Genomic DNA, 144,179 nt, shown 5'->3' with positions numbered 1-144,179 from the left:
TGGTATATAGTCTTAGAGAATACTTGCTACGTTTTACCATTAGCAGCATGGGATCTTTTATATATACACTTTCCGACAGACAGGACAACACATACCACGCTACACCATTAGTGGGGCATTGGTTGGGACGGGGAAAATACAATCTGAAAATGTGTCCACTGAGGAGATTCGATCCTACGAACGCTCTACCGACGGAGCTAGATCCTAAATATGTTATTCTGAATGACTGCTGCCGTCGCTGATGGTATAGTGGTTAACGTATTAGTTTCGAGTGCAGTACGAGCTATAACAGCTCAATGGCAAGGTGTAAGGCCACTACACCGACTTTTTTCTTTTCTATTTTTATCCCATTGCCCCCCCCCCCCCCCCCCCCCACACACACACTTCCCTTTCACTCCTTTGAATTCCGTCTGATTTCTCCCCGATCTGGCAGCTCCTCCTATCTTTTAATTTCTTTCACTATCCACAAACACATGCTAGTCCTCGTCTCTCCAACCGCGACAGGTGCTTGTCTCTTGTCGCTGTCCGTGACACACATCTGTCATTCCCAAGCAGCCTTTATTAATTTCAGGCTTAGTCTGACCACTTCGGAGTGTTCAGTAGTTACTTCTGGCATAGTTAAGAGGCACTCGTAACCACCTACTATGCTCTCCTACTACCGGTGTTCATTAGTTAGTGTCGTGGGTCGGACCAGCTTTATTAGCAGCAGAGGACGAGGATTCCAGGTGGGTGCAGGGAAATACACAGAGACTACATCCGTGGAGGAAGTTGAGACATGTAGCCGATGGTGTGGACAGCTGAGAAGACCGAGTTGGAGAAAACTGACAGAAAGGGTCGAAACAGATTGAACTCGTGGGTGAAATTGGAAAGTTTTTTATACGCCCATCTATGGGTCGTATTATGGTATGGCGTTGTCCGTCCGTCCGTACCTCCGCCTGTTAACTCTTTCTTGTCCGGACCATTTCATGGTCTACTGCACATAACAGGAAATCCTTGTCCGGACCATATCTTGCATACAGATGCATACGGGACCATCAAACCTCACATGTAGGAACAACTTGGGATGGCGGTGTCCAATCTAATTAAAATTAGCTCCACAATTACATGTGGATCTAACACCAGCCAGTTGGAGCTCATGTCCACCAATCAAAACCTTACTTGCAGAATCCTGCCAGTGATTTAAAAATAATTTGAAAACATTCCGAATTATCCTGAGGGTATACGACATGTTTCGTGTGAATTACGAATGCCTTAAAACATGTTTTATTTCATAAAATAAATAATTTGTAATGTAAAACTGAAGACTGAGTTAGTTGGGGGGTTTTATAAATAAATAAATAATTTTTAATGTAAAATTGAAGACTGATAACCCACCCCGTACGTATTGGTATGGTTCGCTGTACTGCGGCCACTAAAATAGACTTGCCCGATATTTTTAGAATTTGTATGCTCCCAAATAACGTTATAAAAGGCGAAGTGTGATTGGTCAATATTTAAATTATTATTTACAGACGAAATGTTACCTGGACATTGGGGACTACGCAGTGTTGTTAGTTTTAAATCACTGGCAGGATTCTGCAAGTAAGGTTTTGATTGGTGGACATGAGCTTCAACTGGCTGGTGTTAGATCCACATGTAATTGTGGAGCTAATTTTAATTAGATTGGGCGGTGTCTCGCGTTCTATTACTAGGTCACTGTGGACTACTGTTCACGGTCTACTGCACATAACTGGAAATCCTTGTCTGGACCATATCTTGCATACAGATGCATACAGGACCATCAAACTTCACATGTAGGAACAACTTGGGATGGTGGTTGGTCCAAAAGAAACTGTTCATCCACCCCACTGCAAAAATGTCACATAATTAGAATTGAATCATACCCGTAATATATTCATTAATATAGATATGGTTTTCCATCAAACTCCTGATTGGCGTATCATGTACCTCACCGGCACTCTTGTTTTATATTAAGATAATGGGAATTGCAGGCAGAGGGTGATAGATGAGAAGGATGACAGAAAGTCTGAGCCAGCTTTAATGGAATTTGAACCACCGTCGTCAGCTTGATTGTCCCGCAGCTTATCCATTAGACCACTGAGCTCACAACTAACAAGTACTATTAACCCATTACCCTGAACAAGCAATCCAGATATGTCTAGAACATCATACTTGAATATTGAGGACGAAAATCCAGTTGAAATCAAACAAAACAAAACAAAATGACAGCAACGAAAGGTCATCAGAATACAAACTGACATCTGTCACCATCAACAGAGACCTCCAGTGTGGAGTGGACATATACATAAAATGTGTTCGTGTTTCAAGCTATATTAAATAGAGAATACTACATGAGCGGCCGTTAGATACCGTTGATCTTACGACTTGTTTAAAAACGTATCTAATTAGCGAAAGCGAGTTGGATACGTTTTTAAACGAGTTGTAAGATAGATGGTAACTAACGGACACGAATGTAGTATTCTATTTCTTATATATCTTCAGAAAACAGTTTTAAATTTTTTCCCCCCCCCCCCCCCCCCCCCCCCCTTTTCCAACTAAAACTTAAATACCGCCCTAGCTTAAAGGTAACTTGTGCGTCACAGATATGTCAATTTCTGGTTAACTTGTACGTCACATCTAGTGATAGATTTCTATCGTGCTTTTCCACCCAGAGCGAGTTTTAACTACACCCTTTTCTCTCTCACTGACAGACAGCCCAGATAGCTGAGGTGTGTGTGCCCAGGACAGCGTGCTTGAACCTTAATTGGATATAAGCACAAAAAATAAGTTGAAATGAAATGAAATGTAGGTGAAGATGGGGAAAAGCAATGACCTGGCCCAGCTACAGCGTGGCACAAATCATCTTTAAAAACCCTCTTAACACATCCCACCCTTCCCAAACAAAAATCATTCAAGAAAGAGTTTGCCCGTTTCGTCATAGAAGACGTCCACAGATGAGCCAAACCTTGGAAGAAACCACTGTATGGGAATAGAGATGAGAAATGAGAACAATCTGCAGCTAATTAAAAAAACCGAATCTTCTCCAGTGGAGCTGACATCCGCACTGTTTTCCATGTAAACTAGAAATGGGGCGGGAGGTAGCTCAGTTGTAAAGCGCTCGTCTGATGCACGGTCGGGTCTAGTCTATGATCGATCCTCATCGGTGGTCCCATTGGGCTTTTTCTCGTTCCAGCCTGTGCACCACGACTGGTATATCAAAGGACATGGTATGTGCTATTCTGTCTATGGGATGGTGCATATAAAAGATCCCTTGCTACTATTGGGAAAACTGTGGCGTTTTTCCTCTATGACTATATGTCACAATTAACAAATATTTGACATCCCATAGTTGATTATTAATAAATCACTGTTCTCTAGTTAAACAAACAAACGTTTTGTACTAGAAATATTCCGGTATCGGCCACCGATACGAATGTCTTCATTTTCATTACTCGTCTTGGGTTTTCTGGAAGGAATCAGTATCTTGAAGCTAGCTAAATCTAGACACTACCTGCCATTAGTGTTGATAAACAACCTGAAATCACCAATAGTATCTCATACCCTAACAGGCTGCCAGTGACCTTACATCAGACTTCTTTAGAAAGGTGAAGAGATTTGTACAGATCATGTATATATTAGTATGTGATGACACCGACGTCTCCCAATACAAACGAAGTAATCATTTAAGCTCTTGCCTCCTTTGTTTGCTCGCTGTACCGGTTCCAAACTTATGCCATAAATGAGGCTTAATCAGGAGTGGAGATAATGAGGTGGTGCCTTTAACAGAAATATGAAACAAAAGTTCCTGCCTCAATGGTTATAAACTGGCCTAGGTGGAGTAGTGGTTAGGCCATCGGTCTACAGGCTGGTAGGTACTGGGTTCGGATCCCAGTCAACGCATGGGATTTTTAATCCAGATACTGCCTCCAAACCCTGAGTGAGTGCTCCGCAAGGCTCTGTGGGTAGGTGTAAACCACTTGCACCGACCAGTGATCCATAACTGGTTCAACAAAGGCTTGTGCTATCCTGTCTGTGGGAAGCGCAAATAAAAGATCCCTTGCTGCTAATCGGAAAGAGTAGCCCATGTAGTGGTGACAGCGGGTTTCCTCTCTCAATATCTGTGTGGCCCTTAACCATATGTCTGATGCCATATAACCGTAAATAAAATGTGTTGAATGCGTCGTTAAATAAAACATTTCTTTCTTTCTTTCCTTTGTTTGCTCGCTGTACCGGTTCCAAACGTATGCCATAAATGAGGCTTAATCAGGAGTGGAGATAATGAGGTGGTGCCTTTAACAGAAATATGAAAGAAAAGCTCCTGTCTCAATGGTTATAACTGGCCTAGGTGGTGTCGTGGTTAAGCCATCGGACATAAGGCTGGTATGCTCTCTCGCTCTCTCGCTCTCGCTCTCTCTCTCTCTCTCTCTCTCTCTCTCTCTCTCGCTCTCTCGCTCTCGCTCTCTCTCTCTCTCTCTCTCTCTCTCTCTCTCTCTCTCTCTCTCTCTCTAACAAATAACCCTCCTGTCCTACACGGACAGCCCAGATAGCGCATGTGTGTGCCCAGGACAGTATGCTTGATCCTTAATTGGATATAAGCACGAAAATAAGTTGAAATGAATCAATGAAATAAAAACTAAGGACTCGATGCTTTTCTGAAGTCGCCCATATGACCTACTCTGGAGACATCACGACCGCAACTTCCCATTGTAACCACTACCAACAACTCTCACAGCTAAAATATGTGTACACAAAAGGATGTCTTACGTTGTAAAATAATGTATTTATTAAACATTCAACACAAGAAAACAAAATCGAATTTGAAATACACTGTATATGTATTAAAAACTACGATGTCCTATGCTTCCTTCACACACAAAAAATACATGAAGTAAGTTTCATATATTATTATGCATAAATGTTTTAAGTCAGCCTTATGAGAAAAAAAAATTAAAACTCAAATCTAATCTATTGGGTTTCTATTGCCATACATTAGCTGAAACTGGTATCACTGGCATGATGAACGAATTTGGTATCACAGTTATATCTACAAATGTACTTTCAAAGCTAAATGAAAAAACATATATCTAATATGCAGCAATCACTTGGTCCCATTGTTAAGTAAACTATTTGGTTAATTTCTATAGAACATGGTTTTTTTTTTAATGTAATGAAATCCCACTTATCATATGAGACTATCCCCATTGCAGAGCATACACATTTATCTGAGATTATATGTACATACACTTACTGTAAATACTTCAATTAAGTCCTTCCATGTTCGACTAGAAACAAAAAAAAACATTTATAGTCTTGTTAAGCATTTACAGCATGTACAAGTATGTCACATTATTATTACAGTTAATATTAATAACAATAAAGAATGACTTAAAGTATTTTTTAAAGTATCAAATGCACAGTAAATGTAAACGTTCAATACACCTACAACACAGCAATAAAAAAAGAATTGTGGCTTTCTGATTCATCAATACAGATCTATTATCCAATTTAAGTATTTGCATTCAAAATAATTCACCGGCTTCCGATTTTAAATAATAATATACATCTATTAACAAAAATGCAATGATATGGTCAATATTCTACACACTTATTGCAAAAACATATAATTATAAAGCTAGTGGGGTAGGCACATATACCTTTTGTGTATGTATGTGTGTATATATATATATATATATATATATATATATATATATATATATATATGTATGTGTATATATATATGTATATGTATATATATATATGTATGTATGTGTATATATATATGTGTATATATATATATATATATATATATAGTATATACATGTACAAGTATATATATATATATATATATATATATATATATATATGATCAATCTTGACACAATAATGCCTGTACATGGGATAATAATGTAACTACAACATTATTTAAATTTAAATTTCTATAGTTCAATTTTGGCATCCTGATGTAGTTTAAAATGGTTTAGTACATCATATGTGATGCATTTCTTTAAAATTTATGGTTACACAGACACTACTATAGATCACAAATTATCCAACATATATGTTTCACCAGTCTGTAATCTTTCACATTCAAATCAATGCTCTACAACTGGTATAGTAAATGGCATGGTACGTTTAGTCCTCTTTTTTTTTTAAACTGTATATAAAAGACCCTTGTTACTAACTATAAAGTGAAGCATATTCAATTAAAGAAAATTTCCTCTCACACTAAACCATTAATACTAATAATACAGACAGGGGCCTAATTCACTAAACTCTTGCAACTTTGCGATCTCGCAGTACAATATAAAAATACTTACAAAGAGGATGCAGTGTTGCTTAAGAAAGTCTAAGAGAGCTCTCTGAATTAGGCCACAGTTTTTTTTTACAAGTCTACATTTCAGTAAAGATATGTGACAATTACATTCATACCCACTGGCGGAATTCTTACAATACCACAAAGGCAGGCTAGATACAGATGCTAATTGCGTATGGTGATTTGTTCACATATTGAATAAACTCTGTTAGAACTGTTCAAATGGATCAGATCATTTATGCAGAGTCTAGATCACAATTATATCTACCATCACTAACTGAACTGGGGGAACATAACGACTGTATAAAGTGGAGTCATATCCCATCAATGAGAGGTAGAACACAGCCAGTCACATGACATAACCCTGCTTCAATTCACATACTGTGGACTAGTTTTTAATTACGTTTTAATAACATACTTTCAATTTGTTACTTGCAAAAGGTACATAAATTCATGACTCATACTAATCATCACACAATTTCCATATTTTTAAACATATTTAAAGCTGCAACCTTGTCCATCTATCTCATAACACCATTTTTCTAATGTAAAACACAAAAACAACCACACTTTTAACAAGCATTCTGAGTGTCCTGCTATAGCAATACATGTCCCCTACAGGGCCGTATACATTTTTATATCTCCTGAGTTTAAAGGCGTAGACCTTAGTGTTACCCCATAAAAAAGGACACTAAGTTTAGTTAATATACAAACCTGTAGCTCATTTGGACAAAGTTACAAAAGCGTGAAAGAAGAGTCTGTGATGTTGAAACTGGGAAATATCCTTAAAAATAGACTAGAACTCAAATCAATAACTGCTACTTCTCAGACGCACGTGCATTTTTAACAATATGAAAAATGCCTAATTTGGTATTAGAAACACCAGGATGATCAGAAACACTTTGGTTCTACGGAAATGGATTATCTAAAGAATAAAATATAAGTAATGTTTTATTTTAGTGATCATAAACAGCTCTAATAGTGAAAAATATGTTGTAGTGTTTAAAAACTAGGGTCTGTCTCTTTAAGGGCCATAAATTTGTCAGTCAAAAATGGGTAAATCACATTGAAAGTCAAAGCTGATCTGTTACTCTACGTGATTATAAAGGTATATAAAACATTTCAGCTGAATATCTTGAGGCATTATGGGGGGAAAGTTTGAAAAACTATGTCGGACAGATGGACGGATGGCTGTACAGACACAGACAGACAGATAGACATAGACAAAACCTATAGTGCCCTCCACTTGGACCAGTAGGGAACTAATAAACTTGTATTTTCACAATGAACGAAAATCGTCTACCACCTTGATACAATATAAAATCTTGCCATCATTGTTTGGTACATAGCATAACAGTTTCAAAGAATCCCATGCTCAGTGCTTTGTAATGTATTTTTCTCACCTAGACTGTAGCTAACAGCTGACATAAATCAAACAACAGTGTATCAATGGAAGAAACTTAAACTGGATAATATTCTCACGATAAAATTCATTTTTCTTTTTATACCTTTGTTTTTGGTTTTACAAAGCAATACAAGTTGGCATCACTGGTCAAAATTTACTCAAATTTATTCTGATCAAAACTTGCTAACATAACCCAAGTAAAACTAACCAAAAATCATACTGGGCCTTTTCTTTGGTATACAGCAGGTGTGGATTTTCAACAACAAGAACGGCTTTTGAGTACCCTTCTATTAAAAAATTCTGGATCCGAACCTGTACAGTGAAACCTATTTAAACCAAACACTCACAGGTCTCAAGTATAAAAACGGTTAAAAGGGTTATTTGGTTTTAAAACGTTATGTTCTATACTGATGTATAAAAAAAGAGGCCTTGAAAAAAAAAAAACCCCGCTTTTGAGGGAATTCTGGTTTACAACGAGTCCAGTTTTAAGGGGTTTCACTGTATATTCTAAAAAAAAAGAATTCATTTTAAAAATATATTTGAGACTGCAGCGTTAAACTTATTCTGGATCACTGAAATACAAGTGATTAGCTAAATAGATTGCTAATTTGTTTGCCAAAGTCAGTGATCAGATCTTATACATCAGGCCTGGCACTCATAAAACCTTAGAAGCCAGGGCTTCTGCCAGAAAGACTTTTTGAGTATGGCATTATGCAACTTGCCAACCCAAAAATACAACCCATTTAGTTTAACATGTCCACTGAACCGATAATAAAAAAATCTATGTTTTAATGAACATATTTGAATATAAATATAATATATACATATACTGGTACTCATACTAGTAATATTTACATTTAAATGGGAATTTTTGAAAGACCATTATCGGTGAAAATAACTGATATGGTCAACATTGAACAAATATTGCTTAATATGAAATACAAAATATAGTATCCTCCTAAGCATTTAGGACCACAAATATGGTTAATTTATGCAGTGATTCAGAACCCTTCAATAATGATGTAGAATAAAAGATGGGTAAAACTGTATATGAATACACAGTGTAAAAATTGTGTATTCCTTCGTTACATGTAGACATCCACAGGACAATAATTGAAGTACTACATTATGTATTTGTCATAATTTGCATGTAAGAATCTGATAATAATAGTAAGATTTATAACAAACAGATCTGTTCACATTTGTCATTACTAGTTAATTAAAAAAAGTTATATGTTAACCTGGGTTTTTTTTATTCTGGTAGAAAAGAAATAAAGCCATCACAACTGTCTGGTATGTACTGCACTATGCAACAATACATTATTATACACACACACACACACACACACACACACACACACACACACGCACACACATACGCATGTGCACACATACACACACACACAGTTCATTAGTTTTTCTAAAAAAAAACATTAAAGTACAAGCCATTATGGCTAATGAATATCAACTTATAAACAGTGTGTGGTTTACATAACTATGTTATAAAAATCGACTAATAACTGAAGAAAAAAAAATTCATGGACCCATATCAATAAGATCTATTCTTCCATAATCACAAATATAAAAATTATTATATACACGTAGGTAGAAATACAAAAAGACAATCTGCCAGTTCAAACAGCAATGCTAGTGTTATTGTTAAAGAACAGATTTACGTCAAGCACGTGTGCAGATCTATGTAAAAAACAATTTATATCATATGAAAATCTACTTGAAAAAGAGAATACAAACAATTATACATGATTACTGGTTACCTTTGATCATTATCTCGTAATATAAATAAACGTTGTTATGAACATTCACAAACTGGTGCCCAGGAGGTAGGAAAAATTACAATTTTATATAGACCTATTGGACAGTAAATGGACATTTAATGTTGCTTAAAAAAATAATAATAATGCAAGGAATAATGTACAGGAAATGAAGAGGAGACAAGTCATTTAACCTTTTTTGGCAATTGATTTAACTCTTGTTGGCAATTTGAAGACTACTATTTTTGATCATTCATTACTTTTCTTTGATATTCCAATATAAATGCTTTGCTATGTAGTGGTATGGTTTTGTGACTGAATATGATGACAATGGTCCCATTTCAGTATCCAAATTGTACTTCTGACCGCCATTTTAGGGAAGACAATTTCCTCCAAAATTAAGGTAATTTGTATCTTGTGGTACAAAAAAAAAGTCATGCATTAATTTATGAATACCTCAGATAGAAATTAAAGCATTATAATCAAATTTTGTTTGCGTCTATACACTTTACGGCAATCTGATTGGTCCAGAAGTGCTTACCTCCGCCCCCCCCCCCAGACCTGCACTACTTTTGTGCAACAAGCCGGATTATTCAGGCAACCATAGTTAGATATTTTGAAGAAAACAAAAAGATGCAAAAGCAATTTTAAAAATGTATACAATAAATTAATGGGAAATGCTATAGCCGAGTAGACATGTATGTACGCATCGATTAAAAAACACACAAAAAACCTCTTCGCTAATCATGAAATGAGACTCGGTCGGTGGCAAAAGAAATGTAGGAAACTTCACACCTGTAATTTACTTGTAAGCGTTGTTCTACAGCTGTTGGCGAAATTTAAACGGTTCCCCCAACAGCATAAATGTTAGACACGTTCCCTTCATTCATAAAAAAAAAATAGAAACTAAGCACAAATCGAACAATTCGATCCAATATAACTAAATGATCCATAAAAATGCACAAAGCAGCAGCTAAAGGAAATGGCGAAATTACATCATTTAAAAGATGACATCATTTAAAAATAACCTGATTCAAATAATAGTGAATGAATGTTTGCATTCTTAAGCGACACAAGTATCAATGAAGTTTACGCACACAATACTATAGGCGTATTTAAAGCTAAACAAAATAAATTCAGTTATGTATTATTAAAGTATGCATATAAATTTAATTATAAGATTTGACTGCAATTATTTTTTGGTTCATGCAAGTATGAACTGAAAAAACAATGTGCACACTTTTTTATTTTTATATCAACCTCTACGCAGAGTCATACAGTGTGCGTATAATTTTTTCGGTTCATACTTGCATGAACAAAAAACTAATTGTGGTCAATTATTAAATAAATAATAAATCACACTATTAAGACAATGTTTGATCAATACATCTTTGGTGTTATTTATGTATGACTAGGTCACCTACAACATTTTAGTCTTACAATCATCAGCATATTAATTATAATATGCAGGTTGAACAGTCTGCATTGTAAATCTAACAGTAACAATAAACAAAACTACAATGGACTCTGTGCCAATACATGTACATTGTATATCGAGATTTCCCGGATTAGACCGTTTTTACACAAACTGCTGGACACCACTGAACTGTGGTAAAATTGGCAAAGAAATAAATGAGTATCCTTTCCTTTAAAGGAACATTCCTGAGTTTGCTGCAATTTTTAAGATATTATCGACTAACAGAGACTTTTTGACAACTGTAATTACAATTACATATGAAATATATTTTTTCTGCATAAAATATTAGTGGCTGTATATTAAACGTGTTTCTGATCGTTTTAATATTGGTACTAGGTTAAATTTCATTTTATTTCCTAAAAACTAATTTTTCGTACGTACGAAATTATTTGAAGACAAAATCCAGTTTGGGCTTCATACAAATGTTAAGATGACCAGTAACACATTGTTTACACAAGACACTGATATTCTAAGCAAAAAAATATATTTAATATATAAGTTTAATCGTAGAAATATTTTATTAGTCGGAAACATCTTACAATACAGCAAACTCGGGAATGTCCCTTTAAGGTCCAAAGTGTAATATATTTTCTGACTGTATTATGCTCTGTTATGTTGAATTGGCTTTCAGAGTTCTTAACAAACCGAATCCAATTTAATTATCAATTAAATATTGTGAAAAGTTAAAAAAACAATATTCACTTGTTGGCGATAACAATTTAGACTTTAGACTCTGTTTTTTTTAGGGTGGGATGTAGCCCAGTGGCAAAGCACATGCTAGATGCACAGACGGTTTGGGATCGATCCCCGTTGGTGGCACCATTGGGCTGTTTCTAGTTCAAGCCAGTGCACCACGACTCGTATATTAAAGGTCGTGGTATGTGCTATCCCATTTGTAGGATGGTGCATATAAAAGATCCCTTGCTACTAATGGAAAAATGTAGCCGGTTTCCCCTCTAAGACATATATATGTCAAAATTACCAACTGTTTGACATCCCATAGCTGATGATTAATATACTCAACGAAAGTTTAGCAAATATTCATTATGACGTCTAAATTTGCCATTTTTGAATAAACTTAAAAGAAAAGCAGGTCCTCCTGTTGTGTTAAGGCAAAGGTTGTTGAGTTTATGTTGTTTGTAAATGGTAAACATTTCAGATCTGAATACTAATTAATAAAAATTGGTTAATTTATAAATGTTATGCCATTTCTTTTAACATTAGCTAAACTTTTGTTGTTGAGTATACATGTGATTTTCTTTGAAATCATTATGGTAAGTTTTTCTAGGGATGGTCGCTTAAACTATTATTTTGTTTGGCCGTACACAGATGCCGGTCTGAACAGAGTCCACTGTATACTATATTTTGCAATCAGATTAACTCATAAAAATCATCCCAACCCATTTATTTTTTTAAATCATAATTTCCTTTACAGCTCTTTCTGTCCTTTTACACAATAAACAGTGAAACCCCTCTAAACCGGATACCCACAGGAACAAGTAAAAAGTCTGGTTTAAGGAGTGTCCAGTTTAGTGAGGTTCTGTTCTGTACCGATATTTAAAAAGGGACAGTGAAAAAAGTCCGGTTTTGAGAAAATTCTTGTTTACAAAGGGTCAAGTTTTGAGGGATATCTGTATTTTTATACTGACACAAATAAAATACCAAGCACTCCATTACAAACATGTTGGGCTGGGTTAACTACAGTAAACTGATTTTTTGAAGGATGGTCTGATGAAAATGGTTGTAAATTTAGTGGTCAACATTGTTGTGTGTAGAATGTTCTTCACTCTCATCATGGTTAACACTCGATGACTGCAACAGCTTTCTCTTCCAGAAACGTATCTCCAGAGATAATTTCTCTTTTTCCAAAGATAACATTTGCTTTTCAGTTTCATGCTGTTCCTTGTTTAAACGAGTCCTTTCTTTCTCTTGCTCTTTGAAAAAGAAAAACTTTTCCTTTTCCATTATTAGCTGTTGTCTGTCTCTTTCTTTTTCAGCTGCAAATCGTTCCCTTTCAAAACGCAGTTTATCGTGTTCCAATTCCATTTCCATAGCAAACTTTTCCTTTTCCATGTTAAGCTTTTGTCTTTCAATTGAAAGATGCTCTTTAGCCATTTCAAGTTTTTCGGTGTCAAATCTTAATTTTTCTTTGTCAAGTAGAACTGTATCAGCATCAGCACCGAAAACATCGCTCTCTAGGTCACGGTTTCCCGAAAAGAAGTCAAAACACCGCCTCTTGGCAGACGGCCCACCAGAGACATCAAAACTTTGTGATGAGAGGGAGGCATCACGATAAGCCGGGTGTAGGTATTTTGACCTTACAGGAGCAGACGTCACGGACAGTGCATCAGGCAGTAAGGACGATGCCTCATTAAAGCTGCCCTGATGCTGTGACTTCTGTCCCGAAGGTCCTAAATCTGTGCCTCTTTGTGGAAAAGCTGGCTGGATCATGGTCTCAGAAGTATTCACTGGCACAAAGGAATCTCTCTTGTCAGCAGAATTACGTCTCAAGACACAAGCAGCAGTGGAACTGTTCATCCCAAATGAAGTGTTCTGTTCATCGTGGTGGGAGTGAGGGCTGTCGGAAATCATGGTGCTCGTGTTATCGTCCTCATTATCGCCAACGTCAAACTCAAGCTTGCAGCCGGAAGCATTACTGCCTGCCTGGCCATCCATCGAATCGGGCCATTCTTCGATTAGAGTCAAGATGCCCATGCTCACCTCCGACACACGGGGAGATTCGCCAGGGTAAAAACCCTTCAGCTTCTGTGAATCTTTGGTGGCTTGATAGACCAGGTTTTGCCAGCGTTTCTTCACCTCGTCACAAGAGCGATGAACGTTAGGGTTGATGCTGTTTAGTTCATCGGCGATGTTCTGCCAGGCTTCCCTCCTTTGTTCGACAGTCACAAATCCTTTGTTTTTGTCGATCAACACAGATTTGTATTTTGCCATGAGCTCCAGTAAGAATTTTGATTCTTCCTTAGTAAAACTTGGTCTTAGCTTACGGAAGCTTCTTTCTCCGGACAAGTTCTGTAAACAGATAAGACAAAAAAATTTATTAGTGACAGGGCTATCTCTGGGTGAGCAAAAAAAAATTCCACCAAATTTTCTATTAAACTTAATAACTTGTAGAAATCAAGTTATTTTCCAAAAAAATGTCAATTATTACATGAACTTATTTCTCCAAATTAAAATCAAATTCGCCAACTGCTTTCAAAATTGACAATTGGTGAATTTGGAGTGTCAACGCTAGCTCTGAGTGAATTATCTCTTTAATTTGTATTCCGAAAATAAATACAAGCAAAGTTCCCAACTACAGTGTGCTTCATGTAACAGGCACAGTACTGAGAAGAAAATATTATTTTGTAGAAAATATACATGCCATGAAAAAATGGTGATAATTCTTAAATGAATCCACATGCAAGCATAAGCGAACAAGATAGTGGGGTGGGGGGGGGGGGGAGCAAATATCCCTCAAGGCTGGAGCAAATGCTCAAATTCGGGCGAAAATTATAGAGATATTTGGGCAAAATGTGCTAACCTGTGACATATTTACCATGTATTTTCATCCTAAGTGCCATAAATAGAGAATAATTGATTACTGTCTTAAGATATATCAGCTTTATTCTGCAAAGGTCAGAATGACAAATGCTACATGGCTCAGTTATTTTATTTATTCTGCTATCCACATAAAATGAAAAGTTAATGAAATTACAGTGCCGTAGCTAGGATTTTGTTGTTTCTTTTTTAGAGGGGTGGCAGATGAATTCCTGGAGCAAACCAGCATGGAAGACACAGGACACTAGGAGGTCTGAGGGTATGCTCCATGGGAAATTTGTAAATCTAGAGGCTCTGAATTACCATTTTGCAGCCATTTCAGGGATGTGACATACTTAAAATATGAGTATCAATAACCAGTAAATTTCTATTAATTTTACCAGACCTTTTTTTGGGGGGGTGGGGGTGGGGTGGGGGGGAGCTACTGCCCCCAGCTAAGGCCCCGGATGAAATGTTTCAATTCACAACTTTACCATTTTCCAGAGTAGTACATGTATGTCCACATACATATATGTTGAATGCCTTGTTACTTACAATATATATATACACCACAACAAAATAGTTCTTAAATAACAACAATTTTTTTCTTATTTTTTAAATAAAGGGCTGGACGTAGCCCAGGGGTAAACCTATCGCCTGATGTGCGGTCGGTCTAGGATCGATCCGCATCAGTGGGCTATTTCTCATTCCAGTGCACCACAACTGGTATATCAAAGGCCGTGGTATGTGCTATTCTGTCTGTGTGGTTTTGCATATAAAAGATCCCTTGCTACTAATGAAAAAATGTAGCAGTTATCTTCTCTATGACTGTCAAAATTACCATATGTTTGATATCCAATAGCCGATGATTAATAAATCAATGTGCTCTAGTGGTGTCGTTAAACAAAACAAACTAACTTTTTATTATTTTTTAGAAGAACTAAATAAAAATTGTCTTCAAATTTTTTTTTAAATAAAAATAATCAACTGGAAAGTAAAACAATAATTAACAATACAACATTCCTTTGCTGCTCATAACAAGTGTAAAAGCTATATCTGTGGTCAGTGACCGAAAATATAGAAATTTATCTAGTCATCATATCTTGATAATACATTGTGCATACATGTACATATAATGACTGCAGGATAAATAATCCTTTGCTGCTATTCGGTGTCGATATCAGTATTTTGGGGGTTTACCTCTGTATTGGTATGGTATTTGGTATTCACACAATACCAATACCGATACCGATACCGATATCAAGCAGTATTTTTGGTATATATCATATATCACATATTGTTTATATAAATAATGAAATATAAAACCTTTACCGTACCGTTATACAGGTACACATAATCATGTTATAATTTTATTATTGTTGTATATTGTAAGGCACCCCAACATTGACATTGCCAGTGATCTAGGGGTAATAAAGGTTTAGAAAAAAAGAAAAAAAAAGTATTTTTAGTATACACGGCTTTAAATGCATGCCTGAATTAAGGCTCACCCACTAATTTCATCTAAATAAAATTAAATTCCATACACAAGGCTCTCATTTGATTTATACTCAATGCATATTGCGTTCATTAGATATATTGTTAGTGCTTTATTAAATGGAGGGAAATATTTTTCAATACCGAAATTTCAGTATTTTTAAATTTGCTCAGTACGGTAAATTGGTATGGACATGATACCAATACCGATCGGTTTATATACCACCCAGCTGTAATTGCAGTAGGCAGTATTGCATTTCTGTTGTTTTGGTAGGCCTGCTTGCATTTCTGTTGTTCATGATGTATAGGCATTTAACATCCAACATAGGATTATTGTTGTATTATAGTGGGAATCTTTGCCTATTCAGTGGATGGCAGAATTCCGCTTTTTTATTATGGAGTTGTCTGTGACTAGTTAGCTTTCCAGACGGTTCGTCCACTGGACAATTCGTCTGCAGACGGTTCGTCCACTCACCTCGGATAATTCGTCCACTCGATGACTGCATTTTTTAAAAAACATATTAACAGTTATTTCTTTCACATTGTAATCGTTGCTTAACATTATTTTGTGGTATACTATAACCAAAAAAGTAAAATAGAGTTAGAATGTCTGCAGAGCACTGTAACTGTTACAACAACATCTACCAAGCGTAATCTAATGCAATATAATTTATTTTCACCTTTGTAAATTTATGACACAGCAAAAAAAATATGGGGTGAAATATATATAATAATTTATTTAGCCCCCACGTACATGTAGTACACATTATTTAGTCCGTGGATGAAATGTACTGGGGAACTAAAAACCCAGTGGACGAATCGTCTGGAACTGATTTTTTGTAGTGGACGAATCGTTTCGAGTTCGTCAGTGGACGAATTTTCAGTGGACGAATCGTCCGTGGACTGCATCCCACTAGTTACAGCATTATATAACTGTTAACTTGTCGGGCTACGTACCAAGATTGTCATTACAAAATTAATATTCCATTCCTCTCTGACAGATTCTAAATTTATTTTTTGGCAGATCATTTAAATATTTCATTTAAAACTCTAGTCACTGGACTAGTCAGTCTAGTGGTTTTAATAATCATGACATAATCAGAGGCGGATCTAGGGAGGGGCCCCAGGCCCCCCCCCCCCTAAATTTTTTAATAATTATAATTTTATTATATATTAATTTTCATTGGCATTCCACCTCATGTCACTGCCCTCCCCCCCCTCCACCTCCAAAATGGATTTTCTGGATCCGCCACTGATAATGTAAAGCAAATGAAAAATGAAGTGGGTTTCCTATCTAAGGCTATATCTCAAAATTACCAATATCAAAGTGCTCTAGAGTTGTCGTTAAACAAAAAAATATATGTTTAACAATGTAATTAAACGCTATGTGGCTGTGCATTGTGACTGTCACCGATTATAATATTATATTAAACTCAAGAATTGATATTAATGCATCAGTATTCAACACATCTGCAAACTTCAAAAAAAATTCTTAACCCAGATATTTTCTTTGTTTGTATAATAAGCTGCTTACGCTATGTCCTTGGTGTTGTAGATCTAATGTATAAAATAATTCGTCTTTGGTGGCATCTATCACAATATTGCTCGACATTGTTTTTGTCTCGCTTATGTGGATGATTGTAAATTAAGGAATGGAAAAGGAAATGAATTGAGATTTTAGACGAAATCCAATTTGTAAATTGTAGGTTGTTGATACATGTACCCAAACCAAAACGTACCCAATCAAAATATACCCATTTTGGGTCACAACGAACCCAATTTGTTTTGTCAAACTGTACCCATCCCAAACGTACGCACTAATACATACCAACCAAAATGTACCTTTACTTTGGTTTATAAATGTTTTTTTAGACATTGCCTGTAACTTATTTAAGAATTGACCGCAATTATTTAATTTTTTGATTCATGAAAGTATGAACCAAAAAACGATGTGACTCCGCGTAGTTGGTTATATAAAAGTGTGCGCATCGTTTTTTCGGTTCATACTTGCATGAACCAAAACTTAATTGTCGTAAAATCTTATAATTACATTTATATGCATAATTTAACAGTAAATGTCTCAATTTGTTTTGTTAACTTTAAATGCGCGTGTAGTATTGTTTGTGTAAACTTCATTGATACTTATGTCACGTACAAGAATGCAAACGTTCATTCACTATTATTTTAATCAGTTGATTGCCAAATGACGTTATGAATGACGTCATATGGTAAAATCATAATGACATAATTTTGATACAGCAACGCCATTTCCGCTAGTTTTAGCTGTATACACTTTCGCGGCTTGTTTAGTTATGTTGGAAGGATTTGTCCGATTTGTGCTTAGTTTATATGCCTATTTTATGAATGTGATTGAAGAGAACGTGTCAAACATTTACACTGTCGAGGGAACCGTTTAATTTTCTTCAACAGTTGTAGAACAACGCTTACAAGCAAGTTTCAGGCGTGAACTTTACATTTCTCTGGCCAACGACCAAGTCTCATTACATTAGCGATTACTTTTTTCATCAATGCGTATGTCTACTCTGTTATAGCATTATCGTTTTGTTTGTTTTTGTAAAGTGCATTACGTGGCATCTGTGTAACAATTTTATTGCTTTTCATATCCTTCACGTGTGTTTTCATCAACATATATAAATATGGCTGCCTGAATAATCCGGCTAGTTACAGAAAAGTAGTTCGAGTGGGGTGGGGGGTGGGGGAGGGGTGCGGCGGTAGGCGTGGCTTAATTTTGTTTTGGTTCATAGAGAATGAACGCAAAAAGTAAACACGTCTCGACCAATCAGATTGTCGTAAAGTGTGCACATACACACACACACACACACGCATAGAGAGAGACACGCAAAGCAAATTTAATTATTGCATATTATATTATACAGGTTGTCATATCACATTAGTATTATTAGTATTATGTTATTGTCATCATATTCATCATAATAATAATAAATAAATAAATTTAATCACGTCCGAATGTACCGAATATTTTGATCATGGTTTCGTTTAATTTTATATTATGTTTATAAACAATTCGTACATTTTTCGTAACAACCAGAGTTACATGCCCTTATGTTTAGAAGACATTGCATCCGGAAAAAAGGGGGGTTGTAGTACTTGTACTTAGTAGTATTTTTGATTGGTTTAAAAATACATATTTTAGGTACTTTAACATTTGTTGCAGTTACATTTTGGGCACCAGATACAGGTTAGTATTTTATGAAATAAAGGTGTGAACTATTAATAGAAACAAAAAACCAGGAATTGATCATGAAATAGGTTGACACAATTTATGAATTATTATTATAGTCCCATCATTCTATAAAAATGTTGGGTTTTTTGTAAATAACTAGTTTGTTTTGAGTGAGAAGAAAAGTAAAAGTGTTTTGAAAATAACAAAAAAATCCATAGTATGAAAAAAGGTGTTCCTTGTTGGACAGACTATAAATGTAACAGCATGCTAATCAGTCTAATGCCAGTAAGTAAAACAGAAATACAACACATTGAATAGGAATAAGTTGGAGCCAAAAACCGCGGAACCGGAAGAGGCCTATTTATTAGTACGATCGTACTAATAGCACGATCACAACCTGACAACTCGAATAGCGTTCAAAGAACCAATGTTGGCGTGACAACTTTTTTCTTTGTCTCTCCTGCCACTCCTGTTTTGAAAATCAAAATATTGTTCTTGCATATGTATTATGGAACCGGACTGTCTGGTCTGGAGTAACAACAAAATATTAAAGGAATTTAAACATTAACTGTAAACGAAGGAAATGTTATGTACTTTTATGTTGTACTTATTCAATGTTATTTATATCAAAAATCGGTTACATAGTCATCAAGGTGTCCAGGCTTGACCTGATGACATTTGGACTGTCGAATCGGGCAAACGTTATTTGGGGTGCTCTCTATAGACGTTTCGCACGCATCATCTGGAACAGTAGGATCTGTCTCTAATAACACACCATTATCATAGGATTGATCAACATCAGACAACAGCTCAGGAACAGGTGGTGGATTGGGTGGGTTATGAAAGGTTTGGACTTCATCATCAGGCAAATCCTGAATGGTATGAAGTGGTTTGCTAACACTGATGACGGAACTTGGAACTTTGAAACACTCGTCACGTACTCTATAAGAGGTACTCCCAGATGATTGCCTGTAAATTTGGCTATGTTTAACCATGTGCCATCCTTGTGAACAACCAAGTACTGTGGTCGACCACAAGTCTTTTGATGATCATTTAACAAGTATACCATGTCACCTATCGAAACACTAGGAACCTGGGGTTGGAGGCTAGATGGTGTCTTCGACTTTTCACTGAACTCATGGTTGGCTGTGCGAATCATATTTTGATCACTGATCAACTTGTGATCATCAACAGGTATTTGGTTGTTTGTGAACTGGTCTCTGTGAGTCCACATTTCTCTTGAAGACAGACCCCGGGAGTGAATTTGTGAATTAAGTCTGGCTGTAACAATAGCTAGAGTGAGAGAAGAAATGCTTCCACCATGAGGATCATGTCGAACAAGTAGTTCTTCTATCTCTTGAACAGCTTTTTCCGCCACTGGATTTTGGTTTGAATTTTAATCCTTCCTAATTCTAAAGAAATTCTTTCCTTTTCCAGTAGCTTATCCTTTATTAAAGCCTGGAATCCAGGAGCAGGATCAATACGAACAACTGCAAGGGAATCAAAGCGTCACATAATGATTCAGCACGTTCATTTTCAATCAACATAGTTGTAGTGAATGAGGTGACTGTTTCTCGAAGGACGAAGATCAGTTGTCGGTTACGTTTGATAACGTCGGCTGCAAATGTGGATCCAGTGACTTCAGGAGGTAGACATGAAGTTTGTTGGATGACAGTCTGAGAAACTTTGGTTAAGGATGCACAATGATGACAACTAGTGGAAGTGAGGGTAATGGCATTATTACAATCCATTGCATAGAAATAGCGCTGGAAAACCAGTTTCATTTGATAACAGGTTGGATGACCCAATTGAATGTGTAGTGCAGCAAGGAGATCATCAAGAAATTGTTGTGGTACAATTATACTGTCTTGTGTGGGATGTAGAGGTTCATGCCATCGAACAACCAACAAGCCATCATTGGATATAGAGGCAACTCTTAAGTAACGCTTGACATCCGTAACATTCGTAACCTTCTTGGACGGACGTGTACCTTGGCGTAGATAAGCGTGAGTACGCCTCGGTACAGAACATGCAGTTCGGCTGGTGAATGGTAATCGTGCTGCTCCCTTTAGAATATCTTGGATGTCAACTTTGCGAACAGTAGCATTCTCGAACTGTCTGACGAAACTACACATTTGGCATTCAGTTTCGCTGCAAGCAGGAGCATTGCGGCTTGTGAAGTCGGACGGAACATTAGCTGCACCTGCCAAGTGCCTTATGGCAGCTTGATATCGGCTTGCTATAGAGAGGAATGTTAACACACGTGGGCTCGTGGAGAATTCACTCCTGGCTAGTTTTTCGTAAGCCTGGATGCTGGGCTTACTATCTGTGAGGATGACTGTTGGCTTTGGACTGTATAATATATGGACTAAAGTGTTTAGTGGCAGATGCAATAGCTAGCGCCTCAATTTCACAAGGTATCCATGTATACTGACAAGCTCTCAGTTTCACACTGAAAAAGCCTGCAAGTCGAAGCTTGCCATTGTATGTACATTGTAGCACCAATTCCATGATTTTTTGTTGAGCCATCGGTGACAATCCATAGCTGATCATCTGGCCTAGGAATCCCTATGGATTTATGGTGGGCCAGCTCTTTCTGAGCACTATAAAATGCTATCAATCTGTCTTCTGACCATTCAATCTTGTCCTTGGACTCTTTGCCTGCAGTGATGTCATTTAGTGGAGAAAGAATTGATGCACATCCAGATAGAACACAGGCGAGTACCTTGTAAGCACCAATGAATGATCGAAGACCCTTGATTGTAGGTGGTACATAGCAGTTGACAAGCGTAGCAATCCTGTGAGAGTTTGCCGAAAGTGAACCTGAATTCTAAGTCCATCCTAAGATGGTTGTGGACTTCGGACATATGACCGTCTTGCGAGGAGAGAGATGGAGGTTGGCCTTTAGTAGACAAGCAAGAATGCTCCTCCAGTTATTTAACACCTCGTCGATTGCATTGCCACCACAGAAATGATCATCTGCAATTTTTACAACAATACCTTCTTTCAGTAATGAACCGAGAACGCGACACAGAAGTTCCTCTAAGACGGTTTCCGATCCTGGCATGCCCATAGCAGATCTGGCATAGACTGACACCTCTAAACGGCGTTACCACACCACAGAACTTCATGGAGTCTTTGGACAACGGTATCTGGTAAAAAGCACTGCTAAAATCGGTGGTAATAATATGTCTCCACTGCACAATTTTCCTCGAAGTAGAATCAATGTCTGGTAAGAGTGAAGGTTGGGGTTTACTATAACGGCCAGCATCAACGAATGCAGTTACAAGGCGTGTTCCTCCATTAGGCTTGTTCACTAGGATCAGCATCAGGGAGAAATGGACATGCACTGAGAAAATGACTTACATCTTGCTTGTTTGTTTGTTTGTTTACAAATTTGGCAGGTCTTTTTAGGCAGTTGGCGCTTTGATACATAATTTGGCTTTCTATGGGAGGGTTGATGAGTAGTAAAGTGGTTGTTCGTTGAGGAAGCTCTTAGGATCTTAACCTCCTCACCTGCGTGAACTTCATCTAAAAGAGATGTAAGAGCCTGGGAGATCTTTGGTCGAATAGAGGCTAATGTCCGTGAACGGAGCTCAGTGCCATATCGTTGTTTGATAAGCTTTGGTAAAGCAGGATGAAGTAATCGTAACCAAGTCAATACTGCGAAGTTTTCGAGGGAGGGTGTAACCTCTTCATCTGCGACATGATCACCGTGATGGGTAATACTGGACTCGTTTGTGAGTAAGTTATCTTCGATAAAAGCAATTATCCGTTGGTACAGATCTTCCGGTCGTTCATCTGGAAGTAACAAAATGTCGTTAAAATCCAAGAAATGGGCACCAGTAGTTTGAAATCCGAAATGGAGACAGATAGCTTGCCAAATATTATCCAAAGAGGTGGAGTTGCAAACAGTTGTGTTTCTTGAAAGTATAGGACAGTAATTTGCGATTTGACCAAGCATGAGTTCTAGCATGTTAACCTTTTGTTGCGCAGTATACCATCTGTCAATAGGAATGCGGTCAACATCATTCCTGAAACCACGAAGTGGATTGTCTTTAGTACGTTTCTCCCAGTAAAAACCAGGTACGAGAAATGTTGAGAAATGTGTGTCGAGCGATAACATGTATTGTAAGTTCTGTCGCCAGCTTTCGAACGAACTTATTGTTTCATGTTTTGTTAGACACCATTGCTTCGGTGCGCGATGGCTGTGGGCCATTGTGGATGATCTGTTTGAAATAATTTATTATATTATTAAACAGGTATGTTATGACTAGTAAACACATTATCATGTTTTACAGGGGTGTTGTTTTTGTGTCGAACACTCTCGCGTGTTCTGTTGGGCCTGGTTTTTGACACCTACAACCGTAATACTTCCTTCAGTGAGTCGCCTGTGATTATCTTACAGATACTCTGTTTCAAGACGTTGGTTCAGATCCCAACGATGCCACCACGCCAGTAAGTAAAACAGAAATACAACACATTGAATAGGAATAAGTTGGAGCCAAAAACCGGTGAACCGAAAGAGGCCTATTTATTAGTACGATCGTACTAATAGCACGATCACAACCTGACAACTCAAATAGCATTCAAAGAACCAATGTTGGCGTAATGCAGTGTAAACTGAATGTTATACACTGTTAAAACTGCACTTTCGCAGTTAAAAGTTAGTTTTGTTTATCGACACCTCTATAACACATATATTTATTTGTTAATCATCGGCTATTGGATGTCAGACATTTGGTAATTCTGACACAGTCTTCAGAGGAAACCCACTACGTTTTTCCATTAGCAGCAAAGAATCTTTTATTAATTATATTAGCATCCACCACGACCACCAACTGCTGAAGTCACCTCCAGCCCTCCCCTTATTGATATTGATATGTAGCGGAAGTCTAGAGGAAACTCTATGTAATGCTTTGGCAATCGTCAACCACCAAATGGTCGCAAGCTTCTGTGTATAAAATACCTTTTTTTCCTAAATCTGGTGCCACAGAGCTTTAGTTTGATTATTCTCCAGTCCAGTCATGACATTAAACTTACATGTTGTTAATCAGGACTAATGCTACGAAGAAACCCAACACCCCTATACGTCACCACAAAAAAGTACAGCGCATGTTCATTTTGCATAGGGGCGTTAGGTTTCTTTGTGTCAATAAACAAACTAACTTTACTCTTAGAATGCTGGTTATATTATAAAGTATTTTTTCCAAAATATAGCATTTGGTTTAAAATAGTATTATGTACATTTATTAAAATTCTGTATCCTGCCATTTCCCTTTTCTTTTTCTTTTTTTAGGCATGTTAAATCTTATGTTTATACTGCAGCCAAGTTATTTTGTATAGCTTTCACCATGTTATTGTACATTGTAAACACAGTAGATTACAGAAATTTGTTTCAGAATAATAAGAATTTATCTCTCTTTTTTGGTGTGTGTATTTTCAGGGATTCACTAAGGATTTAATCAATTCAGCGTACAAATAACAGATATGGACCAAGATGGATCCAACTTAAAAGCAAGATGAGTCGCAAGTAGTTTATAGTTTCTCACTTTGTAAGACAGGAATAGCCAGTGCATGATGGATGTCATTATTAAGCAAGAACCTTGTTCATTGGAGGAGGACGACACTCAAAATTATGCCTGGACTGCCGGACAAGTGTCCACCCTGTCTAAACAGGTAAAACAAGAAAGTGAAAGTACACTTGTCACAGCAGAGCCAAGTCATGCTGATACACTTACAGCATTTTCATACAAGGCTCAGCACAAGAAGTCGGTGAATGCATTGAATAGAAGCCAGCCCAATATTTTATGCAGGAAAAAACCAATCGTAGGCAAGTTGCCCATTCCCCGCCTTAACATTCAGTACACAGTCATCTCAAAACGCAAACGGAAACGTGGTAAATATAAAATCAAGAGTAGACCTCTAATAGTACCATCAATTGAAAGTGACCCGTTGCATGGAAATTTCAACTTATTGCCCAAGACAAAAATTGCCTTATCTGCCTTATGCCAGAAGATGGGTAGTAAAGACAAACCAATCGCTTCTGCAACAATATTTTCAAACAACCAACAGCAAAACACTGCTCATACTAATCTTATTCCACAAATACCTGTTGGCACGGCAACAATATTCTGTGCAAATCAGCAGCAGAATTTGCTTCAGCAGAATACTCTGCTGAACAACACAGTTCAGGACAACACGAATCGGCAGCAACATATAGGCTCACCGATAATTGTGCCAACAAATCAGCTGCAGAATTTAACTCAGCAGAATTCTGCACTGATGAGGAATGTCAATGAAGAAAACACGAATCGGCAACACCAGAGGGGAACACCAGTAATAGTATCATCAGATCAACAGCAGCATTTATCTCAGCAGAAAAACATTATATTCCAGAATGCAAGCCAGCAAATCCAGACATCGCCATTTCTGTCTTCCAACAACATTTTTACAGCAGGAACAGGATTAGCATTGCAGCCGATGGTCTTGCCTACAGTCATTCAGCAGCCAATTTCTAATATTTCTGGTTTCATTATTCCTACAGGTACAACATACTTGCCCACGTCCACTCTGTTAACCGCTTCATCAAACTCACAGGTGGTTCAATCCCTTAACTTGATGCCTTCAATGCCTGTAGTCAATGGTCTACCATTGTTTCAAAATATACCAACAGGAGTGCAGAACACTCGGAATGCAGTTCTTGTTGGCAACCAAACCAAAGGTACTGATCTTTCATCTTCACAACAGCTTACATTTGGTATTCCCATCATTTCTGGTAATTCTGTAGGCAGGGTGTCTGCTGGTTTGGAATCCAGTCTGAATAAAACTGGTGCATCTGTCTCTGGTCGATCTGAAAATACTGATGGGAATCAGGCTGGTAATGAAGCTGTGGACCAGCTTACGAGTAGTCGGGCCACAGATGCTAATAAAGCCAATGCCTCGAATGTCCAGAGAGTGGTGTATCTGCGAAAAGCTGAGGAATCTTGTGCAGATACCTCGACAAACATTGACTCTAATGTGCCATACATAGAAACATTACCATCAGGTCAACAGATCATCAGGAATCTGAACCCTATAGATATGAAATGCATCTCGGGTTTGTCATTTCCGCTTCTTCCACCGGACATAAAAAGTACAACTGCCACCAGTTCTGTTGAATCGCATGTCACTAAAACACAGACAGCAACGACTGACGGTCGTACTATGAGACCAGGAATTACGTCTGAACATATGCTCCCACCCCGATTGAATGGAGTCACTAGGAAGTATTCTTTGCTTTATAATACCCAGAAGGAAGCACTTCAGAGTATTTGCAGCAACTCTGATACAAAAAAAGTACTGAATCCAAATTATTGTTTTGGCAAAACATCTAATAGTCAAGTGTTTGCATCTTCATTCTTCATGAGCAGCAATAATGGAAATGTCCTGATGCCATTAACATCCATAGCACCAGAATATAATCCCACAAAGCCCAGCACTGAAGTCAATAAAGACACTAATGTTGAATTAAATACCAGTCATTTACAATCGATAAAATGCAAGGTGACATCTCTGGATGTTACCGGAACAAATTCACAAGAAAGATCTTGTCCTGATATTATGATAAAACAAGAAAAGATAGATGATACATCAGGATCTGTTGCAAATATGCTAGGAGTAGGAGTAAGGCAGGCAAAAAGTAATGCAGATACTAAACAAAAGAAATATGACCAGGCACATGGAACACAGCAGATGCCATCACAGCAGCCAGCAGACCAAGAACAAATAGAAGATTCGTAAAGCCCGTGCCACCTCTTACTGCATGGTATCAAGTGTCTCAGTGCCACGATGGTCAACAAGACACACAGATTCAGCCATTCCATGTTCCTGTTCAGAAGGATCAAACACAGAAAGAAACTTTTGCTGTGAAGAAAAGAATAAAGCAAGCAAATCGTTTCATTAATAAAATCAAAATGGTTAAAAGAAACCATAGTTTATATCAAGTAGGTAACTTGTTTTTTTGTAGAAGTGTGGATGGTTCAAGAACAAAACAATCAACAATAGTAAATACCCAGAAGAAAGCCGCCTCTAGTGATGGCAGTAGTAAACCCATGGATTGGAAGGTGAAACATAGCATCTTGGATTTAGAATCTTCTACAGCAGAAAATGAATATATCCATCATGATTATGATCCTGGTGACAATAAAACAAATGTTCAATGTTCAATACTTAAATATGCTCTGGAACAAAATGCTGATTCTGCTGTATTTCAAGAGGAGATGAATGCATGCGATGATTCTATCGAAATAAAGATTGATACTGTGTTTTCCTTGAATGAGGAGTCCGGTGCCTGCTTCCTGGCATCCAAGTCACCCTATCATTATCCAGACTCCAGTTTTTCACACGACCAAAAACTTGATGCCTGCTTTGTTGTTCTGGAAAAAGAATCACATTCAAGATTCCTTGCACTACAGATGAAGGTGTCGCGACTGCGACCAAAGAGAGCTTGTTCTAACCGGTGTAGAGCTCATGCCCTTCACATGATGTGTCGGAGGTGTTCTTTTTTACCAGTCTTCGTGCAGAGGTTATCACATCATTCTCATCATAGATCAGGGATCAGGGATTCTTCTGATGTGTCCCTGACCACTCATTCAGAAATTAATGGATTCCCACCTTAGGTGCAAGCTCAATCACCTCCAGTGTCATTTCTTCATTGTAGTACAGGGCCCAGTTCCACGAAGCGATCTTAGCACTAAGATCATCTTAGTGCATAAGGTAGCTGTGCACTTAAGGTTATCTTAGGGCTAAGATCACTTTGTGGAACGGGCCCAGAACTCCACAACACTGATACAGCTCAGTACTATTTAACTCTGTCATTATTGCAGTATTTTGTCACATACCAGTCATTAGATTTTGCTTTGTCAATGTCGGTTTTAAACAGAGTTTTGTTTGTTTTTTGTTACTGGGAAGTTTCTTGCAAATAGAAATGACATTTGTTATATTCAATTCACTACCGAGGTATGAAGAGCTGTATACTAAATTATTCAGCAATTTTAAGAATAATCATGTAAATGGGTTTGGGATAGTGTATACAAAAGCATATATGCCTTGGCATAGTTACCTGCATAAACATATCCAGACTACTAGCGCATTCTGGAGGAAATAAATTTGAAACAATGATTATGTCCCTTACCTCATATCATCATTGACCAATCACATTATGTTTAACATTGGACAAGAAAGAAATATGGCTTCCCCCATCTACATTGATATAATTGTAGAGTATAAAATGTTACCCAATACCTAGGATAACTATAAAAATATGGGGAATGTCAAGATAAACATCAATGTCCATTGTATTTTGGTCAAAATATTGTGGCATACACTGCTCGTTTCCACAGAAACAGCCATATTTGTTTATAGTAGCAAAGAAATATGTAACAAGCTTCACAATTGGCCCTTAATTTCCCACGGAACCAATAAAATGAAGACAATAACTATGTCAAGTTACGAACTGCAGAATAAAATACAGAATGGTAGCTTGATTTGCGAAGATGTTAGTTTGTAGGATATTGAGAGATATTTTTTTTTTTTTAGGGGGTGTAGGTTATACATGTATGTATGTAGTAATATTTTATAATATAAACAAAATTATGGCTGAAAGCAAAATGAGTGATATATTTTTATGAAATGATCAAGTTAGTGCATTCTAATCATACGTCCTTGATGGATTAAAGTATTAACTATGTTGGGGTTTGTTGGAGATGCTGTTTAGTTCTTTTTTTTTTCATAAAAAGTATATTAGTGAAGCAATGAAGAAAATATGGTTATCAGTATCATTTTGTCACATATGTCTGAAAATGTGTCACTAAACTTATTTAACCATAACCAAAAAAAATAATGCATCCAATCAAGTACTCATTTACAAGTTCTTGTATTGGTTTATGGGCAATTACGTTTGAACTCATTTCAGTTTGGGTGTTGTTGTTTTTTTGCTCTCTTAATTTTTGTTGTTGTTGAACAACAGTTTGCACCTTGTAGCTTTTCCTTCATGCTTATTACATATGGGAGATTTTGAATGAAAAAATTAAGAACTGTGCAAGAATATACACTATAATTGTGGCATTTTCTTTGGCTTTTGGGTTTTTTTAAAACTTGATTTACTGATCACTGATCATTAAAAAAAACCTAAAAGCTAAATAAACATAGCATTTAGCTTTTTGAGAGTTCTCTCCATGCTCTTCTCTCTGCATTGCCTAATTTAACAAAAATATTTGAAGGCCAATATATTGTTTAAAAAGTAATAAAACACTGACCATACTGATGTAAAATTTGATTTGTAAATCTTTAATAATCTTAAAATGGACTGTTGCCATTGTTAAAATTTTGCTAGCTAACAAAGATGTTTTAATGACTACAATTGAATCATACATAATTTCTTCTGCATAAAATATTAGTGGCTGTATATTAAATGTGTTTCTGATCGTCCCAGTGTTTGCACTAGTTCAAACTGCAATTTATTTCCTAATATATATATATATTTTAATACATGCCAAATTATTAAGACCAAATCCAGTTTGGACTACTTAAAAATATTAAGCCTACAAAAAACACACTGAATACATACAGACACTGATATTCTAAACAAGAAATTAAATGATATAATTTTAGTGTTTTATTAGTCGGAAACATCTTACAATGGCAGAGAACTCAGAATGGACTCTTTAATCAAAGTGCATGTAAATAAATCTGCTTTATAAATCATGATTTACAATCTGAATCTGCTCAGTTGTATATTTTATATATATAAAGTGACATTTTATACTAAATTATATATTTAAAACTTGTGTTTTTATGTAAGACGAGTTGTAAACTATGAAATTTTGGAATGTTGAAAATGTTTTGTATTCATTGTGTCTGTGGGCAAATTCGAGTGATTTATTTGCTATGGCACATGTGGTGGTATTAGTAATCTATGTGTCTATACCCTTTTTGAAGAAAGAACATGATGATTTGGCAAATAATTAGTGATTTTTGTTTCCTGTCAGATATTTATTACATCACTGTACAAGTTAACTCAGGAGCAGGTGGGGGAGGTGGATGGAGTGCACAGGCTGGACAAATTGAACCATCTAATATTTGTTATAGTTGTACGGGGTACTACTATTTGAATATTTATGTATCATTTTACATCTTTGATTCACTTACTAGTATTTTGTTATTATGTTATATATGTATTTAAATTAAGATACTTTTAATAAAAATACAAATAACACCCTTCTCTGTTTATTCAAGTCACTGACAATAGTTCCGGGGATACTTGGCTTTTTCCATTCTGCATAAAATGCTTTATGAGTTTCTGCAAACACTGAAACAACCATGCAGAAATACTGGATTTGCCCACATTTATAATTTAATTAAAACGTACTAGTAATTAACCTAATAGTCAAAGATATTTCACTACTGACTAGAGCCTTTTATATCTACACAGAGTGCACAAATAAAATTAATTTCAATCTTCATCAGCAAAGAGAAAAGATACCAAACAGTAGTGGTTATTGTTGATCAAAGTAAACAAATTAAAGTGTGCCTTTTATGTTACAAAATTGTAAATTGCCTTTTATAGTACTGTAGGCTACAAGCCTTTTGATCTGCGATTCTTAACTATTATTCCTTACAAATAAGATTGTTTCCTTCTCTCTCTTTTTTCTTTATTCGGCAGTTAATTATTGAAACCTTTTTCTTTCTTTTTTTCTTTTTTCGTAAACTTTTGTTCAGAGTTTATTTTGGGCTAATAGACAAAATATTTACAACAGAAAAGAAAATGGAGTTTTGAAAAATATATATTATTTGGTTCATAGGACTTAGGTGGGTGTATTGGATGGATAAAATGTCTTCTAAAACTAAGTCAAGTAATTTTATTCCCGTTTCCAAAATATCAGTATTCTTGGTTAGCAGTGTGGGTACACAGTATGAATTGATGTGTATACTATTTATTAGGGTGTTATATATTTTGTGTCATGTTGTCATAATACATACACATATTAGTATTCAATTAAAGATTTTTTAAATATGCATATATGTAATCTTTGTTTTTGTTTCTTTCTTTCTTAATTATAACAAGGAATGATTCGGATATTAAAGGACATGGTATATGGTGTCTACTCCGGAGTAGAATACATGTATATGGAACAAATATCTACATAATTAAATTAGACATCAAATAGCTGTAACTTATAAGGTGTGTTGAGGTGTAAGCATATTTTCCTTTAATATTCCTTTAAATAGGAGCTATTTTAAAATCTGTGGGAGCCGACACTAATTCATTGGGCTATTTCTCATTCCAGCAAATACACTATGACTGGTATATCAAAGGCTGTGGTATGTGCTATTCTGTCTTGTGGGATGATACATATAAAAGATCCCTTGCTACCAATGTAAAAATGTAGCATCAATGTCAAAATTACTGAATGTTTGACATCCAATAGCCGATCATTAATAAAACAATGTGCTTTAGTGGTGTCGTTGAACAAACAAACTTTTAACTAATCATTGGCATACTATGATTAAAATTTCAGTTTGAAACCAAAGGTACCAATCTCACCCTGTATCAAAAACTCTAGAATGACTGAGTCTTTATCGATTGTTGACTAGTAGATCTACTTGTTATGATGGTTTTCTCAAATTTTTAAAATTGACAATTTCATATTTACAGTACTTCAGTCAAATTATTTATTATAATTATAGTGATGAAGTGTAATCGGCATGTACACGGAAGTTTTTAGATTTTGTGAGTAAATTGTCTATTTGATGCCCACAAATGTTGGTTTTGACTGAAGGCAGAGCTAAAAAATGAAACTTTGTATCACTTTTTATATGACATAATTTTCTAATGATGCCCTTAGCTTATGGGTGCTACAGTATAATTGACCAATCACATTGCAGAGCATACTCCAAGGATATGAGAGGGGCTGGAACAAAAAAGCTTACTACGGTCGGTGTCCAGGGGCCGCTCAAGGGTCCCTGAAGACAAATTGTTGTTTGCAACCTCTGGAACTGCCAAAAATTGCATTCAGTGCCAACAAATCTAAACTGGTTATAACTTATAATATACGGCAAATATCATAAACTTGAAACTGAAAACATGCAAATGAACCTTGTGTGGTCAACAGTATTGAACATTATGTGTTTGGGTTTTTTAGACGAAATGGTAAAGCATGTTTCCGTGTAGCTCTCGCATCCCTGATACTCTCCATCAGTTTAGAAGTAGGTGTAAAGTGAAATAAATATTATTATTTATATCACTTGGTAGTGGTATACGGTAAAAATTGTCAGATGAACATTCTAATGATTTATATATATCGTAACCATGCCAACAGTGTTTCTTTTCAAAATGTTAACATCACAATCCTATTATGTAATCAAGAATTAAAAGTTAAAGTTGTGTTTACTAATCATTGGCTATTGGATGTCAAACATTTGGTAATTAAGACAGGAAAGCACATACCACAGTCTTTGACCAGTTACGGTGCACTGGTTGGAACCAGAGAAAAACGCAGTCAGTTGAATTGATCCTGTGATGCAAGCATCTAAAGTGAACACTCAACTGACTGAGCCAACTCCCGCCCCATAACCATAAATATGAAGGAAAAAAGGCTTGGCCAATAATATGGGAAATTTGCAAAACAGTATGGTTAACCCTCTTCTAATTTCAGTTGTTAAGCACAGATCCAAGGGAGGGATGCACACACAGAAACTTGAAGCATCTTGAAAAGTCCTGTGTTTAGCAAATGAACAATATATTTATTTTTTTGGAGGGGGATGCAGAACATAGCCCAGAGGTAAAGTGCTCGCTTGATACGTGATCAGTTTGGGATCAATTCCCATCGGTGGGCCCATTGGGCTATTTCTCATTCTAGCCAGTGCACTAAGACTGGTATAACAAAGGCCATGATGTGTGCTGTCCTGTCTGTGGGACGTTGCATATAACAGATCCCTTGCTATTAATGGAAAAATGTAGTGGGTTTCCTCTCTAAGACTGTCAAAATTACCAAATGTTTGATATCCAATAGCCGATGACTAATATAATCAATGTTCTCTAGCGTTGTTAATCAAAACAAACTAATTTTTTATTGTTTATAGAAGGGAACTAATACCTTTATCATTTTATTTCTGAGGAAGATTACCGTATACGTAGATAAATCATTTTGGTGTACTTTTGAATACCGTAGATGTCCTTTATAAATGATGAATCTCCTCCCTAAATACTGGAGGGGTGGGATGTAGCTCTGGTACAGCGCTCGCCTGATGCGCGATCGATCTAGGATCGATTCCCATCGGTGGGCCCATTGGGTTATTTCTCATTCCAGCCAGTGCTCCACAACTGGTGTAACAAAGGCTGTGGTATGTACTATCCTGTCTGTGGGATGGTACATATAAAAGATCTCTTGCTGCTAATCAAAAAGAGTAGTCCATGAAGTGGCAACAGCGGCTTTCCTCTCTCAATATATATGTTGTCCTTAAACCATATGTCCGACGCCATATAACCGTAAATACAATGTGTTGAGTGTGTCATTAAATAAAACATTTCCTTCCCTGAATACTGGAGGTGCCCTTTTTAACAGAAACCCTAGAAAACTCCTACATTCACCTCTTGAGAAAACCATTATAAAGGTCACCAGTTGCTTAATGACATCATTAGGTAACGCAGTAACAGAAGCTGGGTGGTTGAACCATTAGTGGTTTAACAGACTTACGAGATGCTTAGTCGGCTAACATGAATAAATAAAAAATAAATAATGTGTTCATTTCTCATTTAAAAATCATTTAATATTTATCAAATTCTGCATGTAATGTCAAACTGTTATCAGGCCATTATAAAAATTCCTGTTCTGTGCTTAAATTATGATGTAATTAGACTTCCAAAAATCTGAGGCCAGTAAAATGCAGATTTTATTACCTCAGATTTTAGTATGCATCCAATTTTTCTTACAAATGTTCTAAACTGGAATACTGTCTAAAGCCAGACCATTAACACAAAACTAAAACAGAATATAAAATAACAATTTTATTAACACAATAAGTAGGACACCGTATTACGGTAAGTCTAGTACAATAAAAAGTGTATCACACTTTTACTTGGTTCATTTACTGGATTATATTTACATGTATAACTTGAACAGTGTTGTTATAATTAAATATATTTTGGATATGTTTACCAAATGAAAACAGCTATTTAAAAACTATGACTTAATATAAATGTTTGTGCAAATCTTTTGTGAAGACTAACAATTCTCTAACAATTTCCATATTTATCATGGCATAAAACCAGAAATTAAGATACAAGAATAGGACTCCAATATTAGACTAAATATCCATTATATGACTATATTCAAGATGCATATTTCACATGTATTTACATGCCATAAGGGAAATCATACACTACTTACACTAAGTATTTTACCACATGAATGTCCTTTTTTTGCTGTCTCTACCAAGTACCGTATATATAAAAATGTCATCTCCAAAGACCATATTGGTGATTAAAAGAACCCACCCACCACTTTTCTTGATTCAGTAGCAGCAGCAATGGTGTGTGTATATATATATATATATATATATATACACACACACACACACACGTATGTATGTATGCGCGCGCACACACACACACCCTTCGGTACATTCCTAAGCTACAGCTAAGTAAAGTGACAATTTTGTGTATGATCAAGATGGTTTTGACTCCAGGGACTTTCTCAATGTAATCATTTCATTAAAGTTGCATTGTCACCTCGATAAATTCTAACATCATTTACTAATGCAAAATTTAAACATGTCTACAGTTTTAAAATAACCGTGTACGTTTTTAATATCAACGGTTATTTTAGATGCCATACTAAAGGCTAGTTTTGGGTGAGTATAGAAATTCACCAAATTATCTATTAAACTCCAAACATGACAGAAACCCACTTACATGGAATTATTTTGCCAATTTAAAATAAAATTTGCCTATTGTTTTTAAAATTTGCAAACTGTGAATTTGGTGAGTTCCAGAGCTAGCCCTGAATACTCCAATAAATACGTCCACCACCAAAAGAGTGGAATGGTACAAGTGAGTGATAAAACGAAGAATAGTACATTTTATTATTCACATAGTTCAAGATAATTAGGGAAATATAACCAGTATGACACATGTGTATCATAATGATTTCACGTGTACAATGAATGACGTCATTTTGTGAAGCGACGTCGTAACTTAATGAGGCTTCCCCAGTGTGGATAATAAAGAAATTATTACACTCGCGTGTGAACATACTGATTTTACGAAACAAATGTCAGGATTCATGTATTACCCGCACTCTCGCTCGGGTAATACAATAATCCTGAAACTAGTTTCGTAAAATCAGTACGACACACAAGCTCGAATAATAATCTCTATTTTTGTGACCTGGAATAATGAGTATATCCAAAGGATTTCAAAGAATGGTAAGAGAATTTAATGCTGATGGTTTATTCTAAATGGATCTAACAAAAAACTTTTGTTTTAAAACATTTTTCTGGATTTGATTACTAATCTTCATCATCTTTTCACAAACAGAAAAACATACACACTTATTTAAAGCCTTAATAGTGTGTGTTATGATAATATGGAACTCTTCATCTTTAAAAAAAATTAGAGAAGGAAATTAGTTTATCAAAATGCAAGACCTAATCTGTTAATTGTTGATACGATAGATATAAATAAAACAAATCATATACGATATAAACTATAGTACAATGTGCATGTAATACTGATATTGAAATACACGTATAACATGATTACCGGTCGTAAAAGAAACTCCCTAGAAAACATCACCCGCTAAACAATTTCTATTGCTGCTTTTGCCTGGTTCAACAGGCAGGTTTGAGCTTTTCACAACAAGTAACATCCAAATCACTAACCTATTTATCACAACTGGTCCTCTAATTCTAGTTTATAATTTAAAATCCAATACCAAGTGTGGCAATTCAAACAAAGGAGTATCTAGATTATTAATAACATTCTGTAGTAAAAAGTGATTGTCTTTAGTTTGAAGCAATTGTTAATGTTTCTAACAACCATTTTAACAACTATAAATTACATATTGTACACATTTTCTTGTTTAAAATATCAATGTCTGTATATTTTAATCTGTTTCGGCTACCTTGTACTTCTGATGTTTGTGGCAATCCAAAGTGGATTTTACTTCCCAGTAATTTTTTAAATACAAAAAAAAAAAATATTAGGAAATAAAAATACATTTGAGCAGAGCTTCTAGATTATGGTAGCCCCACTCCCATGGCTAGTGATATTCAATGTTGGGCTAGTAAATAACTACTACTACCATGCCCGACGGCTTGTGAAAAAACAAAATGTTGCAGTTACTGCCAAGTCTTATTTGGTAAATACGAATATCCTGCCCCACCCCCCACCCTACCCCCCCCCCCACAATGTTAATGTTTTTAAGCCCTTATCTCCCTTTTTAGGTGACATCTGATTAATTACTATTATTTAGTAAAATTGTATTAACTAAAGGTGAAGTAGGGCTAGTTAATTTTTAATCGTGGCTAGTAACTTTTTAAAATCACTGATCCCATTGCTAGTGGATTTTTGTAAAAATTCTAGAAGCCCTCGTTTGAGCAACAACATATTAGGACCATTGGAAATATGGTGAATATACAGACACTGATATTCTAAACAAGAAAAGGTATTTAACATGTAATTTTTAAATAATTGTTTTTAAAAGACTGTTAGAAACATGTTAACAATGGCAGCAAAGTGAGGACAGTCTCTTTAATTCAACTCTTTTTTTATTTTTTTATGAGGCTTTTGCAGGTGTTTCAGGAGATGGCAAGGCTTTTTGCTTTTCTTTCAGACTCCTGCGATATCTGTAACAGAAAAATACATGGTGATTAACATTTAACTTCAGTTGACATACATTAATATAAAACAGCCTGAACAGACTGCGGAGGGAAATCTAGTACTGCATACTAAACAATAATCAAACTGAATCGTTATTATGAAATTCAGGGCTAGCTCTGGCACTCGCCAAATTCGCCAATTGCGAATTCTGAAAGCAGTTGGCGAATTTTATTTTAGTTAGGCGAAATAATTACATGTAATAATAGAATTTGTTTAGAAAATAACTGACAATTTCTGCAATTTTTGAAGTTTAATAAACAATTTGGCGAATTGTTGTGCTCACCCAAAGCTAGCCCTGAAATTACGTATTAATAATCATTTGAATAACGTTTATGAAATTATTTGCCTGTTACCACATAAGACGTCAACAGGAGTTCGTCTAATCTTAGCTTTAGACTGCTTTTTAGGTGAGAAGATATTTACAATTGCTTTAATAGTGTGTTAACAGTCTAACAAATGCAATTGTAAGATTGATCAGAATATCCAAATAATAACTATATAACCCAAATATATACATATAGTGCAAAATGAAACAGTTACTGGATATAGTTTTATTAATATAATGTTTTTAATACCATTCAACACACACAAAAATAAGTGTTTTCTTTCATTAACACAATGAACAAGTAATAAGCAAGCACCAGATTTTGTGTATCAAAAACCTGATTAATTCCAAGTGACTCTTACACAAAGTGGCGGGACGTAGCCTAGTGGTAAAGCATTCGCTTGATGTGTGGTCAATCTAGGATCGATCCCCATCGGTGGACCCGTTGGGCTATTTCTCGTTCCAGCCAGTGTTCAACGACTGGTGTAACAAAGGCTGTGGTATGTACTATCCTGTCTGTGGGATGGTGCATAAAAAAGATCCCTTGCTGCTAATCGAAAAGAGTAGCCCATGAAGTGGCGACAGCGGGTTTCCTCTCTTAATATCTGTGTGGTCCTTAACCATATGTCTGACACTATATAACCGTAAATAAAATGTGTTGAGTGCATCGTTAAATAAAACATATCCTTCCTTACGCAATGATTCTTGAGAGCTGCAAAAACCCTGTGGAGCCTACAAACACATTAACAAAGAACAAGCTGTAGTTTTTCGGAATAATCACCAAGGAATACCGAGCCCATATTGTTCCTGAAAAAAAAATAAACGGACATTAGACGATCCTGAAAAAAACAACCTTTTTATAACTATACATTATAATAATCATACTGGAACATATCTAACTGGCCTGGTGGAACAGTTCTCATCTCCAACAATGTCTAGTTCCCTAAGGCATGGGTTAGTTTCCACCCATAAATATGGGAATAGATTGTTTGTTTAGTTTAACAACATTACAAGAGCACAATGATTAATGAATCAGAGGAAACCGGCTACAAAATTCAATTATTATGAGTTGGTCATATTACAGCACAACAGAATTTTCAATAACTATAAACTTGTATTTTACAATTTAATATTATAGAGTGCAAATCCCATAGTCAACATTAGTAACATACATATATGACTACCCTAGTTCAGCTAGGACACACACACACACACACACACGTTTTCAAGCACAATGGTAGTTGGTACTTTAACACTAGTTCAAATTAAATTTTAGGAATTTACTGGCTAGATGAAACAACAATGGCGTAGGAAGGTGCTAAAAAGTGGGTGGGGGCACACTTATATTTACACACTTTTACACTATTATAAAACAAATATAAAGCAAAATATTTGAAAAGTGGGGGGCTCAATGCCTCCTTGCCCCCCCCCTCCCACTTCCTACGCCAGTGAACAACATTTTATCACAACAAACACTCCCATTTATCACCAATAGCAGGACTTGTGGTATTAACTGCTCTATCAAAAGTTAGGTGAACCTCAAACTTCGATCCAGCCAGATGTTATTTGGTTTAGTACTACCTATAAAGTGTAGCACATTACACAACTGCATACATACATACATACAAATGCACACATACACACACACACAAATGCACACAGACACAGCATATAAAAATGCAAACACACATTCATTACACACACAGATACATACATGTTAACACATAATACGCACCTGTAGCTGCCAAAGCTGTAGACTGGTACATACTGAGATTCTCTGCAGGTCTGGCAATATCGCCCATTCCAGCAATAACAAGCACCTGAAAACACAGGTAAATTCAGGTACATGTACAGACTGGATTGTCAGGAAGCTGCGATCTTCAATATACTTTTATTATTTAAAACATGTATTGGGCCAACTTTACGAAGCATGTTTTTTCGTAATCACAGGTGTTAAAGCATTGTCAGTGTTCGAGATTAACAGTATCCCGATATCCCGGGGATACCAGAATTTAAATATGGATACCAGACTTCAAGAACCCAGTATCTCACCGGGATACCATATAATACTACATTTTCAGGTGGGATACCAGATTTTGAAATGTTAGTATCCAACTGGGATACTGGCCAAAAAATTTAATCTCGAACACTGATTGTATATGCATGTACTTACACGCATGTAAGTCCAAAACAGGCTTTGTAAATTTGTCCCATAGTATAAACTGTCCACATTTATTTTCTTCCTGTCACTAGCCATTCTATGGTACATCCTTCAGATGCAATTGCTAATCTTGGTCCAATACAAATGTTATACTTGTGAACCATTTCAGTACTCAAAATGTGAAACACTGTTAGGCAGTACTGTATAATTTTTGTTTAAATATGTTATAACAAGTTACTGTATCAAACAAGATAACTAATGTATTGTAAAAAAAACAATGGTGATAGACTTGAATGCTGTATTACCAGTTTTCATTAATTATTGCTATGTATCATAGCATCTGAAGTGGTGGGGGGTGTCAGGGGAACTGCCCCCAACTGAATATTAGACACATGAAGTGGCAACAGCGGGTTTCCTCCAATATATGTGGTCCGACACCATATGTCCGACACCACATATACAATGTGTTGAATGCGTCGTTAATAAACCATTTCGTTTGTTTCATTCATTCCCTACCCCACCCCCCGCTTGCATATAAAAGATGCTTTGCTGCTAATAGGAAGAAGGGAGTGAACATCTTTTGAAAACTATGTCCGACACCCAACAATGACAGATTCATTAATCAATGTGTTCTAGTGGTATCAGGGTACAATATTTGACGTGAACCGCCATTCTGTTCGCGTGTCAGTTACGCAAAATTAAATTTACGCGAACCACAAACTGGTTACGTCATGACCTATAAACGTTCAGAAATTAAAACATGCAAACTTCACAATGTGTGTAATGCAAAAACATAATCTGGGAATAGGTCGAGGCTGTATGTAATTGTTCTATAAAATATCCTCTTAAAATTGACTCAAAAAAAGATAGGAAAAAAAGGCCTCCGAAAAGGTTCAGAATGCATCTACAGTTGTTCTAAGTTTCAAAATTTTCACAAGGGGGGGGGGGGGGGGGGGGCCTCCCGAATCCCCCGGCTCAGGCACAGCTTAGGCGTGCGTAATGCTAAAAAAAAATCTGGTTATGCCCCTGTATTTTGTTTGAGTATTGGGGCTGATATTCAGTTCTTTTATAATATTGTTAACTTTAGCAAGCATTAAAGACATATTTTTTTGGTAAAATGTGTTCTTTTGTATTTGTTTTAACTTTATGTTTGAGCTAAAAACTATGTATTTAAAATATAATTTCAATGTAATTTTGAGGTAACCAATCAGGTAACTCACGGGTTATGCAAATATAATTCACGTAACCAAACAATTGGTTATCTAGGTAAAAACCACATGAACCGACTTCCAGTTACCTCAGATTTCGAAATATTGTCCCCTGTGGTATTATTAAACAAATCTTTAATATTGACCATGGAGTGTATCCATTACTTACCCATTTGATCAGTGGGGCCCAAAAATGCACAGTCTTTGGTCCTAAAACAAATTTAATAAGAATTCACACATGTATGTACATGTATATAAATGCATTCATAAATTTACATAAAATGCCACATAAAGATTGTTATTTTAAAATCAGAAAGAGTTTGCTGCAAGTCACATAACATAAAAATTATCCTGATTCCATGGATTGTTTACAAAGCACATGCCATGTGATTGGTTGCTATATTTACAGCAAATGCCAATTATATATATCTTTAGAGAAACAAGTAGTTGAAGAAATAAGTAAATGAACAATATTGTTCATTGGCTATTGTAATTATGTAAATGTACATATCCTGTGTTAATCTGTCATGGGTTAAAGGCACAGATCCTAGGTTCATACCGTATAAATGAACACTAAGTTTAGTTAATCTACAAACCTACAAGTACAACACACATTTGGATATGGTTAAAACAGAGAGATCGCATTGCCATTCGAATCTAAAGTCTGTGATGTTTAAACAAGAGAAATGCCGTCTACAAATACCTAGAGCTTATCTCGATAACCATCACTTCTCAGACGAACGTGCATTTTTAGAATTATAAGACATTTTGAGGTACTGCAAAAACCTGGATGACCAGAACCACTTAAGGTGTACAAAAATTAATATTCTAAATAATAAAATGATCAAAAACGGCTTTAATAGTGAAAAATATGTCTTAGTTTTTAAAAACTCTAGGGTCTGTCACTAAGAATGCTTGTTTCCTGTGTAATCACCAGATTAGGCTTTATTAACACTCTTTGATTTTGCAGGAATTTTTTTTATATATTTCTTTGTGGGCCTTTCTGAGATGAATGGTAAAGAAATTAATTCTGCAGCAATTTGTGATTGATTATTTCATACAGTAAACTGACTGGATTAATCTATTTATTCTGATGAATGCTGTTCAAAGGCAATGGAAAACCAGCAAAAATATTACACATAATTATTTTTTAAATAGTGTTACAGCACATATTGGCGGTCGTGTTTATATTTGTATAAAAATATATATTATGTCGAACTTGTCGTTTTGTTAATTAAAAAAAAAAAAAAAAATCCGGTTTCAGATTTTAAGCATGTGTAGATTTCTTTTATAAAAAAAAAAAAAGTCATCTACAAATATACCGATTTATGCAAAAATGCTAAATTGAACTTTTTTTGGTTTGAACATTAGTACTAAGTACTAGCTTAATGCACATTACTGGGTTTTTAAAAGAAAATCTTGCAATTCACAAAATTATATTATTGACAAAATATGGATTTCAAGCTAAATTACGGTAATTACATTTATTGTGTACGGAGCCAAAACAAGGGTGTGAAAAGTGATCGCCATCGACCTTAGAACTCTGTTCAAGGCTGTTGACAGTTGAATGTTGTAGGCGATGTAGACCATGTAGTTAAGTGTAACTGTTTAAGACCACTTTGTCAACCATAGATACATTTAAGGATCAATTAATGCTTGCTTGATTTACCTGCTGGATGGTTCCACAATGGCACAAACTTAGGAGGTACGTGGCGATCACCAAAAGTAATTAGAGCCCGATATAGTGCTGCAGACATATTTTGTTATTTACTCGTCAAATCAATTCAGGGGAAATAACTCTTCTCATAATAAATATATATTTCGTTTAGTGACTTAAACGAAAAGGGATTTTCATTTATTGTAAAAAATATATTTTCCAGTTTTGTTTACAATAAATAAACTAGTGTGTTCAAAACATATTGACAATGTTTATACTGTTTGTGGTGAAGGAAGATGGTTGCGTTTGTTTGGTTGGTTTTTTTTACTTGGGGTGGAGGGTGGGCTTTTTCTTTCATAAATTGTTATGTTGTATTTCCCGCCTATTGTAGATTAGTTGTGCATAAATGTACGGCTGTTTTAGGTTTGTCACTTTTGTTTAAAAAATATTAATAATAATGTTTGCTCAACGACACTTCGTTACATTTTAAATTATTATAATAATATAATCAACGAAAGCAAATGTTACATAGAAATACATTTTCAATATAAAATGCATGTTATTCTATAATTCTATTCAGCTTTTACATGCATAAATATACAGATCCCCCCCCCCCCCAACCCACATAAATAAATATTGTATCATACGTACCACATATAATTTATACTACATTATATAACTTTTTGTTGTGAACATATCAATGATCATTGTTACACAACACATACATACGAACACCCATCCAGGTCCATAAATACCACAACCTATTCCCCGCCCGCGGCCGTATTTATCAGAAGCATTGATGATGAGTATTTTTGGCGTGCACATCACGCTAAAGTGACATCAAACTTTTGTTATAACTATTGAATATTTTAAGGGGTACACAACATGCTTCTTTACTTATTCATACTGGACATGTTTTGGGATAGGCCTACGCATCTCCCACTGATTGCCGATATTGAATGTTTTGGGTGTGCACCATCCGTTGAGTTTTTACGTTGAATTATTTATAGGTCTGATGAGACGCCCACCATTCTTTGACTATCGACATTGAATATTTTTGGTCGCGCACCATCTTTTGATTATTGATTTTGAATATTTTGAAGCAATCACGACCTAAATATTGATTGTTTATATGTTGAATGTTTCGGGCATGCGCCATCCTTTGATTATTGATGTTGAATGTTTTGGGCGCTCATCATCCTTTGGTTATTAAAACTGATTAGTTTTGGGGTGCACACCATCCTTTACGTATTCATTTAAGAAATATTTTGGTACATGCGATGCATCTATTGATGAATGATTTTGAATATGTTGGTGTGCATAACATCCTTTGATTATTGATATTGAATATTTTTCGTGTAAACCATCCATAAACTACCACGTTTTATTTTAAAGCGACGACCAGGTATGCACATGTATCGACACAGCAGCAGTACGTTGGACGAATATTGATTTTGGTCAGAAACTGTTAGTCGGAATTCACTGTCGAACCAACTTTGATTAATGAGCCAACACCAGTGTGCCAATGTATATAGGCTGTCCGGCTAAAATTAAAATGACGGTCGGTGAGTTACGAAGCCACTTATGGTTCAACAGTTGTTCACCAGCAATTTATTTTATAGTAGCGTATGCATATGGTGGGGTGAGGGGGCAGTTTCGTGGGTCGAACACCCTCGCCCCGTCTCCCAGTTCAAGCAAATGTTCTTTTTCTTTTCATATTTTCTAGAGTAGCATAACTCTACCCCTATCGCCAGAGTTTAGATACCAAACCACCGATACAATTCCTGTACAGGCGCGTCTGTTAGCATTCATTCATTCATTTATACTTATTTTCTTGCTGATATCCAATTAGGTTCAAGCACGCTTTCTTTGGCACACACCTCAGCTATCTGGGTTGTCTGGGTTGTCCAGGACAGTGGGTTAGTGGTTAGTGAGAGAGAAGTGGTCTTGTATCTTCCCATTTGGTTGTCGAAAATCCGGAAATTTGTCCGCGCGAGTTGTCTGCTGTTTGACTGTGATTATTTCATGGCAGACAGCTATGAAGTGGCAACTATTTGACTGAAGTGACAGGGGAGAGCATGTAGTTTGTAAACATGTGTAACTTGTTGACATTGAAGACTTGTTTGTGGTAATTCCGGTCCATGCAAAAGTAGTGTTTTTTGTGTAAAATGGGTGTACTCGGGCCAGGTTTAGAGGGGTGTTTGTTTAAATCAATATGCTGGGAGAAAGAGCTGGACAACAGGGGTTGTCCTTTTCAGTGTATGTGTCCCCCATGCAGGCAAAGTTACATACAAAAATCTACGGGCCTGCTGATATTAATTAAATGTTATAGCCACTAAGGCTATATAGAAATATATAGCGAAATTAATTGTGGTCTGTGGCCATGGTTTAACCAAAGTAATTTTTGTTTTATTTAACGACGCCACTAGAGCACATTGATTTTTTATCTTATCATCGGCTATTGGACGTCAAACATATGGTCATTCTGACACTGTTTTTTAGAGGCAACCCGCTGTCGCCACATAGGCTACTCTTTTTACGACAGGCAGCAAGGGATCTTTTATTTGCGCTTCCCACAGGCAAGATATCACAAACCATGGTCTTTGTTGAACCAGTTGTGGATCACTGGCCGGTGCAAGCGGTTTACAGCTACCCGCGGAGCACTCACTCAGGGTTTGGAGTCGGTATCTGGATTAAAAATCCCATGCCTCGACTGGGATCCGAACCCAGTACCTACCAGCCTGTAGACCGATGGCCTAACCACAACGCCACCGAGGCCGGTTGTTTTAGCCTGATTTCCTTGCTTATATTCAATTAAGGTCAGAGCCGGTTTATATTAGTAGCACATGTAGTACGTGCTACGGGCCTAGCGGTGATGTGTACATTTATTTTCCCCAGGTCATTTTTCTTCTCTCCCCGAGGGGGTTGCAAAATATATATCCTTGGACTGAGCCCGCGGAACTTTAAACCGGCTCTGATTAAGGTGCAAGCATGCCGTTCTGGACACACACACAAAAACACATACATACACACACACACACACACACACACACACACACATAAAACACACACACACACATACACACGCGCGCGCGCGCACGCCTTAGATGTCTGGGCTGGCTGCCATTTGAGTTTATGCAGTTTTCGGTGCATCTGACCGGCCTCGGTGGCGTCGTGGCAGGCCATCGGTCTACAGGCTGGTAGGTACTGGGTTCGGATCCCAGTCGAGGCATGGGATTTTTAATCCAGATACTGACTCCAAACCCTGAGTGAGTGCTCCGCAAGGCTCAATGGGTAGGTGTAAACCACTTGCACCGACCAGTGATCCATAACTGGTTCAACAAAGGCCATGGTTTGTGCTATCCTGCCTGTGGGAAGCGCAAATAAAAGATCCCTTGCTGCCTGTCGTAAAGAAGAGTAGCCTATGTGGCGACAGCGGGTTTCCTCTAAAAACAGTGTCAGAATGACCATATGTTTGACGTCCAATAGCCGATGATAAGATTAAAAATCAATGTGCTCTAGTGGCGTCGTTAAATAAAACAAACTTTACTTTTTTTACTTTTTCGGTGCATCTAGTGTTATAGAAAGTCTGGTAGAAAATGTAATTACCGATTTGTTCAAAATCCTCCCTGATGATCACAGCAAAAGCGTTTGGTGGAAGTGTGATTTGATTAGAGATTTCAGTCTGCTGACAGGACCTGGGTGTGAACAAGTGGACTAATTAACATCGTCCAAGCAAACGCCATCTTATGTAACACTGCAGTCAGAACACTCATACATTTTTAATATCCTCTGGGGTCAAATTCATAAAAGGCATCTAACTTAGTTGGTTGCTAGATGTTAGCAAGCTTCTAAATGCCTAGTTCATTGCTACAGAGCTGGTAGCTAAAACGTAATTCATAAAAGCATGTTAAACATGCTGCTCCATAGTTGCCTGATAAGCATATTGGCACATGTCCAATCCTTGACAACACTATGTCAATTTCTTTACAAACATGTCCATTTCAAATGTAATGTTGGTAATTTTGTGATAGGATAATAATTACATTTTTATTGAACATTCGATATGAGTTGTGAGTTAAATGTAGCAACAAAAAAAGCATCTACACATCTGATAACACGAGGGAACTGTCCTATTTGGAAAAGCTCGTTCTTAATTCCTTGAGTCTCGGCGTTATTTGGAAATTTAACAAAGTCATCTATCTTCTGTGCTAGGGAAGTGGATACACGGTGGATCGATCTGCAAGCTGTAGATTGTGATATATGTAGAAGATCGCTAACAATGATATGAAATGTCCCAGACGCATAGTATTGCAAAGCTCTTAGGACTTGCTGATAGGACAGAAGGGCGCAGTTTTGTCTTGTTTCGTGTTCAGTATCCACGGCAACTATATCCGTAATACTCATTAAAATCTATAGCGTTTTTTAAGTTCAGAGTCGGAAAACACATCCAACGGGTTCTTACGATCCATCAAAATACATTCCCGTCCCATTGCTCGTCGTAACCTCGCCAACTGCAACATTGTACGTGCCATCTTGACTGCACGACGTAACACAAACAAGTGACTTAGCAGCTTGCTAATGAGTTAGAGGTACTCCCGATCGACTCTACACTTAGCAAGCAACCTAGAAGCTTGCTACCATTAGAAGGGTTAGAAGCCAGTTTAGCAAGTAACTAGGCTTAGCAAGCAGTAAAAACGGTTATGGTCAGACCATGGAAGCAGTGTATGGGTTTGGGGTAAACAAAACCAAATACAGAAACGAAAAAGAAACGAAAACCAATATTGCACCAAACTAGCCTATATCAATACAATCTATCGCAGACCATTTTAAAACTACAGACATATATGTGTCACTTGAAAACATAATCAAAGATGCTTATGGAATTAATGTGTTTAATTTGTAATTCATATGTACATGCATTGAACTACTTGTTTAGTTTTAACAGTCTAAACAATGTTGGAATTATTTTTAAAGAAATAAACATTGTATATTATAGTTAAATAAATGTCACATTTTAGTCTTTTAGATCACATTTAGTATATTTTGTGAGAGAAAAAAAATATATTATGCCAAAAAAGCTGAAATCATATATCTGAATTATATTGTAAAGAGCGCTTGAGGTTCTTGGGGTTGTATGACCGAACCACCTCAATGGACCCATTCTGTGATTGGGGTTTTCTCGTCCCAACCAGTATTCAACGACTGGTATATCAAAGGCCATGGTATATATGTCTGTGGTAAAATGCATTATTAAAGATTTCTTGCTGCTGATTAAAACAAAACCCATGTAGTGGGTTTCCCTAAGACTACATGTACATGTCAAAAATTACCAAATGTCTGCCATCCAGTAGCCGATGGTTAATTACCCAATGTGCTTTGGTGGTGTCGTTAAACAAAACAAACTATGTTAGAGAATTCACTTCCCGTCGCTGCTTTGTTGTAGGGATCCCAAGCTTCTCACCTGTTCAGGTGCGTGTGTAGGGACAGGGATTGGGGATCGATCCTCCCCCTGCTCCAAGCGATTTTTAAAAATGTATTTTGATGGGAAGCACGACCCGAAACCCCCTAAAAACTTCGCTCAGCACAATATAGATTTCCCCATGCACAATTATTCCCTTCGTCGCTGCTTTGTCGTAGGAATCCCAAGTTTTTCACCTGTTCAGGTGCGTGTGCAGGGACAGGGATTGGGGATCGAACTTCCCCCTGCTCAAAGCGATTTTTAAAAATGTATTTTGGTGGCAAGCACGACCCGAAACCCACTTCGCTCACCACAATATAGATTTCCCCATGCACAATTTCCTGCACACGCGTCTGCTGTTTCAGTTTTGAGAGTGATGTATTTCGCAATCACTTGGAACCATCGAGTCTATCGATCTGTGTTAATCATACTGTCACTGTGGCATGACTAATCCCACTTGATCTGTTATCTTAGCTGAACTTTAAGCCATAGAATCTTCTAGTACTTAGCAGTTTAGCTGCAGTGACATTTGATGATCACTTATTAAAGCCGCACACCCTAGTTCCATCCAGCGAAAATAAATTATAATTCAGGGCCGTACCCTCCGGGGGGGCAGGGGGGGCAGCTGCCCCCCCCCCCCCTGAGAATCTTGTCCTTTTTTTTTTTTTTATATATATATCTCCAGTAATAGCAAAGAAATGTTTAATCTTTATAGTATGTTAAAAATTATTTATAAAATTTAGTGCCCCCCCCTGGATTTTGGTCATGGTACGGCCCTGTAATTTGGTTATCTACAAACCTGTAACACACTTAGATCACGTTTTTATCAAATGGAGTGAAAAAGCAGGTTTTATATCGATAAATACCATGGGAATCCCCATGTCCCAATTGCTTGAAATAATTTTGAAAGTTAGTATTCTGATGTCACCGGTAGATGTCGCTCGAAGCACAACAATGCCTACGTCACGACAAATTTCACAGACTTGGGGTGCGTTCGTTTCACCTCTCCTGGACCTGTTCCAACTGTTCTGTCCTGGTTGTATCCCCTCTCCAGATATCGTAAGACTTAGCAAAATTATTGGTTTTAAGGGTTTGTAACGTTTTGTATTGAGACACTTACTTGTCTGAACTTTATTGTTACTGAAAATGTTCACGAACTGTGAAGAAAAATCTCACAAATGAACAACAACAAATCGGATGTTGATTGCGCGGTTCGTGCACGAGAAAACAAACCGAACCAAAATGATAACGGTCACGTGATATACCAACGTCTGTGACATTGAAATGGAAATATCCCCTCTAAAAATAGATTGGACCTCGCTTGCTAAACGGTTTTTTCTCGACAACACGTTTGTGAAAAAATGAAAAAAATGCATTTCGTGGTTTTACAAACATCAGGATTACCAAAAAGCACTTCAGGTGATGGAAATGTGTATTCTAAATAATAAAATGTAAGTAAAGTGCAATTTTATTTGTGAAAAATGGGGTTTAATAGCGAAAAACAACGCCGTAATGGTTAACAAATAAACGTAACTAGGGTGTGTCCCTTTAAGAATTGAGGAGTGGAGAGGCGAGTCTCTCACTCGAAGACCATAATTGTTTTGGTCCCACACTATCACAACAATATTGTTTCTTCAATGTGATGCAATTTTCAAGTATTACCTGGGATAATATCTCGCAGTTCTATATCACAACCCTCTTCTTTCTTCAGAATCAGTGAGGTGCTATTTCCAGTTGCAAGTATGCGTTCATGCTAATGGTGATCACGCCAAATACTGATTTTGTGAATTGGCTGTATGTACATGGTAAATACATGTGTTTACATCGTCATTTCTGCGACGAAGCTTATTTTACTTAAACACATTCCAAATGTATGTAATTACACGTGTGTAAGACAAAGACAGGTTTTGTAAATTCAGCCTTAAATGAATACTCAAGGTGATGTAATTATATATAGTGTAGTCAACGGCCGTGGTATGTGCTTTCCTGTCTGCGAGAAAGTGCATATTAATAGAAAATATCCCTTGCTGCTTTAGAAAAAATGTAGCGATTTTACCTAATGTTTGACATCCAGTAGCCAATGCTTAATTACAGTAATCAATGTGCTTTAATGGTATCGTTAAACAAAAAACAAACTGTAAGCTTGATATATAGTGCACAGTTATTTTATTTTTTACTTTTTATTTAGCATACATTTTTCTTTTAAATAAATCAAACTTAAATACAGTAGTGTGAATTTTGACTACGTGTAGATGATACCTTGGATGATTCGAGATTAAGATTCAACACTATTCTTTATATATCATTTATTAAAGGGACTGTTCTGAGTTTCTCGCTATTGTCAATATGTTGTTGACTAAGACAGATGTATTAATGACTAAAATTGCATATTAAATACATCTAGCTGCAGTATTTTGTATAAAATGTCAATGTCTACATATGTTTGTGATGGTCCAAGTATTTGTATTTGGTAAAACTTCATTTTATTTCATAGTATGTGTTTTTCGTTTGTACGAAATTATTGGGAGACCAAATCCAGTTTGGCTAGTTACAAACACCAGGACGACCAGAAACGAAAAACTATATTTAGTATGTAATTGTTTTCGTTAAATATTTTATTAGTCTGAAACATCTTACAATGGCGCCAAGTCAAAACAGGCTCTTTAATTTGTATTGATTTAATATTGGGTTTCCAAAACTTTCATTTAATCACTGGTTAAGCCAACTAGACGATCAAAAATGGATGTGACACACATATTTATGTTTCTTGTATGCGGAAAGGTTTAGTGTTTTTAAAATGACAAAAGAAATACCTACCTAATCTTAGAATAGATGACTCTTGCCTTTGATAACAAACAACGTAATAAAATAATAATACTTTATTAGGTCTACCCATATGGTTAAAAATATTTCTATTTGCATCACAGTATACTTTTCACCAGGAAGTCATAATAATAATAATAATTCCATTATTTTGAACATATATCTTGTCCATTCCGTGTTATGATTTCATTGGGCCACGTTTAAACCACGATTATTGGATTTTAAAAACGGTAGTATATTAAATCATCTTAAACTGAATACGAAATGCAAGATCGATGAACATCCTAAATAATTATCACATAATAGCACAAACAACAGACGATGCGAAAGCATTGTTCTGCATAGGTTTTTGATTGATAGCTTCGATGTTTTTGTCTAAAATGTATAAGACATGTTTATGTCCGTATTTTATAACGGCGTCTTTTAATCCAAGAGGAACATACGGAGCACAATAGTTCTCTTGGTTCGTCCAGTCCTGAGTTTGCAGATCCACCGAGCCGTAATGCAATAAAAGTTTCATACGATCCTCATCGCCCGCGATTGTCGCGTGAGCGAACTCGATAGAGGCCTCGTGTTTCATCAGAAGATCGACAATTCCATCGTCTGCTCCAATTTGCTTTGCATATTCTATCAAGCTCAGCCCGTTGCGGCTGACGTTAATTCTGCACCAGGATTTGACTAGAATATTCACCCGAAAACGCTTGTTGTCCGCCACTGCATTCCAGTAGCCCGGGTGGAACTTTCTGAACCGTCCCAGAAACTCGTCCTGAAAGTAAGACGCGTGTCGTTTGATTAAATCCTCGTCCGTCGGATCTGGGGTGGCGCCGCATTTTAGAAGGGCTTCCATCAGTCCGAGAAGATGCATTTTGATTGACAGCTGCAGCGGCGTATCGCCGTTGTTGTCGCGCACGTCGAGACTGACGTTGGCGTTGGAGAAGAGGTACACGATGGGCACAAAGGGAGATTCTTTCACTGGCGTTGCACTGGTCATCACCAGGTGTAGGTAGGTTATCCCGGTGTCTTCGCATTGTAAGTCCAGTCGATATCCTTGTCTTATGCATTCCCGAACAATCTCACTGTCCCCCTTGATGACACCGTAATGCAGAGTGGAACTCTTGAAGTCGGGTGCGTAACCATGTTCCGTGACTGGGGTCTGGCTCATAACGTCTGACCTAAGCCCGTTCTCATGATCCTTGCCTCTCCTTCAGAAAACCACATTCCACAGGGAACTGTGGTTGCTGGTGGTATTCACAAACACTAAATTCCTTTCTGCATTACTTTTAGACTCCTAGAGAGTGTTTTGGGGTTATTGCAAATATTTGCAAACTATGACTCACAAGATGTATGTCTTTCACAAATCATGTTTCACTGAACAAAATGTATAATTCAAGATGTATTTCTTTCACAAATCATTTTCACTGAACAAAATGTATAAAATTCAAGATGCATTTCTTTCACAAATCATTTCACTGAACAAAAAGTATGGTTCAAAGTGTATGTATTTCACAAATCTTCACTGTACAATTTATCGTCTCCGCTAAACAAATACACTGTGTCTGCTCCCGAATTCCTTATAGGACACTGGTAAACGATAGTTTCTCAAATCCACGTCAGTTAACTTCTCGCCAGGTCTTTCAGAAAACTAACTCCAATATTACTACTCCACCACTTCGCTTAAGGTAATGAAATATTAAACTGTTTCATTTGCTGAAAAATATATATACACACACACTGAGAGAGACCACAAGATAGTTTGTCACAGCATGCTAAGGTAATTTCTTTCTCGTATCGATTCGTCTACTAGACACACAGCCGTGGCACGAACTTAAGACTGCATGTCAAATTTGGCGAAGCTTATTCATTAATAAATACCCTTGCTGTCCCGCGTATAGAACTGTTCATTGTGTAGGTAAACCGCATTCTTGCGGTAATGAGCTTATCACAAAGCATGGAGCGTAAATATCACGTTTCTTTCGGTTTATCTAACTCATACACGAACACCTATGTCATGTGAACCTGTATTTTTCTTTCATTAGAAATACCTATGCTTGTTCTTCTAGTCTGTATATTACTTGTGGCATACCGAGCGAAGGTGACCCGGGTTTTTTTCCTTGCTCAAGTTCGTAAATAAATTATCAGTAGTTCGTGCGATTGTAGTAGGCACTAGGTAGAAATACGTATGTGCGTATATTTATTTATACATACATATATACACTGTAAGGCTTCTTTTACAAAACACACTTGGCTTACAACGGGCCTGTCGCCAAGTTATGGCGAGTGCCTCAAACGAACCTATGGACGCGTTCATGCATGCGTTTCCATAATGCGTGCTTGGCGTTCGGTGTGACTAACAATAGTTATTACGTTCACTTGACTCCGTTATATCACATTATTATCAAATATTAATGCATGATCTTCAATCCCGTTTATTGCGAATATTCATTACGTTATAACTGTTTGACATTTGTGCCGTGTCAAAAAAAAAAATGCACACTGTGCGTCTTGAAATTTAAAATAAATGTTAACCAACTGATCAGTATATGGTATTATTCTTGACAACGCTGTATCTGTGTGTCATAGATATTGCAAAGTAAGCAAAGCCGGTAAATCCGGTCAGTTCAATACGTGGGTGGTTTCAATTACATTTTGAAGGGAAAAGAAAGGCATGCTTGATAAATGACGCCCTGGTACATTTGTAACCTTGGCTTTTGGGGTGTCTAACATAATTATATATGGTTATGCAACCATTTGGTCTAAAAAGAGGAAACCCATTGCCGTTACATGGGCTATTTCAAAGTTTATTTTATATGCATTATTTCAATAGACAGAACAGTGCATACCACATCAATTGGCACATTAGTGGATATTGGATACCTGATGGTATATAATGTGTGTGCACTAGTCTTTGATAAGAAGAATTAATTTCCTATTAATTTATATTTTAAATGTGTTTTTATATAGACAGCAGCAATGGGGTTATTTACTGCTTTTCAAGGGACGCCCTCTCTCTCTCTCTCTCTCTCTCTCTCTCTCTCTCTCTCTCTCTCTCTCTCTCTCTCTCTCTCTCTCTCTCTCTCTCTCTCTCTCTCTCTCCACTAACAAATAACAGCCCAGATAGCGGATGTGTGTGCCCAGGACAGTATGCTTGAACCTTAATTGGATATAAGTCATGAGATTGACACTTTGAGTTGTTAAATACTTAATGACTCCCTAGGAAGTCAAAGAATACATGTGGCAGATCGCTTATATAGAACGTGGTCAGTAACTGCTTACATCAATTTACTCCTAATAAAAAAAGAAAGAAGTGTTTTTATTTAACGACGCACTCAACACATTTTATTTACGGTTATATGGCGTCAGACATATGGTTCAGGACCACACATATTTTGAGAGGAAACCCGCTGTCGCCACTACATGGGCTACTCTTCCGATAGGCAGCAAGGGATCTTTTATTTGCGCTTCCCACAGGCAGGATAGCACAAACCATGGCCTTTGTTGAACCAGTTATGGATCACTGGTCGGTGCAAGTGGTTTACACCTACCCACTGAGCCTTGCGGAGCACTCACTCAGGGTTTGGAGTCGGTATCTGGATTAAAAATCCCATGCCTCGACTGGGATCCGAACCCAGTACCTACCAGCCTGTAGACCGATGGCCTGCCACGACGCCACCGAAGCCGGTTTACTCCTAATATGTCTTTTAAACATCCCCTCTACCACAACTCACGTTGCATGATAGCTCTATTAGACGCCTTTTAACTAGTTAATAGATATTTCTCTATATCAATGTGTCCTTCAAGGACGATGAATCCCATACCAGGTGGGCACATCCCGCTTTTTTGGTAAATACTTAAGGACTCCATAGGAAGTCATTTAATACATATGACAGATCGTTTAGATCGTGGTCAATAAATGCTTGCACCATTTTTCTCCTAATATGTCTTACTCAAGTGGCATGATAACTCTATTAGACGACTTTTTAATAGTTAATAGATATTTCTCCATATCAATGTGTCCTTCAAGGACGATGAATTTCATACCAGGTGGGCATATCTCGCTTTTTTTGTACAAAAAAAATCACATTTTATAATTAGTGATTTTCAAGCAAATCACAACTGGAGTACGTTACTGCGCTTTAACCAGGTGTTCAGTAATATACTAAAACGCAAAAGAAACGCAGGTCCTGAAAATGCGAAAGAATTGCACTTTGTAAAGCAGTATCTTTGGTGGAATTGAACCTCAACTGTGTTAAAGGACATGGCACACACCCACACCGCAGTCCCACCTGCGTGTCAATTTCATTACCTGTGTGACGTCACGAATTCTCAAAACACGTTGTTTGCACGTGCTGGATCATCCGTATCATGAATCCAGTGCAAACACACTCATTGAAATGCTTATAAAGCCTACACACCTGGATTTAATCGCATAAATTCAATTTGAGTAGTGACAGACAACAGAATCACATTTTAAAAATGCCGCGACTGACACAACTCCAGCGAGGGATGGCCATCGGGATGTTGCAAGCCGGACAGACCCGTACTGCTGTAGCCAGACAATTGGGATGTCATGTTTCGACAATCGCACGCCTTTCTCAACGTCACCAAATCACTGGATCTGTGAACGATCGACCACGCACCGGCCGCCCGAGGGTGACAACCGCAGCCCTAGACCGGTACATCCGGGTGACCCACCTTAGGAATCGGATGCTGCCAGCAGCTAACACCGCTCACCAGGTGCGTGGTCCACGTGGTCCAGTGTCCGCCGATACAGTCCGACGCCGTCTGAGGGCAGCAGGACTCCGTAACCGCCGTCCTTATGTGGGACCAATATTGACCCCTCGGCACCGCCAACAACGTCAACAGTGGGCGCAACAACATCAAAGATGGCGACGTGGCCAGTGGCAACAAGTTCTGTTTACTGATGAGAGCCGTTACAATCTTTCCAACGCTGATGGCCGAATCCGAGTATGGCGACGTCGACATGAACGTTACTCCGACTGCTGCGTTCTGCAGGCCGACCGATGGGGCGGGGGTAGTGTGATGGTGTGGGGTGGGTTCTCATTCAACCACAGAACACAACTTCATGTGTTCAGACAACGCGTTAATGCCGCCGTGTACCAAAATGACGTCATCAACAATCACGTCGTTCCCTTCTTTGCCGCTCACCCACGTGTGCGCTTGCTGCAGCAAGACAATGCCAGGCCGCACACTGCCAGGGCAACACAGGCGTTGCTGGCTCAGCACAACATCCCAACGTTGCCGTGGCCAGCCTTATCTCGGACATGGCGCCTATCGAACACGTCTGGGATGAAATCGGACGTCGCCTTCAGGCTCGCGGACAACCTCAGAATATGCAGGCGCTGGAGGCAGCATTGGTCCATGAATGGAACTCACTCCCTCAGGCATTCTTTCAACGGCTTGTCAACTCAATGAGGAGACGTTGCACTGCCTGTTTGAATGCCCAGGGTGGTCACACGCGATACTGACTGACAATGCTACAGGTCGTCTCTTTCACATTTTTAACATGGACCCCCACCCTACTTTATGACATGAAACAATAGCCAAAAAGGAATTCAATCAAAAATTTCCAACACCAATGTGTGCCGAATTGGTGTAGCTCCAAAATAAATGTTGAAATCTTCATTTCGTTTTGTTTTTTTAATATTTTATATCCAATTTAATGAGAACCTGCGTTTCTTTTGCGTTTTAGTATATGTAATTACGTGTACGTCTATAACATACTAGTCTCTCCACGCTCTGTTGAATATATTATTGGATTTATTTTGTAATTACATTTTCCTTTCAAAACAAATTACTCCGCATTGTTCTCAAATCGTATTAACTAAATACACAGTTTTTAATCAAAGTGCATTTAGCCTACTTCTATCAAATCTTCCCAGTCTAAAGTCTTCCTGGTAATTAAAAAATCTAACACAAACATAACAACTACCAACAAGGGGTGGGGTGGGTGAGCGCAAGAGAAAGGTCATCAGGCCTCGGTGAAGTAATAGGGTCACAACATTGGTTTAAAGTCAGTTTGTTGCTGGGTACGCATTTTAGTACTGGCTTTAGCCTAACGTATAAGATTAGTAAGTACATAGCTTTGATTGGACATAAGCGTACGGGCTACCAATTTTGTAGGAGGGCAGTTTGGTTTTTGCCCGAATCTAACGAAAATGCCTGAATCATATTGACAACATTTGTTCATATTAATTAGCATTAGTATAATTTGTAATAAAAGAAATTATTTGAATGTAATTTTTTCTTGGTATGTAATTCAAACTATAATCTTTGCATTTCACAAGATAACCGAATAAATATTTTTGGTCATCATTCAACTTTGAGATTGCCCGTTTAATTAATTACTAGTAACTACAATAAAAAAAATTAATTAACCCAAAAAAGAGGAAAAAATATGAAAAGGACTGGAAAATTAGTCATAAAATAAATAAATAAATAAAATAAATGAATAAAAAATAAACAAGACTGCTACGGGATCAGTTAAAAACATAAGTCTGTCCTCATTTATATTTGTTTGTATTTTTAAAAACAACAACAATAAATTAAAACTTTAAAACACCAATTCTGGGTGCCTCCCACGGGATTACCGCTCTGAGTATTATTGATTCATTTATCTATAAATCAATTCGACGACACACGATAAAAACAATACTTGCGTTGGGGGAAAACCAGCCCTATGCATTATTGAGTTATGATTGTAATTGCAGTATATTATAGTTCATTTGCTTTAAGCCTTGCGATTCATGTGAATACAATTTAGTGAAAAAAATATCTATTATGAATGCGGACAATAAAATATATAACTATATTAAGAATATACATAAATAATATATGATTTAGATATTTACCAATGTTACATACTTTGTTTGTGTTTTTTTGTGTTTTTTTGTGGTTGTTTTTTTGTGTGGTTTTGTTTTGTTTGTTTGGGTTTTTTGTGGGGGGTTTGGGGTTGTGTGGGTTTTTTTTTGTATAAGCACTAAGCAGACAATTGAAACGTGTTGAATACAAGACTACTCTAAAATGTCTACATTTTCAGTTCATTTTCAGTTTAATCATATTATTATTGTAAATACTTTTCTTTCTGCATGAAAGTAAATTAAATGTATTTAATTTATATATAAATTTTTATTGTACTATTATAGCATTATGTTAGTGACCCAATTATGGTGTAATGGCTCTGCCAGCGATGGTAGGTACTAGTGCACGGGGAACATTAAGGCAATACATTTGTAGTAAAAAACATTTTTACTACGTCCCTCCGGACTAGGTAGGTATTAGTATCATGTTCGAGGCGGGATCTAACTCACTCGGTAGAGCGCTCGCATCAGGTGCTTGCGTTGTACGTTCGAACCACCTCGGTCGGTCCATTCTGCAACCCAGGGGGTGGGCGGGGGGTGGGCGGGGGGTGGGGTTCGTGACAACCAGTGCACCACGACTGGTATATCAAAGACCTTGGTATGTGCAACCTGCCGGTGGGAAAGTGCATATAAAAAGACTTAAGACAGTTGAGCCGTGTGTGCCCAGGTCATTAACTGATGAGTAGGCTTTTTATAGGGCAATAGCTAACATTTTGTTTGGGAAGAAGGTGGTCGAGGAGATAGTAAGGCATTAGCATATCTAGTAGCAGACTAGTGACACTTATAAGGAAAGACATTTTTATGAACCGGTGAGAAGAATCCACCAGTCATTTCGGTCATTGAAGGTGACACACCATCATTGTTACCCCGTGCAATTCATGGCATGGCAGTATATAATCTGTGGACAAAATATAACAGCAAGAGGGCTACTTGAATGCTAGTTTTAGGGGGTACTCTCCCTCCAGAACTACCATACAAAAAATGTACATAGGTTGAACATCAGTAATTTCAGTTAGCCACCCTCGTCACAGAGCACCTTCTCAATTTGTTACATGGAAGTATATAACTTGCCCAGTTATCAGTTAGTTCTAAAAATAACAAGTAACTTCAAACCAACATATTATTTAAATACTAGAGATCAGCCTCCTTGTAATTATTAAAGAAAGAATTCAAAAAGCCTTTCACAATGATGGGATTTAAAAAAAAAAATTATGAGGAAGTATTTCCTAGATTATATTAATCTGCTATAAGTAATGTCACGGCAAATAGTCCTGTGGTGCCTAAACATTGCTTTATTTTCCTTTCTGTAAAACATCATCCACTCTATGTAAATACTAGAAATAAGTCACAATAATTACAGTACATTTTTAAATGAAAAGTTTACGGAAAACCATTACATTCTGATTCACCACTAAACAGGTTTTTTCTCTCATCTGTTACCATTAAACCTGTGCATGGTTCTTAAAAAAACGTGTATGCTCCAATCCCCACTGATCTGATTTCTCACCCAATGTAACAGCCCCTTCCCTAATGTTTTGTATATTAACCATTCATGTCCACACTACCCCAAAAACCCTCTGGTGTCCACTATCTTAGGTGTCCCTACTCCTGCCTCTCTTTTAAGAACCACTGCTTTAAATAGAATTGTCTTAAATAGAAGAAGGAGGAAATGTTTTATTTAACGACGCACTCAACACATTTTATTTACGGTTATATGGCATCAGACATATGGTTAAGGACCACACAGATATTGAGAGATAACCCACTGTTGCCACTTCATGGGCTATTCTTTTTGATTAGCAGCAAGGGATCTTTTATATGCACCATCCCACAGACAGGGTAGTACATACCACAGCCTTTGATATACCAGTCGTAGTGCACTGGACATGCAACAATTTCCCACATACCAACAAGTAATTAAAAACGTTCTAACTGAATAGGTCACAAATGATTTTGTCTTTTTAGTTGACCTTTAAATGTCAAAATTCAAGTCCAAATTAAATTTTAAAATCTATATTTGAAAAAAAAAAAATTGGTAAAATGTTTTTGGTAACATAAAAATAAGACAACTTCACAAATGACCAATAAAAGGTCTTTACATTAGTGCAAGCTATAATTTTACCCACATTATCAAAAGAACACAGAAGTATTTAAGTTCATCACAAGTATTTATTTTATTTTAGTCTTGTACAAAGATTTTCATAAATTAAACTGTTAACTAAGATACAGTTCCAATATATTATTTAATAAAAAAATTAATTCTGAACTGACCTAGGATAAATATAATTTTAAAAAAGCTAGGTGAAATATTTGCACACCTATGATTATGAAAACATATGCATGTACAGTCCAAAATAATTAGTTGTAATTAAGTAAAAATATCACAGACAACTAATAAGAATCTATCACAGTACAAGTGGTAACTATTGTACAAAACAGACTAGAAATATAAACAGTAACAAAGAGGACAATTCAAGTGATTATTAACAATACAATTTAAAATAGACAAATATTAAATACTAAATAAATATAATAAACATACTGTAAATCTTGTATTCAAAGTTTTAAGGAAACTGTGATAATAACTACCGGTTTTCATGATCATATAATCGGGGGGGGGGGGGGGGGGAGAGAGAGAGAGAGAGACAACTTATGGCCCAAAACATTTACTTTTGGTTTTTTGTTCTACCATATATAATTATAATCCCCCCAAATATGCTGTTCCTATTCACACACCCAACATGGGCATGTGCACCCCCAATATGGGAATGTGCACCCCCCACTTAACACACCATTTCTACAGTTCTTGTTTCACTACACTTTCATGGACGGCAGGCCCCTCCCCCTAAAAAAAAACCCAAAGAAAACCAAACAAACTACCGCATATAACATCCCTCATAGATTGTTTAACATGAAACTGTTATATGTTCAACATATATTATGGTTATATTTATGAATAATATTTTTTTGTTAATACAAATGAATGTTTATTTTTAAATAACAGAGCAATTACACCTCGTATTAATTATCAGTTTAAACATAATACTACTAGCATACTATGGTATATTTTTGCTAACAATCAAAAGGCACAAGCTGGTAAAATACTAAAATTATTTTTAACATAACAAAACATAATTTTAAAAAGTCATTCATAGCAAAAGCAGTTTACCTGACCATAGCAACTAGGATCTATCACGTATAATGATTATAATTCAATGTGGTGATGAAATGGGTCTGGAGAAGGTGGGGATGAGGAAGATGCCTCTGATACTACAAACAAGGGACATCTAGGATCAGTTATAAAAAAATATTACATTTCATAATATATTATAGAAATTACTACTTTCTAAAGTAAATCTCAAACTTAACTGCCGCACTGATTGCAACTGCCATACCTCCAATACGAATTTCCACAGGACATGCATTTACCGATGGCAGTTTTTTGCCAGTGAATAAACATAACTGCCATCAGTAGAAGTTTTGTTTTTCAATTTTGTGTTTATTTGTTGCAAAAGTTACTGGATTAAAATTATTGTAGGAAGGAATCAATATTGTCACAAGTGAGCATTTTGCCGTCGGCAAAAACCTTTCAAAATTGCTGTAGGTAACAAATTCCTCTGTTTGAGTCATGGACTGTCCTGCTTGCTACCTTTTAATAGTATTATTTACAACTTTGAAACTTCACTCCACCCTTCTCTGCCAAGATTGAAATAAAAAGGAAAACTGCTTATAAAATGATTACAGATTACAGTTACTAATATCCTTAATGGCAGTTTTTCTCATTTGTTTAGGACATGATACATATAAATTTAATCTAATAAGGCTCAGATAGATATATTTTGTAGCAGAAAAAAAAGGAAACAGTAAGATTCCTTTCAATGATTGGAATGTCTGACTGATGTTATACCTGCCTGTATTGTCAGGGTTTCTGCCAGAGGGTAAAATGGGTATGGCGCCATACCCAAATTGTTTTCCAGATTTTAGTTTTCAAGTTAACCTTTTGACAAAATTAATTACTCTTATCATTACTGTGTGATTTTCTTAACCCTAACCCTAAACTTAACCCATTTTCTTTCTAAGGGAGGTCCCCAAAACCTCCTGTTGACTGTGTTTGCATTCAATTCCATAGTGCTATACCCAAAAATTTCTTTCTGGCAGAAACACTGATTGTATAAATATTATTTAACTTCTGCAGCTAATAGCTGCTGAAAATTAAACATTTCATACAGTAGAAATCAATCAGTTAAATTCAAATTTATACTAAAATGATATAATTAATCAAATTATTTAACACGAATATGATTCTAAAATCAAATACATGATCACATTTTGCAGCAAATATGTCAACATGTCAACAGCAGCTCCACGTATCAAATAGTAAATATACGATCAAACTGAATGTAAAATGTCAGTCACATCCATATAGAAGACTATTAATTAAAAGTAATAGAAAAATCAAAAGAAAAAAAAAAGTCCATTTTAAAATCTATAAATCATTCAAATTTTTACAAATGGTAAAACAGATTTTTCAAAAATGTATAAGTAATATAAAACACCAGTAATAAATTGATGTAAAACCTTGGTCACAAATAAATATAAAGCATGTAACCATAGTGAATGTACAAGTATTGGTGACAAATGAATCTATATGAAATGCCGGTCACACTGACATATGATGATGATGATGATGCTCACACACATATTATGTCAGAGATGTAAGTGGGTTATGAAAACAAAATGCAGAGATTTTAATACTGGTGGTCAGGTACTGAGATTGGCCCTAGGGTTAGGGCTGCACGATGGTCTAAAGTGGTGGCCTACCCATGCAGAATGTATGCAAAGTATTGGCCGAAATCGTACAATGTAAGTTTTGGACGGAAAATATGGACAATGTCGGACAAACAGTAGCAAAACCTGAAACAATGTACAGACATTTAAAAATCTAGAATTCCAGATAAACCCAGAACACTTTCATTTCTGGTAAGTGTATTTTTAAAACTTAGTGTGAAAATCAAGTAAAATACTGTTTCACAGTGACACTTGAAACATTTCTGCAAGAATCTAATAATCCAGTCGTAATTATTCTAAGCTCTATTCTGACTAATGCAAAAATTGTCACAACCTCTGTTTAGTGAAACTGAATTTTTAAAAACTAGACACAGTAATTACAACCTTTAATCTGACCTTAATTATGTAACACAAACACAAACACATCCAGACAGATTAACTACCTAAGTACATGCTTTAAATGATGTAAAGTCAATACAACCACTGCAGCTTGTAACACCGGTCTAATGAATTAAAGAAGCATTTACTCTACCCAGCTATGAAGAGAATTTTTTAACCTAACCTTAATCAGGCTATGAACAGGTGCACACACATCCAATCAAACAGCTGATGACTACAGACATTGATCCTTCATAACCAACTCAATATACGAGTTGGCGAGGTGCAAGACTCTCTTGCAAGATATTTTTTAATACATGCAGCAATCATCTTAGTTCTTAGGTTTTCGAAATTGTGCACCCTCTTTGAAAATAAAAATCCTGTATCTGCCTTTAACTGAATTTATTATTCTATACTCTTTAAAAAAAGTAGGGGAACCTGAAATATTAATGTTAATATCAACTATTAGACCGAACATACGTTTTGACCACAGACATCCTAGTAAAGAACGTTCAGGTCTGTTTATCAATACACCAAAACACATTCCATAGTTTGTACATGCATCACGCAGTTGCCCCGTACACGTACATGGTGTGTCATTCTCGATTTTGACAATTTCCTGGAAAGGTCAATTAATTACTGTGGAACATTATTTCTGTCAATCTTTTTCATTCTGTTGATCATACAGTTGTTATTGTTTTGTTTTTCGTCATTTTTATTGTTTGAATTTGCGATTTACTGATAAAAAAACCCGTCAACTTTCAAATTTCACTTCTGACCCCAATTGTCCTTCAAGATCTTTGGTGGTCATAAAACCTACTGTAATACTGAACTACCGGTTGTAATGTTTGCCCAATTAATTCACTATTATCATATAATCATTCCCCACAGCTAATATACCTTACAATTTTGGCAATTGTAAATTCTTATTAGAGTTCCCCTACTTTTTTTGAAGAGTATATTTAAAACGTCTTGTTTTTTTCTTGCACCAGTCGTCAATCAAAGTCCCCACGCCATCACCACTTTGTTGAAGGCTACAAATACGCCTTTGTTTGGTTTGCTGAAAAATACCAACATGAAAATACTATCACCTACAGGCTAACTATATTTGATGTTTGCTTTTTCGTGTTGCACAAAATTAATGACGCATTTTAAAAAACCAAAATTCATTCAATTCTGTACTGGTTGGTGGACATAGTAACCAAATCTTATTAAATCTAGCACAGTTTAATACAGGCTTAAATATGGAATATAAGTATGGATATGGTAAGCAACAATTTTCTGTGATTATTGAAATGTATGTCACAATTTTATATTACAATACAGACAAATTTAATTTCACTAGTTTAATTTAAGCTTAAAAGTAAGTTATTTCTAGGTAAATGTCACAATCAAGATCAAAGATCTTTTTGTAAACAAATTTGTTTTACATTTTAATACTAGATTCTTATTTGTAATAGTTTATAATTTCTTGATCAAAGCTCAAAAAGAAATTATTGAAGAGAAATATCCCTGAAAAACACAAAAAAATGCACAATAAGGAGAAATATATTTTACCATTTAAAGTAACGAATCCCGTCAAACATTCCATCATGCTTGCCTTCTGAAAAAGAAAAAAAAATGGGTTAGCTTTGATATTCAAACAAATCAAGATAACGAGAAAAGACAGTTCCTAAAATATACATCAATTGTAACATGTTATTACATATACTCAACAACGTAAGTTTAGCTAATGTTAAAAAAATGGCATAACATTTATAAATTAACCTATTTTTATTAATTAGTATTCACATCTGAAATGTTTACCATTTACAAACAACATAAACTCATCAACCTTTGCCATAACACAACAGGAGGACCTGGTTTTGTTTTAAGTTTATTCAACCATGGCAAATTTAGACGTCATAAAAGATAGTTGCTAAACTTTTGTTGTTGAGTATATATTAAAAACAAAGACATGTTTATACATTGTATACAACCAAAAAAAAACCAGAAGTAAATTTGTTTAAACAAAACTTCAATATGCTTATGTTATTAAAGCCTTTATTATAATCAAAGTCTTTCATATCAGCTTAGGATTTGGAAACTTTATTTATTATTTATTTCAACTTATTTTTGTGCTTATATCCAATTACGGTTCAAGCACGCCGTCCTGGGAACACACCCAGCTATCTAGTCTGTCTGTCAGGCCAGTGGGTTAGTTAATTGTTAGCTGTTAGTGGTTACCGAGAGAGAAGAGTGTGTACTGGTCTTACACCTACCCATTGAGTCGTTAAAACTCGCTCTGGGTGGGAGCCGGTACCGTGCTGCGAATCCTGTACCTACCAGCCTTATGTCCGATGGCTTAACCACAACACCACCGAGGTTGGTCGAAACTTTATTAATGTGCCTATATCCAAAAAAAGTTCAGGCACTATCAGTTTATATCAGTACTGTACATAAATTACAAGTCAAAAATTTAAAACATTTAAATGGCGTTTCTAAAAACTTTTTTTGTCTTTCTTACCTTCTTTGTGGAGCTCCACCCCGAGGTAAGCATCACTTCTCCCTGGCAGATGACCGACATATTTCACTGTTCCCTGACTCAGCTTGCCTCCCTGTCTAGAAAACTTGACCACATCACCAGTCTTTATGTCAGCAGGTGTGCGTGGAGCAAACGGCTTCAATCCGAAAGTCAGTGAACTGTAGAATTTAAAGTAATAAGTAGATTACTAAATTTAACACACATTCGATGAAATGAACTGTCTGTATTGACATGTATAAACTGGCATCTGTGCATTTTTTAATGAACGTCCAGTATCAGATGGATAAAATAATTTTCTGAATAGTAATGCTATAATTGCTGTGGGTTAATCAGAGTGTTTATTGTATTAAATATCTGCCTACACCAAGTTACCTATTGTGTTGGGTTACTGCAGGTGTGCTCTTGGGAGCATTTATTGTACTAAATATTTGCATTACTCTTTACTGTGCGAATTGCAGATGATTTTTTAAAATACATACCCCGATAAACGTAAAAGAATTAACAGACAATCCTTATAATTACATTTGAAACATACTAATAATAACACTAAAAGTTCATATTTTATTTTGAATAATATTTGGTCCTTAAACAATAAGGCTTAATAACAATAAGACAAAGTACCAAAATGAATATAAAGTGACATCATCAGATATGACGTTCCAGGACAATGTTAATGTTATTTTTATGTTCATCAAGAAATGAACAAACTGCCACTGGACCAATGGGATTACAAAGTTGTAATGATAGTAATGGAAATTTAATTATTACCTGTTGAGAGATGTGTTACTCGGGGAACATTTATTGTACTTAATATCTGCCAACACACAATTACCTGTTGAGAGATGTGTTACTGAGGAAGTGTTTATTGTACTTAATGTAACCAGGTGTTATTTATATGCTAACTTATCATTAATTAATTCTTTTTCATTATATTTTATATAAAGATACAATTAACTAATTCACTCTCCAACTGAATTTTATAGTGTGGGTTGAACTGGAAAGTACTGACTACCGTGACATGACATGACCTGACTTGACAGTGACACCTGAATAACCAGGGTCATGCATCCTTTTCTTACTTTTTTATCACTTACTAAATCCTCCTTGGTCACTCGTATCTGGAATCTGAAAAGGGTCAGACATTTTCTTATTGAGTGCTATGTGATGTTGCTGGTGAGTTTATTATATATTTGTACTCACATATGTTTTAGAATATGTTAATGATTTTTATGTATATATATATATATATATATATATATATATATATATATATATATATATATAATATATATCAAGCCTATAACGTTACACTGAAACCCATACTTATAAATGTTATGTATTTTATTTTAGGTTTGATATGATGGTTACGAATAAAACTGAATATAAGTCGACCCACTGAGTTTGGTCATTCTGTAAACCACCCCAGAGGTTACATTTGGAGCCCAACGTGATATCTACATCTATCAAACCAGCACATCATCAGGGATGACGCCGAGAGCGACGCAACGCGACCTGCTTCGTGGGTGTTATCCACCGCCCCCAGATGTTTCTTGATAAGACCAGCAGCAGAATGTCCCGGGTGTGAAGATCCGTGTTTCTTGTGTGTTCTCAACAGTGCGTTGAAGATGTGTGTTTAATTGTTTTCTCAATCGTGCGTTGCGAATAGCGCCAAGTTGAGAATTAAAAAAAAAAATTATTTGTTTTGTGTGTGTAGGCCTAAAAAAACAAAAACAAAAAAAACAACTATACCGGTACATATCTTATTACAGTACAGTGATTGTGTTGTGGTCACTGGTTCGCGAGTTCCAAACAAGCCACTTATTTCGCGATACGCGTGAGTGTTTGACATTAGTCGGATTAGACACGTGCAGAACTTTGACACTTGACAGTTTTCCACGAGTTGCAGTGAATTTTCCATGTGTTGCAAGACTTTCCAAATAGTGTAAATGTGTATGTATGTAATTAGATTAATTTGTTGTATTTTGTGTACGTTCATATTGCTATTCAGTGTGTCATAATTAGTCAGTGTTTTAAAAAGTAATATTTGCATTGTATTTATAATTAAATTACTTTCAATCGAGAAAGGTCGGAAGTAGTCGGAAAGTTCTTAAAGATCGGAAGTCATCGGAATTTCCGGAAATAGTCAAAAGTTGTAATTGTTAAAGGTGAAGGTCATCTGATCGATTACTTCCTGTTTCGGTGTTGATATATATGGGTTTTTTCTCATTTGTTGGTAACTTGTTTCTGTTCTCGCTGACAGTTATTTAGTGACGATATATGGTTTGGCCTATAGACAGTGTTAATTTTGTAATTCGTATTTTTATCTGAAAGTGATATCAAATTTTCTACCTTAATTTCAAATTTGTGTTTGCTATGAAATAGAATTATTGTATAGTATTTGATTCAGATTGTTAAATAACAAATCGTAACTATTTAAGCAATAGACTGGTCGTTGACTGGTAATTGTTAAATAGTTCATTTTTTGTTGGGTTTTTTTTTTTTTTTTTTTAAATAATAATAGTGCATAATTTGAAAATAAAATTGTTAGTTTTTTTTAATTAATTTTTTTTTCTTGGAAATTTTAAATATATTTTTTTTCTTCTTTCTTTCTTCCTTAAACATCTATTCCTACTCTATAATTAACAAGGACACCTAGTGCACTATACTATATAGACAGATACTCATTGGACAGATTAAAATGACAGTTTGTTTTCAGTTGATGAGTTACAGATCAGCTGATATTGAATTTCATTAGTGGTTTGGATACAAATACATTAAATAGAGTGTTGTGATTATGTTATATTTTTTTTCTGAAATGTAAGCCTAAGGTATTTAATGTTTTGTTCTTCAGATATAGCCCTACTTATTGAGATGAAGAATTTACTTCGATATTGAATGATATTTACATAATTTATTTTTATTGCAGTCAAGATTGAAATCTAATTAATTTCTGTTCTTACTGTTCATAGCCTATACTTGTGACTAATTAACTTTGATTTCAGCTTGTGTATGAGATTCAACATAACATCTGAAGATTGATATTAATTAACCAACAGACATGTGTGTAGTATATACTGTGTACAATTAGGTTGTTGGAGACCGACAGGTTTTCTTTTCTTCCAAAACTTAAAACTATTATTTTAGTTGAGATTCAAGTATTGTAGATTTTTACAGATGATTTAGGCATTGAATATTTCGGAATATATACTTTCCAAGTTAAAGGTATATTTTGGTGATTGTCGGATTGAGATTGGTGGATTAAAAAAAAAAAAAAAAAAAATGTTGGTAGTATGTCTTTAGTGATTGTTGTTGATTCAGTTGTACATATCTAGAATGGCACGGCGTATGTCCGAGGCAGACATGGTAGATGCATTAAATGCCAGTGGAAAATATAATATTGAGTATAAAGGCACAATTACATCTACTCCAAAGAAGGAATTTGTCCTGGATATGCCCCGTATGGAAGGATTTGAGCAGAAAGCCTTTCAAAAGACATCTTTTAGGGATAGTCAGATGGATCACCATGTTCATTCATCATCCTATATTCCAAAAATTACTCAGTTTTCAGGAGATGATCCACCTCAAAAGGGGGACTCATGTTTTATGGAATGGCGGTTTGACGTTCAGTGTCTGTTGGCAGATCCTGAAATGCCACGTCATGTTATTTTGCAAGCAGTTCGTCGGTCACTGCGTGGTACTGCTAGATCCATGCTTATTCCTCTTGGTGAACGTGCATCAGTTGGAGATATTTTAGACAAGTTGGACATTCTCTTTGGAAATGTGGACACTAATGGAATGATAATGCAGGAGTTTTTTAATTCATCTCAAAATGTAGGAGAGTCAGTGACAGCATTTGGTTGTAGACTAGAGTCAATGTTGCAGTCTGCAATAAATGGTGGCTACTTAGAAAAGGAATCCAAGAACGATCTGCTTCAACACAAGTTTTGGACTTCATTGAGTTGTGAAAAACTGAAATCACAAACCAGACATACGTATGATACCATCTGGGAATATGATGCACTATTAAGGGAAATTAGAAAGGTAGAAAAGGAACTTAGCATCAGTGTAAATAACATTTCCTCATCAAACAAGAAGGCTCATCAACAGGCGATGCCATCTATTAATGTAGATGTGTCTGTCTTAAAAACGAAGCTTAATAGCAAGATGGATAGTTTGGAAAGAAGGTTGGACAGGAAAATAGAAGATAAGTTCAATCTTATTTTAAGAAAGTTGGATAGCATGAAAGTAGAGAAAAAATTTCAGATTTTGCAGGAAATAGAGGTCGAGGTAGAGGAAATTTTGGTCCGGATGCTGGAAGAGGCTATAGATATCAGCGTGGCAGAGGAAATTTTGGTCAAATGAGTAGAGGTCGTGGAGGTAGTAATTTCAGTGAAGTCAGTTTGAACCCAAACGGGCAGTGATCTCTGACGGTGGCCAACCAGAGATCAACAGTCATCAGGTTCCTCATGATGATCAAGGCCAAACTTTTACTTTATGATAAGACTGCCGAACTGGTCGAACTACCGGTTGGACGACCTCAACGAACTCGGAAACCACCTGACCGATATGGCCAGTGGATTTGTGCACAGGTTGTTTCCAGCGAAGAGGTTTTTGTATGACTTAAGATGACGTTGTTGAAGTTGTGTACATATGTGTTCTAATGATTTTGTTTTTGACTTAAGGTGAAATTGTTGAAGTTGTGTCCATATAATCTAGCGATTTGGTTTTGTTTCATCAGTTGACAAGTGTATCGTAGTTTTCTGTAGCAAAACAGATTTTCACTTTGGATATACTCATGATTACTAGATGGTTTATGGTTTTCACAGAATCGTATGCTAGCAAACCACAGATTGATTATATAATTCTCTACAGAGAATAACGTTGACTGATTTATGTATATAATAATATATTTGTTTATTGTAGAAACACTGATCGATTGTTTTGTTATGGAGTGGTTTCAATGACGGATAGGAAATTGCTACTCATGTTGTTTATAAAATAGTTGTTAAATGTATGCCAGTATGTAACTCCCATTTATATTTTTATAGATATTGATTGATGGAATGTCAGGAGACATTTTCAGCAAAGGGGAAAATATGTAACCAGGTATTATTTATATGCTAACTTATCATTAATTAATTCTTTTTCATTATATTTTATATAAAGATACAATTAACTAATTCACTCTCCAACTGAATTTTATAGTTTGGGTTGAACTGGAAAGTACTGACTACCGTGACATGACATGACCTGACCTGATTATACATAATTACCTGTTGAGAGATGTATTACTCAGGGAACATTTATTGTACTTACTATCTGATTATACACAATTACCTGTTGAGAGATGTGTTATTCAGGGAGTGTTTATTGTACTTAACATCTTCCAACACACAACTACCTGTTGAGAGATGTATAACTCAGGAAGTGTTTATTGTACTTAATATCTGATTATACATAATTACCTGTTGAGAGATGTGTTACTCAGGAAGTGTTTATTGTACTTAACATCTTCCAACACACAATTACCTGTTGAGAGATGTGTTACTGAGGAAGTGTTTATTGTATTTAATATCTGATTATACATAGTTACCTGTTGAGTGATGTATAATTCAGGGAGTATTTATTGTACTTAATATCTGATTATACATAATTACCTGTTGAGAGATGTATAACTCAGGGAGTGTTTATTGTACTTAATATCTGCCAACATACAATTACCTGTTGAGAGATGTATAACTCAGGGAGTGTTTATTGTATTTAATATCTGCCAAAACACAATTACCTGTTGAGAGATGTATAACTCGGGAAGTGTTTATTGTACTTAATATCTGCCAACACACAATTACCTGTTGAGAGATGTGTTACTCAGGGAGTGTTTATTGTACTTAATATCTGATTATGCATAATTACCTGTTGAGAGATGTGTTACTCAGGGAGTGTTTATTGTACTTAATATTGGCCTACACACAATTACCTGTTGAAAGATGTGTTACTGAGGAAGTGTTTATTGTACTTAATATCTGATTATACATAATTACCTGTTGAGAGATGTGTTACTCAGGGAGTGTTTATTGTACTTAATATCTGATTATACACAATTACCTGTTGAGAGATGTCTTACTCAGGGAGTGTTTATTGTACTTAATATCTGATTATACACAATTACCTGTTGAGAGATGTGTTACTCAGGGAGTGTTTATTGTACTTAATATCTGCCAACACACAATTACCTGTTGAGAGATGTGTTACTCAGGGAGTGTTTGTTGTGCTGAGTTATCAGCTGGTTGGCGGTCACAGTTCTAAAGCCAGCACTTCCATGTGATCCACTTGTAGAAGCAAGTCTCTCTGTACTGGCCGACAGTTGATGCTGGGTGGATGGCAAAGACAGGCCAGAATTTTCTGTCGATTGTCTCTTGTTTCTCCAGCCTTCTGAAGATAATAGATTAAACATGTTTAAAATATCCATCTTGTAACATGGTATGTCGATCATTTCCATTTTACCTGGAATCTGATGGTCTTGATAATACATGTATTTTAGTACTTTCTGAATAAGAAACAATCACCATGACAATAGTATCAAAAATCACAGTGACAACAGTTTAATGGAATGTACATCCAAAAGAATATTGGTTTTATTTGTGGTATCAAATATAATCACAATAACAACAGTTTATAAGGGAATGTATCCAAAAGAATACTTTCAGGCATATCTTATGATAAAATAAATGTGATATCATCAAATATACATGTAATCACAATGACAATAGTTTAAAGGGACATTCCTGAGTTTGCTGCAATTTTTAAGATGTTATTGACTAACAGAGACTTTTTAACGATTACAATTACATATCAAATATATTTTTCTGCATAATATATTAGTGGCTGTATATTAAACATGTTTCTGATCGTTCCAATATTTGTACTAGGTTAAATTTCATTTTATTTCCAAAAATATTTTTTTTCATACGTACAATATTATTTGAAGACAAAATCCAGTTTGGGCTTTTTACAAATATTAAGACGACCAGAAACACATTAAATATACAGACACTGATATTCTACACAAGAAAATATATTTAATATGTAAGTGTAATAGTAGAAATATTTTATTAGTCGGGAACATCTTACAATGCAGCAAACTCAGGAATGTCCCTTTAATGGAATGTACCTGCAAGAATATTTTCAGGCATGTGTTATGTCAAAACAAGTGTGATAAAATTAAATATAACAATGCTTAACTTCTGTATGATGCAACAGAAGATGTACTTAATAGACAATGGATGCAATGATCCAGACATTTATTTCATATTCATGCTGAACATAAGTATGTTACATTTGTGTTAAACTCATTCTATGCTAAGGGAGCTACACTATGGGAACTAGACCAAGCAGCAGAAACCCTTGCTTGTCTAAAAATACAGTAATTAGATAACGGTAAACCAGTGGGGTGGGGGGGGTGGGGGGGGTGGGGGGAATGTATGCATATAAATTTGGCATCATTCACACTCGACCTATTATGCATGCATTATTTTCCAGATTAGAGTGTGCTTAAAGTGATGTCTTGATTTTCTAAAACCCAGAAAACATTGTTTCTATTATACGGGGTAGCTTACTCAGTTGCGGAATGTTTGATGTAAAGTAACAGGAAACACTGCCTTTGCAGACACTGTAACTTAAAGGAATGCTAAAGCAAGGCTTTTGGACTGGTGTGCATATTCAACGATACATAATGCACATTATTGCTTAATATCAACAAGTATAACTGTATAGTTAATTAATAAAACGTTTAAATGTGACGGCTATTATATATAACGGGCGCAGCCATTTTGTACCATCCCAGTGAATACGCCCTCTGGCGAGCTGGTGGTTACGTAATACCTAACGTGTCACATCAGGAATTAGTCTTCGAACTGAAGAAACAAAACATACCTGATTTTTGCGGATGCATCGCAATGTTCTGTAATAATATCTATCCCAGTAACACAGCAACGTGTATAATAATGTGGTTTATTTTTCAATACAAAATAAACCACCATTGTCAAAGTGTTGAAATAATTGTATTATATTTTGTATATAAATTAACCCACATACTGAAATAATAGTCAGAGTGTTTTCTTGCTTAATTGGTCTTTTCTTTCCGTGGCCTGCACCTGTGGTTCTTGATTGGCAGGTGTATATTTAGACGGTCCCTAGACACTGTGTCTAGACACACTAAAGTGACGTACCTCTTTTATTAAGATCACAGGGTATTGTGTGATAACCTCAAATCGTAATGGACTTTACCAGCTTTATTACTGTAAGTAATTCTGTAAAAACCTTGATTAAGTAGACTTTCCCCATCTAAAATCACAAAACTGACCAATTACGTAGTCCCAGAGAAAAGAAAAATATCACTTGGGTATCGTGAGTGGTCGTTTTTGCTCGAACGTATCCTACCAATAGGCCTAATAATATGCATTTTTTTCTTTGGATTTTTTAAAAGAAAAAAATACTATAACTCCATTTCATTATATTGATGCAAATTGAAATATATTTAGTTGAATAGTTTATTATACTATCAAGTCATTTATGTTGTTTTACAAGTCAGGTTGATGAAAGCGAAGTGCCTTGTCGTAAATTAGAGCATTTGTTTATACTGTGCATAACAGAGAAGTTGGACCTGAGCTGATGTCAGTTCGCCCCAAGCTATACCACCGGTCGTCACAAAAACTAAACAAAATGGCTGCCCCCAGTTAGCAGGAATAATAAAGTTTTTTTATTATTTCTACAATTACGCGTTTTTCATTTGTTAAAGTGTCAGTATGTGTTGGTGGTCCGGGTATGCATCTTTCCAACACATAAGGCTCTTGTTGGAGTTTAGTCTACCGTTAACAACGACTATACTGACAGAAGTGTGCGTTACTAGCAAAATTGGCCTTTCTTCGTCTTCTTTTTTTTTTGGCAGATACTGTAGAATACTTTATTTTCGCGAGATCAAATTTTCGCGATTTAATGAAAATGGGTCAATTCGCGAACATTTATTTTCGCGAATCTCCCAACCCCCATCAATAAAAAAACGTACAGATTTCAATAATTTTGTTTTAAAAACGGAACTTAGTTTTGCCGGTTGTTACGCTAATCTGTAGAACTAATCCTACATGTACACACGAGTGCTATACACATAAAACAATAGTTTTCCTGCTTTAACCAATTAATACTTTATTGTCCTTATAATTATTATAAAAACAAAAACCGAAAACAAACGAAACGAAATTTGAAGGCACAAGCTACTAGTACTCAGTAACTTAAGTTTGATTGAAACAATATTTATTGCCGTCAAAATACTAGTTCAAAACGGTTTGTGATTGGATACCAGGCCAAAAATAAAAATAAAATTGTGAAACATCTGAACATAGCCCAGTCCGGATTTTCCACTTCCACATTTTTAATATACTGTGATAATGCATGTTTACTTCCGTCGTTGAACACATGTATACTCTGTCCGATGAACTGATCGCTAGCACATGCGAAGGAAAACAGCATAAAGCTTTTTAGTGTTAGTATTGTTTTATTATCATGTATGTACTTACAATCGTGTTCTTGATTTAAAGTTTTAAACAGCTTTTGTGTTTTGTGGTTTGTTCCGTGACAGGAGGGAGCACCGCTTTGTTACTACTAGCCTCGTACATTGGAAACTAATGTGGTATAGTTGAACGAGACTACATATTTTATTTTATTTTTTTGTCGGTCTTTATAAAAAGTTTATTTTCGCGTGGAATATATTTTCACGAATTTCATTCACACGCAAAAAACGCGAAAATAAATTCCACGCGAAAATAAAGTATTATACAGTACCAATTAATGGTGGTTCGCAAAATTTACATGTGGTATTTCCAATATAATGGTATCTCTAAACCATACATAAACTAACATCGTAATCATAGTTTTGCACGTAAATGTAAGTCTAAACTACAATTCATATTACTATTAACAGGACAACTAATATTGTCTGAAGTTTACATAATTAATTTTGTGTCCTTATAATGCTCCATTTTGCATATATTGATATAATTTTCTGTGCAAACGTACAACAGGTATAACTGTCAGTCACAAATGTAAATTTATAATATCTTGTGAAACTGGCTCCAGGGCTATACATGTAGGTAGTGTAAAATAAGTATGGCGTCAGTATAAACAATTAAGGGCACAGAAACGGAACTTCATCTCTATGTAGACAAAAAGGGCACTTTTAAATTTATTTGTATTTTTCTGGTGGGGGTGCAACAGCCCCTTGCACCCCACTAGATATGGTCCAAGTAACCGGTTATGAAATCTTACTTTAAATTAATAATAATTTCATTACACATTTACTTCCATTTTACCATAACAATAAAGCAACTGAATATCTTAGATCAGGCCTTTCCCCAGGATTGTTTTAAGGCACTTACATATATAGCATCATTATAACACAAAAATCAAGCCAAAAGAAGTGGGGTAGTGAGTTGAAAACAGTTAAGTGTTTGCCTTCAATCCATCAAATCATGTTGGGGTTGTTTTTGTGGGGTTTTTTTTTTTGGGGGGGGGGGGGGGGTTAAAACTTTTTAAAAAAAAAACCCATCAATTCCCCACCCCCAACAATTTCATAATTTGTGCCATGTTGTTGCTGTTGATTTCAGCATCGTGTTAAATGCTTGTCACCTCACAGTTTAACAAATACATATCTAGCATTATCTAACAAATATGATTATTGTAAACTAATTCAGTGTACATTTAACTGCAATTTGTATAAATACCCCGGTACTGCATGTTCATTTCCTGCGATCGCGATCTCAGTGCGTGCTCTCGACCATAGGTACAAAATTAACAAAGACAAAGGAAATAACGAAACTGCAGTTAGGTATTCATTGATGCAAATAACTATTGTTTTTCTACACATTTACATCAAGATTTACTTCCGTGTAATCGTATTGTTCATGTCCGCAACGATGTCTCTTGACATGTGGGTGTCAGCTGACTCTGAAGCGTGACGTATATTACGCCGAGAGCTTTCCTCAGTTCAGCCAACGAACGTTCTTCCTAACGTTCGCGAACTATTTCATTGGTGTCCGTCGTGTCCATTTGGTTTAACGTGAAGCGCACAAACCAGTGTAGCGAACGTTTTGTTTTCGCTCAGTCTGGCTGAACTCAGCCCTTGGGATAGCCGACATGTCTTTCGGCCCTGAACTGGCATGTGTATTCAAATTGACATGCAGTGTCGGTTTGTTTTTATTACTTTGGTTCAAAGACTTTACAAAATTAAAATAATGGTGACATGTTTTACTCATGAATTTCACCTTCAAAGATGTTTATTCAATTAATAGGTATTTTTTTTGATTTGTCTTGATGCGTAATTCCCAAGCATACAGACATTATTACAACAAGCAGTTATCTGGCGGATTAGTAGTAGCCGATCACCTGTACCACGTGACCAGCACAAGCCCACAAACGGTGCGATCAATGGACCTCAAAGTGAACAACTAACGAATTGCAGAGATACCAAATGGAAGTGTGATAATGTGTGGTGAATGACGTTACGGATCACAGTTCCATTGTTTTGTATACATGTTACAAATTAAGCCAACACGGTCCTGCAGTTAAGGCGCTTACCAGACATGAAGGCGCTTACTTGGCTGGCTAAGGGAGCACGGGCCGTGTCGGCTTATCACTCTAGGGAAACCCCTGATCTTGCAAAACATATTCTATTGCTGGTACAGTCTACTCTTCTACTTAGAATTTCAGTGGTCATAGTAGGGCTAGTAGGTCTAAATTAAACTGAGGATGATTTTTTTTTTAAGACATGCCTTGCATGCAGATAATTCATGTAACTATAGTTAATTCTACAAGACTATCACAGTTAATCTGAACACTGTTGGGTTGATGGTGGGGGATGTAACAAATGAACAAATTGACATTTATTTAAAATGAAAATGCAGGAATCATACAAACTAATAATAACCGTAACAAAGAGATGATACCTGAAAGTGATTTCATCCAGAGAAGAACAGATTTCGCAAGAAATTGTACTGCATGGATACATAAATAAAAACAATTAAAAAACATTAATTGTTTTTTGGCAGTGCAAAGTTAACCTGTATATTGTATATGATCATTAATAATCAGCGAAAAACCAAAACACTGGTTTTAACTACCTTTGTTAGAACAAAATTTCTGTTAAAATGTTTTTGGAGTAAAACAGTTAATAATACCTTCATCTTTTATCCAAGGGGCGGGACGTAGCTAGATGCGTGGTCGGTGTGGGATCGATCCCCGTCGGTGGGCCTATTGGGCTATTTCTCGTTCCAGCCAATGCACCACAACTGGTATATCAAAGGCCGTGGTATGTACTACCCTGTCTGTGGGATGGTGCATATAAATGTTCCCTTGCTGCTAATCAAAAAGAGTAGCCCATGAAGTGGCAACAGCGGGTTTCCTCTCTCAATATCTGTGTGGTCCTTAACCATATGTCTGTCGTCATATAACCGTAAATAAAATGTGTTGAGTGCGTCGTTAAATAAAACATTTCTTCTTCTTCTCTTATCCAACAACCAATAAAGATCTTGTTTTGCAGGACATTTAAGTTTTCACAAAGAGCCAGAGAACAGATCCCTGTCATGGACAGAACTCTCTGGCGAAGTCAGAGGTTGTGCCCATGACAAGCATGCTTTGAACAGTTCTCTGATGGAAGTATTGCCAAAAATTACCCACAGTCACCCATGCAGAGAACAGACATTGTTATTAGCATACAAGCCAATAAATGAGACAAGAAAATAAACACAATGTGCATACCTCTAGCATCGACGGACTTGGACCTCTGGCGAGACGAGGTGATCTCATCACTGGGATCACTAAGAGACGAGACGGAGTCAGAATCCACCGAACGACGTCGGCGCCAGTTCTTCGAGCGGGACAACTTCTTGTCGACCACTTCACCACGAAGCAGAATGTCAGTAGCCGTGTCGCTGATTTCTCCTGGGTCGTCTTGGTACGGCTTCCGCCGAGCATCAAAATCTGCTTTGAATCAAAACCCTTACTTTAGTAACCGTGTTTAAAACAATATATTAATAGCAGAGAAACAGTATATTACTTATAAATTACTGTGATGATTAGTCTGCGATTACTAAATAATGAAATAGAATTTTATATTTTTTAATTTCTAAGAATGTTATTTATTTATTTATCAGCTGACAACTGGATAACTATAAAAGGAGATAACCAACTGAAATGGATCAGATGGGCAACAGTGATATTGGTGACATCTGTGCTAAAGTCTTAAAATTTGTTCTTAGCTAGGACCATTACAATGTTTACAGTAAAATTATTTACAGATGAAAAACTATTAATATTTAAATTTACACAGTGAATACTGAGTGGGTGTGAACATTTTGTTATATTAACCCTTTTAAGGGGAGATATATTTTTAAGCCACACCTTCTGTGGGGGAATTAATTTGAAAAAAAATCAATAAAAAAAAGTCAATCAAATTCAACTTTAATTTTAAAAATAACAAAAAGAATAAATGTAAAGTAGTAAAACTAGATATATTATTTAATTATGTAGAATTTAAAAGCATTTATGTACAATTTATAATAGTTGCTTTGCAAATAAAAATAGCCAACAAATCACATGCAAATTTCATGGGCGCCGTCATTTTTTTTACGTCATTGCCAAGTAACGTTAACCAAGTGTCATAAAGTTAACAAATTATCGCAGTAAGTGAAAGTTACCTTTCTTATTAATTGAATTATATTTCTTGTTAAATTAATGACTGGAAAAAATGCACTCACATGCAATGCAGGGTCAAAAAATATGTTTGATTCACAGCACTGCTAAAACAACACAGATGTCGCTTTCCCCGTAAATCAGTAAGCAACATAAATGTTGTTCTCCACGTCAAAGGGTTAATAATCTACACAAAAGCTATCAGGGTGTGGTCTGATGCAAATTAATTCAATACAATGTGATCTTTACTTGACCAACAAAAAAAACCCCACGTCTTATTATGACGATACATGATTATATTAATGATGTCAAACATTATGTACACAATGAATTGGTAGCTGATAGCTCACCTTGTGCATATTCTAAATTGGTATCTTGAAGATTTCTGCTACTGATGCCCACATCACCACACTTTCTAGCATAGCCATCAACCAAATATCCCGACGACTCACTGTAATGTCTTTGGAGCTCATCTGTTGAAACATAAAATAAAATGTGAAAACATTAAGATGTATCAACCTTGCTTTAAGTAGAGACAATAAATAATAAGCATGTGACATGACCAACTTATAGATATGGTCATGATTTACTTCTTTTATTTCATTCCTTTCATCAGTACACTATAAATTTATTTTAAAAAACCTTAAAAACTTGCTTAGCTATCCTAGTTGAGTACAAAAGTGAGAGCACGAAGACACATGCAAGGGAGGTAACTCTTCACTGTCTGCGATGATTCACTATCGTCGTATATGTACTTTGTTGGTTATACGAGTCAAGATAATGTTCGACAAAATAAATTCAGTCAAACATCACTACCAATAAGATGAGAAAAATATACTCTGAAAATAAGGGATTTTCAACTCGTAGTTTGGGTTGAGTTGGACAAAACCAATTTTGAAAGCCAACAGGGCAGAATGTTTAGTATACTCAAGAAGGAAGGAAATGTTTTATTTAACGACGCACTCAACACATTTTATGTACCATGATATGGTGTCGGACATATGGTTAAGGACCACACAGACACCGAGGAAACCCGCTGTTGCCACTTCGTGGACTACTCTTTTTGATTAACAGCAAGGGATCTTTTATGCACCATTCCAAAGACAGGATACCCCATACCACGGCCTTTGATATACCAGTCGTGGTGCACTGGCTGGAGTGAGAAATAGCCCAATGGGCCCACTAACGGGGATCGATAGTATACTCAAGAAGGCAGCATATGCCAATATGGAGATTTGGGGTTGTTTTTTTTAACTGCATATTTACACTACAGTTGTATTGCATAGAAACATACCGTCCTGTTTTGAGCGGTAATAATATGAAGATTGATATGGATAAGTTTCTCTACCAATGGCTGCCGACATAATGTCATCTCCATGTGGTGTGTTTAGTCTCCTCGTCTCATTCTGACTTTCACTGTGACTTCTTTCTCGGACAGAACGGTAGATATCTAAAACAAAAACATATTAATATTCAATGTATTACATTAAAATTGTTAAGATTTAGCAAACTTGTAGAAAACTTGGAACTGGATTAGAACAGGAAGCAGAAGAGTAATTGGAAGATTGTAAGCCATCCCATTGGCTATTGGGATGTTCACACCAGTCTATTGTTACAGTGGGAAAATGCCAATGGTTTGAGGTCAGGTTAAGTTAAAAACAAAAAAATATTTTAATTAAATCTGCAACAAATAATAATCACAAAATACAATACTCAGTTTCACTTACCTATACCAGTTAAATACATTTTTTTAAATAATGTATTAACTATAAGGAGTAGAAACATTAACCAAGCTATGTCAGTTTTCAGTATTCTTTTAAATTTGAATCTAGGATCACTTTTGTTTCTAATATTCATTCCTTTTGTTTAAAAAATTGGGAGTTACAGCAAACCACTTTTTTCCAAAAGTGACCTTACGTTATTTTTAAGGCCACATATATCAAACTGAATATATATTTTACGTTAGAAGAAAAATCTTCCATTTCCTTAATTATATATACACAATTAAAAGGACATATTGTTTTAAGCAGCCACCAAAGGGAGTATAAAAAATAGCCTTTTAAATCAGTTTTTACTTTTTTGATGATTTGGGAGTATCAAAATGTGGCCTTTTAAGACATACATGTATGCTGCTTAACACAGGTCAGTTAATAAATATTATATCAGATGATTTGGAAGTATTAAAATGTGGCCTTTTTACACAAGTGGCTGTTTAATACAGGTGAATACTATAGTAAGTTTTTCTGTATTTAATCAGAAATTTAGCAGTCACTACTGATCTTGCTAAAAAAATTGAATGCACATCACTTTGTTTTAATAACCAACAGCACGTTTTTAGCTTACCTCTAGAATTAAAAGGTGCACTTCTCAAAGTTGGCCTCACTGAATAGTCCCTCCTATCTTGATCAATTTTACTACCCCGTGAAAAGTCCTCCTTTCGCTGACCAGAAGGGTCATTAACAAGTCTTTCATATGGTCTTCTGCTTGGTTTTAGTCCATCCTGAACTATTTTCTCTGACACCTCACCATCCGGTAAAGGACGACTTGAATGCAGATACCCACTACTGGGTTGTTCTGATTTTGTTCGTTCATGACTTGACCCGTGAATTCTGTACTTGTCCAAGTATGACCCGTCCTGTCTGTAGCTTTTGTCTCTTCCTCGATCTGAGCCATAACTCTGCTCCAAGGAGGAAATGTTCTCTTTGGTAAGAGCAAACCTCTCAGGTGTGTGTCTCATTGGAGGATTTTTCTGGTAAAATTCATCTAAAAGTAAAAAAGAAAAAAGAAATCAGTAAGTTGTTTCTATGAACTTTCACAAGTCAGCCAGAAACTAGTCAAACATGTTCTAATAATGACCTATATTAAACAGCCACCTCTTACCTCATAATTCCTATAAAAAAAGGTAAATTAATTGTCTGGTTTCTCCTTTACTATACAATGAAACAACTTCAACCTAAGACCATTTTATAACAAGGATACATATAAAGGAATCCTAACTAAAGAAAAACAACAAGTCAGGTATTTGTTTTCAGTATATCATTTCCATAATAAGCACTAAAATCTGATGATGATATATACCGTGTTGGGTGAAACTAGTCGATTAACCGAATTATGCTATAAACCAATGTGCAAATAAGTGGCGATGACTGTATCTTAAAATTTGATGAATTATAAAGATCAAATACATTAATATCACAACAACATTTTGCCCTAATACTCACCCCTTCCATATCCTATGTCACTGTCTTGCAATAGATGTCGGTCTCTAACAGCACTGCTTCTGATATCGGAAGAATGTCCGAGCTCCCGACCTGTACTCTGTCTGATCTCAGAGTGAGTCAACTGTCGATCTCTCTCAAGACTCGATCTTGCAGGGTACGATGTATGAACCTGTCTGTCCAGGCTCTGCAATCCATGTCTTATATCACCTACTTCTTGTTTCCAATGGCTGTTTTCCTCATTCAAGCCATAATTACGATCACGGGTTAAATGAAAATCGTCTTTTAGTTGCTGTATCTCACTCTGGGATCTGAAATCTGCTTCTCCTCCCTTCAGCTCTTGTATCTAAGCAACAACAGAGAAATATTAGTTACAATTTTGCATTGTACATATAAAACAAGAGCACCAAGGCTCCAAATGTTTCATATGCCATTTAACAAGTTATAAAATAATGCTCATAAAACCATTAACTGAATGGTAATTGTATGTTAATCTAAGAAAAAATGCAAATACTGATCCAGTGATGTCAAAGACAGTGATCACCAAGTCTCATAAAAGCTAGACAAAATAAAACTAGGAATAATATAATATGTTAGTGCAGCCAATTTAAGCTCAAAAGTAGCCAAACCCAAATTTGCAACAAAAGGTTTCTCGGTGGATTTGTATCAGAAAGTCTAGAAAAATATATAAAAGCGAAAACAACTTTTTTGCATAAATCGAAGATGGCTACCATGAAACTTCATTTGACCGTATCTTGACTTCAAATGTATATTTATTATTGATTTTAAATGCTAAATTATGATTATATAAATGTATAAATATCTCTTCAGCATCTGTGTCATTCTGAAATAACCTGGTAAATTTGGTACTGTGCGTATTTTGACAATACAAATTCATTAGAAAAGCTAATAGAATATAACTGAAAACAGGCATCAAACAGATTACATCTACAATATAGCACTAAGTGAATATTTAAATACCTTCACTTTGAGTCTTCTATTGTCATCCTCCAAATCCTGAAGTGCTAGGGACCGCGAGCTTCGCAAGTTTTCATTTTCTGCCATCAGTTCGCGCACCTGTCTTTCAGCCTTGGTTAGTTTTGCGACGGCCGTTTCATTCACCTCTTGCATATCTTGAATATGTCCTTCCAGATCAGCTGTCAAAAAATAACATTTTAAAATTTACATATGATTAAAATATCTTTGAAATACAGTGTTATATATATTAACTCCCACTCCCACACTTTGACCAATGTTGTATTAATTGCCAAATGTATAAAACAAATTAAGAAATTAGCTTTTTATTTCATAAGTGATTCTTTGTTTTTACTGATAAAACTCTTTAAGATGCTTGATTTTGATTTTAATTAACATAATTTTCACTCAGCTAGGCCTAAAATAGAAATTTAGATCTTTTAAGCATAAAACATAAACTATACACACATATTTATGTACCATGTATACCAGAGATGACATTAAACATTTGGAGCAACATGAGAGGTTGCTACATAGCCATCCGACTCACTGTTGGAATGTTCGGATCAAATCACTGTAGTGGTGGAGTGTGGGAAAATGGACTTAAGTGAGCAGTCAGCTTAATGTACGAAAAGAACTACATTTATTTGACTACATTAAAAAGCAAAGCAACAAGATGAAATCACAACAGTAAGATAAACAGGCTCACCTATCTTTCTCTGCAAGACTACTGGGTTGTGTGGACTGTAGTTGTCCAGACCAGCAGTCTCACCAGTCTTCAGCTTCAGTTTTTCCTGTAGTTTGACAACTTCCTTGGCAAGGATCTCCTTTTCTGTTTGAAGCTGAGCAACTTCTTTCTCAAGCTGCAATGAATTATTAGCCTTCTTGTAAATTATCAAACAGGGAAAATACCCTCTAAACTCGACATTCACTGACCAAGAAAATAGTCTGGTTTTAAGGTGTATTCGATTTTGGAGGGTCTGTCCTTTAACACTTCACTGTAATTACTGTAAACAGTATATCACCTAAATAATTTTATTGTAAATTAGTATACCGTATATTGCCGTGTATTAGCCGACTTTTGAAGTCTAGAAATACTTTCCAAAAGAAGAGAATCGGCTTATACACAGGAGGCAACAAATTGGTTCATAAAATTCCGATCGAAAACACTCCCGACCCCGACTTACAAATTTTGATCAGACCCTTAGAGCCTTTCACAGCTTATGTAACAATAATTTGTGCACAATATAAATAATACACCCCGTCATGCAATATTATGTTGTTTTTTGTTCTTGAATGCATTAATAGTTTGATGAATAATAATAAAAATTACTTGTTTTATTGTCATTTCAATGGTAAAAACGTGTTCCACCATATTTGTTTGACACCTCTGTCTATATAAAGTCGGTCAAATATGTTCTGAGTTCACATTTCTGTCTGAATTGGAAAAATGTGTTTTCCTTCTTGACAGCCCAGAACAAGTAACTCCAACTGTTGGGCAATTCTGTTATGAAATGTTCAACCATAGGCAAAATGAACTTACCAGACCCTCTACTACAACACCAACTTGAATAAACATGTATACACACTCAGTGACACTGCACACATTTACATGTATATGTATAACTATTACACGTATATAATCATTGTCATCATTATTATTACTATGTGTCTGATCTTACCATTTTATATTCTAATTATGTATGTTGTCCAATGTATACCATGCCATGTTTATATGATTCATATATAAATAAATGATCTGATTTGATTTGATTTGATACCATTTTGTAAGCTCTTATTTGATTGGATTACACAATTTTGTGTAAACAACAGCCATGGACTACAGAATCGTTTTTCTGTGTGGAGGGGAAAACAGGGATTAAACATGCCTTAATGAGTTTATTATTTGCTGTCCAGTGAATAATTTAATTACTTATGTGCAATGATATGTTGTTACAGCTTGAATTGTTTATTTTCCTGTTATGATTTATCGGTGCTAAATTATTTTTGCATGGCATGGAAGACGTTAGCATTGCGATGACGATTACCGTGTGTAATAATTAAAGGGGAAAAAAATACAGTGAAAAAGAAAAGCACAAGTCTATTTGTTGACAGTATTATTGAAACCAATACAATATACAACTGGACAAAAGATGACTTCGGCTTATACACGAGGCCGATGATTTTGTACTTGATATTTAGGGTCAAACTAAGAGGTCGGATATACACTGCAATATACGGTAAGCAAAAATGCTCGCTATGGTATTAGATTAGGTTAAAAAGCTGGAAATAAATATATGAAGACAAGCATGCACGATTTAATATACTATACACATGAGAAAAAAAAGAGGAAAAAATACCGTCAATAATAAACTTTTTACCACTGGCTGGGATGGAAAAAAGCCCAATGCATCTGCCAAGAAGGTTCGATCTTATGACCCAAGCCTGCCCAATGGCGAGTGCTCTACCGAATGAGTTAAATCTATATCCCAGTAAACACACATGCAGAATGACTGAAAAGTAGTCAGTGTGTATACCTCTCTGTTATCAAATGATCCAGCCAGTTTCTTGGAGTGCTCAAGTTCCTGACCGAGAGACCGATTGATGTCACGCAAGTCTCGCATTTGGTCAGTCAGTTGAAACACCTCAGCTTCCCGACTGCTCAAGAGTTTTCTCAGCGTCACTATACTGTCTTCCAGATCCTGCAGCCTCCTTGATTCCTGCACACAATAAACATCAAGTCAGTTTTACAAGGGTTGAAATAATCAGTCACCTGGTCACTAATCCACATCACTGAATAGGTGACTATAACTAATTTAGTGTTATGCACCTACGGTACCTATTAAGTGGTTCCTAATTTAAAACATCTTGGTATCCAATTGGCCTCTACACTTCTACATAGCATTTCAACCTCTGGTCTTCAAACATCAAATCTTAACTGGAATATTGCATTGACAGACCATGAAAATGCACAAGTTAAATACCGTACTGCAATAACAAAAATGTAGATTACCTTAAAAAGAAACTATGCTTTTTATTAAATGTTTAGTAAGTGCTGTCTTCATTATACATGTATCAGGCAATAGTAAGCATGAAGTGGTGTCTTCAAACAGATTAACTTAAAAAAGAAAATATGACTGTAACCTAAATCAATTAATTATTTCATTAAATAATTTCTTTGCATTAAAACTTAAATGAGGGCAATTCAGTTCCATGTTTAAATTCTCCTTGAATATATATTCTGAACTGTCATCTATTATTGCCAACTCTGCAACCAATCTAATTAAAATTAGCTCCACTATTACATGTGGATCCAACAGCAGCCAGTTGGAGCTCATGTCCACCAATCAAAACCTTACTTGCAGAATCATGCCAGTGATTTGAAAATAATTTGAAAACATTCCGAATTATCCTGATGGTATATATACGACATGTTTCATGTGATTTATGAATGCCTTATTTAGACCAGTAGAACTAATTTTAATCAGATTGCTAACAACACTGCTAACAATTCAATGTCCAAGTAACATTTCGTCTGTAAATAATAATTTAAATATTGACCAATCACACTTCGCCTTTTATAACGTTATTTGGGAGCATATAAATTCTAAAAATATCGGGCGAGTCTATTTTAGTGGCCGCAGTACAGCGAACCATACCAATACGTACGGGATGGGTTATCAGTCTTCAATTTTACATTACAAATTATTTATTTATTAAAAAAACTAAAAACTAAATCAGTCTTCAGTTTTACATTACAAATTATTTATTTTATAAAATAAAACATGTTTTAAGGCATTCGTAATTCACACGAAACATGTCGTATACCCTCAGGATAATTCGGAATGTTTTCAAATTATTTTGAAATCACTGGCATGATTCTGCAAGTAAGGTTTTGATTGGTGGACATGAGCTCCAACTGGCTGCTGTTAGATCCACATGTAATAGTGGAGCTAATTTTTATTAGATTGCTCTGCAACATAAATATTCCATTGCATTTCGTAAATATTTTGTACATGCTGTCTATTTAAAATTACTACTTTGCCTGATTATTCATTTTAAAATAAAAATGGGTGTGTACATGTGTGTGTAACTCACCTCCCTTGTCCCACTTTCTGCTGTCACTGGCGTTATCGTCCTGTTGCTCACACGAGAGTCGTTTGACAAAGTAGATGCCCTGCCTGTAACAAGAGGACTGCGTACGGCAGGGGAACCGCTGGCAGGTACTCTGATATGATTGTCTGGAGTCGTGATCCTCTTCCCAGTCAGAGGTGGCACACTGCTTGTACCTAGTGATCCTAGGGGAGGAAGAAGAGGCTCCACCTTGTTCAGGCCAGTCAATGATGCCGCTCTTCGCGACATCTCTCCACCACGATTACCAGGCTCGTCCAGATATTGCGACAGCTCCTGCTCACTGGTCATGCTCTGCTGGTGACTGGAAGCACTGAGTCTGCTGCTGTTGGAACTGGAGGGTCTGGATCCTGTTCTGGAGCCATCGTGAGGTTCGTACAACCTCTCCTGACTTCCAGTACTTCTCAATACATCCGAAATGACCTCCCTTGCAGGACTCTGCCTCTGAGAATGAGCTGGGGACACGAGATCCTCTCTCGAAAGCTCTTTCTTTGGTGTGGTTCTTAAGGAACTGTGTGGTGATCTGTGTGGACTGATGTTTCTTTCAGTCTCCATAACATCAGCTATAGCTTCTGGAGTGTGGCGCGACATTTGAGATGTTCTACCGACTATATCATTAATTTGTCTTTCGGGTGTCTGTCTAGCCGAGCTGTGAGAAGACATAGATCTTCTTTCATCTGCTGGACTCTGTCTCTGTAAACTGTCCAGTGATCTCTGATCTTGTCCTTCAATAAATCTTTGGTTTTCAAACTCTTTCGTTGTATCTATGTAAGGAGAAACTCGGTTGGAGCCGTGGAAACTTCCAGAATGCTCGCTGACTGGCCTCGATGATGTCTGAAGGTAAGAAAATTTATGAACATCTTCTACCACTTCTGGCTGTGGAGTTGTCCGGGTGGAACTGTGTAATGATCTGACTGGTGATGAGTCTAACAGTGTCTCTCTGGCCTCAAATGTTTCAACCACATCACGTTGTGGTGTGTGTCTGGCAGAACTGTGCGATGAATGATCAGGTCTGGGAATGGACTCATGTTCTTGTACGATATCGCCAATGGGTGTCTGCCTCTTGGAACTACTTGCTGAATGATGAATGGAGTCTAACTCATTTTCCAGACTAGTGCTCAAACTCTCCTTATGTGATAGCTGCTGCCTCACAAGGTCTTCATACTTTGATGACAAGTGGATACTATTCGAACTGGTGCTGTCCATCTTGCCCAAGGCAGCAAGATCTGAATTTATGTCTCGGAACGTATCAACACCTTGAGGTTGGAGACTTCTTTGGAATTCTTCTTCCTGAGCTTGTGTTTCATTAGCTCCTACTTCATCCTCAATAACATCTGTCAACAAAACACAACATCAATTTTTAAAGTCAGACACTTTACTAATACTGGGCTTAAATTTAAAGGGTTTTCTTTATCCCTTTTAGAAGTTGTTTGAAATTCATCCGGAGCTATAATGAAAATGTTTAAAGAATAATTTATTCAGTGTTAAAGAAAATCAAGAAAATGCAACAATAGATGCTGGTTACTTATATTTATATAATATTGCTTTACATCTACCGTAATGTATTGCCTGATACATGGAATCTTTCTGAACAGGCAAAAATCATAATATTCAGTTGTAGTAATTCTAAAACTAAATAACATCAACTCAGTTCAAGAAGCAAATTCTTTGTAAGTTTTACCTGCATTCTTGAATTTAAGCAACAGATGCACACATAAGCACAAGAGCTAGATAAATACCTGTAGCCAAGAAGCTATATATCATTTTGTTCAATTCATTATTCAAACCTCGATATCAACAGGCAGATTTATTTCATTTGCCAAAGTAAACCTTAAGTTGACCCACACTAAAGTCCTACATATTATATAATCAACTGAATTAAATAAATGCATCGTCTGTGAAGACCCAGTGACAAAATATTCTTAATACTGATAACAGCAAACAAGGCCTTCTTTAAAAAAATTGGCAATCAATCAAATTTCAACTCATGAATGGCACTTAACAAAACAAGTATTTCATCGATCATGATGGACAAATGTGCCTCTTACATTTTATTCAGTCACTGGCAAAGTTAATTGGAGATAGGTACATTAATAGCTTCCCACAGACAAATGGAAAATAGTCAGTATTCACAAATATTTTGTTAAAGATTTAACTTAATTGGGGATTTACAAACAATTATATTAATTGCAGATGATAGGACATTGTGGCACCAGAATTTTGGCTTTGTACACAATAAATACTGTACAACATATTTAATCTGATGGTAATTTTTTTGTATGTTACATTTCACAGATGGTACAATTTATTACATTAATGCTTTAAAATTAAAACTCAAATTTTCTCAACAGTTAAGAAAATAAAAACATACCAACCAACACTTGAAATTAAAAAAGAAATCACAAATGTAAAAAAAATAAAGTGAAATTATGGAAAGATATGATATTATTAAAGTCAAAACTAGGATGGTGTTAGGATTTGTTTCTTCCGTTTGTATTTAGTTTTGGTTGTATTTAGTTTTTACAATGCAGAACTTTACCACTATACTTTACGACAAGACAAGTGGTATTTAAAATATTAATTTCAAACTCTCTCAGATGTATTTTCAGTCATGTATTATTTATTATATCGAAATTAGGTTACAACGGTAAAATAGTATATCATCACCAATTTCTAAAGACAACAACAAACATGTATATAAATTTATATACAATTTTAAAACCTCTTTACCTTTTTGTCTAACTACAGACGGGAAGTGTTATTACTATAAATGCATCACCGTATGAGTCGGTTGGAGGAAAAAACGAGGGATGTGTTTACAGTGGTCGTCCGTGGTCACAACACATTTTCCAGATGTAAGTTATGTAAAACGTGAAATGGAAAACCAGTTGAATTCAGCACCGGATGAGTGTCACGGAATAATTTCGGTGAAAAACATCTAGATTTACTAGTATTTTAGACCTGGTGCAAATAAGTTAATATTAAAATTAAATATTTAAATTAATAAACAAACATATATTTGATATAACTGTGTGAATCAAACGTAAGCCTACATATGGAGACATATTCCCAGCAGTGCATGATTGGTGTGAAAATAATCTCGCGTGAACGGATAACTTATGATTTCGTTGTAGGCAAGTTCAAACATGAGTACTGTATAGAAACTTCGCCGACAGTCTGATCCTTAACTAAATTGGCCAATTAGCGTACATTTTTCTTGACTCTTCATTCATTCATTATTTCATTCATTCTTTTCTTTCATGCCTTCTCTTATTCATACATTTAGGCATATATAGTCATTACCATTCATCCATTCATTCATTCATTCATTCATTCATTCATTCATTCATTCATTCATTCATTCATTCATTCATTTATTTATTTATTCTAATATAATCTCGCTAAGTTTGTGTATGTTCCTAAATATCATATATGTACATAAATAATAATGCCAACACTGAAATATTAAAAGAACCTGCATGGTTACATTGGCATGGTGGGGAAACAAAACCAGATATTGGTGCACTGCTACCATATTCTAAGCATGCAATAACTAGGCTAAATACCCCACAATGGAGGCATGCATGAACGATAAAATAATATATATGCATGTAATATACATAATAAGCATGATACGTAAATTATCACTTTTTTTTTTCTTTCTTTTTTAAAAGTTTTATTACTAGTCTTATGATAGATCTGGGGCCTAATTCATTAAACTCTCGTAATTTTGCGATCTCGCAGTGCAGTGTTACAAGACTTGCAGAGATGATGCTGTGTTGTCTAAGAGGCCTTTGTGAATTAGGTCCCAGGGCCGTAGCTAGCGGGGTAGGGGGGGGGGGGGGGGGGGGGGGGGGGGGGGGGGGGGGGGGGGGGGGGGGGGAAGGGGACAGTTGCTCCCCCCATTTTTTTTTTTTTTTACTGCTTATTGATATTGACGTGTTAAGTATGTAATCTCCCTGAATTGGCTGCAAAATGGTACTTCAGAGCCTCTAGATTTTAAAATGTTCCGAGGGCATGCCCCCGGACCCCATAGTGTCTTGCGCCTTCCATGCTCGTTCGTTCTAAGAATTCATTTCCCCCACATGCATACACCATGGGCGTCAATCCGGCTTTAAAAGTGTGGGGGGGGGGGGGGTGGGGGGGAGGGGTGCGTGTTAGTGTGTGTGTGTGTGTGCACTGTGTGTGTACATATTGTGTGTGTGTACACATTGTGTGTGTGTGTGTGTGTATACATTAGTGGTTAAACTTAATTTTGTTGTTGTTTTTTGTTGTTGTTGTTGGTGGTGGTGGTGTTGTTGTTGTTGCTTTTGCTAAACGAAAAAGATTGTCCCCTGGCGTTGAAAAGTGAGGGGGACGCGTCCCCCCTGTCCCCCACCGATCGACGCCCATGGCATACACACACACACACACACACACACACACACACACACACACATACAACAAAATTCTAGCTACGGCCCTGTAGCTTGAACATTCATTATCTGTACGCAGTTTCTAAAAGTGAATTATATACCTTCTGGTACTCGTTTTGTCTATCGCGTGTTAAACGTGATTTATGCAAAGTTATATTGTTATAGTGTGTGTAGGCCTAATAGTTAAGTGAATGCTAGAATGTGCAAGGTAATACTGTGTGGGATAACATACTGCACTGGAATCTTCTTTCGGGGAAACAATCTGCATTAAAACAAAAGTTCTCACATAGATTTTAGGAATAAAAATAGTCCCTACGTCTTTTCTCGGTTTACTAATAGTTTAGTTAATTATGAAACTAGGGCTAACATAGGTTGAATATAGCGTATAATGGGTATATAATAATAATTCAAAACCAAAATATATGGGGATTAAGATATATACTCAACGACAACAAAAAAGTATATATAACAGTATATTATTCTACCTTCGTACCCTGATCACATACACTTCTTTGCAGTGAACAATAAAAAAATGAACAATACTGTACATGTAGCATGGTTTAGTATGATATAACATATGTTATATTCCGTGTTAAACTTTCGAGCACGCTGTCATGGACACAATTCAGATCATGTTGTTCGTAACTTGCAGCGCCCGACATACACACGCTTTTTATAATTAGTAGAATGGGTAGTTTTATATACATTGGCCACAAACCACATGCCCAACCTTATGATATACCAGTCGTGGAGCATTATTTAGAACGGAACATAACTCACTGGAACAAGTGAGATGGTTTTGTTCTACAATGTATATTGCACTTTAGGTCAGCGATCTTCCTTCAAGTCAAATTTCCATGGTCACATGCGTTTTTATTAGCCTATGTGCATCTGTTTGTTCCTGTCCTCAGTTTAATGATTAGGACAGCGTTCTTGTACTCTAACTAATACTTTAGAAAACAAATATTGATGCCATTTAAGCTCAGCGATATGAACAGTGCGGTTAATTTAGACATGGGTTGTATTTTGCCCAACATCATTGGCTTTAGTTTTTTTAGCTTCTGTCCGTCATAGATACAATGTACGTGTATATATTAATGAAAAAAATCTATGTCGCATATATACTTGTTTTGTTGTTGTTGATTATCTACCAATCAGATTCAAACCAGATCTGACTGTCACTTTTCCTTGATCACATATAATAGATCTGACAACAACCAACGTCAAAATTGCGTTAGGTCATATATACCGAATGCGTTAAGTCGCTGGCTGGTTTAATCCAGAATGTTCCGACTGGCTCAGCACTCTATTTGGGCTGTCCGGGACATGGTCTGTAATTTGTAGTTAGAGAGAGTTAGAGTTAGAGTTAGAGTTAGAGTTAGAGAGAGAGAGAGAGAGAGAGAGAGAGAGAGAGAGAGAGAGAGAGAGAGAGAGAGAGAGAGAGAGAGAGAGAGAGAGAGAGAGAGGTCTAGTGGCCTTACACCTAACCATTGAGTCATTAAACTCGCTCTGGGTGGTAGCCGGTACCGGGATGCGAACCCAATACCTACCAGCCTTCAGTGGACGGTGGTTGAACTAAATAACGTTGGCTTTGGTCAGATCTAGAGTGGAAAGTAAAGTCTGTTTTCAGATATACTGCAAATTGGTTATTCTGCATGCTATTGCTGTAGACCTACGCAACACGTCATTTTAGTCTGCAGAATACTTACTACATCTTGCTAAACCTGTATGACAAATATGCATGCAGAATTCATTTAAATACCAAAACTAAAAAGGAACAAAAAAAAGGAAGCAAATTTGTTTTTTAACACGTAGGCCTACTACCCAACAACATTCCAAGTAAATGATAATTTAACAAAAAGGTTGTAAGCAATATGTAATTTTAGTATTTTCATTGGATAAACATGGTAAAAAAACGTGTAGCAATGTTTTAGTACTATAGGAAATAAATATCTCAATATTCTGAACACGTAAATATTTAATGTTAAATGCGTAAAGCTTGTCTTTTGCGTGTTATGATGCCATAAGCATCGAACAGAAAAAGAGCAAGCATACTAAATATAAAGAAAGAAAGAAAGAAATGTTTTATTTAACGACGCACTCAGCACATTTTATTTACGGTTATATGGCGTCAAACATATGGTTAAGGACCACACAGATTTTGAGAGGAAACCCGCTGTCGCCACTACATGGGCTACTCTTCCGATTAGCAGCAAGGGATCTTTTATTTGCGCTTCCCACAGGCAGGATAGCACAAACCATGGTCTTTGTTGAACCAGTTATGGATCACTGGTCGGTGCAAGTGGTTTACATCTACCCATTGAGCCTTGCGGAGCACTCACTCAGGGTTTGGAGTCGGTATCTGGATTAAAAATCCCATGCCTCGACTGGGATCCGAACCCAGTACCTACCAGCCTGTAGACCGATGGCCTACCACGACGCCACCGAGGCCGGTTACTAAATATAACGTATTAAATATAACGTATTAAATATAAAATAATTATATGATTTAAATATTGCATGTATTAGATATACCATTTGTTAAATATAACGTACTAAATATACATACGTATATAACAAAATAACTAAATATGACATGCACTAAATATAACATATACTTAAACAATATATATTAAAAAAGCATATGTACTTAATACTAATGTAACACATAGGCTATGTACTAAATATAAAAATATGACACCACTAGAGCATATTGATTTATTAATCATCGCCTATTGCATGTTAAACATTTGGTCATTTTGACACAGTCCTAGAGAGGAAACACGCTACATTTTTTCCATTAGTAGCAAGGGATACTCCATATGTACCATCACACAGACAGGATAGCGCATACCACGGCCTTTGATATATCAGTCGTGTTGCACTGGCTGGAACGAGAACTAACACAATGGGCCCACCGACGGAATACCGCACAGAAAAGATATCCCAAATATAACACGTAAATAAACATACACACGCCCGTACACACACCAAATATAACACACAGTATGATAAAAAAAATATATATGCAGCTACTAGTAGTAACTATTTGTGACTTACCATCAGATAAATACAAATCAATCTCAAAGGTGTAGGACCGCACTGAAAACTCCTCCACCGGGTGAGTCTTGCCACTGATCAGCACATTACCATGGAAATCTCCACAGTCGACTGTCATCTCCTGCGACAGATAGGCAGCGGCAGCATCAGACCATGTCAGAACAATCGGTTCTTTCTGAAAGAACAGCACGGTTATTGGTGATGGAGCCAGAAAGGGGTGAGTGACTGACGTAGGGGAAGGCAAAAGTCAAGCACATTAAATTTCAGTGAAATCAAATTAAAACAGCGCATTTAATTTAATAGGTGTGATAGCACCTTGACACATCTCGCATTTTGATTCCCTTGTAGTTAATATTGTATGACTTTATTATTGTTATATTAAGATTTTGATTCAAAGTAGACTTAGGGGATAACTAGTATTTTAACATCAAGTATGACTTCATTATTGTTATATTAAGATTTTGATTCAAAGTAGACTTAGGGGATAACTAGTATTTTAACATCAAGTATGACTTCATTATTGTTATATTAAGATTTTGATTCAAAGTACAATTAGGGGATAACTTGCATTTTAGCATCAAGTATTAGCTTTGTCTGAATCTGCACAATGTGACACACGTTAGATTGGTTGGTGTAGGCTTATTACATATATAATATATATAGATAATTATATAGATCAATGTAGCTCAATTAGGAAGTCATAATAAAAAATAGCATAGACTTGTAATTAGAATAAAAAAAAACAAAAAAACCAACAACTGAACAGTGAATGTAGTTTGCGTCTTAAGCATTATCTATTACAAAGGTCACTCATTGTGCATGTACATCCTAGCCAAAATATTATATTACATCTACTAGTATCTGTATTTGTAAGGAGAAAAGAAAAAAAAAAACAAAAAAAAAACAGTATCTGTTACAGAAGGTTCCCTTTAAGTAAGATTTTACAGATTATATACTGTAGCACGTGACTATACTTACAGGATTGTATGAAGTGTAGAAGATGACGCTGGACGTATCTGTAGGGATGGTTTTGGCATATCTAAATTTACAAGACGCTGGGGGTCGGCTCTCGGTTTCCATGATCGGGCTGCTTCGTAATTCTGACTGATCGACCGGAGAATCTCGGTCTTTGTCGTCGGACACTTCGGGATGAGGCTCGTCCGTAAGGATAACTCCCTGGTCCCCCGGAAGCACACTTTCTGACAGAGGTTCTTCCTCGTTCTTATTCGCTTCACATTCTCCACTTTGTTCGACTGTCTCTCCAGAGACTTCCACTTCAATCTCAGCCTCAAAGTCAGTTGATTTGTTGTCTACAGTCGCGGAACCTTCCGATTCAGAATATTCTTCTTTCCTCACGTCAGCTACATCCGTGTCAGATCCAGTTCCTACTTCAGCTTCAAGAAGTTCTGGATTAGATTCGACATATCCGTCTTGTGGCCCTTCAAGCTCTGTTTCACCGGATACGATGTCTTTCTGTTCGGCTTCTGTATATCCAGTCTGTTCGTTTACTTCCCCGGCTGTACTTTCGGTTTCATTCACGGTTCCCACTTGTTCTTCATTGGTAACAATCGATTCTGAACCTCCACTAGGCGTTTCTTCTAGTCCAGTCAGGCAACGGTTTTCGTCCTTGTTGAGAGTTTGTCCTTTATCTGATTCTTCAATCACTGGTTCGTCTGATGTTTTGGATTTCCTATCCTCTTCACCGTTCACTTTAGTATCTGAAATAATAAGTTCAATACATGCATTTGTTGGGAATATACACCACATAATATGATCATGATACAATATATACATACATACGCACGCACGCACACACACACACACACACACACACACACACAGACATACATACATACATACATACATACATACATTTAGTATTATATGATGTGGAATCAGTGGCGTAGCCACGTAGGGTGAGCAACGAGTATTCCTTTATTAGATCTACTGTCCCCATTCCCCACCAAAACTGTTTGTTGGTATTTAAAAGCAATTAAGGTTATTAATACTCAGCCGAATGAAACGTCTATATATCATTGTTGAAAGCGAGAAGATAAATGTTATGAAATAACATGTATTTTTTTCCTGAAACTACAATTTGTCTTGCACATAAAGTAATAACATTTTCATAAAGTATATTAAAGTAGATGTTATTATATTTACCATCAACTGCGAGTAAAGCTTGGACGAACGTTGGCATGCGTAACTATTCCAAATCAACTACATACTCGAGATAGAAAACAAGTATGGCTGGCGTTCCTCGGTCGACAGATAAGGCACACAATGGCATGCAACACTTAGTGCACATAATGGCGAATGCCTTAATATATCGATTCTACAAACAATGATACATTGGCTAATTAAAGTTTCATGTGGCGATTAACGTGTCAGTGAACACACTGAAGTAATTAATTAATTAATTAATTAGCCAGCACTTGTTTTGTTAATTCAGTGTTTATGGTCTATCGTGATTGCACCTATGCACGAATACATTATCTTTATTTATTGCCATTTATCGTCCCATCTCCAGTTTCCAGTAACCATACAATAAAAGAATAGATTCTTATAGAGGTTTTGTTAATTTCGTGTGATCGTAATTATAAGTTCATTGAACGTATTCAAGTCTGTCGACTTTGGATTAGATATTCATGCGCGTAATTAGTTTTCTTTAACCAAGGTCACATGCAAGGTAGTTCTCAGGACGGAACGTAATCATGTGCATCAGGTTACATCACCTTGTGTGCGTAATAATTTGTCAGACATCAAATCACGGAAAGTCAAGCTTATTGTGTTACAGATGTGATTTTATCACAAAGGAGAAGCGTATTATAAATCAAAGATAACATACAGTGGGAATGTGGTTAATATTTTGGGCCGCTGAAAGGTGGAATGTTTGGTTTTTTCAGAGCCATTGGATAAACAAAATCTTGCTGTTGACGTATTGTTAAACAAACAGTGCGTTTGGTTTATATGATATCATTACGTTGAGACTAGCACAGCATATATACCATATGTATTAGAAAATGTATTAAAATGCTATGTTCATTTTTGTTTAGGGGGCGTAACCCAGTGGTAAAGCGCTCGCTTGGTGCGCGGTTGGTGTGGGATCGATCGGTGGGCCCACTGGGCTATTTCTCGTCCCAGCCAGTGCACCACGACTGGTATACCAAAGACCGTGGTATGTGCTATCCTGTCTGGGATATTGTATATAAAAGATGCCTTGCCAATAATGGAAAAAAGGCAGCGGGTTTCCTCTCTAAGACTTCATGTCAAAATTACCAAATGTTTGACATCCAGTAGCCGATGATTAATAAATCAATGTGCTCTAGTGGTGTCATTAAACAAAACAAGCTTTATTTTTGTTTAGGCTGAATGCAATACTATCATTTACCATGTCTTTTTGTTGTTCCAAACCTGGATTGTTAAATCTCAAATTCCATGACTTTCCAAGTTTCCATTATGCGAGCGAACCCCGATATGGAACAATTTAATGTCATTATGGAAAGACTATAAATTGGTGTGTGTTGTTGTTGTTGTTATTATTGTTGTTGTTGTTGTTACTGCATATGCAATAGGACTAGTGTCGTAACTATTATATAAGACTACTAAAATGTTTTTTTTTTAAACCCGGTGTACGCAATTAAAAGTGTTACAATGTACACGTCTCTCAAAATGCAGCTAGATCATTATTAGAAGTAACATGGTGAGAACGCGCCTTAAGTGACTTGTCTTAGTAGTAAAATCAATTCCTTGAGAGTTAAATCGGTTATTTGCATGCAATCGGACACTGTTTATACTGGCTTGAAGTACTGGCGACTATGCCGCAGTGTAATAAATTAGTGGAGTTTGAACAGCACCCTTGTAATGCGAGAGTTCTGAATGTGCGCACTAACAGTGGTTATTGGAATGCGATATTCCTATCTAAAGCAATTCCCAAATGTTGTATTTTTTATGCCAGTGTTTACGACTATAATAAATACAGACTTGTATTAAAATCCTTTTGAGACTGGTTAGGACAACTCCAGTGTTGAATTTGGTATGCACGAATATGTTTGAAAGTTGAGTTAGTTTATTAATTTGCTTTGCGTAGAGCACCACTACAGCACATTGATTTATTAATCACCGGCTATTGGATGTCAAACATTTGGCAATTTTGACATATAGTCTTTAGATTGAAAACCCGATACATTTTTCCATCAGTAGCAAGAATATTTTATATACACCATCCCACAGACAGGATATCACATACCACGACCTTTGATATACCAGTCGTGTTGCACTGGCTGGAACGAGAAATAGCCCAATGGGCTCACCGACGGGGATCGATCCGAGACCGACCGCGCACCAGGCGGATGCTTTACCACTTGAAAATTGTGGGTAGTATCAGTATCCTCAAACTACGTGTATATATCTGAACGACAAAACCATTAATCTATTCATAAACGTATCTCTGTAGACCGCTAAAAGGATGTTTTGATAAAATCGTGATTACTATCAAGTACTTTGTCTATAACCTGTCGGTGGGTCCATTGTGCTATTTCTCGTCCCAGCCTGTGCATCACGACTAGTATATCAAAGGCCGTGGTATGTGCTATCCTGTCTGTGGGATGGTGCATATAAAAGTCCCTTAATACTGATTGAACAAATCTTGTCCCGGAATTGGTCACTGGCGAAGTGAGAGGCTAAGTCCGGGGTGAACGTGCCTGAATCTTCATTGGATATGGGCACGTTAATAGAGTTCCTAGTTCCCAATGTTGTGGGTGACTATATGTCAAAATTACTAAAATGTTTGACATCCAATAGTCGATGATTAATAAATCAATGTGCTCTAGTGGTGTCGTTAAACAAAACAAACTTTTTAATCGTCTATAGAAGGACTGCCACTCTAACGTATAACACACCCTACCGTGCCAGTAGGAGGGCTGCCACTACAGGATGGCATCCTTCCTACTGTGTATATAGTAGGATTGGCACATCCAAGACTGGTTTCACAAATTTAAAGCAGCATAAGATAGAACTCAGTGGGTATTTGGATAGTGTGATGGTATGCACTCATGGATCACTTTAAAAAAGTGAGAATATATTAGCATTTAATCATTTTACCCCGGTTAAGTTAATGCAAGGTGTCATCAATACTAAAAAGAATGGTGGTATGCAACCACAATACCGAAAGTAGACCTCTACACGATACCGGGTTGACTAATTTTATATTTATTGAGAAAGTACGTGTAAATGTTGTACTACAACATGATCAGTTAACCATTTGTTTACTAATTATGCAGCAATATTTGCATGACAATCTTTCAAAAGAAAGTCAATATTATAATATATTCTGAATGTCTGCCTTATTGTTTGTTCTTGGTAATAGGTCACAAGTTTTAAGCCGCTTTCGTCGCTACCTTGGAGAGAACACAAAGTAACCTCGACCGTTATTTGTAAAGTGGCATGTTATCACACACAAAGCATGTATATGCATGAATGGATAACATAGCGACCGCGTATGTCTACCTACTCCAATTCAGTCCAAGTCCTTTCATTCAGTTCATTTTTATATCGAAGACCGTGGTATGTGCTGTCCTGTCTGTGGCAAAATGTATATAAAACATCACTTGCAGCTAGTGAAAACAAAAATGTCGAGAGGTTTCTCTGAAGACTGTTTCGTAATTATCAAATGTTTAATCCAACAGCCAATAATTAATTAATCTATGCACTCTAGTGGTGTCGTTAAATTAAAATACACTCATTTCGTTTTATTAACTAAGCATGGTCAATATATAACGGCCACCGATTGTGGTCATGTAAGCCCAGATAGCTGATGTATATGTACAGGGAAGCGTGTTTAAAACTTAATGATATACATGCGCTAAAAGGGATGACGGCGGTGGTGGCATTGAGGGATGGTGGTGGTAGCATGAAGGGATGGTGGTGGTAACATTGAGGGATGGTGGTGGTAGCACTGAGGGATGGTGGTGGTAACATTGAGGGATGGTGGTGGTAACATTGAGGGATGGTGGTGGTAGCATTGAGGGATGGTGGTGGTAACATTGAGGGATGGTAGTGGTAACATTGAGGGATGGTGGTGGTAGCATGAAGGGATGGTGGTGGTAACATTGAGGGATGGTGGTGGTAGCATTGAGGGATGGTGGTGGTAGCATTGAGGGATGGTGGTGGTAACATTGAGGGATGGTGGTGGTAGCATGAAGGGATGGTGGTGGTAACATTGAGGGATGGTGGTGGTAGCATTGAGGGATGGTGGTGGTAACATTGAGGGATGGTGGTGGTAACATTGAGGGATGGTGGTGGTAACATTGAGGGATGGTGGTGGTAGCATGAAGGGATGGTTGTGGTAACATTGAGGGATGGTGGTGGTAGCATTGGGGGATGGTGGTGGTAGCATTGAGGGATGGTGGTGGTAGCATGAAGGGATGGTGGTGGTAGCATTGAGGGATGGTGATGGTAGCAATGAGGGATGGTGGTGGTAGCAATGAGGGATGGTGATGGTAGCAATGAGGGATGGTGGTGGTAGCAATGAGGGATGGTGATGGTGGTAGAAATGAGGTGTGGTGGTGGTAGCAATGGGGGATGGTGGTGGTAGCAATGAGGGATGGTGGTGGTAGCATGAAGGGATGGTGGTGGTAACATTGAGGGATGGTGGTGGTAGCATTGGGGGATGGTGGTGGTAGCATTGAGGGATGGTGGTGGTAGCATGAAGGGATGGTGGTGGTAGCATTGAGGGATGGTGGTGGTAGCATTGAGGGATGGTGGTGGTAGCATTGAGGGATGGTGGTGGTAGCATTGGGGGATGGTGGTGGTAGCATTGAGGGATGGTGGTGGTAGCATTGAGGGATGGTGATGGTAGCAGTGAGGGATGGTGGTGGTAGCATTGAGGGATGGTGGTGGTAGCATGAAGGGATGGTGGTGGTAGCATTGAGGGATGGTGGTGGTAGCATTGAGGGATGGTGGTGGTAGCATTGAGGGATGGTGGTGGTAGCATTGGGGGATGGTGGTGGTAGCATTGAGGGATGGTGGTGGTAGCATTGAGGGATGGTGATGGTAGCAATGAGGGATGGTGGTGGTAGCAATGGGGGACGATGGTGGTAGCAATGAGGGATGGTGGTGGTAGCAATGAGGGATGGTGGTGGTAGCAATGGGGGACGATGGTGGTAGCAGTGAGGGATGTTGGTGGTAGCAATGGGGGATGGTGGTGGTAGCAATGAGGGATGGTGGTGGTAGCATGAAGGGATGGTGGTGGTAACATTGAGGGATGGTGGTGGTAGCATTGGGGGATGGTGGTGGTAGCATTGAGGGATGGTGGTGGTAACATTGAGGGATGGTGGTGGTAACATTGAGGGATGGTGGTGGTAGCATGAAGGGATGGTGGTGGTAACATTGAGGGATGGTGGTGGTAGCATTGGGGGATGGTGGTGGTAGCATTGAGGGATGGTGGTGGTAGCATGAAGGATGGTGGTGGTAGCATTGAGGGATGGTGATGGTAGCAATGAGGGATGGTGGTGGTAGCAATGAGGGATGGTGATGGTAGCAATGATGGGGATGGTGGTGGTAGCAATGAGGGATGGTGATGGTGGTAGAAATGAGGTGTGGTGGTGGTAGCAATGGGGGATGGTGGTGGTAGCAATGAGGGATGGTGGTGGTAGCATGAAGGGATGGTGGTGGTAACATTGAGGGATGGTGGTGGTAGCATTGGGGGATGGTGGTGGTAGCATTGAGGGATGGTGGTGGTAGCATGAAGGGATGGTGGTGGTAGCATTGAGGGATGGTGGTGGTAGCATGAAGGGATGGTGGTGGTAGCATTGAGGGATGGTGGTGGTAGCATTGAGGGATGGTGGTGGTAGCATTGAGGGATGGTGGTGGTAGCATTGGGGGATGGTGGTGGTAGCATTGAGGGATGGTGGTGGTAGCATTGAGGGATGGTGATGGTAGCAGTGAGGGATGGTGGTGGTAGCATTGAGGGATGGTGGTGGTAGCATGAAGGGATGGTGGTGGTAGCATTGAGGGATGGTGGTGGTAGCATTGAGGGATGGTGGTGGTAGCATTGAGGGATGGTGGTGGTAGCATTGGGGGATGGTGGTGGTAGCATTGAGGGATGGTGGTGGTAGCATTGAGGGATGGTGATGGTAGCAATGAGGATGGTGGTGGTAGCAATGGGGGACGACGGTGGTAGCAATGAGGGATGGTGGTGGTAGCAATGAGGGATGGTGGTGGTAGCAATGGGGGACGATGGTGGTAGCAGTGAGGGATGGTGGTGGTAGCAATGGGGGATGGTGGTGGTAGCAATGAGGGATGGTGGTGGTAGCATGAAGGGATGGTGGTGGTAACATTGAGGGATGGTGGTGGTAGCATTGGGGGATGGTGGTGGTAGCATTGAGGGATGGTGGTGGTAGCATGAAGGGATGGTGGTGGTAGCATTGAGGGATGGTGGTGGTAGCATTGGGGATGGTGTGGTAGCATTGAGGGATGGTGGTGGTAGCATGAAGGGATGGTGGTGGTAGCATTGAGGGATGGTGGTGGTAGCATTGGGGGATGGTGGTGGTAGCATTGAGGGATGGTGGTGGTAGCATTGAGGGATGGTGATGGTAGCAATGAGGGATGGTGGTGGTAGCATGAAGGGATGGTGGTGGTAGCATTGAGGGATGGTGATGGTAGCAATGAGGGATGGTGGTGGTAGCAATGGGGGACGATGGTGGTAGCAGTGAGGGATGGTGGTGGTAGCAATGAGGGATGGTGATGGTGGTAGAAATGAGGTGTGGTGGTGGTAGCAATGGGGGATGGTGGTGGTAGCAATGAGGGATGGTGATGGTAGCATGAAGGGATGGTGATGGTAGCAATGAGGGATGGTGGTGGTAGCAATGAGGGATGGTGATGGTGGTAGAAATGAGGTGTGGTGGTGGTAGCAATGAGAGATGGTGGTGGTAGCAATGAGGTGTGGTGGTGGTAGCAATGAGGGATGGTGGTGGTAGCAATGAGGTGTGGTGGTGGTAGCAATGAGAGATGGTGATGGTGGTAGCAATGAGAGATGGTGATGGTGGTAGCAATGAGGGATGGTGGTGGTGGTAGCAATGAGGGATGGTGGTGGTAGCATGAAGGGATGGTGGTGGTAGCAATGAGGGATGGTGATGGTAGCAATGAGGGATGGTGATGGTAGCAATGAGGGATGGTGATGGTAGCAATGAGGGATGGTGATGGTAGCAATGAGGGATGGTGATGGTGGTAGCAATGAGGGATGGTGATGGTGGTAGCAATGAGGGATGGTGGTGGTACATGAAGGGATGGTGGTGGTAGCATTGAAGGATGGTGATGGTGGTAGCAATGAGGGATGGTGGTGGTAGCAATGAGGGATGGTGGTGGTACATGAAGGGATGGTGGTGGTAGCATTGAAGGATGGTGATGGTGGTAGCAATGAGGGATGGTGGTGGTAGCAATGAGGGATGGTGGTGGTACATGAAGGGATGGTGGTGGTAGCATTGAAGGATGGTGATGGTGGTAGCAATGAGGGATGGTGGTGGTAGCAATGAGGGATGGTGGTGGTAGCATTGAATGATGGTACCATTGGTGATGGTAGCAGTGAGAGATGGTTGTGGTAGCATTGAGGGATGATGGTGGTAGCACTGAGGGATGGTGGTGGTAGTATTGAGGGATGGTTGTGGTAGCATTGAGGGATGGTGGTGGTAACATTGAGGGATGGTCGTGGTAGCATTGAGGGATGATGGTGGTAGCACTGAGGGATGGTGGTGGTAACATTGAGGGATGGTTGTGGTAGCATTGAGGGATGATGGTGGTAGCACTGAGGGATGGTGGTGGTAGTATTGAGGGATGGTTGTGGTAGCATTGAGGGATGGTGGTGGTAACATTGAGGGATGGTGGTGGTAGCATTGAGGGATGGTGGTGGTAGCATTGAGGGATGGTGGTGGTAGCACTGAGGGATGGTGGTGGTAGCAATGAGGGATGGTGGTGGTAGTATTGAGGGATGGTGGTGGTAGCATTGAGGGATGGTGGTGGTAGCAATGAGGGATGATGGTGGTAACATTGAGGGATGGTGGTGGTAGCACTGAGGGATGGTGGTGGTAGCACTGAGGGATGGTGGTGGTAACATTGAGGGATGGTGGTGGTAGCATTGAGGGATGGTGGTGGTAGCATTGAGGGATGGTGGTGGTAGCATTGAGGGATGGTGGTGGTAACATTGAGGGATGGTGGTGGTAACATTGAGGGATGGTGGTGGTAGCATTGAGGGATGGTGGTGGTAGCATTGAGGGATGGTGGTGGTAGCATTGAGGGATGGTGGTGGTAGCATTGAGGGATGGTGGTGGTAGCATTGAGGGATGGTGGTGGTAACATTGAGGGATGGTGGTGGTAACATTGAGGGATGGTGATGGTGGTAGCAATGAGGGATGGTGGTGGTAGCATTGAGGGATGGTGGTGGTAGCATTGAGGGGTGGTCGTGGTAGCATTGAGGAATGGTCGTGGTAGCATTGAGGGGTGGTCGTGGTAGCAATGAGGGATGGTGGTGGTAGCATTGAGGGATGGTGGTGGTAGCATTGAGGGATAGTGGTGGTAACATTGAGGGACGGTGGTGGTAGCATTGAGGGATGGTGGTGGTAGCATTGAGGGGTGGTCGTGGTAGCATTGAGGGACGGTGGTGGTAGCATTGAGGGGTGGTCGTGGTAGCATTGAGGGACGGTGGTGGTAGCATTGAGGGACGGTGGTGGTAGCATTGAGGGGTGGTCGTGGTAGCATTGAGGGACGGTGGTGGTAGCATTGAGGGGTGGTCGTGGTAGCATTGAGGAATGGTCGTGGTAGCATTGAGGGGTGGTCGTGGTAGCAATGAGGGATGGTGGTGGTAGCATTGAGGGATGGTGGTGGTAGCATTGAGGGATGGTGGTGGTAACATTGAGGGACGGTGGTGGTAGCATTGAGGGATGGTGGTGGTAGCATTGAGGGGTGGTCGTGGTAGCATTGAGGAATGGTCGTGGTAGCATTGAGGGGTGGTCGTGGTAGCAATGAGGGATGGTGTGGCAGTGTGGGATGGTATTAGTTAAAATAAATGGTGATGAGGGATTGGTGGTATTGGCAGTAATCGAGAAATGAAAGAAAAGATCATGCGTTAATCTATTTCTGATAGAATACCCATAGAAAATGAAAGATAAGGAATGTTTGTATAAGGATACTATAGTAATCAACTGACAGAACAGCACAATATACGGTTTTTGATATAAAATCAGTCATTAAATAACAATCATTACTGGCCAAATTATATATTTTTTAAACGTTTAGTACAACCTTTGTTCGAAATATCTACTCTACAAAACCAAAGGTTTACCAAATATTTAAAATAAATTTTAATTCGATCTGAACAAGACGTAAGAACAGAGCAGCTATTCACTAGATATCTTTCTGCATAATCTAACCTAGTGGAAGTAACTAAAACAAACTTTAAACAACACAAAAATATAATACTTTGCATTGGTAAATATGAAAATTATATGCAACTAACTTAAAATTACACTACTGTTCGAAATTTCATGCAATAAAAAAATGAAAATAGTTACCTACCTGCCTACCTTTATGGATCAATACCAGCTGATATGCACCGACTTGCGCGCATTAACCAGCGGTAGTTGCCTTCGGTATGTAAACATTAGACGGCCAATAATATGGTCGGTTTACAGCTTTTGATAGCCATTCGTCACGTGATATGGCGTTTAATCTAAACTTTCAATAGTTGATCCTCGCACGTATAGACAGGTTGTCGGTAGAGCAGGAAATCAAAGATCTTAGCCAAAGATATACACATTTTATATATATATATATATATATATATATATATATTCTATACTTATAAAGAATGTGTTTTCAATACTCATAAATTTGTCAATATTATATATTGCGACTATTATAAAGGGTTGATGGAGGATTTGGCACGTAGTGTTATTTGAGACAAAGGCGAATTAAGTTATTATTTATGTAGTGTTTAACTGTAAACAAAGAAAAACGGTTTTAGCTAGGAGGTGGATTTAGATTATAATGGACTTACGGTGCGAGGGATCGTGAGATTAACACTCCCACACTTTTTAAGCACTCGATAGTGTTTTGGGTTGTTGTTTTTGTTATTATTGTACAAACATATAATTCCTTATGGGACAGCTTGTGTACTTTTTTTTCCTTTTTTTTCTCTTTTTTTTTTTGTCCCCATAAACATAAGCAAGGTCAAGGTTGGGGCCTTGAATCATTGTTGTACATGGTATTATTGTATATACATAAACGATACATAATTAAAGCTATACACTCGTATATAAAGCACTTATTAAACAATATGTGAACAATATGTGTATACATATGCATGTGCGTGTGTGTGAGAGGGATAGAGAGAGAGAGAGAGAGGGGGGGGGGGGGGGGGGACAGACAGACAGACACGGACGTGTGGAGTAACAGGGAGGAAGCCGAAGATAGACAAAAGGGAACAGAAACGGCGCGAGCCGTATGCACACATACAGCTTGTGTACTTTATAATTATGTAATATATCAATGTGTAATACATAAGGTGAGTACCGGCCTCGGTGGCGTCGTGGTTAGGCCATCGGTCTACAGGCTGGTAGGTATTGGGTTCGGATCCCAGTCGAGGCATGGGATTGTTAATCCAGATACCGACTCCAAACCCTGGGTGAGTGCTCCGCAAGACTCAATGGGTAGGTGTAAACCACTTGTCCCGACCAGTGATCCATAACTGGTTCAACAAAAGCCATGGTTTGTGCTATCCTGCCTGTGGGAAGCGCAAATAAATGATCCCTTGCTGCCTGTCTTAAAAGAGTAGCCTATGTGGCGACAGCGGGTTTCCTCTAAAAAGTGTCAGAATGACCATATGTTTGACAGGAAGCACATTGTAATATAAAATATTGTCACTCTGTTATAACCAGTGACCCACAACATGATGTATTAAGGGCCTGGTGCATACAGTGTTGTTTGTAACCACCTCTCACCTGCACAATTTCCTGCACACGCGCTGGTTTGTTTACGTAATTCGACGTTTCTAATATTAGGTTAACCTTCCTTTCATTTATTTACATCGGGGGGGGGGGGTGGGGGGGGGGGTGGGGGGGGGGGGGTGTGGGGGGGGGGGTGGGGGGGAGGGGGGGGGGGGGGTGGGGGGGGGGGGGGGGGGGGGGGGGGGGTGTATTCATACTCGGGGGGGGGGGGGGGGGGGGGGGGGACAATTCCCTGATGATATAACCAGCATCTTAATTGTATTGTATGTAAATAATTAATAAATAAATAAATAAATAAAATAATAATTAAACCAAACATATTAAGCAATAATACTCCCCCTTAAAAAAAAAAAAAAAAAAAAAAAAAAAAAAAAAAAAAAAAAAGAAAGAAGGAAAAAAATGAAGAAGAAAGCAAGAGACTCTTTCTTTTAAACGAGAAGATCGAAAATCGTTACTCCGAAATTTTGTTTGCATTTTATAGCCGATAGCCTCTAATTGCGGTGTCTAGTTATTCATGTCTTAATTAATACGTAAAACTAAATATATAGGTCCATGTGTAAGAGTCTGCACCTCAGTTTATCCCTGAATTTCATATTATGTTGTTGAAACTTTACAAAACAAAAACAAAACTTTCAATGGCACTTCGATAGTTTTCGTATATTACGGACGTTGTCGGAAACTTAACGATTACGTCAACAATACGATGACGTTTCAATGTGGTTATGGACATCAAAGATGCTCTATTGTACATTCTTCTGAATTTAGCTTAAATTCAGGAATATGTGAACGATATCGCTATTTGACGTCCATGAGCATATTTAACGTACAGAAGAAAACATTTTAATTATTTAACATACATTTAATTATATATATATATATATATATATATATAAGATGGCGAAGCGGTTACAACGTTTACCTGTTTTTTTCAATAGTATGAATATCACAAAGACAGGTGAGTGTACATTTATTATTATATCTTAGTAAAATGTCTTTAAAATGTGTATTAGTGAGGTATGTTATCAGCCACTAGTGAAGATAACATTTCATGGCCGGTTACTGGATTTTTCTATGGAGGGCCATTATACCGAATATTATTGTCTCTGTAAACCTACATTTCATATTTTATATTTATTTTTTAATTATTTGTCTCTTTTATATTTATATCAGGGGCGTAGCATGATCTGGACCGGGGGGGGGGGGGGGGGTCGAATATGAACCAAGTGGACCCTTTTTCTATTTTGTTTTTGCACCACCAGAAACTCCATATGTATAAACCTGTATGTTTTAGTTCTGAAAGCGGACAACTTGCTTCAGCGTGGGTGTTCGTCCGAACCTCCCGAACACCCCGAACACCCCTAGCCTACGCCCCTGTATATCTTATGTTAAACTCACTCTGGGTGGCAGTGAGTATAGGAATGCTAACCCATTATACCTACCAACCTTAATAGTGGGGCAGCAAACACCTAAAAGTTGATTGAATTCAGGGCCGCAGCTAGGAGTGTTTGGGGTGGGCCGTAGGGTCTCCACGAGTACTCGGGCACGGGCAGAGTCTAGCAAGACTGGAGTCTGTTCACAGGACTCGAGTACCCGTACAAATGAAACAGTGTAGGTCATTAGAGGCGGATCTAGGGGAGGCCCGAGGGGCCCGCCCCCCCCCCCCCTAAATTTTGCGATAGTTATAATTTTATTATATATTAATTTTCTTTTTTTTTACGATCCCTCTCCAAACCTCACCCAAAGTTCTCTTGGCATTCCACCTCATGTCACTGCCCCCCCCCCACCCCCCACCCCCATTCCACCCCTAATGGATTTTCTGGATCCGCCACTGGTCATGTATTCCAGCAGTAACTAATTAGCGATACAAGTTACACAATAATTATATGATCATGCCCTTTGTGTCTCATTTTAATCTGGCTGTCCGTCCGTCAAAATACTGATCGTATCTATCTACCGGTTTCTAAATGCAATAAAATGCGCTGGAATTAAGATGCATAATGCTATTTTGCTTTATTTCTTAATCTCATTATCATCTGGTATATATGTGTCGGGTACTTGGGTCCTGGTCGAGTTTGACCCTAGAGTACTCGAGTCCTATATTTTGGACTCGTGGAGGCCCTACGGTGGGTGGGGGGGGGGGGGGGGGGGGGGGGGGGGAGATGCATTCTGCGCATACCTAAAACTCCACACACGGTTAAGAAGAGGATTTTCTTTAAGTTTACCGTATGTTTTTTTTTTTTTTTTTTTTTTTTTTCTTTTTTTTGGGTGTTTTTGGGGAGCAACTTTTGGTTAAAAGTATGAAACTTGGCATGTAGATACCTTGACTATTTACGAATATTTTCAGATATGGACCCAAGTAATCAGCACCTCCTTATGACCATATACAGATTCCCCTACCCCTTTCCATATAGTGAATTCTTAATAACTTACAAGTATCTACATTCAAATGCATATTTCTCACCAAGTGTTAATGCTACATTAATTCTAAATGTAATTTTGAATAGCTAAGATGCACGCAGGCACATAATATGGGGTGGGAGTCAGTGGTGAGCAGTATTTTGGCGGGGAGGATTTGTGCTTTCCTGCCATTAAAATATCCTAAATAACTCATGTAAACTTGCCACATAGATACCTGGTAGGCGTGGATCACCCCACCCCCACCCCCCCCCCCCCCCCCCCCCCCCCACCCCCTCCGTCCCCATCTCCCACGGAGAAAGTTTTTATTAATAATTGTATTAGTTTTACATGTACTCTTAGTATTTGTATTTAAGTGTCTGTGGTTCAGTGAGCCTTTGAATTCCGGACAAAAGCACCACGTTTCCCATGTGCTGCCCATTGCTAAATAGTTTTCAGATTTTAATAGAAACCACTTCTTCTAAAAATACATCATGATGGTCATATTGGATTTCCACGATGGTCACCATGTAAAACCATAATGGTGCCAATATCTCAGCACCCATGCCACCTAGCCTTACAATTATTTGGTCTAACTTACATGCTTGGGGTCAAGGAATGCAGTTTTATTATTAAAAGCATACCACTAGATGGAGTTTTATAAAAGAAATGAAATATGGAGACAAAATATTGAGGGAAAAAGCTTCAACATCTATTGTGAGTCTTACCAACTTCTTGCTTTGGTATCATTCTGTTCTAGACCGTCTTTAAGACGATAAAGTACAAGACAGTAAATTTATTCACGAGAAAATTTCTTGGGATAGAGAATATGGTGTAGTTAAAGCATAGCTTAACCCAATTAAGATGGCATATATCATCCAAGACGCTTTGCTCATTTCATACACCTCTGTTGCACATGCATGACATTTCTACTGAACATTTTACTTCTCATAGTAACAAATACACAGTTCAGTACACTTCCAATGGGTCTTTTTACATGCACATCCACTCAGATACTTAACAGGCTTTGGAAGTCAGTTGAAAGTTTGCACATAGGAACCCAGGACTGGCTGTCTTCATCAAAAGTCCTTCTACCACTCTGGAGTGGGTGCATTTTGTTCATTCTGTTCACTGGAACATATTCTGTTCATACTAAATGCAACCTGTTCTTCGCACGGTAAAGTTTTGATAGAGTGTGGTGGGCTTAGACTGGGTTTATCGTCAAAAATATTACCGCCGTGTAGATAACCATCCCTCATTAGCTAATACTATATACATGGCGGCCGTATATATATATATATATATATATATATAGCCACTTTTACGTTAAGTGACAAAGATAGCGATGTCCATTGTGGCTGTATTTAAGGAATTCATCTTTGGACGCTACATTTAGCACGATGTGTGTACGGTATTCGACTGGACCTAAGCGTAAAAATATTATTGCAGTGTGGCAAGTACAACGAAGGCTGTCGGCAGTGCATATCAAAAGAGGAGAAGCGATCAGAACGGTTGGAAACTGTTAAAAAGACCTTACGTATTACAGTATAGATTCCAGCATGGTAGGCAAATTGTTTTAAGTGTGGCAGTAGGGCATCCCGGGTAGGTGGAACGGTTTCCATTATGTTCCCCTTCTTGCAGTACACCACCTTCCTTGCCCTGTCAACATGTTCCAGGTCGCTGGTCTTGCCCCATCCCCTCTCCCTCAGACTGTCTTTTTACATTTTTCAAAGAAAGCAGAAGTAGTGTCGCATTCTGTGAAACTGGACGAGAGATATAGCCAGGACATTATGTATATCCTAGTGCTTGCTTTCTGGGACACCTTTACTCGCTTTCTTTTGAATTGTTTGATGCTGCTCGTGATGTATGTGACTCATACTACCACATCAACTATTTTGGAATGGTCGGCATACTAATCAAATGTCTGGGTGCTGGTAAGAACAAGATTCTAGGAAACTAGGCTGATTTTTTACATGATCCAACCATCAAGCAGGTACATTTTGCATACCTCACCGTCCAACCATCAAGCAGGAAAATTTTGCATACCTCACCGCCAAGATTGCTAACGTAGACTGCCAAGAAGACAAGTAAATAATCATTACATCTGGTGACACGGTCATTCTTCGAGGAGCCGATCATTCAGTGCTACTATGTAACCACGAGGATGCACTAGACATTTAATTCATGTTCAAGATGCTATTCTGAACGGTTGTGCCAACAGTCTGGTTTACACTTTTAATACAGGTATCCTTGTCATCCTAACTGGCAAATTCAATGATTTGATTACCTTGGGTCAAAATGTGAGTTTTTGGGGTTGCCTTTGGTACAAGCAAATACACACGTATTTACCATTTTATACATCAGTCATCATGTGTATAATTGAAGTCCTGGGTAAAGAGAAATTCCTGTCGATACCTCTCGTCTAAAACTTCACAGGGTGTGACACTACCTCTGCGTTTCTTGGAAAAGGTAAAAGGACAGCCTGGGGTGCAGGAATATGCTTCCCTGGTATGACCCGTACCTTTATCTACGTGGAGCTCACCCCTTACACCAAAAAAGATCCATGCTTCCAGCTACTGGAATGCTTCACAGTTATTTTGTATTGTAAAACGAGCGACTTGGGACATGTTGACGAAGCAAGGGAGATGTTGCATTGGAAATCATTCCACCCACCCAGGATGCCTTATTGCAGCACTCAACATAAGTTGCATACTAATCTGGAATATTGTTCACCAGTCAACAGAGTAAGCACAATACACCCACTACAGATGGTGGTGATGGACGTTTGATAAAGACAGCAAGTCTTGTGTGCTGTACATGTGGCATCCAAAGCCTGCAGTGAATCTGTCAATTGCAAGAGTCTGAGAGGAAATGATACCAGATGTACATGCAAAAAGGCCCGTTCGAAATGTACTGAACTGTGTATTTGTTCTATGAGAAGTAAAATGTTCCATAAAAACGTCTTGCATGTGCAGTGGTGTATGAAATCATCAAAGCATCTTGAATGGTTTATGCCACTATGCATTACATCGTAATCGGGTCAGCATATGCCGTGACTACACTACCCTATATTCTTAGGAAAGTTTGCTTTATCTAGAACATAATGTTACCAAAGAAAAAGCTGATAAGAATCACAATAGATGTTGTAGCTGTTTCCTTAATATATCAATATCTTGAATGCTATAATTGCATACCTTGCCCCAAAATATGTAAGTTTAGACAACAAATTGTGAGGCTAGGTGGCACTGGTGTTGATATATTGGTTTTACATGATAATATGGCCACCATAATGTTACCACACAACTAATTCCCCCTACATCCACCCCCACCCCCGAATCCGTTTATATTTGATGTAGCATTAATGCTCACTGAAGAAGAGACATTTGAATACAGGTTCTATATGTAAACTATTACAATTCTTCCCTTTTTGGGGGTTGGGAGGTGAATTTTTTATATCCTCCCATGGTCACCGGGGAGGGCTGTTTATTGTTCGTAATGTCATGGTATCTGTGTGGCAAGTTTCGCGATTTATATTTGGTGTGCATGTTACAAATGATTGCTTCATGGTATGAAAATACTAATCCTACCCACCAAAATATTGCTGCACCCCCCCCCCCCCCCCCCCCCCCCAAAAAAAAATCTATTCCTGCATACGCCTCAACTATTCAAAATTACATTTAGAATTGACGTAGCATTCTCACTGGGTAAAAACTGCATTTGAATGCAGATACATGTAAGTGTATATTAAGAATTGTCCAAAATGGAAAGGGGCTACACATTTATAGATCCTTCCTGGCCACCAAGGGGCGCTGCTGATTTTGGTCCACATCTGAAAATTTTCGTAATGGGTCAAAGTATGAATGTGCCAAGTTTAAACAAAAGTGCAAAAAAAAATATGTTAGCCGCCCCACTGTAAGTCCAGTGGTTGAAGCACTACACCGCTGAGGTATACGCACATGAAAGAAATCACTGACTGTAAAAATAGTTCCGTCGACAAGAACAGTAACTGTTGTTAACTTCAGATCTATTCAATCAGGCACGGCGGAAGCAAGTAGACATTGGGGAGGAGGCTGACTGAGATCAAGGGCGCAACGCAAAGTTTCTAGGGAGTTCGGGGGTATGATCCCCCGTAAAAGTTTGAAAATTAGATGTCCTAAAATGCAATTTCCTGCATTCTACAACTAAAATTCATCTCTGTTTTAAGATTTACTACCAATAATATTTTATATTCAGAATTATTGGAGAGCTAGATCCTCCAGTGCCCCCCCCCCCCCCGCTCCGCCGCGCCTGTCAATACGTCATTGTCTGGAAGAAATGTTAACGCACGAACGAACGAACGAACGGACGCACAAACTCCGATTTTCTATCATACATTCTTGCCATAGATGTTTTGTTATTTTTATATCAGTCTTCAGTGATTGAAACTATCAAAAACTATTTAATCATCTCTCTTATTTTCATACACAACAACTTAACGACACTATGGAGAAGTACTCTTTGTCATTTACGAAATGGCATAAAATGGTTATCATGTTCCATATTATTACGTAAATCATGGTTGTAATGATTGTTATTTCATTTTGGCAACATATATGTAGCTCCATAACTGCAATTACCATAATCATTGGCTAGGGCCTACATTATGTTGCATAAATCGTTACACGTCGATAATATTCGATGGGGAAACAAAGTTCTAAGATTATAATGGTTAAATTAGTACCAGGGAGAAATCATGGTCATCCCGGCAGTAAACTAGACGAGAGTAGGGTTGTATTTGCTGATTGTGTTGGGTGTTCTTTTGTTGTTGTTTTTATATAAAAAATAATAATAATAATAAAATATTAAAAAAACTATTTGCGTAATTTATGTGAAATAAAATTTAATGTCCTATAACATTTCTGTTTGGACTCCTTGGTATTACAGATAACGGAACACCATTCTGTCTCGACATTTCATTGTGGCGGTGAACTAGTGGATGGTGGTGCTGGTGTTGTAATAATATTACGCATGCAGTTTACATAAATAGAGGCGGACCCAAGAGAGAGGGGAACCACGGGACCCGTCCTTCCTAAAAAAAAATATCCAGATGCCCTTTTTCCTTCTTTTCTTTAAAAAAAATAAAATGGAATGCTCTTTCTACGAGTTGATTCGTGGTCCCTTTTCCGTTAGTACCCGACCCCCACCGGGAAATATTTCCTGGATCCGCCCTTGATAAACTAGCTATCCTACAGCATCCCAGTCTGGACAATTCTGTTTTGTAGACGGAAAATCCTAACTACAGCGACGGTATTAACAAGGGTGCATTTAATACATGTTGAACAAAAGGGTTCTTTCATTCAACGGGTCAACAAGGTCTTTAATACGATTATAGGAGTATGTGATAAATGTTCAGATTTCACTACTAGATGTAATTTGTAAGCTGTTGACCAATCAACTCGCATGCTGCGAGTTAATATTACAAATCTAACTGTGTGGTCGCATAAATCGATTCACAAAGGAATCAGTACATATTGTACGTGTATACATACATATATGACAAGTCTGACATTGTGTAATAATATACCCCTGGGTATAAATTGAAATCATTATTGATTGCAAATTCATTGGTAAAACAAGTTACGACTTGTGAAGTCATTCATGCATGCATTTAAATGTCTTTGCAGACCCTAACTAAGCTTGTGATATCACGCCAATAGTGCATGCATGTAATAAAGCATGTATATACTGAGGTTCACCTTGTCTGTCTTTTTTTTCTTCTTTTTTTTTTTTTTCCTTTTTTTTCTTTCTTTTTTTGACCCAATATTAAGTTATATTCAGGCGCGTGTGCAGGGGTAGGGTTTAGGGGGTCAAAACCCCTCACTGCCATAGTTTAGACCTCTCCCTGTATAAATTTCTACACACGCGCCTGTATAATATCGTTATCATTTATTGAATTATTGTCATTGTCATTGGTACAAACTACGTCAACAACTGGAGGGGTATACGGTACGTGTAAACGTTTGTGAAAATGTGTTTATAGTTGTATGTGCGTGCGTGCGTGTTCTAAATCAAAATAAAAGCAAAATAAGATTTTTTAAACAGTAATCTAGATTTACTGCACACAAAAAACAAAAAAACATAGGTAACATTCCAAATCATGTATGAAAAATTAAAAGAAAAATGGTGACAATGTTTCGCCTTGGCGGATACCGCTGCTACATGAATATAATTCCGAGTGTATATAAATACAAATTAAAAAAAAAAGTGTAAATAACTTCAAGTTTATACTATCTTTGTTTAATGGTAAATCAGAGTGACTTAAAATTGATAATACATGTAGTACTTAATATGATTTAACCAGTAAATTGCTCGCGTAAAAACAAAATACAAATCAAATGGAATGGAATAGCAGACGTAAATATATTTTATTCTGGAGACAGCCTTTCACATTTTTTTTTTTTTTTACATTTTGAAAATACACGTTTTTTAAATTTAATAATAACGAATTGAATAAACTGATATCAATAACATATCAAATATTTGAACTCATTCCGCAGTTACCGTATTTTATGAATTTACGATAGATCTGTCAACATGTACCGACGCTGATAAGATTATACGTTGTTATTACGATAGCATACCATTCTTACCTGTCGCAGCAAAGTCCACAGACGTTCCTTGAAGATCCAGATGCGCCATGTCTTGTACCCGAACATCGGTATCAGATACAGCTTCCTGCTCCATAGCCTATTAGTAAGATTTAACACAAAATAAATTTTTAAAAAAACAATCGCAAACTCTCATAGACCGGCTCGACAATCGCACCGATCTCTCCAGGTGTGTTCCGTGACAGAGCCGGACTTGTCGCAGTTATAATCCTCTACCATTTACCTTGGCCCATACCTCAGACCGACTGGTTCGGAGTGTTCAAGTGCTATTCACGTGTGTTATGCTGTAACGTCTGCGGGTGCTCTTTGTAATTATACAATGAATCCACGTCGTGCAACGCCTCCAGTCGTAAACGTTTGTAATGGTGATCGATATATTATGATTAAACAGTTATTAGCTTTCTACAGACTGCTCTCCAAGTTGGTAGTAATATAATATAAAGCTGTCAATTAACGCCCTGAAGACTGAGAAATCTGAAACTAGCGTATTTCCACATCGTTTGATATTAGAGTTTAGTGTAACATTTAGCGCCACGCTTTAACGCATGACTATCTTACTTTGTGTCTACATAGATGCACTTCATAGTAAAAAATATTATTAAAAAAATAATAATCTATACTTTTTTTCTAATTGCATGAATGAATGTATTCTTGTTCAACTCCAAAAGAGTATATGAATACAGAATGTTCATAACCGCGTACGTCCCACTGCATATATATTTTTTGTTCAATTAATTACTGCTGGCAAATGGCGAAGACCTTTTTACAATTCCTGGCTTGGGAAGAATACGTGCTTTTCGTTTGTAACAGAATATGCGTGAATAAATAAGTAATCAAATCCGAACAACAAAGCCTGACCTTACATTTATTTATTCCATGGTTGATTTGGTCAGCCAACGGGGACTTAAAACGTATTGTGTTGTCCAGTCGTGGTTGATTTGCCGCTTTGGTGGAACTTGTACGTCAGTAAGATCACCACGATCGACAGTCAGACGACTCTATACGTATTAGTGTCAACAGTGCGTTCCGACCACTTAACAGAGCACTTATCTGTCATATCATATCTTCATAAACACTAGTTTTAGTTATCGATTGAAAAGAGCATGTGAATTTTAGCTTTGTATACTTTTAAGTCATGTTTGACGATTAATCGTAGATTAATTAATTTGTTATTGAGATCCACTGTAATGCGCGATAGATTATTGGTGAATGTACTGAACATGCCCAAGGGCGCGGTGGGCATGGCGACGTGAAACGACCAGTTTCAGTTACTGTAACATCACGACCATGTGTACGAGACGCCAATTATGAATTCCTTTTCACTGTTTTTGTTCAATTAAAAATGTATAGAAAATAATCCAAAGGCGATGACTAATCTGAGTTTGTTGTCACTGTACAATATTTTCGACTATTTTTTTATTTTTTTATTTTTTTTTAAATATTTATTTTCCCCAGTCCATTCTGACCATGTCAAGGTTGGGGAGCCTTGAATTCATGGCCTTATATCAAAGTAATATAATTTATATACAAGTACATATATCTAATTTGTTGTATAATAATGTTATATAGTCATATATAACAATTTGATACATAAATGCATTTGTAATGTTTCTGTATAAATTAAAGATTGGTTAAAAAAACTAAACAAATTGCTATGACGCATATAATGGAAAGGACTGGGAAATATAGAAGAAGAAAGAAGATATAAATGGTTAAAACACATAATAATAAATTGATAAATAAATAAATAAGCAAACAAACAAACAAAACAAAACAAATAAATAAATAAACAAATAAAATAAATAAATAAATAAATACATACATGGGGGGGGGGGTAAATCTATACTAGCGCGAAGATATAATATTTAATGTTGATAATCAACCAATTTACAAAGTTACTATTTTCGTTATTGATCATACCAAACATAACAATATCTTGACTAAAAATAATGTCAATTCCTGTTTCAGTCAATATCCATTCTCGTATTGATTCCCAAATGTGGTTAACCTTGTTACAGTCAAAGAAAAGATGTTGTAACGTTTCACATGAAGCTTTGCAGAAGTCGCAAGCATTAGCATCCACGTAATATATCATATACAAAAATGTATTAGTAGTTAAAATTCTGTGTACTATTCTATACTGAAACCATGATAATGTTGTGTCTTTTGCACATCGAAAAGGAATAACATAATACTTTTCCCATTTCTTTGTATCATACATGTATCCTTCATTTGCATATTTCAATTGTGCTTTTGGAATGACAGTTTGTGAATTTAACATATCATACATATGTTTACAAACGCTTTTGTCTTTTAATAAATGTTTTATCTTAAACGGGAAAACAGGATTTTTAAGATTTGTGAAAGTGTCATCGTTTATGTTTTCTAATTTGTTTATAAATGATTTAACAGCATTTGTTATTGACGCATATTCCAAGAAATTTGATTTATATGATATTTTGTTATAAACTGTTCGTATGTTAAAACTTCACCTTGTTCGTTTAATAAATCATTAATAAATGTGATACCATTATTGATATAATGTTTGTATATAAATGGTTTGTTACCTATACATATTTTGCTGTTAATACTTAATATATCATCCACACTTTGTGGGTTTTGAACTTTTTGTATATCTATCCAGCTGGACAGTGTTTCTCTCCAAAACCTATTGCGAATATGTTCTATTTTGCGCGTTAGGTAATAATCACCTTGTTTAATCATGTCTGTTAACAATATGTTTGTAACTGACTTAAACAAAGTGATCCACTTTGAGTTATTTAAAGCATTCTTCGAATCCATGTACATTTCATTGCTGTTATAAAATTATTTATGTTTATCATTTTAATACCACCCCTTTCATAATCTTGCGTTATTAAATTTCGTTTCAATTTTTCAGTTTTACTCTGCCAGATAAATTTAAAAAATAATGTATTTATATGTTTTATCAGAATTTCATTTGGATTCGGTAAAGCTATTAATAGGTGAGTTAACTTTGGCATTATTAACGTTTTTAACAGTCATTCTTCTGCAAGACCATACTCTCATCAATTTTTGTACTTCTGATATTTTTGAATCATAATTCAGTTCGATTATATGTTCCATGTTCACTGAAAAGTTGATACCAAGCAGGTTAAAACTATTTTTGGCGACTAAAATTACATATTAAATATATTTTCTTGTTTAGAATACCAGTTGTCTGTGTATCCAATGTGTTTGCGGTCGTGCGCTAATGCTTGTAACAGTCATTTTTTAAATTTTACTTCATAATACACACACACACACACACACACACACACACACACACACACACATTGTACGTACGGAATTATTGAAAGGTAAAATCCTATTTGGGCTACTAGTCTACTACAAACATTAGGACAACAACAAACTTGTTTATACATACACTAATATTCTAAATATTGTTAATGTATAATTTTAGTCATCAAAGAGTGTATGTCGTAAACATGTTACAATCGCAGCAAACGCAAGATACGTTACTGGTCTTGATTCCTGCAGGACGTAGCCGTGTGTGTGTGGGTGTGTCTGTCTGTCTGTCTGTGTATGTCTGTCTCTCTCCCTCTGTATGTGTGTGTCTGTCTGTGTGTGTGTGTGTCTGTGTGTGTGTGTGTCTGTTCTTGATTCCTGCAGGACGTAGCCGTGTGTGTATGTGTGGGTGTCTGTCTGTCTGTGTCTCTGTCTGTGTCTCTGTCTGTGTATGTCTGTCTTTCTCCCTCTGTGTGTATGTGTGTGTCTGTGTGTGTTGTGTGTGTGTGCGTGTTGTGTGTGTGCGTGTTGTGTGTGTGCGTGTTTGTGTGTGTGTGTGTCTGTGAGTGTGTGTTGTGTGTGTGTGTCTGTGTGTGTTGTGTGTGTGTATCTGTTGTGTGTGTGTCTGTGTTGTGTACGTGTCTCCGTGTGTGTCTGTGTGTGTGTGTGTGTTGTGTGTGTGTGTATGTCTATGTGTATGTATGTGTGTGTGTGTGTGGTGTGTGTGTATGTATGTGTGTATGTCTGTGTGTGTGTGTGTGTATGTCTGTGTGTGTGTCTGTGTGTGTGTGTGTGTCGTGTGCATCTGTGTGTGTTGTGTGTGTATCTGTGTGTGTCTGTGTGTTGTGTGTGTCTGTGTCTGTGTCTGTGTGTGTTGTGTGTGTATGTATATGTGTGTGTGTCAGTGTGTGTGTCTGTGTGTGTATGTATATGTGTGTGTGTGTGTGTCTGTGTGTGTGTGTGTATGTGTGTGTGTCGGTGTGTGTGTTGCGTATCGGTGTGTGTGTATATGTGTGTGTGTGTGGTTGTGTGTCTGTGTATGTGTATGTATGTATGTATGTATGTGTGTGTATGTGTGTGTCTGTGTGTGTTGTGTGTGTGTCTGTGTGTGTGTCGGTGTGTGTGTTGTGTGTTTGTCGGTGTGTGTGTTGTGTGTGTGTGTCTGTGTGTGTGTATGTATGTGTGTGTCTGTGTGTGTGTATGTCTGTGTGTGTGTGTGTGTGTGTGTGTGTGTCTGTCTGTGTGCGTGTCTCTGTGTGTATGTCTATGTGTGTGTGTGTGTCTGTGTGTGTGTATGTGTATGTCTGTGTGTGTGTGCATGTCTGTGTGTGTGTCTGTCTGTATGTGTGTGTGTGTGTGTGTGTCTGTGTGTGTGTGACCGGCCTCGGTGGCGTCGTGGTAGGCCATCGGTCTACAGGCTGGTAGGTACTGGGTTCGGATCCCAGTCGAGGCAAGGGATTTTTAATCCAGATACCGATAACAAACTCTGAGTGAGTGCTCCGCAAGGCTCAATGGGTAGGTGTAAACCACTTGCACCGACCAGTGATCAATAACTTGTTCAGCAAAGGCCATGGTTTGTGCTATCCTGCCTGTGGGAAGCGCAAATAAAAGATCCCTTGCTGTTAATCGGAAGAGTAGCCCATGTAGTGGCGACAGCGGGTTTCCTCTCAAAATCTGTGTGGTCCTTAACCATATGTCTGACGCCATATAACCGTAAATAAAATGTGTTGAGTGCGTCGTTAAATAAAACATTTTTCTTCTTTTCTGTGTCTGTGCATGTCTATGTGTGTGCGTGTCTGTGTGTGTGTGCGTGTCTATGTGTGTGTGCATGTCTGTGTGTGTGTGTGTGTGTATGTCTATGTGTGTGTGTGCGCGTGTGTGTGTGTGCGTGTCTGTGTGTGTGTGCGTGTCTGTGTGCTACATAACAGGACGACCTGATATACACTGGATTAGGTGTACTAATTTTAAGCAAGAAGTTGCAAGTGATGTGCAATTATAAGCGCACGGGACGGGAGGGCAGGGAGAGCACCTGCCCCCACCACCCCCCCACCCCCCCCCACGTACGCCTACGTATGAAATGTATTGGTAAAAAGCTGCGATTGCTTCAAAACAATTTTTACACTGCCCAATACCTAAGGTCAGGGCCGTAGCTAGGATTTTTTGTTGGGGGGGGGGGGGGGGGGTCCGTACCATTAAAAAGATATATTAGATTGAAATCAACTCAACTGGTCTCCGTCAGTTATAGCTGAGCCAGTTCAATCATACTGATAGGAAAGATATGTATATACATTTCAGACTCCCACAGTGCTTATGTTATAAACAAGACTCCGTCAATGCTAATGTCTTAAACAGCATGGTAACATGAAGCATGCTGCCGTAATATACATGAATAAAAACATAGTTTGGACGATATCCTGGGCAGAAAAACACTATTACTACAAACTGATTGTGAATGAATTCTTTGACAATTTGGGCGACACTAAATAATATACTGAACGAATTTTAAAATTACGAGACACTCTAGTAACTGATATTCCTCATTTCCAACCGCATCCACCACCAACTTTCCAATTCTATAGAATATTTTGAACGAAACAAAGTTTATCTACTTTTATTTATTTGCTGTCAATGCTAGCCTATATCCGGCATCTCGGTTCTTGAACGACTGCCAATGACATATCGTCGAATCGATATTGTTTGTGGACCCACTGAACTATTTTCCGTCCGAACTTGAACCAACTGTCCTTGACTGGTGTTATTCAAGACAATGGGACATACATATGAAAAGGTTATACTGTATAAGGTGTAGTATAAAAAAAATTGAATGTATGTAACGGCACCGATCTCTTCTTTGATTCCCATTGTCGTGTAACGAATACAATATGGGTTGAATTTCACCAAGCTTGTTATTGTCATACGTGGTACAAAACATGGCGCATCTGGATCTTCATATTTATAATGATTAAACCACCTGCGTTTAAGAAATACAAGTTTAGTAAATTCGGCCCAATAAATATGTTTTAAAACTTAACAACCATTAAAAAAAGAACTTCCTTCTTTTTTTCTTCTGTTGAAACATATACAGAAATAATTCAACACAACGAATGTCTGAAACATACAGAAATAATTCAACACAACGAATGTCTTTAAAACATTTACTCTTGGTGGAACACGTGGAATACAAATACATGTGTTTTTCATACTTTGAACAGTATTTGAACCAATTCATCCTTCAGTATTTTTATTCATCAACATTTTAACTATGTACAATGACATGAGATGTTACAAAATATAACCAGATATTTTACGTCATATGTTGCCGGCAACGACCCCACCCACTAATGTTTTAGTTGTGATGTAAATGTATTCACCACTGAAATCTATTCCTACATATGTTTGAAGCTTCACTTTGATTTTAAGTAAGAGCAAAGGTTAGAATGAACTGACAGTGTCATACCCCACTGCCTCAACACAGCAGCCTAATAAAAAGTTAGTAAGTTACTAATCACAACACATGAAATATTCGTTGCAAAATCTGTATATCGAATAATTTATTAAAAATAATAATAATAATAATTAAATAATTAAATAAATAAAATTCTATACTTTTTGAAGTTTAATGTCCAAAAGGTATGCAAAACAGGACTTGACAATTTGCATAAAATCATATTGTTATGTTGTTTATTGGTGCTTACATTTTCTTTGTAACGTATGTTTAACAGATGATAACAGATGTAACTTCTCATGGTGATTTCAAGAACTCATTGTCGGATGTCACAATCGACCACAAAGATTTAACAAAGCGCTAACTGGAACCAAAGGGTGCCGACATCACGGTATTGTTGATGAATATAGTTAGAAGTATCGACAAACTGAAGGGTGCGTTGATCGGTTTGTCCATGGTTAAGGTGAACACAATTTCTTTGCATACAATGCTAAAATCGTGCCAAGAATCATGACAAAAGCTATTCCCTTGATCCTAAAAGCCTCGTCGGTGATTAAGATTTCAATTCCGCATCTGCAATCACAGAAGCGAAGACATTTCAACAAGATTACAAAACGTGATATAAATTATTAGTATCAAAGTCACTTGGAAAGTCGTGGGATTAGATCTTCTAGAACAAAGGGAAATAGATATTCTGTCTTCTCCTCCGTCATCGCAACAACTTCAGAGTTTTGTGAATTATAAAAGTATGTCTGCAGCACTTGGTACAGTGGCAATGCCATTGAGGTCAATCTTTGTCACAGAGTTACATTTAGAGGTAATTAAATATAACTCTTAAAAAATAATAATAAAGAAGTACATTTTATTATGGGAAAAAACCTTACGCGCTATGGTAAAAGATAGTGGGCCAGTCGATGATCATATTCAGTCCGTATTCCAGAGGATGACGATTTTCCTCTCTCTTTTTTTGTGAATCACCCAATGTATCAAATTACGGACACGTAAACTATTTGTTGAAGATTTGCATACATCTATGTACCCACACTATGATTTTATGTAAATATATCTTCAAAACACCGTTCGTGTACACTGACAATGACCCACTGCGAACGAAACCTACAGTATCACCAATGCATATCCCATTGGTTTAATTGTCTGAACTCTGATCTTGATCAAACTAATCCAAAATTTACTTTTACTACAAGTACGGTCATCGCTGATATTGCCAAGAAAGCAAGAGTACACATTTCCTTTGCTTTAGGTAAATGATTATTAAAGTTATTAACACAGCAGTTTGTTGGTTAGTCATGAGTCACCATAGTGATGGCAAGCACCTGGTACAACTTTTAGCATGCACTCCAGAATTTGTGTTAGAACATTAATGGAAATCATTAGTGACCTGTTAATTGGTGAGGAAGACCATACAGTTTTTTGCAGTTCCTCGATGTCAGTTTTTTTTCTAAATTATCCATAAGCACTAAATGTTTTGATCCTGTGACAAATTCGGATGACAAGAGTCAAGACACACCTGATATGAGAAATTAGTTAAAACTACATGTACTGTCAAACCTGTTAAGCAGCCATCTAAAACTGTATTAAAAACTGCCTTTTAGACCGCTGGATGTTTAAAGCAATTCTGTGTAGACTTCTGTTGTTAAATAATAGTGGGTTGTATTTTCTTTTCTTTCTTTACTTTCTTTGAGTCTTTTTTTTTTGGGGGGGGGGGTGTTGTTTTTTGCGGGGGGTTTTTTTTTTTTTTTGGGGGGGGGTTGTTTGACACAAACTTAAAACCCAAAATCACTTGCCGTTTCAAATGTAAGATATGGCACTCATTTTATTAACACATATTAGTAATAAAATAATAGTAATTCTGAAAGTCAAAACAATTTCAAGAGATCGCATGTACTTTGTACAGTAATATGCTATAAAATGACATATCTATTATGTATGGGTGCACAGACCTTTTGTCTTAAATCTCCATTTTATCCCTTAATGGACTATGGCTCCTTGAGATTAATCCCTAACAGAATGAAAGTTGATCATAAGTTATCACAAATTATGAAATTATTTCTTCAAATATTCATATCAAGAAGGCAGCCAATAAAGGGTGTTTACAATATCAAATATTAAAAATAGTTTAGTCAGCGATAGTCTGTGAACCTCTATGAGCCTCTATAATGACCTTCAAAACCTGTAAAACACAATGACCATCGATACACACGTCTGCAATAAGATGTGACTAATAGCCATGTTATTAATAGGTACTAGATGTTCTAGACTAGCTATTTTAGTCATTAAATTCTGAAAATATTTGTGGAAAAAACCTTCATATACTTAAAAAGTTAGTGACTGTAGTTAATAAAATTTAACTAAATTATAAAATCATTAAAAAAAGGTACTTATTTGGCCAGCTAATGGTAGTTGTTTATTTCTGAAGCAACTTCCATCAAATGAAAATCTCCAAGCCACTGTGCGTAAAATCACATTTAAACACTTGCCTTTGTTCGACTCCCAATAGCTGACCAATGTTTTTGTGCTGGAGTGTCATTAAACAGTCATTCATTCATTCTGTGGGCAGAATCTTTCAATTTTAAGATCATCTGTTTACTTACCCGTATGTTATTCTCAACTATTAAAGCTAATGTGCCTAAGCTAGATTAATAGTAAATAACAAATATGTGCGAGTCACCATACTATATCAATATATTATGTAATAAAAGAGTACTTGGTCTTAATCGATCTCCAGAAGCCCATCAGGACCTGACTGACTTTGTAGTCTTAAATTAGATTACTACACTGAGAAAAACTGTCCAATCTAGATTACATACTGAGTCAACACATGTCATTTTTGAAACACAATAACATAATAAGGCCAAGTTAAAAAACCCAGTTGGTGATCCTTCTTTTTGTTTTCTAACTTGGAGGAAGGGGATGGAGCTTTTTTTTCTATTGAAGTTGACTATACAGAACTAGGCTAGGATGTTGAAAGAACTTTAAATATTTAATATTATTGTCAGTATCAACACAAGTACTGGAAATCTTATCAGAAGCCATTGAGATATTTAGGTGGAAGCACCTGACACTTAATCAGAATTGCCATTTAAGTTGTAAGTGCTGCCACCTAGAATGGCCAATATAGGTGCTATGGGTTTGAACATTAGTATGTTGTTGTTTTTCAAGAAAGAGAGAAAAATTGAGGTGGGGAATGAGACCTTTATTATAGGGCAGGCCCTATGTGGGGACGATCACCAACTACTCTTTTTTTGGTGACCTAATGTACAGTTTATTCATATATACAGGCATATGTATATATCAGTTACACTTAACAATTAGAGACAGAACAAGATATAAAATAAATACAAATATAAACTGTGAATTGATATACAAATTAAGTACACTTCACAATAACGTTATTCCGGTGCTTGTAAAACTTTTGAGTTAAAGAATTAAATATTTGGATTTGAGTAATATGCTTGAAAAATTATGCACGATTCAACAATTTGGATCAAATTCCTTACATATTTTCCTTCAAATTAGTACTCTTTAATCAACTAGATCAGGGCTACCTCTGCCACTCATCAATTCCCAAGTTTAGAAACAATTGGAAAATTGTTTTGTTTTAATCTGGCAAAATATATATATACATTTTTTTCTCTTTTTTTTAAACGACACCACTAGAGCACATTGATTTATTAATCATCGGCTATTAGATGTCAAACATATGGTCATTTTGACACAGTCATAGAGAAGAAACCCGTTAAATTTTTCCATTAGTAGCAAGGGATCTTTTATATGCACCATCCCACAGACAGGTTAGCACATACCATGGCCTTTAATATACCAGTTGTGGTACACTGGCTGTGACGAGAAACAGCCCAATGGGCCCACCGTCGGGGATCAATCCCAGACCGACCGCAAATCAAGCGAGCACTTTACCACTGGGCCTGGCAAAATAAATTCATGTAATGATTGAACATTGTTTGAAAAATAATGTTTAATAGATAATATGGCTTTTTTTTGCAAGCTCTGCATATGTACTAGCAGTTTATCAAATGGGTCTAGTATTGTAACTGTTCAGGGTTTTCTTCTTTGCAAAAGAATTTACTGTAAAAAAAATTGGAACTCAAAAGTTTAATAAGCAAGCATAAAGTAGAACAATTGGACGGATAACAATGAATCAATGAGTTAAAATATCACAGTGACACTTTACAATAAATGTGTCTGCATCCAAGTACATACAATAAAAAAAATACTTAACATAAGTTCATGCAAAGACCATGCAAAACATTATTTCATCAGCTGCATATATAAAAACTGTGTATATACATCACAAACAAATAGGAGCTCTTCAATAATACATGTACGTTCACACACAATTATAAATGCAGTCAGAACCCATGTCCAGGAATGAAACAAAAAATTAAACATTAACCTGAGCAGAGGGGTTCCATCAACCAATCCCACATACACACACTGCAAATGTACTTAGAGGGGTTTCATCAACCAATCCCACATACACACACTGCAAATGTACTTAGAGGGGTTCCATCAACCAATCCCACATACACACACTGCAAATGTACTTAGAGGGGTTCCATCAACCAATCCCACATACACACACTGCAAATGCACTTAGAGGGGTTCCATCAACCAATCCCACATACACACACTGCAAATGCACTTAGAGGGGTTCCATCAACCAATCCCACATACACACACTGCAAATGCACTTAGAGGGGTTCCATCAACCAATCCCACATACACACACTGCAAATGCACTTAGAGGGGTTCCATCAACCAATCCCACATACACACACTGCAAATGCACTTAGAGGGGTTCCATCAACCAATCCCACATACACACACTGCAAATGCACTTAGAGGGGTTCCATCAACCAATCCCACATACACACACTGCAAATGCACTTAGAGGGGTTCCATCAACCAATCCCACATACACACACTGCAAATGCACTTAGAGGGGTTCCATCAACCAATCCCACATACACACACTGCAAATGCACTTAGAGGGGTTCCATCAACCAATCCCACATACACACACTGCAAATGTACTTAGAGGTTGACTTGATACAATTATTTGCTTTCATATCACAATCATTTAACATCAGATGCAAAAGCCAGTCTTGCAAGTGACGGTTATCGCTTGGCTCCCTTAACATGCATTAATTCTTCCTTAACATGCCTTAATAGATACAACATATACAAGTTAACTATAATAATATAATATAATAAAATATATTATTTGTATAACTCTGCGTTTGTCAAAATGGAATTCTGATTTATTACTTCCTATGGGTAAATGTTTTGATTCTCAGTATACAATGATGATTTGTGAGTAAAAAAAACACTTTGTGGCAATAATAAACTTATCAAATTAGGAAAATAATGAACAGGTTCAATGAAGCTCTGACCATAATAAAATTAATTCAAAAATTTAACGTAAAGTCTTATTTCAAACATCCTCATTATTAAATAAAATACTGCGATATCCACATGGCCTGCTTGGAAGAAAAGTGTGGATGTTAAAATCACAAAACATATAAAATGAGAACAATTAATAAAAACTACACATTTGTAAGATTCTGAACTTCATACGAAATTCTAACTTGGTTGCAAAAAACATCAAGACAAATAAATAAATAAAAATGGCAGACGTTTTCATTAAAGACAATAAAGTACTGGTGGATTTCCAATTGCATGGCAAACAGCTGGAAAATATATTTTTTAAAATTATGGAAATTTATTAATTAAATTATACATTACAGGATCTTATAATTCACTGACCAACAAAACACACATATTTTAGTTTATCCTTTTCAAATGCTATCCCAGTTTTAACCTTTTTCCAAGTGGAAAAGTAATTCACTACATCCAGCATTTCAAACCATTTGAAAGGCCTTTTAATTGTAAATGAAACAAGTAATAGACAAAGACAGAAACAAAAACATTGATGAACATTGATATTTTCTAATATATATTTTGACTTACATTATTTTTTTTAATAAAATGTCAAAAACATGTGGTATTATGCAGTGTGCTAAAATTTAATATGATTGTCATGAAAACTAAACTGTTTATTATCAGAGTACGACATTTTCATCGTCCATGTTTGGTCGACGTAAATTTGTGCTCTCGACTTCTGGAAGGTCTTCCACAAAATTCCATTTTGTTGAAAACATTGCTGAAAAATAAAAATTATACTATATAATTTTTAACCTACAATAATTTGTTACAAAATCAAACAAATGGGTATTTATAGGACTAAATAAATACTATGTACACAGAAATGTAACTACAGTTTGTACGTGTGTATGTAAAGAAAGTACATGTATATTATTAACATTATGGCAATTTATTATCATACATTAAACAAATACCTACTGTACTGTAAACAAGCACTGGCGTAGGGGGCAAGGTGGGCATGTGTCCCCCACTTTGTGGGAGCAGCGATGTTTTATATATATTTATACATGTATTTATATACGTGTGTGTGTGTGTGCACCCCCCACCCACACCATGCATATCATGTTAAATCCACTGGCCTATTTTCAGAGGTATAAACCTTTTCTGTTCCGTATATAACATGCATTTTGAGGGAAATTGCCAAAATTGATAACCTAAGCAAAAAGTTGCAAGTAATGTGTAAACACTAAAAAAACCCAGAAAAAGCCAAAACCATTTTACACTGTTTCATACCCAGGGTCGGTGGCTTTAAGAACTTCTACATATTTGGTAGCTCGAGTGTCCTCTATCGTTATTCTGTTATATGTGAGAATAAGGCTAGAGATGACTGTGTGTAATACTTTGGCAATGGTTGATCATCAGCTACTGTTTCTGAAATACGCATTTTCTCCTAAATCTGATGCCACAGACCTTTAATTTGATTATTCTCAGAGTTGAATCATGACATTAAACTTACATGTTGGTAACCAGTATTGACACTAGACAAAAAAAACTAACGCCTCTATGCAAAACAACATTATTGTTGTGATGACATAGGACAGAGTGTGTGGAGATGTGACTTGACTGTCGCGCTAATGTTTACTGATCTATCATGCACGCTTGACTCGGGAATAATCTAACTAAAAGTCTGTGGCATCAGATTTAGAGGGAAATTCAGACCTGTCAACCCTCTCGGATTTCGCGGGAGACTTGGTATTTGATCAAGTCTCCCGCAGTAAAAAGGTTTCCCCCAGGAAATCCTTATTTTCTAAACATAAAAAAAATTCAAGCTACCGTGACTGTGTGTTGACATTCAGTGTTGCCATATATAAAACTATCCAATTTAGTCATAATAATGTCTCGGACTTGTAAAACGTCTTCCCAAAGATACACACAATGTCAAAATCACATGTCAAAGCAAGACCATGAAAAGGCCAATTAGCTATATAAACAATACTTGTATCAATTCATTTTGTATGTTTGTGAAGTAAAATGTTGGTAACAAGAGTACACTTCAAGGGATTATTTTTGTACCATTAATAAATGTTGTGTTTGACAAAGTTACTCACTGAAATTCCGGTATATTTCACACGATGTCAGTAATGAGCTTTTACTTATGATTAGTGGAAATACCATGTTTATTGCATAACAATAACTTTAAATAAGTACCACACCACTGTTCCTCATTACAGTAAAAACTGAATATTAATTTGTAAAGTTTATATAAATCTGACTCAGGTACTTTTTAAGAAACCACAAATAACAACGACCTGCACGTAAAAGTACTAATTGATGTTTAAATTTCTTATTTGTGTGCTTAACATTTTTGGATAAAAAGTTATTTTTTTAAAATATGTATTAAATCATAATAATATTTAAACTTTAAAAAAATAAAATAATAATTAATATAATTTGTTTTTTAATTATTCTTTTTTTTTGCCAAGATCTGAGGTTAACAAGTATGCGTGACATTATATTAGTTTTCATGTGACTTATTGTAATAACTTTTAAAAACTTTAGATTTTGTGTTAAATCGTGTGCATTTAAAACATATCCTGCTTTTTGACAAAATCTCCTGATTTTTCAACACACCTGCTTTCTCTTGACTAAAGATTGACAGGTTTGGGGGAAAATGCTTATTTCAGACACAGTAGCTGGCTACCATTTGGTAGTCGATGATTGTCAAAGTATTACACACAGTCATCTCCAGCGTTATTCCAACATATAAAAGAATAACGCTAGACACTCAAGCTACATATCTAGGTATACCATCCTATAAAAATATCCTTCTGTCCTACCAAATAATAAGATTTTTAGTATAAAAAATAACTCATAAAATTACAAATGAAACAAATGTCAACATGGACACATGCATATTTTTGGAGTTATATAAAATATCAGGGTTTCTGTCAGAGGGTAAAACAGTATTGGTGCCATACCCAAATTTGTTTGCAGACTTCATTTTTGTAAGTCAACTTTTTGATAAAATGCATTCAATTCCATAGCATCATACCCAAAAGTTTCTTTTTGGCAGAAACACTGTAAATATTCGAAAAGGGAGGTAACTTACTATTTGAATTAAAACAGTATTAAGAAATTAAAGAAATACCCAAATTTTCTTTGCAGACTTCATTTTTGTAAGTCAACTTTTTGATAAAATGCATTCAATTCCATAGCATCATACCCAAAAGTTTCTTTTTGGCAGAAACACTGTAAATATTCGAAAAGGGAGGTAACTTACTATTTGAATTAGAATTATCCTGTATTAAGAAATTAAAGAAAATAGACAAAAAGAAAAATATATTCTTTATTTTTATCATGACTGAAGGATTTATTTCATCTAGTATTTAGCCTCTTTTTAAAAAGCAAACAGCTACACTTATTGTTTTCTGTATGTGAGATATTACACATGAATACTATTGATTTGATAAGCATATCGGTTTTCTGTATGTGAGATATTACACATGAATACTATTGATTTGATAGGCATATCGGTTTTCTGTATGTGAGATATTACACATGAATACTATTGATTTGATAGGCATATCGGTTTTCTGTATGTGAGATATTACACATGAATACTATTGATTTGATAGGCATATCGGTTTTCTGTATGTGAGATATTACACATGAATACTATTGATTTGATAAGCATATCGGTTTTCTGTATGTGAGATATTACACATGAATACTATTGATTTGATAAGCATATCGGTTTTCTGTATGTGAGATATTACACATGAATACTATTGATTTGATAGGCATATCGGTTTTCTGTATGTGAGATATTACACATGAATACTATTGATTTGATAGGCATATCGGTTTTCTGTATGTGAGATATTACACATGAATACTGTTGATTTGATAGGCATATCGGTTTTCTGCCTTAAGTTATAGTCTGTCCAACAGGGAATGCCTTTTTTCATACTATGGAATTTACTACAAGTTATTTATTTCTGTTTTCTAAATTGCACCCATTTTTTTTGTTATTTCCAAGACACTTTTACTTTTCTTCTGATGTCAAATCAAACTGAAATTATTTACAAAAAATATTTTTGTAGGATAGGATGGATCAACATACTTTCTTCGTCCGACTGCATCACTTGGTTGCGTTTAGCTTTCTTCTTCTTCAATTTTCTGACTTCAGTTGAATTGACTATATCACTGTCTTCTAGAACTGAAATACCAAGAGACAAAATAGAAACTGTTCTCCAGGGCTTCTAGAATTTTATAAAAATCCACTAGCCATGGGGTCAGTGATTTTAAAAATGTACTAGCCATGATTAAAAATTCACTAGCCATACTTGAAATAAATACAATTTTACTAATAGTAATAATCAGATGTCACCTAAAAAGGGATATAGAGCTTAAAAATCCTTAGACTGGGGGTGGAAAGAGGGGGAAGGATATTCATATTTACAAAATTTGTAACTGCAGCATTTGACAAGGTTTTTTTTCCACTAGTCGTCAGGCTAATTGTAGTAGGTATTTACTAGCCCAACACAAAATATCACTAGCCATGGGAGTGGGGCTACCATAATCTAGAGGCCCTGTGTTCTCATTAATAACTGCAGTCATGTTTTAAAAAAAAAAAAAAACCTATGTAGTCCATATATATATATATACTACCATGTGGGATTTGTAGCAGAAAATAAATGTATTGGTCCAAAACATAAAGGTTCATAATTTTGAAATGAAAGAAAAGGTTAAAAGTTGATTTTGTTTAACGACACCACTATCTAGAGCACATTGATTAATTAATCATCGTCTATTGGATGTCAAACATTTGGTAATTCTGAATCATAATCATGGGAGGAAACTTGTTACATTTTTCCATTAGCAGCAAGGCATTTTTTATATGCACTTTCCCACAGACAGGAAAGCACATGTACCACAGCCTTCGACCAGTTGTGGTGCAGTGGTTGGAACGAAAAAAACTCAATCAGTTGAATGGATCCACATACGAAAGAAAAACTATTTCTATCTAAAATCACAAAATGGTTTTGATGTTTTTGCTAGAGCTATTGACTCTAGTTTCTGAGAAATTTTCCTTTTTTGTTTCATACAAAAATTACTTTTGATCTTCTATCATATGACATTCATCTCATGTTAGGCACAAAAGCCAGTCTAGCAAGCGACTGTGTTCCCCCGCCCTCCCAAACATGCCTCTTGACAACTTGAAACACGCTGGACTTGCCAAATTTAATAATTTGAGCAAGTTGTAATAATGTGCAAGTTAATGGCAAAAAATCTTCAACAGCCGAAAATGCTTTACACTGCCTAATAGCATAGCTAGGTTCAGTAGCTTCAATACTGACATTATCCAGAGAAGACTGAATATAAAAAGGAGAGTCAAGGACTGGGATGTGGAAGTGGATAGCGAAAGAAGTTGAAAGCTAGGAGGAGCTGCCAGATTGGGAAGAAATGAGATGGAATTCAAGGAAGAGATTGGTGATACATTATCCAGAGAAGACTGAATATAAAAAGGAGAGTCAATGACTGGGATGTGGAAGTGGATAGCGAAAAAAGTTGAAAGATAGGAGGAGCTGCCAGATTGGGAAGAAATGAGATGGAATTCAAGGAAGAGATTGGTGATACAATTTTTTTTTTTAATGGAAACAAGGGCAACCCACCTGAGCTGTTCAAAGATTCTTCTGTCTCCATTGGATTGGATAAATCCTGAAGAACGTATCCATTACTGCTGCCGACCTGTCTGGCTTTTTTCTTTTTCAATTTCGTTTCTTTTGGCGAGACTGCAGCACCATCTCCTATTTGCTCAGTGGTGCAGTATTTACCGTGACCAGACAATGGCTGACTGTCATCAAATTCCTTCCCTTTAATGTCATCATCCAGGCTTCTTGTCGATATTTCAATATTTGACACAGACTGCATGGTTTTTTGGGTCTCGGTCAGATTCTCTTGATTTGCTTGGTCGGTCTCATGTTTTGCTTTCTTTTTCTTTTTCTGTTTCACACCTGATTCATCATGAACAAACTTTGTGCCTAGAGGTTCTTGTAAAGGTGGCAAGAGACGTGATGATCTTGGAATCGCACTTCCCTCCGATATGTCCAAGGAAGTGGCTGTTAGGGTCAAGGGGTCAGACAGTGGTCCAAAGTTTCGTGTAGATCTTGGTGTATGGAGATGATCTATTTCTCCCTCTTTTGATGACTTTAATCGTGATTCTTCATCTTTTAATTTTTTCAGTTGTTCCTTTTTCTTCTGTTTTTCCTCCTTTAATTTTTTTTCCTGCAAACCAAAATCAAAAATAGAAAATGACATTTAATCAAAGTTTTAATAAAGAATCATGACGTAGGGGAAGAAGGAAGGAAATGTATTATTTAACAACGCACTCAACACATTTTATTTACGGTTATTCAGGCATCGAAATAAGCATTGTGTCTGGTAACCCATTTACAGGTTACCACAAAATATAGCCTGGTAACCTATAGGTTACCACAACTATATGAAAGTTAGAATTGAATTCCTGTTACTACTATTAATTTTAATGCTAAAACGCAGATGTTCTGAAATTGTATCGGTGCGCGCGAACATTGTTACGAGAAACTAGCTGGTTATATGGCGTCGGATATATGGTTAAGGACCACTCAGATATTGAGAGAAAACCCACTGTCACGACTTCATGGGTTACTCTTTTTCTATTAGCCGCAAGGGATCTTTTATATGCATCATCCCACAGACAGGATAACACATACCACGACCTTTGATATACCAGTCGTGGTGCACTGGCTGGAGCGAGAAATAGCCCAATGGGCAAAAGCAACTTTTTCGATTTTTTGCCTAATTTTAATCAACATCAACCAATCGAAAATATAAAAATGAAAAAACAAAAACGAAAATAATACTTACTGATTCAAATATGAACTTTCTTTTAGGCCTATGTATTTATAAAACATTTAAGTGAATATATGTGAATAAAAATTATAAACTTGTACCCACTAAATGTGATTTTTGTCAAAAATTAATCCAGTAGTCTAAAGGTTAAAAGATTATTATATCTTTCTTTTATTCTTGTTGTCAACACTCATTTGATTACAAAATGATAAAAAAATTAAAAATAAAAAAATAGTGCAAAAGTAAAGAGAATATGAACAAACAGTATTCAAAGAATTACCATGAAAGAACGGACCTCTACTTGAAAAAGACTGAGGGGAGTGATTAATTGCTCCCCTAAATTAGAATATGGGGGTGTCATTTAAGATATTACCATACTGATACCATATAATTTCACATGATAAGGGGAGCTAAAAATTACTCTTCTTGAACTATTTTCAGGGGAGTGATGAGGAGCGAGAGTGATAGAACAATTGTCCTTCAGAAAGTTTATTAATATGAGCACTGTGTACAAATGCACAAACCTTTTTCTCAAGTTCCTTCACATCAAGAGTTTTGAAGGGGTCACCATCTATCATATCTTCTTCTTCACTCTCCTCTTTCTCAACACCAAGTCGTTCATCTCTCCTCTGCCTCTCTTTTCTCTCTGTGGAAACAAGAAAGTCAGCCTTCCCCATGAGCAAAATCATGTTGAGCTAAAGATCTCTCCTGAAATGGTGCTAGGTGAGCGAATAAAATGTATTAAAAAAAAAAATTCACGGTGATTAATTTAAGTGTGGAGGGGAATGCGAGTGATCAGTCGACTTTCCTATTGAAGACTGAAAGTGGTTCTAACTTGTGCAACACAATATGCAAGTATAAAAGAAAAGGGAAAGGACTACTGATGGATCACCAGGGTTTCTGCCACCGGGTAAAACGGGTATGGCGCCATACCCAAACTTTTTGCAGATATTGTTTTTTTAAGTTAACCTTTTGACAAAATTAATGACTCTTTATCATTACTGTATGATTTTCTTAATCCTAACTTTAAACCTAACCTATTTCTTTCTGGAGACAGCAGGTGCATGTAGCAAACACATTGTAAATATTCAATTCCATAGCACCATATCCCCAAAAACGTTTTCTGGCAGAAACACGGACCACATGATGATCCTTAATATCAGATGTTTCTGGACTTAACTTTATCAGTGATACAACAGTTATATCTCAAAAGCTTTATATAACAGTGATGATTTTATACAAATACATCTGTATAATGTAAGCTACTTCTAATTCTAATTTTATCAAATAAGAGCAAGAGTTTGAAAACTCTTTTATTATTTTATTGCTTTCATTGCTATAAATATCAGCTAGAGGACTATGCTATGGGTTGGTGAAATTGACAGCTGTGTAATGGGTGTTCAAAAACTTTCATGGATACTCAGAGAGATATTATTTTTTGTAGTTTTATGCCTCTCCACATTCTCATAATAATGCACATTTTATTCAGTTTCTGCATGACCATATGTGATTTATGTTTTATTTGGAAATTTTTACATTACATATCATTAGTAATGCCAGTAATACCAAATGATAAGATGTCCAGTATCAAAGTCACACATGCAAACTTTATGTCTTTTTTTTTCACTTAGCTTCTAACATTTTACTCCTAAAATAAAAATTTGGGTTTCAATTTATACACACATGGGTACATATGACTATTATTAATACTAGTCTCGAGTTCTGCTCAATTGGTTTTTATATTTGAAAACTTTTTCCTTTGTACCTTTCTTCTCTCATTTTCCTAACTCGTTCTGCTTTAGCAGCTTTTTCTATTCTCCGTTTCTCTTCCTCAATGGCTATATCCTGCTCCACTCGCTCTTTTAATGCATCAAACTGCTTGTCAATGGCTTCACAAAGCCAATGGAGGCCATTCTTGATGTTGGGATCCATCTTTGTACCTGTTCCTTTAATAGCAGAACAACTCTCCTGTGGGAAACAAAATTAAAATCCCTCAAATTAATGTCAAATTTAGGTTTAAAGTGATAAGACCCTAGTTTTTAAAAACTACGGTGTATTTTTTCACTATTAGAGCTGTTTCGATAACTGAAAATGGACATTACTTAGATTTTTTATTGTTTAGATTATCCATTTCCGTATATGTATCCGAAGTGTTTCTGGGTCATCCTGGTGTGTTTTTTAATTCTACAAAATGACTTTTCATATTTTTAAAACACACATACCTCTGACAAGCTCTAGTCTACGTTTTAAGGGCGTTTCCCCGTTTCAATGTCACAGATTCTTGTTTTATTATTTTAACTTTAGTCAATTGTGTTACAGGTTTGTAGATTAACAAAACTTAGTGTTCATTTTCACGGACTGAAACTTGGGTCTGTGACTTTATGTACCTCTAATTATTTTCAAAATAAGACTAAAAACAGCAACACAGAACTGCTACCATATTGGACAGGTAATATTTGAAATTTATATTTGTAATACAGCCCTCAATTTATGAAAACCTATGGTACAAGACTTTTCTAGTACACCTCCTGATGTAGACTTTTTTAGATTTTAGCCGACAAAAAAAAGAAAAAAGAAGACTATTAAGATTTTGAAATTCCTTATTATTTGTGTGTTGAACAATAAAACCATTTTAACAATATCTCATGCCATATTTCAAACCCTGGCAATTAATCATGGCATTTGTCAATCAGCAATGCTATGGAGATTGATGTAGTGTTTACCAGAAAACTGCAGTCGAAAATGCAGTGGAGACCATTTTTTGCATGGCATATTTTTTGCCACAGTAATTTTCTTAATTGCAGGGCTGTATTCCACAATATTGTTTAACAAAACGAGTTCAACAGTGGTTACTCACAATAAAACAAGGGCACTTGTTCCTGTTGACGACAGATTCTAGATTTAGAAACTCACAGATATCATGCTCGTCCGCAGCACCTTCCTTATCTTGCTTATTTGCCAGGCTGAAAAAAAAAAAAAAAAAAAAAAAATGAAACCCCACTAAATTTGACCATCAGTAAACCAGAAATGCCTCACACAGTACCTTTTTAAATATCAGTACAGAACAGAACCTATCTAAATCAGATACCCCTTAAAACCAAACTTTTTCTTGGTCCCATGCATGTCCAGTTTGGAGGGGTTTCAGTTTTGTAAACAAAAACCTAAGAGAACATTTAAAAGGTTATTATCTACGTCCCTCTAGCTGACATGTGGAAAAAATTATAGAATTCTGAACGTACTGTATCATTTTAAATATAAATAACTGTACTCTTAAAATATCCATCTGAATGTACTATTCCTTAACCTGGGTAACATATCCACTAATTTTAACTTACACTGGAAACCAAAAGAATAAAATTAAGATTATGCATTGTTAAATTTAGCAGATAACAACACATACGTTGTATTGGACCATTTGTGGACGTTAATGCTGACATTACACTCAGTGGTGGAAATTTTGAACCTAGGACTCGTCAAGCATCGTCCGAAGATGAAATTTCCACTCCCATCGAGGGTTTACTTGTTCTATCCCATATGACTGCATATGATGATTCTTATAAGAATATAGGGCAAGGACCCCAGTATTCGACCACTTAAGAAAGAAAGGATTATAACATGTTCATTTTATTGGCATTTTCTAACATTTGTTTTTCTTCGTAAATACTTACTGACAATGCTATTCATTGGATAGTCCCAAAAAAAAATTGTGTGGTATACGCCGACTAGAGTAGGTTTGAGTGCCGCAAGGAACACTATGCAGTATTCGACCAGCTAACCCAGTATTCGACCACTTTCTAATTAACTAATAAAACTAAACTTTGAAGTTAATGCAGCATATATCAAACAACTAAATCCAAAAAGTGTTCATTTTAACAACTGTAACACGTATTCATGCATTTACACACGCATGCACATGCTTATAAACACATTCACACATGCACAATTACTTTCTGGTGAAGTCTCTTTGGTCCTATCTCAATTTACAAATAATAATATTAGACTGAAAATAAAAGAAAACTTAATTGTGTAAGTCCTGACAAACAACACCAAAGTACATAAAATTAGTAAATTTGTGGTTCTTGGGGGTTTATTTTGGGAATGTATCCTCAAGCTTTTCTATTGGTTGAATACTGGGGCAACCCTCTCTATCATATGTCATTATTTGATCACGTGGTCACGTGATTGAAATTACAATGACTGAGGTCACGTTGCACTGCCAGCTCCATTTGATTATAAATAAAAACAATAAACACATTTTCAAAGATTTCAAATGGATTAAAAGTATTGCAAATGTTCACGAGATGTTCAATGATGTAATAGCGTGCTATAAAAATGGCCGACGTTCATATTATCACTATAGTCGATGAATATATATTTACGTTCATTCACATGGTTATCGTCTGCTATTGCGTTTCCAGAAGAAAGAATGTTCACCCTGTCGCATATGTTCAAAATATGTTGGGGAAAATCTGTATACTATTCAGTTTAAACGAGTATGGTAATTAAATAAATACACTGGTCGAATACTGGGTACTGGTCGAATACTGGGGTCTCTGCCCTACACATTATTTCTCAATAATTCTTACAGTAACACAGGTTTGCCCGACACCTGCGGATGTTCCAACAGTTCGCAGAAATTGTTTTGCATTTCCTCTATCCTTTCCAAAGCAGTAGAATCAACAACGTAAATAATGCCGTAGATTTCGGCCAGATAGTTCTTCCATATGGCACGGATCTTCTTCCCTCCACCCAGGTCAAACAGGGTGATACTAAACCCATCAAAAGAAAACTTCTCGCTGCAGAAGCCCACTGTAGGTGCAATGTTCAAAGGCAAAGGATCTGTAAAACGAAAATATATTAAAACTGCAATCTCATCATCGACTAATGCAAAATGCAAACACAACTATAATTTTAATGAACTCACATGTTATCATTATCAGTGGTTATTGTCAGATGCTTGTATACAACCATACAAGTTTGTGTCCCTGTTATATGCATTTTATAACACAAAAGAGATGACAAATACTGTTAACGTGTGCTAAAATGGATAAAAAAAATTAAACACTTTTTATGTGACCTAGGTTACCAAGTATAGCCAAATGATACCAAACAATGGTGTGTAGCTGTAAGACTATTAATGTGGATTGTTTATTCAAAGTGGTAAAATAAAAAGAACCCCTCAAAATAACAGCTTTAAATTATGCCATATGGAGGTCAATGTTATTCTATCATTCTATTCTATTCATTTTGGCTTTAATTATTATGTTTTATTGTAAATGAAAAGAATTAACCAAAAAACAGAAACTGAAAATGTTTAGTTCATTTACATTTTATGAGGTTATCCTATATTTCAAAAGCTGACAACCATAACCGGTTATGTTTACTTTTATGCAAACTTTTTAACAGACTTGAAACACAGGCAGTGTTCGAGATTAATGGTATCCCGATATCCCGGGGATACCAGAATTGAATTTTGGATACCAAACTTCAATATCCCAATATCCCACTGGGATACCATGTTTTTTTAAATCCTGCGTTTTTATTTTGCACTGAAACAATGAAAGTCGTCATTTACTGGTGAAGTTAAGTAACAGTGTCGTCCAAGTTTGTTACGATGTTATTTATGAATTTCATTTAAGTGGGATACTAAATTCTCAGGTGGGATACCAGATTTTGAAATGTTAGTATTCAACTGGGATACTGCCCCAAATTTTTAATCTCGAACCCTGACAGGTGGACAAAAATACAATTTATATTATTGTTTCTGAAACTAAAAAAATTCTCAATATATATTTAAAACTACTGTCAGAAATAACACTGAAAGCAAAAGCTGTTTGTGAAGTTTATTATCAGCACTTTGAGCAGCTTTTCTTGTCTTGCCCCTGCCAACATCTGGATTAAAATATTAAATATACATTGTTATAATCAATCTCCTGGCTTAAGAGTAGAGGATGTAACAAGTGCTACAATGTACTGGACGATAATAATATTACTACTAATTTAAATGAAATTATGTCCCTTACATTTGAACTTTAAGTATTTTCCAGGATATACACTTACCTCCAGTTAAACCTTTAGCTGTTGTGGTTTTTCCAGCACAGTCAAGGCCCAAAACGGCCAAAGTGATTGGTCTGAAAACATATATAATATAAATAATTAATTTTCTGTTACATTCATTACAATATAACGTCATACCATTGGTCCAGTTGTAGCAATGCGAGTTTGTTCATTTCTCAATGAATGTTAAAAATACGTCATTTTATATGGGCAAGTTGTCTTATTGAGCGTTATTGTTTATGGACCAAAAATAATTCAAAATAAAGTATGAACTTTTAGTGTTATTATTAGCAAGTATGATTCAAATTTAATTATAAGTAGTGTCTGTTATTTCTTTTATGTTCATCTGGGTATGAACAAAAAAAAATCATTCGCAAACTTAGGTGAGAATGGCTTCGCCAATTCACACAGTTTGCGGATGATTTTTGTTTGTTCATGCACCCTGATGAACGTAAAAGAAATAACAATTCTTAAATAAAAATATAATACATGTATATATTATTAAGTGATACACAACACAAATTTATTAAAATAAACATATAAAGGTGCATTCATGGTAAAGATGATAAGATTATTTATGTTTAGGTAATCATAAAACTTTATACAAACACTCCATTTATGAAACAAAAAATTATGCCCCGATTGATTCTGCACCATTATATTGATATAAAGAGGGAACCTCACGTAATACTAAAGTTTAAGGTCAGGGGGTAGGGGGCAGGTAGATATTTTACCATACTGAAAATCAAGTTTACACAGAAAAAATAAAAAAAAAGGGAAAAAAGGTTGAAAAATCACATCCCTGACTTTGGGTTTAAATCCTAAACATGGCGAATGTAATGGAATGCTGATCAACTCGCCCAAAACCCAAGTCTGCCACTACCAACTAGCCCCAGCAGTTGGTCAACTCACCCCAAACTGTTTAGTCAACTTGCCCAAAATAAGTTACCAACTCGCCCCAGTGTTTGGACAACTCGGCCCAATCTCAACTTTACTGTCTTTAAATAAATGTGACGAAATTAAAAATGAAAGTCTACAACTTTTGTGTCATTTTATTTATTAATATTACAGTGAAATTCCGCTAAAATGATCACTTATTAAAACTGGTTTTATATTGGGGAGATTCTAATATCGAATAAACAATAATCTATTACAATGAACTGTCACTTCCGCATACTTTCTAATCACATTGCGTAATCACAAACTTTAATACCACTGCATCAACTAACCAAGCCTTGATCGATCAACATTGAAAATGAGGGTGGGAAAAAGGTAAGATGTTGTTAAATTTATCCACTTGTTGAATTGAACATGCATAGTAGCGTTTTCTTGTTAATGAGACGGAATTCGATAGATCCAGGATACTCACCTTTTGGGTCGTCTGCTCCTTCTGACACAGGATACACAGTTTCCCATTAGACTGAACATGAAGAATTGTATTCAAAGGCCGGAATGCAAAACCAATGTATTATTATTGATATGTCAAAAAAATATATAAACTCAGGGAGACTGCGCCCCATCTATTCATCAATCCAAAAACATGATTTGGATATCATGTCGACAAACTGAATAAGACATATTTAGAACTTATAAATGAATTACAATCAGTGAAAACAACAAAACAAATATCAAAAATTTGGTGAATACAAAATGGTTTAATTAAATCTACTTCGTCACACTTTCAAATTAAGAGTATAACATTTGACGGATTATAATTAGTTAATTACTGAAGTCAAGGTGATGCTAAATAACACGACTTTGACAGGTAAACAATTCATCGTTACCGCCATGTTGGTAACCATTTGTTTTGTAGTAGTTTACTACGTCACTGGGCAGTGCTTTTTGGTTGAGCGTGTTCGTTTCCGATTGTGCGCGTACATTTTGTTGCGATCTGATAAGCATGTTAGCATGCTACTATGCATGTTTGTGTTTTATTCCCCTGAGGAAGTTTAAAGTTTTTAAACGAAACGTTGTGATTTTTAGATAGTTTTAAAGACAATTTTATTATATATCTTAAGTCAAAATAAAGCAACATAAAATAATCTGATATGGATGGGGAGGGTGGGTATAAAATTTTTTACGAAATAATATATTTTATTATTTAAAAGAGAAATGAGTCTCTGCATTTGATTACTAGTATTTGACAACAGAAGGCGACACGTTACTTTGTGGGAGATCAGGCAAG

General features: G+C 36.7%; 5 protein-coding genes across 5 annotated transcripts; 1 reads left to right on the top strand and 4 right to left on the bottom strand.

The window, feature by feature from the left end:
* Window positions 1-12,125: 12,125 nt before the first annotated feature.
* On the bottom strand, window positions 12,126-17,610 carry LOC121372671 (myb/SANT-like DNA-binding domain-containing protein 4). Its single transcript, XM_041499118.1, has 2 exons — window positions 17,533-17,610; window positions 12,126-13,997 (listed from the first exon to the last, which is right to left on the bottom strand). Exons 1-2 carry the CDS (start codon window positions 17,608-17,610, stop codon window positions 12,717-12,719), a joined length of 1,359 nt encoding a protein of 452 aa, XP_041355052.1. The 3' UTR covers window positions 12,126-12,716.
* Window positions 17,611-19,106: 1,496 nt separating this feature from the next.
* Window positions 19,107-31,260, top strand: LOC121370819. Its single transcript, XM_041496304.1, has 2 exons — window positions 19,107-19,218; window positions 24,650-31,260. The coding sequence occupies exon 2, from the start codon at window positions 24,781-24,783 to the stop codon at window positions 26,983-26,985; it is 2,205 nt and encodes a 734-aa protein (XP_041352238.1). The 5' UTR covers window positions 19,107-19,218; window positions 24,650-24,780; the 3' UTR covers window positions 26,986-31,260.
* Window positions 31,261-36,711: 5,451 nt separating this feature from the next.
* LOC121370818 (mitochondrial pyruvate carrier 2-like) lies at window positions 36,712-42,609 on the bottom strand. Its single transcript, XM_041496303.1, has 5 exons — window positions 42,490-42,609; window positions 40,990-41,030; window positions 39,187-39,271; window positions 38,147-38,258; window positions 36,712-37,092 (listed from the first exon to the last, which is right to left on the bottom strand). The coding sequence occupies exons 1-5, from the start codon at window positions 42,575-42,577 to the stop codon at window positions 37,023-37,025; spliced, it is 396 nt and encodes a 131-aa protein (XP_041352237.1). The 5' UTR covers window positions 42,578-42,609; the 3' UTR covers window positions 36,712-37,022.
* A 21,056-nt stretch (window positions 42,610-63,665) lies between these two features.
* On the bottom strand, window positions 63,666-117,110 carry LOC121369903. Its single transcript, XM_041494983.1, has 16 exons — window positions 116,890-117,110; window positions 95,847-96,586; window positions 94,869-95,043; window positions 87,361-88,727; window positions 85,800-85,982; window positions 83,972-84,125; window positions 83,269-83,444; window positions 82,291-82,633; window positions 81,413-81,832; window positions 80,364-80,519; window positions 79,420-79,542; window positions 78,137-78,361; window positions 71,563-71,761; window positions 65,312-65,487; window positions 64,363-64,408; window positions 63,666-63,865 (listed from the first exon to the last, which is right to left on the bottom strand). The coding sequence occupies exons 1-16, from the start codon at window positions 116,981-116,983 to the stop codon at window positions 63,805-63,807; spliced, it is 4,638 nt and encodes a 1,545-aa protein (XP_041350917.1). The 5' UTR covers window positions 116,984-117,110; the 3' UTR covers window positions 63,666-63,804.
* Window positions 117,111-127,514: 10,404 nt separating this feature from the next.
* LOC121370817 (ADP-ribosylation factor-like protein 13B) lies at window positions 127,515-143,798 on the bottom strand. The gene is made up of 9 exons (XM_041496302.1): window positions 143,364-143,798; window positions 141,998-142,068; window positions 140,524-140,776; window positions 138,795-138,900; window positions 137,703-137,905; window positions 136,462-136,579; window positions 134,719-135,331; window positions 133,167-133,262; window positions 127,515-129,821 (listed from the first exon to the last, which is right to left on the bottom strand). Exons 1-9 carry the CDS (start codon window positions 143,420-143,422, stop codon window positions 129,721-129,723), a joined length of 1,620 nt encoding a protein of 539 aa, XP_041352236.1. The 5' UTR covers window positions 143,423-143,798; the 3' UTR covers window positions 127,515-129,720.
* Between the last annotated feature and the right edge of the window lie 381 nt (window positions 143,799-144,179).

This window comes from Gigantopelta aegis, chromosome 4 (assembly GCF_016097555.1).
Source record: "Gigantopelta aegis isolate Gae_Host chromosome 4, Gae_host_genome, whole genome shotgun sequence".
NCBI classification, from domain to species: Eukaryota; Metazoa; Mollusca; class Gastropoda; order Neomphalida; family Peltospiridae; genus Gigantopelta; species Gigantopelta aegis.
This window is presented reverse-complemented; position numbering and strand designations above follow the sequence as displayed.

Bases quoted from the DNA above. Each gene is read 5' to 3' on its own strand.
- LOC121370817 (XM_041496302.1), bottom strand. From the start codon at position 143,422: ATGTTCAGTCTAATGGGAAACTGTGTATCCTGTGTCAGAAGGAGCAGA. The intron at 138,901-140,523 runs GTAAGAATTATT...TTTTTTTTTCAG, and splicing joins TCGGGCAAACCTGTGTTACT to CCTGGCAAATAAGCAAGATA. The intron at 136,580-137,702 runs GTACAAAGGAAA...TTCCACAGAGAG, and splicing joins AGGAAAATGAGAGAAGAAAG to AAAAGAGAGGCAGAGGAGAG.
- LOC121370818 (XM_041496303.1), bottom strand. From the start codon at position 42,577: ATGTCTGCAGCACTATATCGGGCTCTAATTACTTTTGGTGATCGCCAC. The intron at 41,031-42,489 runs GTAAATCAAGCA...AATTTGTTTTAG, and splicing joins ATTGTGGAACCATCCAGCAG to GACCAAAGACTGTGCATTTT. The intron at 39,272-40,989 runs GTAAGTAATGGA...CTGTGTTTTCAG, and splicing joins GGGCCCCACTGATCAAATGG to GTGCTTGTTATTGCTGGAAT.
- LOC121372671 (XM_041499118.1), bottom strand. From the start codon at position 17,610: ATGTCGAGCAATATTGTGATAGATGCCACCAAAGACGAATTATTTTAT. The intron at 13,998-17,532 runs GTAAGCAGCTTA...ATCTGTTTACAG, and splicing joins TACAACACCAAGGACATAGC to AACTTGTCCGGAGAAAGAAG.
- LOC121370819 (XM_041496304.1), top strand. From the start codon at position 24,781: ATGATGGATGTCATTATTAAGCAAGAACCTTGTTCATTGGAGGAGGAC.
- LOC121369903 (XM_041494983.1), bottom strand. From the start codon at position 116,983: ATGGAGCAGGAAGCTGTATCTGATACCGATGTTCGGGTACAAGACATG. The intron at 88,728-94,868 runs GTAAGTCACAAA...TTTTGTTGACAG, and splicing joins TGATTTGTATTTATCTGATG to ATGTTATTGAGGATGAAGTA. The intron at 80,520-81,412 runs GTAAGCTAAAAA...TTTTTGTTTTAG, and splicing joins TGCACCTTTTAATTCTAGAG to ATATCTACCGTTCTGTCCGA.